General features: G+C 46.9%; 5 protein-coding genes across 11 annotated transcripts; 3 read left to right on the top strand and 2 right to left on the bottom strand.

Annotated features, from left to right (window-relative positions):
* Positions 1 to 7,094: 7,094 nt before the first annotated feature.
* Cby3 (chibby family member 3) lies at positions 7,095 to 7,781 on the bottom strand. The gene has a single exon (XM_042688978.1). It carries the CDS (start codon positions 7,779 to 7,781, stop codon positions 7,353 to 7,355), a length of 429 nt encoding a protein of 142 aa, XP_042544912.1. The 3' UTR covers positions 7,095 to 7,352.
* Positions 7,486 to 56,266, top strand: Canx (calnexin). Of its 7 annotated transcripts, none has more exons than XM_042688973.1 (15): positions 7,486 to 7,544; positions 38,741 to 38,917; positions 40,130 to 40,203; positions 40,721 to 40,779; positions 41,419 to 41,560; positions 42,210 to 42,291; positions 42,800 to 42,992; positions 44,306 to 44,495; positions 46,828 to 46,941; positions 47,287 to 47,443; positions 49,559 to 49,774; positions 50,582 to 50,701; positions 51,678 to 51,804; positions 51,972 to 52,051; positions 54,885 to 56,266. In XM_042688973.1, exons 2-15 carry the CDS (start codon positions 38,744 to 38,746, stop codon positions 54,936 to 54,938), a joined length of 1,782 nt encoding a protein of 593 aa, XP_042544907.1. In that variant the 5' UTR covers positions 7,486 to 7,544; positions 38,741 to 38,743; the 3' UTR covers positions 54,939 to 56,266. The 7 variants fall into 7 exon arrangements, with proteins under 7 accessions (XP_042544907.1, XP_042544910.1, XP_042544904.1 ...); XM_042688976.1 differs by lacking the exon at positions 7,486 to 7,544 and adding an exon at positions 23,124 to 23,140; XM_042688970.1 differs by lacking the exon at positions 7,486 to 7,544 and adding an exon at positions 23,238 to 23,417.
* A 2,122-nt stretch (positions 56,267 to 58,388) lies between these two features.
* Positions 58,389 to 94,148, top strand: Maml1 (mastermind like transcriptional coactivator 1). Its single transcript, XM_042688923.1, has 5 exons — positions 58,389 to 58,959; positions 83,536 to 84,951; positions 87,160 to 87,402; positions 88,865 to 88,961; positions 90,867 to 94,148. Exons 1-5 carry the CDS (start codon positions 58,639 to 58,641, stop codon positions 91,844 to 91,846), a joined length of 3,057 nt encoding a protein of 1,018 aa, XP_042544857.1. The 5' UTR covers positions 58,389 to 58,638; the 3' UTR covers positions 91,847 to 94,148.
* A 12,469-nt stretch (positions 94,149 to 106,617) lies between these two features.
* Positions 106,618 to 108,641, top strand: Ltc4s (leukotriene C4 synthase). The gene is made up of 5 exons (XM_042688956.1): positions 106,618 to 106,747; positions 107,766 to 107,865; positions 107,978 to 108,048; positions 108,143 to 108,224; positions 108,401 to 108,641. The coding sequence occupies exons 1-5, from the start codon at positions 106,690 to 106,692 to the stop codon at positions 108,540 to 108,542; spliced, it is 453 nt and encodes a 150-aa protein (XP_042544890.1). The 5' UTR covers positions 106,618 to 106,689; the 3' UTR covers positions 108,543 to 108,641.
* Positions 108,642 to 110,284: 1,643 nt separating this feature from the next.
* Mgat4b (alpha-1,3-mannosyl-glycoprotein 4-beta-N-acetylglucosaminyltransferase B) lies at positions 110,285 to 120,352 on the bottom strand. Its single transcript, XM_042688924.1, has 15 exons — positions 119,909 to 120,352; positions 114,990 to 115,175; positions 114,763 to 114,903; positions 114,526 to 114,659; positions 114,071 to 114,117; positions 113,644 to 113,757; positions 113,441 to 113,516; positions 113,231 to 113,345; positions 112,876 to 113,006; positions 112,596 to 112,703; positions 112,296 to 112,489; positions 111,238 to 111,316; positions 111,069 to 111,156; positions 110,867 to 110,979; positions 110,285 to 110,778 (listed from the first exon to the last, which is right to left on the bottom strand). Exons 1-15 carry the CDS (start codon positions 120,003 to 120,005, stop codon positions 110,755 to 110,757), a joined length of 1,647 nt encoding a protein of 548 aa, XP_042544858.1. The 5' UTR covers positions 120,006 to 120,352; the 3' UTR covers positions 110,285 to 110,754.
* Between the last annotated feature and the right edge of the window lie 2,963 nt (positions 120,353 to 123,315).

Genomic DNA, 123,315 nt, shown 5'->3' with positions numbered 1-123,315 from the left:
TGTTGTCTTGACTGCCCTGCAGCCTGAACTCAGGGCCTGGGCTCTGTCCCTTAGCCTCTTTGTGCTCAAGGCTAGAGTTGTACCACTTGAGCCACAGTGCAACTTCTTCTAGCTTTTTCTGTGTATGTCGTACTGAGGAATGGAACCCAGAGCTTCATGCATGCTAAGCCACATTCCCAGCCCCTCATTTTTTTTTAACTGTACTTTCTTGTCTTTTCCCTTTGGTATTGAGGATTGAACTTAGGATGTGGCACTTGCTAGGCAAGCACTTTGCTACAGAGCTACATTCCAGCCCTCAATATAGATTTCAGTAATAATGAATGTTAAGGATCACAGATTTATCTGCATGAGCTGGCTTTGAACCAACATCCTTAGGTCTTATCAGCCTGCTAACTAGCTAGGGTCACAGGCTTGAACTACTGGTGCCCAGATAATGATTTTTATCTAATCATTTTATTTGAGACTATTATGTGTTTTTTTTTCTCTCTTTTACTGTGTTATTTTTGCTTTTTCTAACACTATAATCTTTGTATCCTTAGGATAAATTCAACCTGGACATGACCACTGCCATTTCAAGTCACTGCTGAATTTGGTTTGCAAATAATTGGTAGTGATGTTACATTCCTTCTTTGTTACTGAATTTCAATTCAATTGCTGTTTTCTTTTCTGCGATGGACCTGATGAGGTATTCTTACCTGGCTTGGTCATCAAGGTTCACTGGACAGGACTTAGTAATGTTCTTTCTTTATTCTCTGGAAGATTTTGTTCTCCGTGGTTGGAATCATCTGTTCCTTGATAATTTAGTAGAAACCCTTGGGGCTTGGTGTGTGTGTGTGTGTGTGTGTGTGTGTGTGTGTGTGTGTGTGTGTGTGTGTGTGTGTGTGTGTGTGTGTGTGTGTTGCCAGTCTTAGGGCTTGAACTCAGGGCTTAGGCTTTGAGTTTTTTTGTTCAAGGCTAGTGCTCTACAGCTTGAGTCACAATTCTACTTCCAGTTTTTCTGGTAGTTAATTGGAGATAAGAGTCTCAGGGACTTTTCCAATTAATCACCAATAAGACTAGAAGTGGAGCTATGGGTCAAGTGGCAGAGTGCTAGTTTTGAGCAAAAGAACTTAGGGACAGTGCTCAGGCCCCTGGTTCAAGCTGTCAGACTGCCCCCCCACCGAAAAAACAATAAAAGTCTCACAGACTTTCCTCAGATCTCAGCCTCCTGAGTGGCTAGGATATCAGGAGTGAGCCACCAGCGCCTAGCTTTAATGCAAACTTTTTGACCTTCCTCCTCAAGCCTCAATTTCCCCAGCAGGAGAGGGGAAGGAAGAGAGAGGCCACAATGGGCTGATTGGGTGGATATGATCACAGCACACATGAAAATATCGTAAAACCCACTCTCCTGCTGTACTAGTAATATACGCTAATAAATAAAAGACAAGCAATAAAATAAAAAAAAAACAAATATACTTCTCCAGAAAGTTCTGGGTAGAATTGTTTTTTATATATAATTTTTATTGTGATTAAGAGATTTCACAGTATTGTGAGACAGTGATACTTAAAGTCACAAGCACATTCTAACTTTCATGAGGCAAATTGTCATTATCGTGGTCTATAAAGTTTGGGAATTCTGTGAGACTTGACAATACAGTTATTTCTTCCACATCGGGTGGCATGTACATTTCTTTCCTTCTGCTTAGTGTCAGCTGATTCCCTCCCTCCCATCGCTGCCCTTGAGTTGCTTAATTCATTTGCATTTATGTCCAGAGCAGCTGATGAGCCCCTCTGTTGTATGTTTTCCCGTTTCCCTCTGATTCTGTGTTCTCCTAGCTTCCTTCAGATGTGTGCATATATACCATGTATGTGCTCAACACGTGGGGTCATTTAGTAATGATATGACAGGATCAGTGGAGGTCCTTTGTTTCTCGAGGCTTTATATTTTGTATTTAACATCCACACATCGGGGCTGGGAAGGTAGCTCAGCGGTAGAGTGCATGCCTTGCAAGCATGAGGCCCTGGGTTCGATTCCTCAGCACCACATAAGCAGAAAAAGCCGGAAGTGGTGCTGGGGCTCAAGTGGTAGAGCGCTAGCCTTGAGCTGAAGAGCTGAGGGACAGTGCCCAGGCCCAGAGTTCAGGCTCCATGACCGGCAAAAAAAAAAAAAAAAAATTCCACACATCAGGGAGACCATGTGCCGTTCGTTCTCTTTGCTCTTGGCTTACCTCACTCAAAATGATTTTTTCTTTTCAGTCAGTCATGGGGCTTGAGCTCTGGGCTTGAGCGCTGTCCCTGCACTCTTCAGCTCAAGAGGAGCGCTCTACCACTTGAGCCACAGCACCACTCCCGGTTTTCTAGTAATTTTTATTGGAGATAAAGAGTCTCATAGACTTTTCTGCCCGGGATGGCTTTGAACCGAGATCCTCAGATCTCAGCCTCCTGAGTAGTTAGAATTAGAGGGGTGAGCCACTGGCACCCAGCTCAAAATGATTTTTTCTAGGGTGCTGGAAGTTGGCTCAGTGGTAGAGTGCTGGCCTTGCATGCATGAGGCCCTGAGTTCGATTCCTCAGCACCACATAGGCAGAAAAAAGCTGGAAGTGGTGCTGTGGCTCAAGTGGTAGAGCACTAGCCTTGAGCTGAAGAGCTGAGGGACAGCGCCCAGGCTCAGAGTTCAGCCCCCACGACCGACAAAAAAAAAAAAAAAAAGATTTTTTTTTCTAGTTCCATCCATTTCCCTGTGAATGCAATTATTTTGTCCTTTCTAATGGCTGCATAATATCCCATTGTATATAGGTAGCACAGTGTTGGGATCCACTCATCAGTAGTGGGGCATCTGGGTTGTTTCCATATTTTGGCTACTGTGAACAGTGCTGCAATGAACACGGGGCGGGGGGGAGGGGGGGGGGATGTGTCCTTGTATCCTGGCTCCTGTTGCTCAGGATACATGCCTAGGAGTGGTATGTCTGGGTGGTAGAGGAGGTCTATATTTAGCTTTCTGGGGTACCTCCAGACTGCTTTCCAAAGTGGTTGTATTAGTGGACCTTCCCACCAGCAGTAAAATAAGGTTCCCCTCCAGAATTTGGGGATAGAATTCTTTGGCGGAGCCAGCCACAATCCTTTCTTCTATCCCTTGGGCTGCCTCTCGGGGCCGAGCTTGGCTACCAGAGACAGGGAGTAAAGCCAGGGAGAAAAATTCCCCAACAGAAAGAACTAAGTCAAAAATTTCTCAAAATACCATCTTGCCCCATGTCATTTGGGCCCTGTAAGAGCCTTTGAACAGCGCGCATGCGTACGGTGCGCTTCAGCGCTTCTGCCCTCGCTGCCTGGAGCTGCCCTGGCTAGCTGCTGCTTCTTTTTTTTGTTTTTGTTTTGTTTTTGGGTCCGGTCGTGGGGCCTGAACTCTGGGCCTGGGCGCTGTCCCTCAGCTCTTCAGCTCAAGGCTAGCACTCTACCACTTGAGCCACAGCGTCACTTCCGGCTTTTTTCTTATGTGGTGCTGAGGAATCGAACCCAGGGCCTCAGGCATGCAAGGCAAGCGCTCTACCACTGAGCCACCTTCCCAGCCCCTTCTTCTCTTCTCTTAGTGGCTATTTGCAAGTAATCTGGCCCAAACAACATTCTGCACATTTTAAGTATTATTGGGTCACGTTTATGAATTTTATCTTGCTGCATATTAATTTCTACTTCATGTTTTTATGTGGAACACATTCCTGTTCCTTATTTTTTTTTTTATTGTTGTAACCATTTTAAAAAATATTCAGTGGCTTTTAGGGCTGGGAAGGTGGCTCAGTGGTAGAGTGCTTGCCTTGCATGCATGAGGCCCTGCGTTCGATTCCTCAGCACCACATAAGCAAAAAGAAAAAAGCTGGAAGTGGCACTGTGGCTCAAGTGGTAGAGCGCTAGCCTTGAGCTGAAGAGCTGAGGGATAGCACCCAGGCCCAGAGTTCAGGCCCCACGACCGGACCCAAAAACAAAAATTAAAAAAAAAAAAAAAAAAATTCAGTGGCTTTTAGTGCATTTACAACATTGTGCAACTATTACCAGTGTAGTTTCAAGACACTTTTCATCACCCAAAAGTAATAACTCTCTCCTCCCATCCCTGGCAACTTCCCCTCTGGTGTCTATGGATTTACCAGTTCTGGATATAATGGAGTAGCTATTTGCCTTTCCCTCACTGAGTATGTTTCTCTTATTAGTGCCATCTGTACTTGATTTTTCCCCCTAATGTTTTGTTCTAATTCCTCTCTCATTTCCTTTTTTTTTTTTTTTTTTTCAGTCCTGGGGTTTGAACTCAGGGCCTGGGCACTGTTCCTGAGCTTCTTTTGCTCAAGGCTAGCACTCTACCACTTGAGCCACAGCACCACTTCCGGCCTTTTCTGTGTATGTGGTACTGAGGAATCGAACCCAGAGCTTCATGCATGCTAGGCAAGCACTCTACCACTAAGCCACCTTCCCAGATCTTAGATGGCATCTTGCAAATAACTTTTTTTTTTTTTGGGGGGGGGGTCTAGTCGTGGGGCCTGAACTCTGGGCCTGGGTGCTGTCCCTCAGCTCTTCAGCTCAAGGCTAGCGCTCTACCACAGCGCCATTTCCGGCTTTTTTTTCCTTTTTGTTTATGTGGTGCTGGAAAATCGAACCCAGGGCCTCAAGCATGCAAGGCAAGCGCTCTACAGCTGAGCCACCTTCCCAGCCCTTGCAAATAACTTTTTGCCTAGACTGGTGGCTGTGATTCAGCCCACTCTCCACCTCCTGAGTAGCTGGGATTACTATCATGAGCCCTTATGCTCTAATTTCTTTTTTTTTTTTTTTTTTGGGGGGGGGGAGTCCTGTCCTGGGGCCTGAACTCTGGGCTTGGACACTATCCTTCAGCTCTTCAGTTCAAGGCTAGCACTCTACCACTTGAGCCACAGTGCCACTTCTGGCTTTTTTCTTTTTGCTTATGTGGTGCTGAGGAATCGAACCCAGGGCCTCAAGCATGCAAGGCAAGCGCTCTACCACTGAGCCACCTTCCCAGCCCCTCATGCTCTAATTTCTTACTGTTTTTGTTTTAAGAAAAATACTTCAAGCCTGGCGCCAGTGGCTCATGCCTGTAATCCTAGCTAATTAGGAGGCTGAGATCTGAGGATTACAGTTCAAAGCGAGCCCCAGCAGGAAAGACCATGAGACTACTATCTCCAATAAACCACTAGAAAACTGGAAGTGGCTCAAGTGATAAAGCACTAGCCTTGAGCTGAAGAGCTGAGGGACAGCGCCCAGGCCCAGAGTTCAAGCCCCATGACCGACCAAAAAAAAAAAGAAAAAGAAAAATACTTAGTTCTATTAACTAAAAATAACATCAAGCCGGGCGCTGGTGGCTCACACCTGTAATCCTAGCTACTCAGGAGGCTGAGATCTGAGGATTGCAGTTCAAAGCCAGCCTGGGCAGGAAAGGTTGTGAGACTCATCTCCAATTAACTAAGAAAACTGGAAGTGGAACTGTAGCTCAAAGTGGTAGAGTGCTAGCTTTGAGGGGAAAAGTTCAGGGGCAGTGCCCAGGGCCCTGAGTTCAAGCCCCATGACTGACAAACAAAACAAAAACCAACTGGTATATGGAGGTCACACAAACACTTGCCAGCCCCAAACTCTACACCACCTCAGTGAAACTCTTCCATGGCCCTAGTATGCAATGCAGCTATTCACAATGGATTCCTCTTACAATTTAGTCATCAGAAATGATTTTCCACTTTTGTTGTGTTTGTGCTGGTACTGCTCAGGCTGGCTTTGAAGAGCAATCCTCAAATTTCAGCCTCCAGAGTAGCTAGGATTACAGGTGTGAACCCAACCAAGACCAGTAGATTTTCCCATTGCAAGGTGAACTTCTGGGTTAGGCGAATCCATCTGTATGAAATTCTGCATGGTTTCTGCATCTCATTGCAACACTCACGGAGCTTAGAGTCCCGCTGGTTCTGGGTACACTCCCACATCTGTTTTCTGTGAAGATGGAGGCCAGCTGCCGCCGCTGCTGCACTGGCTGGGTTCCTCAGGGCTCCTGATGAGTGATGTCAGCCTCAGAGCTCTCATGATCACTTCCACTGAAGCACACGGTGATGACATGGCCCAATGTGCCTGGAAGCAGAGTCCCCAGCCAAGCTACTTGCAGCCGAACCATCTGGACCATCAGCCCTGGCTGCCAAGGTACAGCTGTGGGCATTGGCTTGGGCCCAGCCCCCATCTGAGGGGCACCTTCCGCTTCCACTTGGCATCATAAATGCCAGATGGCTCAGCTTCTAGAAACGAGAAATTCCCAAGAGCCATTTCTTAGTTCTAAAGGAAATTTTATTTCACAGCATTTATAACAATGAGTTATGTAAACACATTACTAAAATATCAAAGCAGCCGGGTGCCGGTGGCTCACACCTGCAAATCCTAGCTACTCAAGGAGGCTGAGATCTGAGTTCAAAGACAGCCTGGGCAGGAAGCTCCATGAAGTGGCGCTGTGGCTCAAATGGTAGAGCATTCGCCTTGAGCTGAAGAGCTGAGGGCCAGGGCTCAGGCCCAGAGTTCAGGCCCCATGACCGACAAAAGAAAAGAAAATAGTGTCTTGATTTAATGGGCCAATAGTGGCTCAGTAACCCCTGCTTTATTCCTAAAAGCAAGTCAAGATGGACAAAGAACACACATTCTTCTTCCACAGGTAGTCCCAGAAAAGTGGTCCAAGCCCTGCAGGATTTACCACACGCGTGTGCGCGTGTGTGCGTGTTGATACTTGGGCGGTGGGCCCGGGCACGGCCAGTCCCTTGGCTTTTCCCCTCAAGGCTGCAACTCCCACCGGTGGAGCCGGAGCTCCACTTCTGGCTTGTGAGTGGATAAACGGAGATGAGAGTCAGGGACTCTTGGCGCCCAGGCTGGCCGGGAACCCCTCTGTGATCCCCAGAGCTCAGCCTCCAGCGCAGCTACTGCACCCCGCGAGGTCTCGGGAAGGCTTCCGTCCAGGCCCGAAAGATCTCGCAGGAGTCGGAACTCCAAGGCTCTTAATTAACAACCCTCAGGTGTCTCCAGGCACAAAGCAAAGAGGATCCCGACCCAGCCCACTTCACCCTCCCTTCCCTGCGGCAGGAGACCAGTGCGGCCATCGCTAGCCACCCGCCCCACTCGCGTGGCGCGCTACCGTGGAGGAGCGCGAGCGCGCACGCGCACACCACCCCTCTCATCCGAGCCAAGGTCAGCGTCACCAGCCCGCCGCCGCCGCCGCCCCCGAGGGTCCAGCCCAGTCCCTGCAGAGCAGGCCGCCCCGCCCTCACCCGCATGCGCACTGCAGCCTAGACGTTCCAACTACCACCCCCGGGGCGAGGGGCGAGACGCGCGTGCGCCTCACGGGGCTTTTTATTACGTCACCGCGACTCCAGCGCTCGCGGCTGGATCATGAGCACGCCGTTGGCGTTTTCGCGCTTGCGCATCTTCCTCTGCCAGGCGCGCGCCGCGGCGGCGGGGCTGACGTCGGGGTCGAGCTTCTTCTCCAGCAGGTGCATGCGCGCCGTGGTCTCAGTCAGCATGTCCATGAGCAGTTCCTGCTGCAGCTTCAGGTAGTTGTTTTCCTCCAACAGCACCTGGCTCTTGGTGCGCTGCACCTGCGCCGGCTTCCAGTTGGAGAGGGTCGGCGGCGCTGGTGGCGGCCGCGCCTGGGTCAGCTGACCCTCGGCGGCCCAGCGGCCCCCGCGGAACACGAACGCCTCGTCGCTGAGGCGCGTGCGCGGCGCGCCGTAGCTCAGGCCCAGCTCGGCCTGGCGCGTGCGGTGGTCCAGCAGGTAGAAGGTGGACATGGACGAGATGCGGCGCAGCGGAGGCCGTCGCGGCCGGAAACGGCGCGAGAAGTGGTCCGCCCAGAACTGCCGCAGCTGTTCCCACAGGCGGCCGGCGGCTTGGCTCCAAGCCAGGCACTCGAAGGCCTCCAGGGCGAGGAGTGATGGGCGGGGCCTTGTCGGGGGAGCTGCGGGGATGGAAGGAGGAGGGAGGGGGGCGGTCACAAAAGGCTGCACCCGGTGTCCTCAGAGATGCCGGTGAGCCTGAGGCCGACGGCTGGAGCAGTAAATGGTCCTGGGTCAGCAGCCTGCCCCCCCTTTGCTAAGCCAAGGCCCGGGTTAAGTAGATGGTCGGCCAACCCTGACGCTCAAGCTTGCCCAAGGACCACTTTGGGGAGTCAGACCCTGGGTACAGATATAGTCAGAGATCTAGCACCGGCAGGGCGCCAGTGGCTCACATCTGTAATCCTAGCAACTCGGGAAGCTGAGATCTGAGGAGCTCAATTCGAATTCAGCCCAGGCAGGAAGTTCCATGAGACTCCTACCTCCTGTTAAGAAGTAAAAAAGCTAGAAGTGGAGTTGTGGCTCAAGTACAGCGTCAGCCTTGAGCAAAACAGCTACTGGACGGAACCCAGGCCCTGAGTACCAGTACCCAAGTACTAGTCAAACACACACACACACAGAGAAAAACAAAACAGGCACAGATGGCTTAAGCCTGTAATCCTAACTACTCAGGAGGCTGAGAGCTAAGGATAACAGTTTGAAGCCAGCCTGGGCAGGAAAGTCTTTGAGACTAACAATATCCATTCATCACAGAAGAGCCAGGAGTGGAGCTGTGGCTCAAGTGGTAGAGCAATAGACTTGAGCAAAAGGCCCAGTATTCGAGTCCCAGGAACCACCCCACCCCACCCCACCCCTCAAAAAAAAGTAAGGCTAGACTCACAGGTGAGCAAGTAGTACTGTAATTGCACCATGAGCCGTTTGTGTGCTAGGTAGAATATGCCATAATTTAGAGGGAAGAAATAAAGTCCATTTCTGGGTGCTGGTGGCTCAGGCTTAGAATCCTAGCTTGTAATACTCAGGAGGCTAAGATCTGAGGAGGGTTGCTCAAAGCCAGACTGAGCAGTCTGTGAGACTTTTATCTCCAATAAACTAAAAAAAAAAATTTTTAATTTAAAAAGCAAGAAGTGGATCTGTAGCTGAGGTGATAAGAGGTGCTAGCCTTGAACAAAAAGCAGCACAAGAACAGTGCCCAGGTGCTGAATTCAAGCCCCAGGATCAGCAATAAAGTTCAAAATGGAAAAAACAAAACTAGGATTGCTGCTGCCCTTGGACAGGGTCCAGGGTGAAGAAAGACCAGTAGTAAAGATAAGTAGATTTGTAAAGGAGGATTTGTCTAGCTGCGATGGGCATGGGTAATAGGAGATAGGGGTGAGTTTTGTGTTTCATATGTGTGGAAGAATTTGGGTAGAGTTGGTCCTGGGTTTAGCACAAGAGGAAGCTAGAAGTGTGCACCTGGGCACCTTGTGTTCTATCCCTTGAGCCATGCCCCCTAACCGCACCTTGTGCTCAAACAGGCAAGCTCATCAGATTCTTCATTCTATTGGGGAGGATTCCAAAGTCAAGGTTAGATAGGGAGCCTGCAGAGTATTGTGGGATGTCTAGTATAACCAGCACTAAGATCACTCCCATCATTCAGTTATTTGACAACTTTGAACCTGAACCTGATCCCTGGCAGACCCTGATCTGAACAACATAACCTGTTTTTGCCTTTAAGGATATTCCTTGAATATCTTTCTTCCAGCTGGGAAGACAGATGTAGTGACATCCTGGGGCATGTACCTTTGCTGAGACCTTAGGATTGCTTAGGGTTCCAAGAAACAAGTGCTGTGCACACCGTTTAACCGTTGTTCTAAGCAGACCACACCCAAAAGGGATCTGAAGTCCAGATAGCAAATAGACAAGTTTCATTCTCTCTGTTGGTCTATTCACACCACTCTTAGTAAGGGCTGTTTCTATTGTATGAGAATAGGAGCTGCTTCTATTGTCCATGGAGGGGGAAAAGAGAAATAGAAAAGAGAAATAATGGGCAGGGTTACCTCCACTGCGCCTTCCTTAATTCAACACATACTTCTCACAGCTGGACAGAGGCTGGATAGTACCCTCCCAGGCACCCCATCTAGTTGAGGGAACTAGATTCCCATCTCTGGAATCCTCATCCAGCAAGGCCCAGAGAACCCTTCCCCAACATCTGCAGCTTGTGTGCCTCACCTGGAAGATGGGTTGGGGTGCCAAGCTGCTGTCCCAGGTTTGACCACATCTCTGAACCACTCAGCAACTGTGTACTAGCTATGACTCACAATGCCTCCAGCCCAACCCCAGGCCTCCCCAAGATAGAAGAGGCGTTGACAGCTCAGTGGTTAAAAACATGGACCCTTGGCTCACCCTTGCCTTCAAGTCGTGAATTTATTTAGCACTTATTTGTGTCCTGTGTATTAGAGGAGGTTCAGGGCTCATTTTGGTAGTGAGAACTTTTTTTTTTTTTTTGGTGCTGGAATTGAATCCAGGACCGGTACATGTAAAGTACATATTCTTCCATCTAGTGGAAGGCAGTTAGACCCTGGGAATACTGTCCTCAGACTGGATTGATGCTGGTCTGAAGAATGGTGAATTCTTGCAAGTCAAGATTGCTCTGAAGACTGAGCCTGGGAAGCAGGGCACCAGTGGCTCACGCCTGTAATCCTAATGACTCAGCAAGCTGAGATCTGAGGATCGCAGTTTGAAGCCAGCTCAGACAGGAAATTCCATGAGACTCTTGCCTCCGGTTAACCAGCAAAAAGCTAGAAGTGGTGCTGTGGCTCAAGTGATATAGTGTCAGCCTAGAGCAAAGTAGCTACAGGACAGAACCCAGGCCCCCACAACTGAAAAGAAAAGTTATAAGGGAAGTGCTTTCACAAGAGTGAGGCAGCAGGGGAGAGCAGAAATAAAACTAAAGCAAGAGTGTGGTGGTCTTGGTGTAAACTTATTTGGTCTGATGGTGAGCACAAATTGCAGCCCAGAGTGCGGTCTTCTTCAGGAAAGGAAGCCAGCATTTTGTAGCCTCACTCACTCTGTGTGTGTGTGTGTGTGTGTGTGTGTGTGTGTGTGTGTGTGTGTGTGTGTGTGTGTGTGTGTGTGTGTGTGTGTGTGTGTGTGTGTGTGTGTGTGTGTGTGTGTGTGTGTGTGTGTGTGTGTGTGTGTGTGTGTGTGTGTGTTTTCTGGTCATGGGGCTTGAATTCTGGGCCTGAGTGCTGTCCCTCAGCTCTTCAGCTCAAGTCTACTGTTCTAGTGCTTGAGCCACAGTGCCACTTCCAGTTTTCTGAGTGGTTTATTGGAGATAAGAGTCTCAGGGACTTTTCATGCCAGGGCTGGCTTTGATCCTCAGATCTCAGCCTCCTGAGTAGCCAGGATTACTGACATGAGCCACTGGTGCCTGGCAGCCTCACTCTTCTTTAGAGCCCTCATATTTCAGCCAGTTCATGGTAAGGGCACCTGTGAGTTACCGAGTGTATTAACAGTAATAAAGATTTGGGTGGAACACTTAACAGCATAGAGGAAGGAGGAAGAGAAGGGAATATTAAAATACAAGAAAGGGGGCTGGGAAGGTGGCTCAGTGGTAGAGCACGTGCCTTGCATGCCTGAGGCCCTGGGTTCGATTCCTCAGCACCACATAAGCAAAAAGAAAAAAGCTGGAAGTAGCGCTGTGGCTCAAGTGGTAGAGCGCTAGCCTTGAGCTAAAGAGCTGAGGGACAGTGCCCAGGCCCAGAGTTCAGGCCCCAGGACCGGACCAAAAAAAAAAAAAAGAGTCTCCTGAGCCAAGCACCAGTGGCTCATACCTGTAATCCTAGCTACTCAGGAGGCTGAGATCTGAGGATCACGGTTCAAAGCCAGCCCGGGCTTATCTCCATTAAACCATCAGAAAACTGGAAGTAGCGTTGTAGCTCAAGTGGTAGACCGCTAGCCTTGAGCTGTAGAGCTGAGGGACAGCGCTCAGGCCCAGAGTTCAAGCCCCACAACTGACCCAAAAATAAAATACAAGAAAGGGGCTGGGAAGGTGGCTCAGTGGTAGAGTGCTTGTCTTGCATGCATGAGGCCCTGGGTTCAATTCCTCAGCACCACATAAGCAGAAAAAACTGGCAGTGGTGCTGTGGCTCAAGTGGTAGAGTGCTAGCCTTGAGCTGAAAAGCTGAGGGACAGCACCCAGGCCCAGAGTTCAAGCCCTATGACCAGCAAAAAAAACAAAACAAAAACAAGAAAGTTACCAAATGGCTTCTAATTGTGGTACATGCAGTGAAGAAAATAAAGCAGAAAAAAATACACCAAGTGACTTCGGGACAGGGTGAGAGGTAGGAATTAATTTAGCCAAGGTAGTCAGAAAAGGCACTTCATGTTCATTAAATGAGACTCCAGCCTGTGCCAGATCTGGCGTCTAGAAGCAGAAAGCAGCTGTACATGGAAGGACAAGCGTCATGTTTGGGGATGGTGGAAGGAAGTGAAGTCAGTCCTAACTGCCATCACCTCTCCTTGTCATTTCTGACCTCAGGGGCCTCTTCCCAGGGCTTTCTAGTTAATTTACCCTTCTGCAAGGTCTGACCCAATTCCAGGGGAGCCAGCTCCCAAGGCCCAAGAGACCACATAGGAGGTGACAGCGCCACCTTCTGGGAATTTTTTTCATTAATAAATTTTCTTTTGTCTTCAGTGTGTACTCCCTGCGTCTGGCCTTGAATTCCTGGGCTGAAGGGGTTAGCCTGTCAGCCAACTGAGTAGCTGGGACTACAAGTGTTATTGAGATATAATTGATACAGTAAACCACATACATTCATAATGTATGCATTGATAGGCTTTGATTTGTTTGTTTTTTCCCAGGGCTGAGGACTGAAACCAGGGCCTTGTGCACGCCGGGCAGGTGCCCTTCCGCTGGGCTAAACCCCCAGGGGCCCCTAGGCTTTGATTTATGTGACATAACCTCCACTACCAATATCAGAATGAAGATATCCATTATCTCAAGAGTTCCTATATTTGCAATCAGTTGTATTTTCAGCAATTTTATACAAGTTGAATTATTCACTATGTACTGTTTGGCCAAGTGACTTTGGTTTCTTGCAGCATAATTTGAAATGTTGCGCATTTACACACAGTTTGTTTTCAGTTCACCTGCTGGTGAGAATTTGGGTTTCCAGTTCAAGATAAACTACAGATCAATGCTGGGAAGGTGGCTCAGTGGTAGGGCGCTTGCCTTGCATGCCTGAGGCCCTGGGATAAACTACAGATCAACAACTAAGCAGCTAAGGACAAGTCTGTACAAGTCTTTGAGTAGGTGTATGCCTTTTTTGTTTTTGTTTTGTTTTCTTTTGAGTTGGGTCTCTTATTTTCCTATGTAACCCAGACTGGCCTTAAATGTGAAATCCTTTAGCCTTAGCTTCACTGGGATTACAGGTGTACACCACCATGCCTAGCTTGGATGTATGCTTTCATTTCTCTTGAATTAATTCCTGGGAGTGGAATGTCTGGGTCATAGGGCAGGAATATGTTTATCTTTTTATGAAACTGCCCAACCTTTCTCCAAACTGGTTGTACTGCATCCTCTACAACAGTGAAAGTTTCTGTTCCTCTACATCCTAGCCAATACTTGGTATGGTAGAACCTTTTTGAGCCACTGCCTTGCATGCCTAAATCTGGCTTTAATTTGCATTTCTCAAACAGCTATGATGAACATTTTTTTATTGTGTTTGTTATCCACCTAGAGAAAGTGGTTGTTTCAAGTCTTTTGCCCATTAAAAAAAAATTGATCATTAAATTGCATTGAAAGTTTTCAGTGTTTTGACAGATGTATTTTGCAACTACTTCCTCTCAGGCTGTGACTTGCCTTTTAGAGTAAAAGTTTGTAATCTTTTTTTTTGGTCATTTTTAGGGCTTGAACTCTTTTCAGCTCAAGGCTAGTGATCTACCACTTGAGCTACAGTGCCACTTGCGGTTTTCTGGTGGTTTATTGGAGATAAGAGTTTCACAGACTTTCCTGCCCAGGTTGGCTTTGAACTGCGATCCTCAGATCTCAGCCTCCTGAGTAGCTAGGATTACAGGCATGAGCCACCAGCACCCAGCAAAGTTTGTAGACTTAAAAAAAATTGATGCCATCTAACTTGTCATTTTTTTTTCTTTCATACTTGATGCTGTTGTGTCATATTTGAGAACTCTACCAAAACTAAGGTTATTAGGATCTTCTGTGCTTTTCTAGAAAATATACAGTGTTAGCTTTACTTTTAGGTCTGTGCTCCATTTTTTAGTTAATTTTTATTCATGGAGAGGGTTTCTTGTATGAGTTTCCTTTTTCTGCATGACTTAAAACTATTTATAGAAAATGCCAGGCGGGGCAAGGGTGCCTCACACCTGTAATCCTATCTACTCAGGAGGCTGAGATCTGAGGAACACAGTTAAAAGCAGACACTTATCTCCAGTTAACCATCAGAAAACTGGAAGTGGCGCTGAGGCTCAAGAGGTAGAGCGCTCACCTTGAGCTGAATTGCTCAGAGACAGCTTCCAGGCCGAGTTCAAGCCCCATAACCGACAAAAAAAAAAAAGTTTGCCAGGTGCCAATGGCTCACACCTGTAACTGTAGCTATTCAGGAGGCTGAGATCTGAGGATCGTGGTTCAAAGCCAGCCTGGGCAGGAAAGTCCATGAGACTCTTATGTTCAATTAATCACAGAAAAAGCTGGAAATGGTACTGTGGCTTAACTGGTAGAGTGCTAGCCTTGACTGAAAAGGATCTCAAGGACGGTGTACAGGCCCAAAGTTCAAGCCCCAGGACTGACAAAAAGAAAAGAAAAAATTTCTTATTCATCTTGTAGCTGTATATGTGGTTCTTCTGTGTGCTTGCTCTCTCTGTCTCTCTCTCTCTCTCTCTCTTTTGTCTACCTATGATATAGAGAAGCATTTATTATCTCCCACTTTCTGTGATCAGGAATCAAGATGTGCCTTGTGGGTCCTTTGGCGCTGTGTCGTTTTTGTTGTTGTTGGTTGTGGGTGTTGAACTCTCAACCTGTGCGCTGTCCCTCAGCTCTTTAGCTGAAGGCTAACACTCTACCACTTGAGCCACAGCGCCACTTCCGGCTTTTTTCTTATGTGGTGCTGAGGAATCGAACCCAGGGCCTCAGGCATGCAAGGCAAGCGCTCTACCACTGCGCCACCTTCCCAGCCCCTAGTCTATTTCTTAGTTCAGGTTTTGTGAGTTGATCTGAGTGCCTCAGTTCCTCACTATTGGTGCCTTCTCCATAGTACAACTCACAGTCCAGCTGCTTGCTTCACTCTGCTCTCACAGATGCTATGAAGGACACATAAGGGGATAAATGCTGAGCTCCATGTTAAATACCAGTTGCTCAACATGTGGTGTAGGAATTGCATTTCACACACCTGTAATCCCAGGTACTCAGGAGGTAAAGGCAGGAGGATCTTAACCTCAAGACTAGTTTGGCCAACATTAGCAAGGTCAGCTTGACATGCTTCAGTCCAGTCCAGTGTCAGCTGGATCCATTGCTTTGGGTCTGTGTTGAGGCAGACTGTCATGGTCGTGGGAGGAGCCTGAGTTAGAGGAGGCTGCTTTCCTCATGACAGCCAGGAAACACAACTTTGCTCTTTTTCCCTTTTGAGACGGGGTCTCTTTATTTTCCAGATTAGGCCTGAACCTCTAGGCTCATTCGCTGCTCCTCCTGCCTTACACCCTTCCCACCCTCCATAGCTGCACTATAGGTTCACACAAACATGCCAGATGTGATGATCTTTCTCCCTTGGTCTCTTTATTTATTTAATTTTATTTATTTATTTAGTTTTTGGTCCGGTTGTGGAACCTGAACTCTGGGCCTGGGTGCTGTCCCTCAGCTCTTCAGCTCAAGACTAGCACTCTACCACTTGAGCCACAGTGCCACTTATAGCTTTTTTTTTTTTCTGCTTATGTGGTGCTGAGGAATCGAACCCAGGGCCTCATGCATGCAAGGCAAGCGCTCTACCACTGAACCACCTTCCCAGCCCAGTCTCTTTATTCTTTTGTTAAGTTTTGCTTTGTATATTTTGCTGGTATCTTGCCACAGGGTCTCACTGTGTAGCATAGTCAAGGCCTGACCTCCAATCCTCCTTCCTCAGCTTCCAGAGTGCTGGGATTATAGCTGTGCACCATCATACCTGACTTCTTTATTCTTGTACCAGTGCCATGATTTCCTGTTTATTGCAGCATAAAGTAAGTTTTGGTATCTTGTAGTAAATCTTGGAAAAATATAAAGATTTGCTTTGACCTTCTAGACCTTTTTGTATTTTCATATGAATTTTCCACAAATAAACACTCATGTTTGCTGTTCAGCGTTCTCTTAACAATTGGATGCTAGGGACCCTTCAAAGATTGTCTGAAGCCGGGCGCTGGTGGCTCATGCCTATAATCCTAGCTACTCAGGAGGCTGAGATCTGAGGATTGGGGTTCAAAGCTAGCCCAGGCAAGAAAGTCCATGAGACTCTTATCTCCAATAAACCACTCAAAAACCAGAAGTGGCTCTGTGGCTGAAGTGGTAGAGCACTCGCTTTGAGCTGAAGAGTGCAGGGACAGCGCTCAGGCCCAGAGTTCCAGCCCCACAACCAACCGAAAAACAAAAACAAAAAGATTGTCTGATAGGCATGTAATTAGAGCTAGGCTTTTTTTTTTTCCTTCAGTTGTGGGGCCTGAACTCTGGGCACTGTTCCCTCAGTTCTTCAGCTAAGGCTAGTGCTCTACCACTTTGCGCCACAGCCCCATTTTGTGCTTTTTCTGTTTATGTGGTGCTGAGGAATAGAACCCAAGGGCCTCATACATGCAAGGCAATTACTCTTAACACTGAGCCACCTTCCCAGCCCACTAGGATTTTTTTTTATTTATTTTTTGCTGGTCCTGGGGTTTGAACTTTGGGCTTGCGGCCCTGAGTTTCTTTTTGCTCAAGGTGACTGCTCTACCACTTGAGCTACAGTACCACTTCTAGCTTTTGTTGTTGTTGTTATGGGGCTTGAACTCTGGACCTGGGCTCTTCAGCTGGACTTGGGCTCAGCTCTTCAGCTCAAGGCTAGTGCTCTAGCACTTAAGCCACTGTGCCATTTCCAGTTTTCTGAGTGGTTTATTGGAGATAAGAATCTCATAGACTTTCCTGCCCAAGCTGGTTTTGAACCATGACCCTCAGATCTCAGCCTCCTGAATAGCTAGGATTACAGGTGTGAGCCACCAGTGCCCAGCTCACTTCTGGCTTTTTTGAGGGGTTTGTTGGAGATATAATTCTTAATGGAGTTTCCTGCCTGGGCTGGCTTTGAACCATGATCCTCAGATCTCAGCCTACTGAATAGGATTCTGGGTGTGAGCCACCAGCACCTAGCTGGGAGTTTACTTTATATATGCTTATAAATTTATTATGGAGCTATATTACAGGAGAACTGTAAATGAGTGAATTTATGGTAGATTTATGTTTACACACACTTGTGTGGTGTGGTGAATGCTATGTTTCTCACAAAATTTCTTTTTACACAGGGGCCTGTTTTCATTTCATGACAGCCTGAGGCAATCTGTACAAAACAGAATTGTGTTCTGGGCTTTTGATTTCAAAATAAGGTCTGGAGAGTTTTCTTGAATTGTGAAAGTCTGCTTTTCTTTTGAACTTGTTATTCTGTTGAAGCCTTTAAAAAGCTATGCTCTTAAAAATGAAGAAAGAATGCCTATATGTACATGATCCAGATTCCCTGCTGTCAGCATTATATCCTATTTTGCCTTATTTCTGAACCATTTATGTGCACTGCAGGACTTTATACCTAAAAACTTCAGAATGTGCCAGTCCTAGGGCTTGAACTGAAGGCTTGGGCACTGTCCCTGAGCTCTTTTGCTCAAGGCTAGCACTCTCCTGCTTGAACCACAGCTCCACTTCTGGATTTTTGGTAGCTAATTGGAAATGAGTATCACGGACTTTCCTGCCTGGGCTTGCTTTGAACCTTGATCCTCAGATCTCAGACTCCTGTGTAGCTAAGATTACATCTGTGAGCCACCAGCACCAGGCTGCAGCCCTGCTTTTTGCCGGTTATTTTGGAGGTAGAGTCTAAGGAACTTTCCTGCCCAGTCTAGCCTTGAAATGCAAGCTTGAGCCACACCATCAGTTCTGGCTTCTTGGTGCTTAATTGGAAGCACAAATACTGAGGCACGATCGCTCTATGTCTTTCTTGTTTGCACAAGCTTAACAGCCTCGCCATCTGCTTAACACAAACTGTGACGCAGAGTGATAAAGTTGGATAAAAGAGTAACACCTGTGAACTTATCAAATAAAATCAGGAATTTGTGGGCACATGGGCTTATCAAAAGCATCCTAGGTTGGGTGCAGATAACATACATGTAATCCTGAATACTGAGAGCCGAGTATCCAAGTTCAAGGCCAGTTTCAGCAGGGAAGTTTGTGAGACTCTATCTAAAAAACAACTAGTAAAAAACATGCCATGAGGGGCTGGGAAGGTGGCTCTGGGTTTGATCCCTCAGCGCCACATAAGCAGAAAAAGCCGGAAGTGGCACTGTGGCTCAAGTGGTAGAGCACTAGCCTTGAGCTGAAGAGCTGAGGAACAGCACCCAGGCCCAGAGTTCAGGCCCCACAACCAACAATAAAAAAAAAAAAAATGCCATGACTCAAGTGGTAGAGTGTTACCTTACCAAGTGCAAAGCCCTGAATTCAAATTAAAATCATATCAGAAAAACAAAGCCTACGAGTTTATCCAACACACTAGACCAGGGACGCAACACCCCTTTACCTTAATCACATAAAAGGAGGGGCACCTAACACTCTGGGGTAGGGTGACACCATGAACTATCATGTGCAGACCTCATGGATCAACAGGTAACAACAGAATTCTGTCCCTAGAGCTGCAGCTCAGCTGGGTCTCCCTGCTGGAGATGACCCACCTAAATTGCAATTGCCTGGCCCAGGCCCAGAAATTAAGCCTGAAACCAACTCTTATCCCTAGAGAACTCTGTGCAGTTGCCATCACCGGCTCTGGGACTGGGTTAATATCTAACCACCTGCAGTGATGCTCTTTTCATTTGTATCTGCTCTGTACTTGCCTTCAGCAAGGCACCTTTGAGCCCTAGAGCAACTTTAACCTTTCATTAGCCATTCTCCTGTAAGTCATTATGAAGTGAAATGTGTGATATGAGTTAATATTATTAAGATTAGAATAAAAACCAATTTGCTAATAGGCTTAGGACTGAGTGAAATTAGTAGAACTTTGTGAATTAACACCAGCAAAATTGTCACTGCTACTGTGAATTTACTGCTGCTCAATAAATTCTGACATTATAGAAAGACATGCATGACTATGTTTCTTAGTTCAGTTATGGCACTCAACAGCACAACATGGATAGATTGCTTAATACATTTGAATGTATTCCATTCCTGAACTCCAGAACTCAAACTTTCCTCAAACACATTAGTCTCAAGTACATAGAAAAGCCCAGTTGCAGTGATGGGAGAGAGGGAATGAGAGAGAAAGAGGGAACAGCTGATACTAAGCAAAAGGTAAGAAATGTACATATCACCCAACTTGTAAAAGACTTGTTTAATTGTGAAAGGTCATAGAATTCATAAGCAATGTAGATTAAAATGATGACTGTCATTGTGAAAATTAAAAGGTGGGGTTGGGAAGGTGGCTCAGTGGTAGAGCACTTGCCTTGCATGCTCGAGGCCCTGGGTTCGATTCCTCAGCACCACATAAGCAAAAAGCAAAAAGCCGGAAGTGGCGCTGTGGCTCAAGTGGTAGAGCGCTAGCCTTGAGCTAAAGAGCTGAGGGACAGCGCCCAGGCCCAGAGTTCAGGCCCCAAGACCGGACCAAAAAAAAAAAAAAAGATTAAAAGGTGTTTGTGACTTTAAAATGAATAAAATACATTTTAAAAAAGGACTTCCAGAGGGGGAAAATGGGGAGGAGGAGTGAAGGAGTAACATTGTCCAAAAAGAAATGTGTCCAGCTTGGTGCTAGTGGCTCACGCCTATGATCCTAGCTACTCAGGAGGATCACAGTTCAAAGCCAGCCTGGACAGGAAAGTCTGGGAGACTCTTTCTCTCTAGTAAACCACCAGAAAACCCAAGACCAACAAAAGGAAAAAAAAAAAGGCTGGGAAGGTGGTTTAGTGGTAGAGCGCTTGCCTTGCATGCATGAGGCCCTGGGTTCAATTCCTCAGCACCACATAAGAAGAAAAAGCCAGAAGTGGTGCTGTAGCTCAAATGGTAGAGTGCTAGCCTTGAGCTGAAGAGCTAAGGGACAGTGCCCAGGTCCACAGTTCATGCCCCATGACCACCACCACCAACAACAACAACAAAAAGAAAGGAAAGAAAGGTGTACATAACCTGACTTATGTAACTGTAACTCCTCTGTACATCACCTTTTTTCTTTTTCTTTTTTTGGTCGGTCATGGGGCCTGAATTCTGGGCCTGGGCACTGTCTCTCAGCTCTTCAGTTCAAGGCTACCATGCTACCACTTGAGCCATAGAGCCACTTCTGGTTTTCTGGTGGTTTATTGGAGATAAAAGTCTCCTGGAAGCCGGGCGCTGGTGGCTCACGCCTGTAATCCTAGCTACTCAGGAGGCTGAGATCTGAGGATCGCGGTTCAAAGCCAGCCCGGGCAGGAGAGACCGTGAGACTCTTATCTCCAATAAACCACCAGAAAACTGGAAGTGGCGCTGTAGCTCAAGTGGTAGAGTGCTCGCCTTGAGCTGAAGAGCTGAGGGACAGCGCCCAGGCCCAGAGTTCAAGCCCCACGACCGACCAAAAAAAAAAAAAAAAGTCTCCCGGACTTTCCTGCCTGGTGTGACTTTGAACCTCAGTCTGCAGATCTCAGCCTCTTGAGTAGCTAGAATTATAGACATGAGCCTGTACAGTGTGTGGCTGGACATCACTTTTATAATAACAATAATTTAAAAAAAAAGGAGCCGGGCGCTGGTGGCTAACACCTGTAATGCTAGTTACTCAGGAGGCCAAGATCTGCGGACCAAGATTCAAAGCCAGCCTAGGCAGGAAAGTCCGGGAGACTCTTATTTCCAATTAACCACCAGAAAACCGGGAATGGTGCTGTGGCTCAAGTGGTGAGCACTTGCCTTGAGCTGAAGAGCTGAGGGACAGTGCCCAGACCCATAGTTCAAGCCCCACAACTGACCAAGAAAAAAAGAGTTTAGTTAGTCCTGGGCTTGAGGAGCCAGCATACAAAAGGAGAGCTGACAGGCACACTAGACCATATAGGATAATGAAGGCTGGGGCTGAAGGCATGGCTCAGTGGCAGACTGCTTGCCTAGCAGGTACAAGGTCCCATCCACCCCCAGCACTGAAAATCAAAAGTGGATTGAAGTGCCTAAAGAAGGAGGGAAGGGAAGAAGTGGGGGTCAGGTAGCCCTGAAAGGAAAGTACAGCTTCCATTGTAATTCCCAGTTTAGGATGGCACAAGCCTGAGTTCAAGTCCCTCAACAGACAAAAAAATATAGTTCTGGAAGTCACTTGTTCCAATTAAAAAACTTTAAATGTACATAAAGGAAGAGTATATGAGCAAGTTACTCCAGCAAATCTAAATGCTAAAAGATGGCGAAACTGAAGAGAATTTAGTGGGGATGTGAGGGAAGAACTAATTCCATCTAGAATGGAAGGCAAAAGGAGAGTGGAGAGTTGGAGGATGGCTTCTTTAGATGAGAGAAGGGAACAGCACATGTAAAATCGGTGTTGTGTTTGGGAACAACCAGGTGCAAAGTGTGTTGGGCCAGGTTCTGGTGGATCATATTTGTAATCCTAGGCTCAGAAGGCTGAGATTTGAGGATCCCAGTTTGAAGCCAGCACTGGCAGAAAAAGTCTGTGAGACTCTTACCTCCACTAAACCACTAAAAAAGCTCGAAGTGGAACTGTGGCTCACGTTGTAGAGTGCTAGCCTTGAGCAAAAAGTACCCAGGCCCAGAGTTCAAACCCCCATGACTGACAAAACACACACACACAAAAAAAACTTTATTAGCATATTAGCTTTACTATGAAAATTTCCCTGGCTTCTTTGCTTTTCAGTTGGGTGCTGTTTTTGGTTATAAGGAACAAAATCCACTGAAACTAACGTTTAAGTATATTGAGATGTTGAAGAACCCAAAGATACTGAGCGCTGGTAGCTCACACTTGTAATCCTAGCTATTCAGGAGGCTGAGATGTGAGGGTGGTGGTGGGAAGCCCGCCCGCCCGGGGAAGGAAAGTATGTGAGACGCTTGGCTCCAATTAACCACCAGAAAATCAGAAGTGGAGCTGAGACTAACATGGTAAAGCACGAGCCTTGAGCACAAAAGCTGAGGGACAGCACCCAGGCCCTGAGTTCAAGCCCCAGGACTGGCAAAAATAAAATAAAAATTTGTCTACCTCGGCCTCCTGAGTAATTGCAACCAGAACTGGCTTTGTGTTCTCCTTTGCTTTTTCACTTTCCTAGAAAAATGGAGATAAGGAAAGCAAAGACTCTTCTGGTGTAGTTGGAGGTCACTAAACTCAAACATCAAACCTTTCTTTACTCCCTTTTTCTCCTTCCAAGTGGCAGGCAAGAATAGAGGTAGCTGGCTGTAGTCGTAGACACTACACCCACTAATTCTAGTCTTTCTCTAGCATGCAAAGCTCTGAGTCGCAAATGGCGGGGAGACTCGGACGTCCAGACCCTGGGCCACTTCCCTTTTCTGCGGTTTTCAGTAGATTGACAACGGTTATAAAAATGGCGGCTCGACGGTGAGTCGTCCCTCCGCCTCGTTCTTTTCTCTCAGCCCTGCCAGCAGGGCACGTCCAATCTTAGTGAAGTCAAACCTAAGGTTATCCCTTTCTAGCTCGAGTTTTACGTGAGGCAGAGAAGAGGCTGCAGGCTTCGGGGCCAGAGCCGTGACTCTGCAGGAAGGATGGCGCCTGCTTTCAAAGCGCTGGCGCAGTCCCAGCCGAGCACGGCGGGGGATCCTTCAGGGACCGACCCGGGGCCCGCGCTCGCTACTCTAGTACGCGACCCTCGCTGATAATCGGCCTGGCGCACCCATCCAGCGAGGGGCAGCAGAAGCCAGGGCCAGCTTCACACATCTGGATGGGCACGGAAGGTGGGGCTCGCGGCGCTGGGCGAGGCGCCCACTGAGGCCACGGGGCAACTAAGAGCGAGAACGCGGGCGAGCCCACCCCGCCCCGCCCTGCCCCGCCCCCGGACGCGCGCGCCCACCCGATTGCGTCCCTCCCCACCTTGCCTTCAGCCCAACCAACAGCCACTTCCTGCCTCACTCTCGACCAATCCCCACGCTCCACGAAGAATAGCCCTAGGGGGCGTATGGGAAGGTATATAGAGCGATAGCCTCACCGGCCAACCGAATCTCGGGTCCTACGCAGGTGGGCGGGACTTGGCGCTCGTCGTATCTACTCAGGAGAGAGGGGCGGACGCAGGGCTGGGCTTCGTGCGGTGGGGCTCGCTCGCGCGGCGGCGGTAGCCGAGGCCTTTTGGATCTGCGGCACGTGACGGTCGGGCCGCCTCCGCCTCTGTCTCCTCTGCAGCGCGCGGCCAGGTGTGCGGGTGGAAGGAGCGCGGACACCGCCTGTGGTCTCCGGTTAGCCTGAGGTGAGGTGGGAGGTTTCGCACGGGTGCTCGGGCCTGTGAGGACCGCGGCGGCGGTGGGGGGTGGGGGAGGGCGTGCGAACGCCTCACGGCGGCCGAGGGGGTCGGGCGTGGTCGGGGTCTTCGCGGGGTGGCGCTGGCTTTTCCGAGGCTCGGGCCCAGGCCGACGCGCCCGCGGTGATGGGAGAGGCGGAATTCGGGCAGCTTGGCCTGGGGAGCCCGGCCCAGGCCGCGCCGCCGGGGTCGGGAGGCGTGGCAGGTGTCCTGGGGCCTCCCTTGACCTCCGAGGACGCGAACACGTTCTTGTGGCTTCGCTCTTCGGGCTTCTTAGGCCTGGGCCTGGCCGCCCGGGCCACCCTGAGGTGGGCTGAATTAACCCTTTGGGGATGTGGAGCGGGGATCGGGCCTAGTGGGGATCCCCAGTAGTAGGGAATGGTGAATCGAACCAACAGATTACCTATATATAGGATTAGCTTTCCAGATACAGAGCTTGAAAACTAAGCCCCTCGAAACGGAAACTGGACCCTAACACCCTCTACTAGAAGGAGAATGTACTAGAACATTCAGTGCTTGGAAAACTTCAGTCTTACCGATTGTAGCACCCGATGTGTGTGTTGGGGGTCGGTAATAATCCAGTCGGAGATTCTCCGGATCTTCAAAAGCAAGAAAACGACCAAAAGCTTGTCTAATGTACCTCACTTATAACCGTGAAGGAAACTGAGGCCTAGAGGTATGAAATGCCTGGCCCAAGGTCATGCAGGTAGTCTAATGGTCACATTGGGGTTATAATGGGCTGCTAGGCAGTTTGGATGGTGAAGATGAAGGCCCGGGTTCAAGTGTTTCATCTACCCTTTGGTTGCTATGTTAACTTGGGCCATTTTTTCACCTTTTGTGCTTAGATAGTAGATGTAATGATACTTGGTATACTTTGAAGGATTAAAATGTTGAGATGTGTAAAATAAGATAAAAGAGTCTGATACCTAAAGTAAATGCTAGATAAGTAATAATTGCCCCGAATTATTGTGGTCTGAATGCCTTGGTCCACAGCACTGATACCTTAGTCTTTGAGTTAGTTAAGTCCTGTATTCCAGGCCTGAAATTACATTTATGATGGAAGAAGGAACTGGACCTTATTGTGTATAAACTGCTGGGCATGACTCTGTGATTGGTAGTTGTGGGAAGTTAAACTGAGCCGAATATTAAAAGCTTCAGAGGACAAAGGTGAACCACAGTTAAGTCTTTTTACCTCTAGTTTAGGAAATGGAAGGTTCTGGATTTTGTTTGTGTTTTTTTAATACTGTTTTTTACAAAGGAAAATTTGTATAGACTTTTAAAATCCTTCTGTGTCTTAATATCCATCTTCTTCCAGCAACTTTAAGGGTCATTAGTAGAATCAATTTCCTGTTGTAAATTTGCTTTCATTAATCTCACAGCAGAAGTAAAAGATCGTGTGTGGAAGTTCTCCTTTGCACCATCCAGGTTGCACAAACAAGGCAGGTAATGGATCAAGAGAAGGCTCCAGTTCACTGTGTATTGCAGTGAAAGTCACATAACAGAAGTTCTCTGACCGTCTGAAAGTGGGTGTCAGTGTTCTTACTATCTTAACTAAACAGTTCACTTAGTTCATTATCTTCCAAGGACCATAGGTTTGATATTTTGACAGGAGTTGTTTGCCAGTTTTGGCAATGACCCTGATGCATCCTTTTAATACAGAGTTCATTTTGCCCTGCAAGATAGCTTCTGGGAATTGGTAAGCATGGATGCAGGTTTCTGGGACTGTAATTATAAGCCCACTACTGGTTAACTAGTTTATAAGTGGACTAGATGGTTCTCAATGTCTTTAAAAATGGAGCGAAAGGGGCTGGGAAGGTGGCTCAGTGGCAGAATGCTTGCCTTGCATGCATGAGGCCCTTGGTTCGATTCCTCAGCACCACATAAGCAGAAAAAGCTGAAAGTGGTGCTGTGTCTCAAGTGGTAGAGTGCTAGCCTTGAGCTGAGGAGCTGAGGAGCTGAGGGACAGGGCCCAGGCCCAGAGTTCAGGCCCCACAACCAAAAAAAAAAAAAGCAAAGTCTCCATTTGTTTCACCTTTACGGAGAATTGGGAGGGGCAGATAAGGTGGTGAATATGAAACTGCTTTGAAGAGTGTAATGAGCTGGGAAAATACAATTGGTAGTTCAGAGTAACTTGGAAAATAAAAGTGCTTGCTGAAAACTAGTGGCTCATGCCTGTAATCCTAGCTACTCAGGAAACTGAGATCTGAGGATCATGGTTCAAAGCCAGCCAGGGCAAGAAAGTCTTTGAGATTGTTATCTCCCAACTAACCACCAAAAAAAAAAAAGACAGAATTGGAACTGTGGCTTAAGTAGTAGAGTGCTGGCCTTAAAAACAAAACAAAAACCTTAGGGACAGCATACAGGACCTGAATTCAAGCCCCAGGACTAGCACACTACAAGTAAGTCCCCAAGCATAGTGGTAACCTATACAACTTTCTATAAGACTTGTTGGGAGCCCTTCCTTTTCTTTTCAGCTACACCTCTCCACCTTGCAGGGCAGGGGCAGCAGTGCGATAAATAAACTTCTTTTCCTGCCTGGAAAAACACACACACACACACACACACAAACAACTTGTTGGGAAAGTGCTGCTTGAATGCTTTGTTATGGCAACAAGTGTTAAGCTTAACTGAACTATAAAATAAAAAGTAGTAATAATAATAATTATTATTATTTTGCCAGGCCTGGGGCTTGGACTCAGGGCCTGGGCACTGTCCCTGAGCTGCTTTTGCTAGCACTAGCACTTGACTAGCACTCTACCACTTGAGCCACAGTGCCACTTCTGGCTTTTTCTGTGTATGTGGCACTGAGGAATTGAACCCAGGGACTCATGTTTGCTAGGCCAGACTCTACCACTAAGCCGTATTCCCAGCCCTCAAAATTATTTTTAAAAAGGAATTGAGAGAATCTTCAGTATTTTGAGTATTCACATTGTTTTCTATTTGTAGTACTGGGTTTGAACTCTGCCTCATGCTTGCTCTACCATTTGAGCCACGCCCCCAGCTTAGAGTAGTCACATCTTAAACTTAATTGTTAATAGGAAAACAGTGCTATGGAAAATTTGTTATTTTTATTATTATTGTGGTTGTGGGCATTGAACTTGGAATGTTGCACCTGCTAGGAAAGCACTTTGCCACTGAGATATATCCCAGCCTGGAGAAATTAATTATAATGTTTATAGGTTACAGGCATGAGCCATTCACAGCAGACACTATATTTTAAGTTGTTTATATATATACATATATATATATGTATACACAGAGAGAGAAAAAAAAAGAACAATAACTAGCTTCTCTGTAACATCACCTTTATAATAAAAATTAAAGAGGGGGAGTGTAGTTGTGGAGATGGGAGGGAAGGGATGGTAGGGGAAAAACAAGGGAGGCAACAATGCTTGATAAGAAATAGACTCATTACCTTGCTCATGTCATTGTAATCCCTCTGTATTTTTCACAATAAAAAACTTATTACAAAAAACAATTAAAAATTTTTTTCTTAAAAAATGTTAACCAACTTTCAGAATCAAGTCTATGGTTTTCTTTTTCCTTTTTATGCCAGTCTGGGATTTGAACTTGAGGTCTGGGCACTTTTCTGAGCTTTTATATTCAAGGATAGCTCTCTACCACTTTGAGCTACCTCTCCATTTCTGTTTCATTCTGGTAGTTAATTGGAAGCTAAGCCTCATGTACTTTCCTGCCTGGGCTGGTTTTGAACCACAATTCCCAATGTCAGCTTCCTAAGTAGTTAGGACCTGCACATGCCAGTGCCTAGCTGTTTTCATTAATTGTAGTTTTGCTCTTGTTATTGAGCTAATTCTACCTTATAGGTTCAGATAAAAAAAAAAATCACCCTCTTCCTCTATTGATTTTTCCAGTAGTTTGTGAAGGTTTGTTGCTTCTTTCCTAAATGCTTAGTAGAATTATCTGTGGGCAACTAGCTTCTAAGTTTTCTTTCTAAGATTTATCTCTTAAAGCAAGACATGTTTAATTCCTTTAAAGTTTATGATATTAGAAAGAGGAATTGTGGTTCAATAATCATAGCCAAAACACTGAGAAACAATAACTATGATTAAGTGGAATTTATTCCTGGAATCCAAGGATGGTTCTGCGTTTTAAAAAATGTAAGTTACAGAAGTGGCACTGTAGCAGAGCTGAGGGACAACGCTCAGGCCGAGTTCAAGCCCCAGGACCGACCAAAAAAAAACAAAAACAAAACACTAAACAAAAAAATGTAAGTTACATTAATAAAGGATATAACTACATGATGATCTCAGTAGGCACAGAAAATAATCACCCTTTGATGATAAACTCAGCAATCTAAGAAGAGAAAGGATTTTCTAGTCTACTTCAGAGATAAAAAGGCCTTACTTGAAAATACCTTGAGGAGCCCCTATTTATGTGTGAGCAGACCCTTATTGGGGTTATATAAAGTTTTGCCTTTGAGAGGTGGGTTTTTTTTTGTTGGTTTGTTTGTTTTGTTTTTTGCTGGTCTTGGGACTTGAACTCAGGGTCTGGGCTCTGTCCCTGAATTTCTTTTGCTCAAGGCCTAGTGCTCTACCACTTGAGCCACAGCACCCTCCTTTCGGCTTTTTCTGCTTCTGTGGTACTGAGGAATGAACTCAGGACTTTGTGTATGCTAGGCAAGCACTCTACCACAAAGCCACATTCCCAGTATGCCTTTGAGTTTTGTCACGTCATAATTCTTTAGTGTTTACCAATTTCTAAAGTTTATCTAAATAGTTGTCTGGATTTTCTGAACTACTTTTCAGAGTATATTTGCTTCTGTTAAAAACAATATTTGGGGGCTGGGAAGGTGGCTCAGTGGTAGAGCGCTTGCCTTGCATGCCTGAGGCCCTGGGTTCGATTCCTCAGCACCACATAAGCAAAAAGAAAAAAGCCGGAAGTGGCGCTGTGGCTCAAGTGGTAGAGCGCTAGCCTTGAGCTGAAGAGCTGAGGAACAGCACCCAGGCCCAGAGTTCAGGCCCCATGACCGGACCCAAAAAAAAAACAATATTTGGGTGTCAGAGGCCCATACCTCTAATCCTATTTGGGAAGCTAAGACTGGGGGGATTGGGTTTGAGGCCAACCAAGGGAGAGAAGTTCATAAGAACCTTATGCTTTGTTATCCTAGCTATATTGAAGCTTAACATAAGTGGATTCTCTCTTATTTTAAAATCCAACAAAAATCAGGGCTGGAGATACCACTCAGAAGTAAGAGCAGAGCACCTGCTTGGCAAGCAACAGGTCCAAATAATACATAATAAAATAACTAGTTGGGCCTGAACTTTATACTTCTAGCACTCAGGATGATCAGGCATGAGGATTTTGAATTCTAACTCCAACCTGGGTTACATAGTGATTCCCTGTCAAAATAAACAAAACAAGAAAAATAGGTTATTTAGGGTTAGAGTTGTAGCTCAGAAGTACTGAGCTTGCTTGGCTTGTTTAAAAACTTGGGTTTGATGTCTAGCATTACAATAGAAAGAGGGGATATATTCATAATTATTGAAAGTCTTGTGTGTATTATTAGTAAAACAATACAGTCTGTCTTTTAAATTTAGAATTCATAGAAGTAATTGGTGGTAGATAGGAAAAAAATTGACAGCTCTACATTGAGTTTTCCAAAGGAGAAATCATGAAATGTAGTTTGAGGAAAGTAAGTTTTTTTTTGGAGGGGGGGGTCCAGTCATGGGGCCTGAACTCTAGGCCTGGTCGCTGTCCCTCAGCTCTTCAGCTCAAGGCTAGTGCTCTACCACTTGAGCCATAGCACCACTTCTGGCTTTTTTCTTTTTGCTTATGCGGTGGTGAGGAATCGAACCCAGGGTCTCAGGCATGCAAGGCAAGCTCTCTACCACTGAGCCACCTTCCCAGCCCCAAAAGTAAGTTTTTCTTGTTATGTAAAGTAGTTCAACATGTTATATCCATGCAGATTAGATCGTTGGGTTAAATATGAGAATTTAAAAGTTAGTCATCTGGGCTGGATGTGTTGTTCAGTGGTAAAGTGCTTGTTAAGCATGTGCTAGGTCTTGGGATCTATCCCAACATCAGAACAGTTCTCACTTGGTTATATAAATTGTGTTTGAGTAAACTGTTGAACTAATAGTAAGTAGTCCATCTATAAAATAAGGAAACCTTAGAGGAATCAAGCTAACCAAGACCTTACAGGAGTAGGAGAAATTGGAATCCTAGCTATTTAGGAGGCTGAGATCTAGGGATCATGGTTCAAAGCCAGCCTGGACAGGAAAGTATCCAAAAAGTCTTTATCCAAAAGTCTTTATCTCCAGTTAATGGCCAGAAAACCAGAAGTGGCACTCTGGCTTAAGTGGTAGAGTGCTAGCCTAGAGCTGAAGAGTTCAGGGACAGTGCCAGGCCCAGAGTTCAAGCTTCATGACTCACACACAAAAAAAAAAAAATGACTCACAAAAAAAAAAAAAAAAAAGGAAAGAAGACTCAAGACCTGGGGTTACAGTTCAGCAATAGACCACTTGTTATTTAACATGTATAAAGTCTTGTTTTTGATCCTTACTGCTTAAAAAAAATGAACATTTCTAGAATCCAAGATAATTGACATTTCTAGAAGTTAAGAGGTGGATTAGGCTGGGCACTAGTGGCTTGTTTCTGTAATCCTAGCTACTCAAGGAGGCTGATAGCTGCGGATCAAGTTTCCAAGCCATCCCTGGCAGGAAAATCCATGAGAGTCTCATCTCCAGTTAACTACCAGGAAAGCCAGAAAAGAGCTATGGCTCCAGGATTGGCACCAAAAAAGAAAAACAAAGAAAAAAATTAAAAGTGGCAAAATAGTGCAGAAGTCTCTGGTACCACCACTCAGCTTCCCATGGGTGATAGAACTATAATGCCAGAAGTAGTACTTGAATTTATACAATCTGATTTAGATTTTTTTTTGTCAGTCCTGGTGCTTGAACTCAGGTCTGGGCACTGTCCCTGAGCATCTTTTTCTCAAGACTAGCACTCTACCATTTGAGCCACAGTGCTACTTCTGGCTTTTTCTGTTTATGTGTTACTGAGGAATTGATCCCAGGGTTTCATGCATACTAGACGAGCACTCTACCACTAAGCCACATTCCCAGACCTTTTATCAGTTGTTGTTTTTTTTTTTTTGTTTGTTTGTTTGTTTCCAGATTCCCAGCCCTTTTATCAGATTTTTTTTTTGTCAGTTGTGAGGCTTGAACTCTGGGCCTGGGTACTGTCCCTGAGCTCTTCAGCGCAAGGCAAGCACTGTACTACTTGAGCCACAGCGCCACTTTCGATTTTCTGGTGGTTAATTGGAAATAAGAGTTTCAAGGACTGTGCTGCCTGGAGCTGGCTTTGAACCACAATCCTTAGATCTCAGCCTCCTGAGTAGCTAGGATTATAGGCGTGAGCCACCAGCACCTGGCCCTTTATCAGTTTTTATGTTCGATAGTTCTAAGAAATTTTATGACAGTAATTAATTTTTGGATTTCATCTTTTTTGTGGCATTGTTTGGCATATTTTTATTTTATTTATTTATTTTTTGGGGGGAAGGGTCCGGTCATGGGCCTGAACTCTGGGCCTGGGCACTGTCCCTTAGCTCTTCAGCTCAAGAGCTAGTGCTCTACCACTTGAGCCACCGCCATTTCCGGCTTTTTTCCTTTTTGTTTATGTGGTGCTGGGGAATTGAACCCAGGGCCTCATGCATGCAAGGCAAGCGCTCTACCACTGAGCCATCTTCCCAGCCCAATTTGGCATGTTTTTATAGGACAATATTACCATGAGTCTTAAGTAATACCAGCTTGTGTGCATTTTTGCAAGTGAGATAGACAAATGATAGTAATGTGAGTTTCTTGTTATTAACTGAAAATATCTCTTGGTTAGAACTGTCACTACAGGTTATTCATAAACTTTTGCATTGTAGTTGTGTTACACTTGTAATTTTGGTAACCACAAGCATAAAATAATTAAGATTACCTTCACTGTATTTATATTTTTTTCATTTCTAGACTTAGGACCATCTTGTCTAGGTAAAACTCCTTAAGACCAGATTCTGGAGGATAATAAGATCTGGGGATTATGATTCAAAGGCAGCCTGGGCAAGAAAGTCTGTGAGACTCTTATCTCAATTAACCACTAAAAAGATGTACATGGAGCTCTGGCCCAAGTGCTAGCTTTGAGCAAAAAAAAAAAAGACTAAAGCCGGGTGCTGGTGGCTCACATTAAGGAATGAATAAGTCAAAACTATACCACATAAAATATATGTGTATATCAAGGCTATAGAGAAGTTGTTCACTTCAGAATCGTATTAAATTTTTATGTTAGGGGTTTGATTTTTTTTTTTTAAATTGCTGGCTCTTCTGAAGTTCCATGCCTGTAGTAATTTATAATTTCACAAGATAGAAATTTTATTTTATTATTATTATTTTGGGGGGGGGGTCCGGTCGTGGGGCCTGAACTCTGGGCCTGGGTGCTGTCCCTCAGCTCTTCAGCTCAAGGCTAGCGCTCTACCACTTGAGCCGCAGCGCCACTTCCGGCTTTTTTCTTTCTTTTTTTTTCTTTTTGCTTATGTGGTGCTGAGGAATCGAACCCAGGGCCTCAGGCATGCAAGGCAAGCGCTCTATCACTGAGCCACCTTCCCAGCCCAAGATAGAAATTTTAAATGAACACAAATGAGACAGCTGAGTGTGTAGCACTTGTAATTTTGGTAGCCTAGTTATGAGTTTTATAGCCCCCTGATGTGCTTGCATACATTCATCCTAGTTCCAAGGGATACTGCTGCAGAGAGTTAGAAGGAACAAACTTACACGGAAAAAATGTGCATGCTTTCAATGGGGATCCTGATTCATAGGGGGGGCAGTTGTTGCGCTTAAAGGGGAGCAGGTGTAAATGAGGCCAGGGCTACATGTAAGTTCAGTGGGAGAGCACTTGCCTAGCAGGCATGCATAAAGCCTTGGCTTCATCTCCAGCACTGCAAAAGTAGAAAAGCAAAATGAAAAATAGTAATTGAAGTGTTCCAAGAGAAAGTGGCGGTAGAAAAACAAGGGCTGGGAAGGTGGCTCAGTAGTAGAGTGCTTGCCTTGCCTGCATGAGGCCCTGGGTTCAATTCCTCAGCACCACAGGTAAAGCCGGAAGAGGCTCTGTGGCTCAAGTGGTAGAGTGCTAGCCTTAAGTTGAAGAGCTGAGGGACAGCGCCCAGGCCCACAGTTCAAGCCCCACGACTGACAAAAAACAGGGAAGTTATAAAACTGGCATTCAGATAGGTTAGAAGTGTGCACAAACTGTGAAGTACAAACGAATTGTAGGGCATTTAGGAAAAATATGAGGGTTTTAAGGTGATTTCTTGGAAACCTGAACATTGTAAAAAGTTATTCTGTATCTTTAAGACAAAAGTATAGAATTAGCAAGAAAGGTACACTGGGCAGTCGGCAACCTTGACTCATTTAGGCAAGTTTTGTACTATAATTTTTCCTGAAAAAGAAGAGAGAAGGCTGGGAAGGTGGCTTAGTGGTAGAGTACTTGCCTAGCATGCATGAAGCGTTGGGTTCAGTTCCTCAGTGCTGCATAAACAGAAAAAACTAGAAGTGGTGCTGTGGCTCAAGTGGTAGTCTTGAGCAAAAGAAGCTCAGAGACAGGCCCTGAGTTCAAGCCCCAGGGCTGACAGAGAGAGAGAGAATGCAAGAGAGAGAATGCAAGAGAGAGACAGACTACTACATGGTTTTTCAGCTGTAGAATTATTTAGGGCAAAGGAGGCATGATAGTTTAACTTTTTTTTTTTTTTTTTTTTTTGGCAGGGGTGGAGGGGCAGTCCTGGGGCTTGAACTCAGGGCCTGGGCACTGTCCCTGAACTTCATTTGCTCAAGGCTAGCACTCTACACCTGAGCCAAAGCGTCACTTCAGGCCTTTTCTGTTTATGTAGTACTGAGCAATTGAACCCAGGGCTTCATGCATGCTAGACAAGCACTCTACCACTAAACCACCGTTCCAGCACTAGTTTTAACTTTTTTTTTTTTTTGGGTCCGGTCGTGGGGCCTGAACTCTGGGCCTGGGCGCTGTCCCTCAGCTCTTCAGCTCAAGCCTAGCGCTCTACCACTTGAGCCACAGCGCTACTTCCGGCTTTATTCTTTTTCCTAGTTTAACTTTTTATTGTAATCCTTTTTTTTTTTTTTGCCAGTCCTGAGGCTTAGACTCAGGGCCTGCGTACTGTCCCTGTGCTTCTTTTGCTCAAGGCAAACACACTCCACCACTTGAGCCACAGCACCACTTCCAGCTTTTTCTGTTTATGTGGTACTGAGGAATTGAACCCAGGGCTTCATGAATACTAGGCATGCACTCTACCACTAAGCCATGTCCCCAGCTCTATTTTAATTATTTTTGCTGTTTTTTCCCAAGCGAGTTTTCTGTCCTCTGCCTCTGACACACCTCTCAATCCTGGCTGTTGAGCTCAGGGTCTAATAGGCAAGCATTCATCCATTTGAGCTATGGCTATCACTTCTTTTTTCATTGCTTATTTCTGACTCTTGCTTTATTCCCTGGACTGCCTGGGCTTCACTTCCTCTACTTGTGCTTTACTGTGTTACTAGGGATGGCAGGTGTGTACCACTGCTTGCAGCCATTGTGCTTCCCTAGGAAGCTGGGATAACAGGTGCATGCTACCACTGCCAGCCATTTGTTCAGATGGAGTCTTGAAAACTTTTTCCTGGGATGGCCTCAAACTGTGATTTTCCTCCCAGCCCCCATGTCCATTTCCCAAGTAGCTAGGATTATAGGCTGGCCTTTTTATTGTTTGAAACAACTATAGGTTAACAGAAAATTTGCAGAGTACAAAGGGTTCCCAATATGTCCTATGTCTAATTTGTACTGTCATATATAGTAATAGCATTACTATGGTAGATTTATTAAAATTAATGAGCCAGTTTTGATAACACTTTTTCAGACTGTCTTATTGTTAGCAATATGCTTTTTTTTTTTTTTCCTTTCTTCCAATCCCGGGGCTTGAACTCGGGGCCTGGGTACTGTCCCTGAGCTTTTGTGCTCAAGGCTAGCACTCTACCAATTTTGAGTTTTGAGCCACAGCTCTACTTCTGGGCTTTTGTGGCAGTTAGAGATAGGAGTCTCATAGATTTTGCTGCTTGGTCTGGATTCAAACTGAGATTCTCATATCTTAGTCTTCTGAGTAGTTTAGGATTATAGGCATGAGCCACTAGTACCTAGCTAGGAATATACATTTTAACTTCTCTCATTTTGTTTTGTTTGGTGCTTTGAGCAGATATCTCAATTGTTCAATATTCAATAGTATTGGATATGTTACAGACTGTTTATTCCCTTACCTGTTGAAGGACATTTTGGTTGCCTACAGATTATTTAGTAGCAGTGCTAGTTCATGGCTTTTTTTGGGGGTTGGGGGGGTGTCAGTTGTGGGGCCTGAATTCAGGGCTGTCCTTGAGTTTTTTGCTCAGGGCTAGTGCTCAGCTACTTGAGCCCAGCTCCACTTCTGTTTTTGGAGTAGTTAACTGGAGGTAAGAGTCTCACTGACTTTCTTGCCCTGGGCTGGCTTCAAACTGCAGTCCTCAGATCCTTCTGAGTAGCTAGGGTTATGGGCATGAGCAACCTGTGCCCAGCAAGTCATGGCCTTTAGTGCTAAGCACATGGTATTCTAGCAGTGAGCTGTACTTTTTTTGTTGTTTTAAATTGGTTTCTCTTATTGTTCAGTGAGTTTTTTATATACATTAAAACATACATCAGATGTATGTTTTGCAGTTACCTTCTGCCAGTTTGTGATTGTCTTTGGTGGTTTTACAAGGTAGAAACTTAATGTTTCTTTCTTTGAGGTACTAAGTTTTTGATGTACAAAAACAATATCAAACCTAAGACCACCTAAGTATTTTCCTGTCTTATCTTGAAAGTGCTGTAAGATGACATCCATTTTTTTTTTTTTTTTTTTGCCAGTCCTGGAGCTTGAACTCAGGGCCTGGGCATTGTCCCTGAGCTTCTTTTGCTCAAGGCTAGCACTTTACCACTTGAGCCACAGCACCACTTCTGGCTTTTTCTGTTTATGTGGTACTCGGGGCTTCATTCATGCTAGACAAGCACTCTACATTCCCAGCCACATTCATAGCCCAAGATGACATTCTTTTTATGTACCAACCGGGATATCCTATTGGGTCACATTTGATATAGGAAGTATATGAATAGGAGAACTGGGATATGAGTGGCTGGTTCTTGGTAGTGTCATATTTTTATTACTGAAGTAGAGAATTAAGGTTACCTTACATATGTTATTTTGAATAGTTTGAAATATGGGCATATCTAATAATACTTGGAGAATTTAAAGCAGATGAATAGTGGCTTTTAGAACTAGAATAGACTAACTTTTGGGGGACACATTGGCAAATTAAGGTAGATAAAACAGCATACATAAAGCCAAACATTGAGAACTGACTTGTCACAGTTGAGTGATAAGGGTTTCCCAGCATCCTTCACAATATCTAGATAATACAAACAGTAGATGAGCACCCAAGTACCTCTTTTGTCTAAAATACAGGTCCTATAACTGGGTGTAGAGGAACTGGTAGTGGGAGAGAAGTATATTCCCTGGATTTGCTGGAGACTCTACCTTGTTCTCAATAAAACAGATTGCCTGCTGCTTGAGAACTCTTTCTTTTTTAAGCTTTTCCCATGTTGATCCCATTCCCCTTACCATTTCTTGGTCCCTAACCTGGGCCAGGCTTCTCAATAAACCTTCCAAAAGATCTCTGTTCTGGATCATTCCCTTTGCTGCTCTTTCCTGAGAAGGGTTACTATCCTCTGCCTCTGACCTCTTCATAAGTATGTGGTAGCATACTGTCTGGTGTAATAGAAGTTAGGAATACGCAATCTTCAGATCATCAAGAGTACATTAATTACAGGCTCGTGCCTATAATCCTAGCTACTCTAGAGGCTGAGATCTGGGGATCTCAGTTCAAAGCCAGCCCAGGCTGGAAAGTCCTTGAGACTCTTATCTCCAATAAACCACCAGAAAACCGGAAGTGGCCCTGTGTGGCTTATGTGGTAGAGCGCTAGCCTTGAGCTAAAGAGCTCAGAAGACAGTGCCCAGGCCCAGAGTTCAATCCCGATGACTGACCAAAAAAAAAAAAGGGTAGGTAATTTCACTAAGTCTTAATTCAAAGTATAAAAGAAAATGAGTTACTCCTAGAAGGTTCCCAAGAAATAGTGCATATGAAAATGTTTTTATAAACTGGAAAGCAGCACAAATAGATTATTTGTAAACCAGAATTAATGCTTCCTTGGGTCAGTAGCTATAGCATCCCTTTGGAACTTGCTATAGTAAGACCTTGTCTCAACTAGAAAGCTAAAAATAATAAAATAAGGGGGAAATACCTAGATACCTTGTATACTTGAAGTTATGGACTATTTGTACCTAGATACCTTGTATACTTGAAGTTATGGACTATTTGTCTTTCTATAACTGGTTTATTTTACTTAGCTTAACCTTTCAAGATTCACCCATGTGCTAGCATGTGACGGGATTTCCTTTTAAGGCTGAATAGTATTCCATTGTATGTGAAGTGCCTCATTTTCTTTTTCCATTCATCCATTTTTTGATGGACATTTGGGTTGCTTCCACTACTTAGCTATAGTGCTGCTAAGAACAGGGGTGTACAAACATCTCTGTGAGATCCTGTTTGAGTTATTTTGGCTACAAATGCAGAAATGAGGTTGCTGGAACATATGGCAGCTGCTTTTCCGTAGCAGTTGTACCATTTTACAATCCTTTTCACAGTGCATAAGAATTCCAACTTCTCCACATCCCTGTCAACATTTGACTAACCTTTCAAACTTCACTCTTGGAACAGTGTGTTTACTGTTGTGATTTTTAGCTGAAACCATGGGCTTTTGTACTGATTATAGATCAAGGGAAGAAATCATGGTCTGGGAGAAAACAAACCAGTGGGCAAAAGTAATTGTAGCTGTTGGTCAGAAAGATGAGCAGAATCCACCATTTGTCAGAAAGAAAAACTTAAACTGGAAAACAGTGCTTGTGTATTTCAGGGTGATTTTAGTTTGTGTGTGTGTGTGCTCATGCATGCATGTGTGCACACGTACACATGCATGTATATGTTTTACATTCAATGAACAGAAGGAGAAAATGAATTATATGCTTTAAGTGTGCATGAGGGAGGTAGACAGTGTTGACTGGGGCGAGTGGAGGATTCTTGAAGGAAATGGTTGTGAATGCTAGCTAAAGAATGTAGATTTTTTTTACATCAACTTCCATTGAAAGGATTTAGAGTGGGCTGAGAATGTCGCTTAGTGGTAGAGTGCTTGTAGCATGCATGATCCCCTGGGTTCGATTCCTGAGTACCACATAAGCAGAAAACGCTGAAAGTGGTGCTGTGGCTTAAATGGTAGAGTGCAAAAGAGGCTGAGTTCAAGCCCCAGGATCAACAAAAAGAAAAAAGATTTTAAGTAACAAATGTGGAATCCGGATGTAGGATCATTTGCCAGTCCCGGGGCTTGAACTCAGGTCCTGGGCATTGTCCTTGTGCTTCTTTTGATCAAGGCTGGTGCTCCACCACTTGAGCCACATCACTACTTCCAGTTTTTCTGTTTATGTGTTAGTGAGGAATTGAATTCAGGGCTTCATGTGTGGTAGGCAAACACTCTACCACTAAGCCACATTCTCAGCCCCCACACAAGGGATTTAGTTGCTTAGAAGATTAGAGATAAGTGGCTAGTCCTTGGTTTTATATTTGTATTGTGGAATCCTTATACACTAATTTGAAAATATGTCCATGCTTGATTTTTGAACAACAGCAGTGTCCATATAAATCATTAAGTTATCTCTGTTATTTCTTCCTTTTTTTTTTTTTTGGTGGGTTGTAGACTTGAATTTAGGGCCTGGGCAGTGTCTCAGCTCCTTTGCTGAAGACTAGCACTCAACCGCTTTGAGCCACAGCTCTACTTCTGGTTTTTGAGTGAATTAATTGGAGATAAGATTCTCACAAGGACTTTTCTGTCTGGACTGGTTTCTAACCATGATCCTTAGGTCTCAGCCTCCTGAGTATCTAGGATTACAGGTGTGAGCCACAGGCCCCTGGCTCATCTCTGTTATTTCATTGTAATGTTCCTTAATCCCTTTGACTTCATGTTCCTTAACTATAGAATGAATACTTAAGGTTTCTTTTACCTCTTTGATTTGAAAGCTTTAATTTTAAACATGAAGGTAGGAAGGATTAATAGTCTTTCTGAAATTTAAAATAAGAGGCAGCACATTTAGTTTATCTTACTCTTTTTATATGTAGATCATGGAAGGGAGATGGTTGCTGTGTATGTTACTGGTCCTTGGAACTGCCATTATTCAGGCTCATGAAGGACATGATGACGATATGATTGATATTGAGGATGATCTTGATGATGTCATTGAAGAGGTAGAAGATTCAAAATCGAAACCAGATACCAGCACTCCTCCATCTCCAAAGGTTTGAATTGGTTTTTGAATCTATTCCCTCATGGTAAATATGAACATAGGGGTTGAGGATGTAGTTCAGTGGTAGAGTGCTAGTATGTTCAAGGCTCTTGAGTTTGAGCTCCATTACTAAAATTAAAAAAAAAAAATTTAAACAGGGGCTGGGAAGGTGGCTCAGTGGTAGAGTGCTTGCCTTGCACATCTGAGGCCCTGGGTTCAATTCCTCAGCACCACATAAACAGAAAAAGCTGGAAGTGGTGCTGTGGCTCAAGTGGTAGAGTGCTGGTCTTGAGCTGAAGAGCTGAGGGATGCACTCAGGCCCAGAGTTCAGGCCCCACGACTGACAAAAAAAAATAAATAAAATTAAACATAGAATGAATTTGGATCTTTCAAAGGAAAAGCAAAGTTTGTTAAGATAACAAAACTGATGTTTGCTTTGTTCTATATTGCCAGAGGCCCATATGGATTAAATTCAATCCTAGCTACTCAGGTGGCTGAGATCTGAGGATTGCAGTTCAAGTCCAGTCCAGGCAGGAAACTACAATTAACCACTAGAAAATTAGAAGTGGCCCTCTGGCTCAGTGGTAGAGCACTAGCCTTGAGCAAAAAAAAGAGCGCAGGGACAGCACCCAGGCCGAATTCAAGCCCCACAACCGACCAAAAAGAAAAAAGAAAAGAAAAATTTTATTTTTCAAGGGGTAGCTATGAAAGTTTCATGGCAATTTAAAACAAGCCAGGAAAATTAATTCTATTGAGAAAAGACTGTTGCTGGTAGCTGGGTGCCAGTGGTAGTGCTACATGCCTGTAATCCTAGTTGTTCAGGAGGCTGAGAATCAGTCTGCCCAGTCTGGGCAGACAAATCTGGAGAGACTTATCTCTAATCAGCAAAAAGCCAGAAATGAAGTTGTAGCTCAAGTGCCTAAGCCCAGAGTTCAAGCCCCACCACTGACAAAAAAAAAAAGCGGCTCACAGACTTTCTTGCCTTGGCTGGTTTTGAGCTGTAAAACTAATATCTTAGCCTGCTGAGTGGCTAGGATTACAGGGATGAGCCACCAGTGCCTGGCTGGAAAAAAAAAATTTGAGGCATGGTCTTGCTATGTCGTGTAACCTGTATGTAATTTGTGATTCTCTAGTTTAGCCTCTGAAGTGCTGGGATTACAGCACTTGTGAACCTTTAGGCTCAGCTAAAATTTCAATTCCTAATTCACTTCTGTGTTTAACATAGGTCACCTACAAAGCTCCAGTTCCAACAGGAGAAGTTTATTTTGCTGATTCTTTTGATAGAGGCTCTCTGTCAGGGTAAGTGTTTTCCTAGGTAGAAAAATCATAAAAGGTAAGCATCATTTGTTTTGGACCATAGCATTTTATCTATCTAATCTGTATGTCTCTTTGGGAATATAGACTTTTGGAACTGGTCATTCGTATTGCTCCCATTCTTTTCCCTCTTCCTTTACCCTAGATTTTGTTGTTTGGAAAATTTTGTCTTGAGCATTAAAAAATAGTCCAATGAGCTTAACACTGGTGGCTCAATCCTGTAATCTTAGCTATTCAGGACTTTGAGTGACATCTGAGGCTCATGGTTCAAAGCCAGTTTGGGCAGGAAAGTCCATGAGACTCATAACTTTGGTACCCTTTTTTTTCTTGGTTTGTAAACTGAACACAATGCATTATCACTAATGTATTACAGACATATAATGACAAAGGTTAAGTAGGCTATCAGGAGGAGGGATAGATGGTTCATTTATATATATTGTTTCCCTTCACTTGATCAACTGTCATTTGAATCTTTAATTTGAAGGTTTATCTTTAATTACAGGTGGATTTTATCCAAAGCCAAGAAAGATGACACTGATGATGAAATTGCCAAATATGATGGTGAGAATTTCATTTTGTCTAGCAGATGGAGGTGATGGATTTCCATGGCATCTCTTAAGACTAGCTAGTTTCAAAAAGTACTCCTTGGGAATTGCAACATCTTTGTATATTGTTTTATGTGATAGGAGTAGACCTATGTGATAGGATCAGACCTATGTAAGTAATCACCTGTGATGCTGTATATTGGAGGAAGTTATTTTCAAGGCATTGGTATAATGAATATGTTGGATATCCTACTGTTTGATAAATATTTGTATACTTTGTATTAACAGCCCAGCTGTCATGGAATAATGAAGTATGTTAAAAATTTATCAGTACAGGGGCTGGGAAGGTGGCTCAGTGGTAGAGCGCTTGCCTTGAATGCATGAGGCCCTGGGTTCGGTTCCTCAGCACCACATAAGCAAAAAGAAAAAAGCCAGAAGCAGCGCTGTGGCTCAAGTGGTAGAGCGCTAGCCTTGAGCTGCAGAGCTGAGGGAGAGCATCCCAGGCCCAGAGTTCAGGCCCCACGACTGGACCCAAAAAAAAAAAAATTATCAGTACAATAGACATATATAACATGGAGTTTAGTTGGTTGCCATTTAAAAAACCTTCAAAGATATAGTTAAGAAGTGGAGAGCTTTTTTTTTTTCTGTTTTGTAGGAAAGTGGGAGGTAGACGAAATGAAGGAAACAAAGCTTCCAGGCGATAAAGGACTTGTATTGATGTCTCGGGCCAAGCATCATGCCATCTCTGCTAAATTGAACAAGCCCTTCCTATTTGATACCAAGCCTCTCATAGTTCAGTAAGTGAAATGCTTGTTTGTTAAAAACTATAGAAAGGGGACTGGGAAGTTGGCTCAGTGGTAGAGTGCTTGCCTAGCATGCACGAGGCCCTGGGTTCGATTTCTCAGCACCACATAAACAGAAAAAAGCTGGAAGTGGCGCTGTGGCTCAAGTGGTAGAGCGCTAGCCTTGAGCTGAAGAGCTGAGGGATAGCACCCAGGCCCAGAGTTCAGGCCCCACAACTGGACCCCCCCCCCCCCCCAAAAAAAAAAAAAAAAACTATAGAAAAGGTAATTTAAGAGGACATCAGAAAACTGTTGAAAAATTAGAGAATATATACACACAAACACACACACTATTCTAATAAATTTAGAATCCTGAGATTGTTTTTCTGTGCCTAATATTTTGAAACAAACTAGTTATTTCTTTCATAGTAAAGGAACATCTGAATTTTGCAAAAGCTTATTGGGAATCTGCTTTAAGGTTTAGTTTTATTTTTCTTATTTTTGTGGGATTTAGTAGACATACAAAAACGGTAGATAATGGAATATTTTCTAAATACAATCATATGGCTTGTGATAAAACCTTTAACTAGGGTGGGGTAAAGAAATTATAAGATCTGATCTTTCAGAATGCCATGAGGTGTTTTGCTTTTCTCTCTCAAATTAGGTATGAGGTTAATTTCCAAAATGGAATAGAATGTGGTGGTGCCTATGTGAAACTACTTTCCAAAACACCAGAACTCAACCTGGTAGGTACCTGTTTGTTGTGTGACTGGCCTTGCACAAATATTTTTTTAAAAATTTTTAAATCTTAGAGAGAAAGGGAAGAAGATATTATAAAACAAGAAAATAAAGGAAGGAAAAAAAGAAAAAGCCTACTCCTCTGTTAATTTTTATCTCTTAGAGTATTTACAGTATTGATTTTGACATTAATGTGCTTTTTATTTGAAATGTCACGTTAAAAGTTACCAGCAACACTTTGATTCTCACTGGTTTCTGATTTGTGTTTTAGTTTCAGCAAACTTAATTTTACTTTTTTGAAAAACATACGCATTAACTTCTTTTCTTAAGTACTTATATTATTTTCTAATGATTGCTAATTATTTCTTTTCATTGGTGTCTGAAATTTATGCAGCAGCCAACTTTTAAGTATATAACTAATTTATTTGGAATTTTGTAAGAGAAAACATACTTATGAAAGGTTGCTTTAGAACACTGGTAAGATTTACTTAAAATTATTCATCTTTGTTTCTGAAGGATCAATTCCATGACAAGACCCCCTATACGATTATGTTTGGTCCAGATAAATGTGGAGAAGACTATAAATTGCACTTCATCTTTCGCCACAAAAACCCCAAGACAGGTGTATATGAAGAAAAGCACGCTAAAAGGCCAGATGCAGATTTGAAGACCTATTTTACTGATAAGAAAACACATCTTTACACATTAAGTAAGAAAAAACATTAATTTGGGTTTTTAAAGACATGAGGTTTTCAAAATATGCCTGGAGAATACTGGAGCCTGCAAGAAATCTTGTACCTTTGTGGTAGAATGAGCTTCTTTATTGGTCAGCACTAAAAAGTTTCTCTTCTATTGTTGAGCGAGGACTCTGTGTGCATGTGTGCTTGTGTGCGCTCATGAGTAAATGCCAGTTCTGGGGCTTGAACTCAAGGCCTAAGCTGTGACCCTGAGCTTTTTTGCTCAAGTCTAGTGCTCTACCACTTGGACCACAACTCTACTTCAGCTTTTTAGGTGGTTAATTGGAAATAATAAGTCTCCCAGGGTGGCTTTCAACCATGATCCTCAGATCTCAGCTTCCTGAAGTAGTTAGGATTATAGCTGTGAGCCACCAGCACCACCTGGCTGTTTGATACCATTTTAAGAATACACTCTTGGGAGGCTAGGAATGTGGCTTAGTAATAGAGTGCTTGCCTAGCATACATGAAGTCCTGGGTACCCTGGGTTCAGTTCCTCAGAACCACCAAAAAATACCTGAAGTAGTGCAGTGACTGAGGTGGTAGAGTTAGCCTAGCCTTGTGCAAAAAGTCCAGGCCCTGAGTTCAAGACCCAGGACTGGCAAAAACAACAACAACAACAAAAAACAATATACTCTTGAGTCTGAAAGTATAGTTCAATGGTGAAAGTATAGTTCAATGGTAAGAGTGCTTCCCTAGCACAAGAACATGGGTTCGACCCTCCACCAGCACCACACAAAACAGAAACATGCTTTTATGTCCTATTAAGAGTTAAGTCACTGATACTTCTTCGTTCCTGCCCTTGTTTAGATTCTTGTTGATAAAATGAAATAATAGGATATATAGTAGAGTTAGATGTATAGTTTTTCAAAATTATTAGTTGAACTGACTTTTTTTGTTGTTGTTGTCTAGGTGCTGTCCCTGAGCTCTTTTTTGCTCAAGGCTAGCGCTCTACCACTTTGAGCTACCACACTACTTCCGGTTTTCTGATAGGTAATTGGAGAATAGAGTCATCCACTGTCCTCCTTGGGCTGGCTTTGAACCACTGTTCTTAGATCTCAGCCTCCTGTAGTAGCTAGGATTACAGGCATGACCCACCAGGACCCAGCAGTTGAACTGACTTTGAATGCTTCAGTACCTGGACAGTTAATCTCAACTCTGAATAGGGTTTCAGGCTTGGCCACTGATGCCTGGCAAATGTCACATTTCCACATTTTAATGTTGTAGCATGAAAGGAGTATGGAAATGAGTGGTTAACTAACTCAAACTGCATCTAACCTTTTTCCAGTCTTGAATCCAGATAATACTTTTGAAATATTAGTTGACCAGTCCGTTGTAAACAGTGGAAATCTGCTAAATGACATGACTCCTGCTGTAAATCCTTCACGTGAAATTGAGGATCCAGAAGACCGGAAGCCTGAGGACTGGGATGAAAGACCCAAAATACCCGATCCAGATGCTGTCAAGCCAGATGACTGGTGAGTCTTGGGGACCCATCCTTGAGTGTAAAAGAACCTTTACTTACATTCACAGGGCTACTCACACCTGTTGATGTAGCCAAATGTTGGTAGTATAAGATCTGATTAAATAACCTACAGTGAAAATCAAAAGTGTGATAATAAAAAAGAAAACGGAAGAGTTAGAAATCTATTTCAGTTCAGTATTAAAGAGAAAACAGAAATTACTGTCTGTAGTTGAAAAGGGGACCAGTAGTGGTTATCTAAATTTTCTCATGCCATTTTGTAAACCACAGAATTTAAAAATGATGGTAGTTCGTTATCAGCACGCTTTAGTTTTACCTGTGTGTGTGTGTGTGTGTGCGTGTGCGTGTGCGTGTGCGTGTGCGCATGCACGCAAGCATGCGGATCAGTCCTGGGGCTCAAACTCAGGGCTTGATGCTCTCACTTAGCTTTTTTTTTTTTCTCAAGGCTAGTACTCTACCTACTTCTTGAGCCACAGTTCCACTTCAAGCTTTTGTTGTTAATGGGAGATAAGCATCTCAGGCAGAGGCGCTGGGAAGGTGGCTCAGTGGTAGAATGCTTGCCTTGCATGCATGAGGCTCTGGGTTCAATTCCTCAGCACCACACAAGCAGGAAAGGCTGGAAGTGGCACTGTGGCTCAAGTGGTAGAGTGCTACCCTTGAACTGAAGAGCTGAGGGACAGCACCCAGGCCCAGAGTTCAGGCCCCAAGACTGACAAAAAAAAAGCATCTTTGGTGGGGCTGGGAACATGGCTTAGTGGTAGAGTGCTTGCCTGGCATGCATGAGGCCCTGGGGTTGATTCATCAGTACCACATAAAAAATGAAGAGTCCTGGGGCTGGGAAGGTAGCTCAGTGGTAGAGAGCTTGCCTTACATGCCTGAGGCCCTGGGTTCGATTCCTCAGCACCACATAAGCAAAAGAAAAAGAAAAAAGCCGGAAGTGTCGCTGTGGCTCAAGTGGTAGAGCGCTAGCCTTGAGCTGAAGAGCTGAGGGACAGCACCCAGGCCCAGAGTTCAAGCCTCATGATCGACTAAATAAATTTAAAAGATGTTAAACCAGAGCCGGGCGCTGGTGGCTCACGCCTGTAATCCTAGCTACTCAGGAGGCTGAGATCTGAGGATCGCGGTTCAAAGCCAGCCCAGGCAGGAGAGACCGTGAGACTAGACTCCTATCTCCAATAAATCACCAGAAAACCGGAAGTGGCGCTGTAGCTGAAATGGTAGAGCGCTCACCTTGAGCTGAAGAGCTGAGGGACAGTGCCCAGGCCCAGAGTTCAAGCCCCACGACTGACCAAAAAAAAAAAAAAAAAGATGTTAAACCAGGAGCTGGTGGCTCAGGCCTATAATCCTAACTACTCTGTAATCCTAACTACTCAGGAGGCAGAAATCTGTGAATCATGGTTCAAAGTAAGCTGGGCAGGAAATTTGGTGAGGAAGGTTTCTTATCTCCAGCTAAACACGAAAAAGCTGGACCTGGTGCTGTGGCTCAAGTGGTAGAATGCTAGCCTTGAGCAAAAAAGCCCAGATTCAGTTCCCAGGTTCTGCAAGCCCCAAAGCCAACACACACACACACACACACACACACACACACACACACACACACACACACACACACACACACACACACACACACACACACACACACACACACACACACACACACACACACACACACACACACACACACACACACACACACACACACACACACACACACACACACACACACACACACACACACGTGGTAGAATGCTAGCCTTGAGCAAAAAAGCCCAGATTCAGTTCCCAGGTTCTGCAAGCCCCAAAGCCAACACACACACACACACACACACACACACACACACGATCCAATTAGTTTTGTGCCAAATGTGTTTTGTAATATTGCAGTTTAGAAACTTGATTGAATTTAGTATGTATTATGTATGCCTTTGTTTGGATTAGTAATTGTTAAAATTAAATATTGTCAGGTAAATATTAAGCTTTAAATATTAACTTTCATTTGAAGGTTAACCAGTTTTTCAGGCTAGGAAGGTGGCTTAGTAGTAGAGCTCTTGTCTTTTATGCATGAGACCCTGGGTTCGATTCCTCAGCACCACATAAGCAGAAAAAAAAAAGCTGGAAGTGGCACTGTGGCTCAAGTAGTAGAGCCTTGAGCTGAAGAGCTGAGGGACAGCACCCAGGCCCAGAGTCCAGGCCCACAACCAGACCCAAAAAAAAAAAGAATGACCAGTTTCTCACAAGTAAATGAATTACTTAAAAAGAATAAAAAGGCACTATATTCTGCTTCTCTGGCCAGTATTGTCATAATTGGTGCTTTCCTTATGTATAAGGGATGAAGATGCTCCTGCTAAGATTCCAGATGAGGAGGCCACGAAACCTGATGGCTGGTTAGATTATGAGCTCGAATATATACCTGATCCAGATGCAGAGAAGCCAGAGGATTGGTAAGAATTGGAGTTAAGACTCTAAATTACCTATTTTTCTTTTTGGAGTTAAGATTCTAAATTACCTGTTTTTCTTTTTTGTTTTAAATTAAATTTTGGTTAAATACAGCCAAAATGCCCAAACTTAAGGAGAGAGGTCTATAAATGTAATTGTATTTTATCATTTTTTGAAATGTATCTGTTAAGAAAGGCCATTCTGTTGAATGAGAAAGAAGATGGTATTCTGTAGTACAACACTGAACGCATTCCACCAGGATCTCCTGGGGATGCTGGGTTGGCCGGATGTTCATAGTTCTTCATCCCAGAACCCATTGGTAATTTGTTGTTTATATTACATCTCTACAGGGATGAGGATATGGATGGAGAGTGGGAGGCTCCACAGATTGCCAATCCTAAATGTGAGTCAGCTCCTGGGTGTGGTGTCTGGCAGCGGCCTATGATTGACAACCCCAGTTACAAGGGCAAATGGAAACCTCCCATGATTGACAATCCTAATTACCAGGTTTGTCCTTTTTGATTATTGAGTTGATTTTATTATTAATGTTTGTCCATCTAGGAGTTTTATCTGAAGTGCTATTCATGATTAAGTAGGAAATAAACTTTATATGTTGAGAGACAACTTAGTTTTGTAGGTTAACTGTTGGTAAAGAGAGAAAAAAACATTCATAGTTGCTTATTACGTCTGCTTAAAACAAACAGGGATAATTGGTTTCCAGGTCCCAGTGCTCACTCTTCTGAGTGGCCTTTATTTTCTTTTTGTTAAATGTGCTCTTTTATTTATGATTTATTATTATTTTTAAGTAGTTGTACAAAGAAGTTCCCATTCTACAAAACAGTATATGAATACAAGGTGTCAGACAACATTGCCAGCCATGCTCCTAACCCATCCCTTCTCTCACTTCTTTTTTTTTAAAGTGAGATTAGGTGATTACATAAATTTCACATCTTTTACATTATTGTGGAATAGTGATACTTATAGTTAAAGTCACAAACACATTTTAACCTTTAAAAGGAAATGTGCTCTTTTCAAGAGAATGAAGAACCTGTGATTTGCGTACCTGATGTGATGTAGCAGAGGTGCTTTAGCCACAGGATCCTGATATCGTTTGTCCATCTTTGTGACATAGAGGACTGGTAGGAATTAGTGTGGTAACAGGTTAGCATTGCTTGGCTCAGTAACTTCATCTATAAAAAGACAGGCTCTTGGGGCTAGGAATGTGGCTTAGTGGTAGAGTACTTGCCTAGCATGCATGTAGCCCTGGGTTCAATTCCTCAGTACCACATAAACAGAAAAGCTGGAAGGAGTGCTGTGGCTCAAGTGGTAGAGCGCTAGCCTTGAGCAAAAGAAGCTCAGGAACAAGGCCCCAGGACTGGCAAAAAATTAAAATTAAAAAAAATTAGTGGCTGGGAAGGTGGCTCAGTGGTAGAGCGCTTGCCTTGCATCCCTGAGGCCCTGGGTTCGAATACTAAGCACCACATAAGCAAAAAGAAAAAAGCCGGAAGTGGTGCTGTGGCTCAAGTGATAGAGCGCTAGCCTTGAGCTGAAGAGCTAAGGGACAACGGCCCAGGCCCAGAGTTCAGGCCCCACAACCGGACCCAAAAAAAAAAAATTAAAAATTACCATTTAGTCATTCTTTTGGTGGCTACTTAATGAATCATCCTTTTACATGTTTAGGGGTTTGTAGTATTTTTAGATGATTACTTAGAAGTGAACACTAGTGGAAGACTGCATTTTAGTTTAAATTGCCACCAAGTCTCTACTGACTTATACTCCAACTCCCAAAAAGCAGTTGATGTAATCAGAGGTTTTTGTAATGGGCCAGAGTGAGGTATTGGGTTTTTTGGTGTTTTTGTTTGTTTTGTTTTGGTGCTGGTCCTGTGGCTTGAACACAGCCTGGCACTGCCCCTGGGCTTCTTTGAAGCTCAAGGCTCTACCACTGGAGCCAAAGTTTCACTTCTGGCTTTTTTGGTGGCTCACATCTGTAGATACTCCTAGATACTCAGGAGGCTGAGATCTGAGGATCACAGTTCAAAGCTGGCCTTCAGCAGGAAACTGAAACTTTTATCTCCGGATTAACTACCAGAAAACCAGAAGTGGTGCTGTGGCTCAAAGTGGTAAGGGTGCTAACCTTGAGTGAAAAAGCTCAGAGATAGTGACCAAGCCCTGAATTCTAGTCTCTTATGCCTGCAAAACAACAACTACAAACCTTCACTAGCAGTAACAGCCAGTTGTCATTGGCTAGATACTTTGTAATCCTAAACTACTGAAGAAACTGAGATCAGGAGGATTGTAGTTTTTATTTTTTTAATTTTATTGTCAAGGTGATGTATGTAGAGTGGTTACAGTTAAATCTGTAAGGTGGAGAATTACAGTTTGAAACCATCCTGAGCAGAAAAGTTCATAAGACTGTCTCTAACCAGCAAAAAGCTGGTATAGTGCTATCAAAACAAACAGAACTGCTGAATTCACATCCCAGTATCAATAACACATTGCTGTCATTTGCTTTTTTCCTGCTGTTCACTTAAGTTTAACAAAGTTAGTGTTTGTCCTCCTTGATGCAGTCAGTTTTTTTGTGTTCCTTACCTGAAATAATTTTTTGAAACTTTTTTTTTTTAGGGAATATGGAAACCCAGAAAAATACCAAATCCAGATTTCTTTGAAGATCTAGAACCTTTCAGAATGACTCCTTTTAGTGCTATTGGTTTGGAGCTGTGGTCCATGACTTCTGACATTTTTTTTGACAACTTCATCATCAGTGGTGATCGAAGAGTAGTTGATGACTGGGCTAATGATGGATGGGGCCTGAAGAAAGCTGCCGATGGAGCTGCTGAGGTTTGTATTTGTTATTAGAGGTAATGGAAGTAGTTTGGGAATGCTGTCATTGTGGTTTTCTCTTTCTGGGAAATAACATTACCTAAAGTATAACTGTGGATCTCATTTTATTATCACTAAGTGGCTTTAGAGTCTATCCTGTGTTATGTGCAGGGTGTGTATGACTTAATTGCCATTTGGAACACATTTTAGCACACTCTAAAAATGTTTATTCATAGTTTATTCATGTGTAGAATTTTTAGACAACTGTTCTTGTGACTGAAGAATTTTAATTGTGATGCCTGAGATACTATAAGCCACCATTTCTTGCCAGCACTGGTGAGTGGTTATGCCTAGAATCCTGGCTTTCAAGAGGCTGAGATTTGAGATCTCAGTTCTAAGCCAGCCAGGATAGAAACATCTGTGGGATTCTTGCCTCCAGTCAGCCACCAAAAAGTCAGAAGTAGAGCTGTGACTCAAGTGGTAGAACACTAGTTTTGAGCTCAGAAGCTGAGACGGAGTGCCCAGGACCTGAGTTATTTCCCGAGGATAGGCATCCAAAAACAAAGAAACTAAGGAAGTAGCTCAAGCGGTAGAGTGCTTGCCTTGAGCTGAAGAGCTCAAGGACAGTGCCCAGGCCCAGAGTTCAAGCCCAAGACCAATAAAAAAACTTTTTTAAATTAAAAAACAACAGAAAACCCTACTTAGCTTTGAACCCTTTGAGAAAGGAGCAACCTAGGTAGTGGCAATGCTGTAACTGAACAGAGGGATAAATAGTGTAGTTTGCATTTGATGTTAGAAGACAGTGCTTTCTGCCTTGTTTTACAGCCAGGTGTAGTGGGGCAGATGCTGGAGGCAGCTGAGGAGCGCCCGTGGCTCTGGGTGGTCTACATTTTGACTGTGGCTCTGCCAGTGTTCCTTGTCATCCTCTTCTGCTGCTCTGGAAAGGTAGGGATGTGTTTTGAAATTGGAAGGAATTGTTTTGATGTTAAATATAATTCAGATAGATATATCACTTAACTTTTTTCTCAGCAGCTCTGTAGTCATGACTGAGCCACATTTTCTGTTGAATTCTGAAACTTTCACTCCTACCTGATGGCCATTTTTTGTGGCAGACTGGAAGAGAATTTATAGCCCCTCAGTTGCCATTATTATTTATTTCTCTCCATTAATATTTGGTATCAGCGTTTTCTTTTTTAAGAAGAGCAACAAGCCAGGCACTGGTGGCTCATGCCTATAATCGTAGCTACTCAGGAGGCTGAGACCTGAGGATCACAGCTCAAAGCCAGCCCAGGCAGGAAACTCTGTGAGCCTCTTATCTCTAATAAACCACTAGAAAACCAGAAGCGGTGCTGTGGTTTAAGCAGTAGAGCACTGGCCTTGAGCTGAAGAGCTGAGGGAAAGTGCCCAGGCCCAGAGTTCAAGCCCCGCGACCGACGAAAAAAAAAAAGAAGAGCAACAAATTAGTTACACCAGATTTTTTTCATTGGCCTATTTCTGTAGTTCTACTTTGTTTCTCACTCATTGCCCTCTCACCATTCTCCACCTCTTCAAACAATACCTGTATGGGCTCCGTGACCTCACTGTAACATTTTGTTATTCAGTCCTTGTTGCATGCTCTCTACTGATACTGATGGTTATCCCTCACCCTGCATTCATAGACTTTGTTCCTAGACTTAGTTCTGCTTTTAGCCTTACCCCTACCACTGTTCTATATATCTGCCTGAGTCAGCCTTATAAGTGAGACCTGTACTTTCTTGTCCAACCCTTGGTTCTTCCTGTTTCTTCTGTCTTGGACCACACACTAACTCGGGCGGGGGGAATACATCTTTTTCATGTCTTTAAATCTACTCCTTTAGCAGCCGGATACAGAACTTTACCCATTGAGCATTTAGTAATTATGAAAATATGGGGACTATTTCAGAAGCAGTCGAATGCTATGGAGTATAAGAAGACAGATGCTCCTCAACCAGATGTCAAGGAGGAGGAAGAAGAAAAGGAAGAGGAAAAGGACAAAGGGGATGAAGATGAGGAAGGTGAAGAGAAGCTTGGTAAGAAGTAGTTTCCCAAAATCTCCTTTAAATGAAGAAACCGTGATACTGTTTTAAACCCTGATAAGCAGGTTTATAAGTTATAGTAGAGAATGTTTTAGATGATGCTAAGTGTCTTAGTTACCAAATTTAAGGTTTTACTTATATATATATATTTTTGTTTTTAGAAGAGAAACAAAAAAGTGATGCTGAAGAGGATGGTGGCACTGTCAGTCAAGAGGAGGAAGATAGAAAACCTAAAGCAGAGGTAAAAGTTGGGTGGTGTGGTTCAGGTGGTAGAAACCAGCCAATGAGTAAAAGTGAGTGTCAGACAAAGAGTTCTAGTACCCTGTCTTAGACAAAAATAAAATTGTAAAAAGTTAGAATGCTTTTGTATTTCAAGTAACGGGAATAGGAAGATTTACAATGGCTGTGACAGTAAAATATTTGTTAAAATGGGATTTTGAATGTCGACAATTTGATAATTTTCAGCTACATCTGAACCTCAAAAGATTTTTCGCGTGTGTGTGTGTGTGTGTGTGTGTGTGTGTGTGTGTAGAAAAGAATATGCAGAAGCTGCAGAGGAAAAATAGATACTTTCTAAAGATTTTTGTGTTTTTTTTTTTCGGGGGGGTGGTTTTGGTCGGTCGTGGGGCTTGAACTTTGGGCCTGAGTGTTGTCACTGCGCTCTTCAGCTTAAGGCCAGCCCTCTACCGCTTGAGCCACAATGCCACTTCCAGTTTTCTAGAGGTTTTTATTGGAGATAAGAGTCTCACAGACTTTCCTGCCCGGGCTGGCTTTGAACTGAGATCCTCAGATCTCAGCCTCCTGAGTAGCTAGGATTACAGGCGTGATCCACAGGCACCTGGCTTTTTGTTTTGTTTTTGGGGGGTGGGGTGTCTGGTTGTGGAGCCTGAACTCTGGGCCTGGGCGCTGTCCCTCAGCTCTTCAGCTCAAAGTTAGCATTCTACCACTTGAGCCACAGCTCCACTTCCGGCTTTTTTCTTTTTGCTTATGTGGTGCTGAGGAATCAAAACAAACCCAGGGCCTCATGCAAGGCGCAAGAGCTCTACCACTGAGCCACCTTCCCAGGCAGTGCCCCCCCCCCCTTTGTTTTTGTTGTTGTTGTTGTTCGTGGATGAATTCTGGGCCTGGGCTCTGTACCTGAGTTCTAGGTGAGCTTAAGTTGAGCGCTTTACCACTTGAGCCACAGTGCCACTTCAGTTTTCTGTTGGTTTATTGGAGATAAGAGAGTCTCATGGCCTGGCTTTGAACAGCCATGAGCCACTGGTGCCTGGCAGTAGTGTGTGTGTGTGTGTGTGTGTGTGTGTGTGTGTGTGTGTGTGTGTGTGTGTGTGTGTGTGTGTGTGTGTTAAACAATTCTGTCTCATCTATATCTCCACTAAGTATTTCTTGCACAAGTCAGTGCATTCTAAAGTTTTATCTCTGCTATTAATTCATTTTACACTAATTTTTGTCTTGGGTGCCAGTACTGGGGCTTGAACTGAGGACCTAAGTGTACTAATGCCACCAAAGACTGACATTTTATTACTTGAGCTACAGCTCCACTATTGGGCTGCATGGGCTGACTTTGAACTACGATCCTTATATCTCATCCTCCTGAGTAGTTAGGATGACAGGTGTGAGTTACTGACACCCAGCTTCATTTAACACTTATTTGTTCAGTGCCCATTATAATATGCCAAGCATTGTCAGTGAACCAAGACAAAGATAATAGTACCTTTGAGAGAGTTGGAGTTTTAGTAGGGTCAGACAGTAAGCACTGGATTCTTGAAGGAAGTAAATGACATGGTTTGTTACATAAGCTATGAGAAGTTGGATAGGAAACAATGGTAGAAGTGCTGAGGTGGAATAGGTTCCAGTATTAAAGACCTCATCGGAAAGGTGACATTTGAGTGAAGACTTGAGTGAGGTGAAGGGTTTTTTGAGCGGTTGTTAGTGGGAAAACATTCTAGGCAATTAGTGTAAGGCCTACAGCAATAGTCCAAAAGGCTAGATGGCCAGTAGTAAGAGGAATGCTAAACGAGAGTGGAGAAGGTTCCAGATGACACGGGTTTCCCAGGCCATTGTGTGGACATGGCTTTTTCTTCCTAGTATATTTATGTTTAGCTATTATGGACTTTGGAGCACAGGTTTGGCATGATCTGATCAACTCCTGCTGTATTTTCCCTAGCTCCAACAGACCTGATATGAGATTATTACAGGCTCCTGTAATAATTACAATCTGAAGTAGAATGCAGTTCCTGATGGTTGGACTATGTCTTAAGCTGTTTTTATATCTCCCAAACTGCTTCAGCTAATTTTTTTAAAAAAGTTGCTTGTAGGATTAAATAAAGTCAGCCTTTTCAAATAGTAAGTTACAATAGTCAGTTTATGATAGCATAGAAAGAGCACTGGGGGCTCAAGTGGTAGAGCACTGGCTTTGAGCTGAAATGCTGAGGGACAACGTCCAGGCCCAGAGGAAGACCATTGGGATTTTACTTTACTTGGATTGTTCCAGTTTTCTTTTGAAGAAAGCTTTTTCATTTTTAGACTGGAACCAATAGTACTTTCTTAGGTAGGATTAAGCAAGTAACAAATGTAACCAGATTGCTTGATCCATTTTCAGGAAAATGTTTATGGGGTTGCCTGAGAAAAGTACATGGTTAGCCCAGCGCCAGTGACTCACACCTGTAATCCTAACTACTCAGGAGGCTGAGATGTGAGGGTCACGGTTCAAAGCCAGCCCGGGCAGGAAAGTCCATGAGACTTATCTCCAATAAGCCACTAGAAAATCGGAAGAGGCGCTGTGGCTCAAGTGGTAGAGCACTCGCCTTGAGCTGAAGAGTGCAGGGGCAACACCCAAGCCCAGAGTTCAAGCCCCACAACCAACCAAAAAAAAAAAAAAGTAACATGGTTTTGGAAAACAAAGACAATTTGAATGTATACAAAAATGTATACCTCTGTGCCATAAACTGGTTTTGTTCATTTTCTTATGTTTCTTTTGCTTCAAATGAATTATTCAATTTGGTTAGTTGTGGAAATTTGAATTTTTAAAAATTTGTTAATTACAGTGAATTTATTTTCTTTTCAATTGATAGGAAGATGAAGTTTTGAACAGATCACCAAGAAACAGAAAGCCAAGACGAGAGTGAAACAATCTTAAGAACTTATCTGTGAATTCCTCTCCCTCCCCTCCCCTGCAAGTGTGGTCCTAGGAGAGGGCCTGGCAACCTTAGGTTGAAACTCAGAAAACCTCAAGATGACACCATCAGCAGGTTCCAGCTGAGCGCTAGCCTGTGTGATTTTAAACATCTAGCAGTAAATAATTGCAGTTGTGACATAAAGGACCCTGTTTCTGTAGAAAGAAAACATTTAACATAATGGTTGTGAAATGTAACATGAAGCAACTAACTTGTATTTTTTGTTTTGTTTTTAAACATCTTTCTTTAAAATAGAATGATAGAAGTTTTGCCAGTCTAAAATCTTGGCTTAATTTATTAATCTGTCCATGCAGAAATAACACCAACATTTAGAAAAGCTAGGGGGATGAATTACAGTTTTTCTAATCTAACAGGTTTGTTTTTTTTTTTTAGGTTTGATATTACAAAACATTCAAGTATCTGTGGCCCTTGAAATTGGTAATCATGTCTAAGTACAGTCCTTTGTGGTTATAATCTTGTTTTTCTTGCTTCTATTACTCAATTCCTCCAAGAATATTGAGATTAGATAGAAGTCCAAATTTATATATAAAGATTTTGTTTAAGTTGTATTAAAAGTAGACCTATAACACACACACACACAACACACCCAGCTTTCACTTGGATGTTGGTTAGATCATAAGGTTTGTGTGTTCTCTTGCCCTTGGAACTGCTTGGTTCCCAGTCAGCTTTTCAGTTGATGGAGGTGGTGATTTAAAGCAGCACCTGGGCATTCCTACTTCACACATCGGAGTCTCTGGTCCCTGGCCTCCTAGAATGCTGGCTTTTGAAAGAAACACTGGCAGGGCAGGTGGGCTCCAGAGAAGATGCTTCACCACTTGTTCCACTGTGTTGACACTGTTTTCCTTACCTATTTTCCCTGCCCTAGCTCTCTCTCTGCTATGCATTTTCTTCACAGCGCAGCTTGCAGTCCGTTGCTGAAAATTATTATAAAGCTCTGCATAGTGTTAAGCTTTATTGTGATTAAGTGTATGTTTCTTTTTAAGCAGACCCACACCTTTCCAGGGTCAAAGTACAGGATAGAACACAAACTTCCATTCTTATCCATTTCCTTTACTCTGTATAAAGACTTTAGAAGTCTAATCCAGACGTGGGCCAATTCAGAATTGACTGTAATTGAACATAGAATAAAAGTATTTATGGGAGGAGTGACATAGCATGAATTACCTGATTTTTGTAGAATATTTTAAGTTCATTCGCAATTCATGTAACAGCTATGTCTTAAATTTACACAATAAAGGAGTCCTTTTCAATTTTTTTTTTTAATATGGTTTGAAGGATTTTTTTTTTTCAAAAGATTTTAGGAGGGTTTTTTTTTTAATGTGGAATGCAGATGGGTGCTATTAGAGCTTCTCACCATCACTATGGTGTAATTTTATTATTATACCACACTGAAATGTATTCAGAAACATTGTTTCCATTATATTCTTTGTTCAGAAGGTTTCAGAAATACCGAAGATACTGTTCTTGCACTGAATATATAAACACTCTCCAGTGTTTATATTAGGGAGACATTAGAGAGGAAGTAAAGGATGAAGACTATCCATTTATTTTATCTTTAAAAAAATACTGGTTTGATTAAATTCTTTTGAGGATGGGATACATTTTTCTTGCTGCTGTTCAGTGCTTTATCCTTTTCATTGTTGTTTTGTGGTCATAGTGACCTTAGCTATGTAGCTGACTTTCCCAAATGTATGGAGTGCAAATAAAGAGTTACTTAGCAAGAACTGAAAATATGACTGCAGGTTTCTCCTTGAAGCAAATATGTGGGTATCATTGCATTTCCAGTCATTGCCTTCTTCATTGTCTATTGACATATTCCATGTCTATTTCCCAGCTGAACTGTGAAAAGACAGGGTTGAATCATTAGTGTTTATTGCCTTTCTGAGTTTATTTAGCAAAATTTTATGGAAGAACACAAAAACACCTCAGCTCTTTAGTTTTGTGTAAGGTTAGCTTCCTGGTTAAAGTGTCTTGACACTAAATAAATGGCCAGTAGATTTAGCTCTTGAAAAAAGCACAGGGCTGGGAATGTAGCTCAGTGGCAGAGTGCCTGCCTAACATGTTCAATACTCTTGAGTTTGACCTCCCCACCAAACACCTCAAAATAAAAGCGATTTCTTATATTTGGATATTTACATGCTGGTTATCTACCTGTTTTAACATGCCCACACACAATCAGATCTGTTCCTTCAGTGTTCTTACTAGTTTTCTTCACTTTTCTCAAGTTGTCACATTATTGAATGGTGTTACATTAAAGCTGTGTTAAGTGTCTTGCTTTTGATTGAACTTCGTGGTAACCTTCGATGAGATCTTGTTTTATTGTTTCTATAGTGGGGTAATGGCCTTTTTATTAGAGTTGCTAATACTCTAGAATTTTGTATTTTTCTACTGTTTATATAAAAAGCATTTGGCTCTGGGCTTTTTCCCCCGCCCCGATTTTAAAAAGAAAGTCTTTAGAAATGTGATAACACGTTTGGGATGCTGGTGGCCTCTCCCAGTGATAACCTCCTAAGCACCTAAGTGTTAAGCACTTAGGGCTGTGGATCCCACGTAGTCTCGTTCTTATAGTTAACAATATTTAACTCGTTCGGTTTCCCTTCTCTGCCACTCTGCCTACTAAGTAACATCACTGTAGACCTCTGCGTTTGGTTGGATGGTGCTGAGTGAAGCTGGAGGTCATGCTCCCCGTGGAAGCGCTGTAACGCAGCTGGACTCCAGTCCACACTCTCACGTCGAGGTTTTTTTCCTTGCTTTTTTTGGTAATGAGACTGGTTCCGACTTAACATAAAATAGGCGGAAATGGTCGGTCCCAGTGATTCACAAGGGTGCCGGGAGGAAACCTCTGGCTCACTTGTGAACAATCCTGACCAATTATGGGGCTGGATGTAAGGAATGAGGTCAAGGAGAAACGGCTGGGAAAACCGTGTGCCTGCTCTGAGTTTGCTAAAGCCCACTTCAAAACACAGTCGATGGAAAATGTGAAGTCCCGTCCTGCCAGGCGGGCATCTGGTTCTGGCCAGTTACCACCGTGCTTGTCGGTTCACCCCGCATTCCTCGGGGACCCGGAAGGGCCTGCCTTCAGGGGGCGGCGTTTAGAAGCCCTCTGTCGCCTCTTGGACAGGCTCCTGTCAGTCACCGCTCGGTCCGCGAGGCGGAGGCCCGCCCCGGGGCTTCCCTTCGCCCCTCGCTTGAGAGTTCCTTTTAAATACCGCTCAGGAGCCCAAGCCTTCCCCTTACGTGCTCGTGCCCACGCCCGCGGGTGGCGGCCTCTTCCTTGTCTGATTGGTCGCGGCCCTTGTCCGTTTTCCGTAACGCAGGAGCTCGTCGGCGCAGGCCCCGCCCTCTTCCGAGAGCCCTGAAAACAATTTTAAGATGGCGGCGGCGGCGGCACGGAAAACAATGGGGCCGAGACGGAGGCGACAGGCCGAGGCCTGAGGTGGGCAGTGAGCGCCCGCCCGAAGTCGGGCAGAGCGGAGCGGGGGCAAGATAGGCCGCCGCGTGCCAGCCTGCTCCGCAGCCCGCGGGAGCATGGCGCGGCCGTGAGGCGGACCGAGACCGCCGGGGGAAGCGGAGCCCACAGTGCCAGCCGGCCCGGAGAGGCCCGGGCCCGGCCCGTGCAGCCCCGCGGCCCATGGTGCTGCCCACCTGCCCCATGGCGGAGTTCGCGCTGCCGCGGCACAGCGCGGTCATGGAGCGCCTCCGCCGGCGCATCGAGCTGTGCCGGCGCCACCACAGCACCTGTGAGGCCCGCTACGAGGCCGTGTCGCCCGAACGCCTGGAGCTCGAGCGCCAGCACACCTTCGCCCTGCACCAGCGCTGCATCCAGGCCAAGGCGAAGCGCGCCGGCAAGCACCGGCAGCCGCCCGCCGCCGCCCCGGCCCCGGCCCCGGCGCCCGCCCCGGCCCCGCGGCTCGACGCAGCCGACGGCCCCGAGCACGGCCGCCCGGTCGCGGTGAGTAGGGAAGGCACTTTATCGCCGCTGCCTCTGCTCCCAGAATCGCTCCCGGATGCGGTGCGGGCCTCTGGCAAACTTCCCCGCGCGTTCCCAACTCTTGGGTCGGGCTCCGGGTCGGAGGGTGCGGGAGGGAGAGCTAATCTGGCAGGGTGCTGAAGCGGTTGTCATCCTCGGGAAATGGCACTGTGGCCTTCCTGGGGGGGGGGGGGGGGAAGCAGGACTCAGGAGGACTTTGCATGAGGCCCGGGACTGGGAAGGCCAGGAGGCCGGAGGATTTCCTTCTAGACTTCGTCCTGAAATGTTAAGAACGTTTATTTGGGGATTAAGCAGAGTCCCTTTCGCCTGTGGAGTAAAGAGTTCTTGCCCCGTAGGCCTGACCTCATTTATTCTGCAGATGTTGATTGGATCCTCGCTCTTTGCTAAGTCTTGTGCTGTAAGTGGAGTCCGGGCTGTAACATGAAAATAAGTCGGCCTTCAATGGACAATATCAAACTGCTTGAGTAGAAAATCAAAGTCTTTGAAAACCTTGGTAAAACCCACAGGGCTGCTCTCTGGAGTTACACAGTTATTCCTTGTTTGAAATTTGTGAATTTGAGATTGCTGCGGTATTATTGTCGATGATTCCAATGTTAACTTAAGAGGCCTGGTTAAAAAATCTCTGATGATTTTAGATAGTCGTTGGTACGTTTTAGTGGTTTTTAGTAGATATTACTGGTTGCTTAGAAGTTGTTCTTTCTTAAGCCTGATTATAAAGGGAGACAGATTTTGAGTATGAGCGGGGAGGAGGTGATGTTTTCTGAGTCCAGCATTCTTGGTAAAGTTTCAGAGAAAATGTTATTACTTTAATTTGTTCAGTGTATTTGCAATCCATGCCTTTATTGTCTCTTACCTTTGGCTGTTAGGGAAGTCCTTCCCTCTAGACCGTAGGCTTTCCAAATGGTAGAGCCATTTATCACTTAAAGGAATGAAGTTTAATCTCTTTGGCTTGATTTTGGGACCAGTCTGACCTGACCTATCTTTCCATGCCCCCCAAAGATCTGCTACTCTGATTGAATTGTTCTCATCTTTCTCATGCTGGCGTCAGCTGCTGGACTTGAGCACAGAGTACTGGGGCTCAAACCCAGTTTTATTGCTTTTTGTATAAACTTGTCATGTCTTCTCATCTTCATTTTTTTTTTTTGGGGGGGGGGGTCTGGTCGTAGGGCCTGAACTCTGGGCCTGGGCGCTGTCCCTCAGCTCTTCAGCTCAAGGCTAGTTCTCTACCACTTGAGCCACAGTGCCACTTCCGGCTTTTTTCTTTTTGTTTATGTGGTGCTGAGGAATCGAACCCAGGGCCTCAGGCATGCAAGGCAAGCTCTCTACCACTGAGCCACCTTCCCAGACCCCTCATCTTCATATTTTCTTGGGCTAGTCTTGTCACCTCTTTTCCTGCCTGTTAGTGGGGGTAATATTAGGCTTCTTAGAAGGATTCCTGTATTGTCCAAAAGAAATGAGTATAGATAAGAAATTACTTAACAAGCTGAGGACCACCTGCAAGTTCTTTCTCAACATCTTTCTGAATCTTGCCATCCCATCCATACTAGCTCATCTCCTCTGCTTTGCACATAATTTCTGAGAAAAAAAATCAGAATCTCCTATGTCAAAATAGTTATGACACATATTGCCCATGCTGTTTATTGGTTGTACATAAGCATATATCATTTCAGTTACATTGCATCTTACCAAGCTCTTGGAGGCAGAGAGGTCTTGCCTTAGGCCCTCAGTGCTTGGTGTGAGTGATTAATATCAACCTTGCTGGTGCTTAACCCAGTAATCTATCCAAAATTACTTAACTGCAGAAGCTACCATTACTAGTACTTTTTGTTTGTTTTTGTGCCAGTTCTGGGGCTTGAACTCAGGGCCCGAGCACTGTCCCTGAGTTTTCATGCTCAAGGCTAGCACTTGGTCCACAGCTCCACTTTTGGCTTTTTAGTGGTTAATTGGAAATAAGAGTGTCATGAACTTTCCTGCCTGGGCTGGAGGCTGCCTTCAAACAGCAATTATCAGATCTCAGTCTCTGAGAATCTAGGATTACAGACAAGAGCCACCAGCACTCCACTAATTTCTTTTTTAAAAATAGACTAAGAATTTAGAACCTGTAGGATTTTTTTGGTTGATGTTTTGAATCTCTAGAGAGAAATCAGGTGCACATTCAATTTTTGAAGATAAATTAATTCTAAGTATGTTAGAACTTGCTAACTTGATCATAATGTGCCATGCTGAGTTAATATCACGTTGAATTGTAACCAGAGGGGTCGCATGAATTTCAACTTGATAGTGATTAATACTGTCTTTTCTGGGAGGAGGGATCCTTTTCACTCAAGCTCCAAATGATTCTAGCTGAGCTTGGGAATAGGGTTCAGAAAATAGCTATCACTAAGAAAACAGTGCTGTTTTCCATTTTAGTGACTTCTTAGAGTGGGAGAAAGTCCTTGGCTGAGTAGGATTTTGACTTGGAGAATAGAACTTTGCATAGAGGGATCGAAAGAAGGCATCTCCAGTATTTTTACTTTTGACAATTCTGTTTTCAAGTGTGCTACAGTTCTCTTAGGCAGTGGTTGCATAGCTAGAGTTCCCTAATCAGCAAACTTTATTTTTTGGCCAGTCCTGTGGCTTGAACTCAGGGCCTGTTCACTGTCCCTGGGCCTCTGCTCAAAGCTAGTGCACTACCACTTGAGCCATAGCGCCACTTCTGGCTTTTTATTTTTTTTTTTTTGCCAGTCATGGGGCCTGAACTCTGGGCCTGGGTGCTGTCCCTCAGCTCTTCAGCTCAAGGCCAGCACTCTACCACTTGAGCCTCAGTGCCACTTCTGGCTTTTTCTGCTTATGTGGTACTGAGGAATCTAATCCAGGGCTTCATGTATGCTAGGCAAGCACTCTATTGGTAAGCCACATTCCCAGCCTTGGCCTTTTCTGAGTAGTTTATTGGAGATAAGAGTCTCAACTTTCCTGCCCAGGCTGTGTTGTTTTTGTTTTTATTTTTATTTTTGCCAGACCTGGGGCTTGAACTCAGGGCCTGGGCACTGTCCCTTAGTCTCTCTGTGCTCAAGGCTAGTGCTCTACCACTTGAGCCACAGCATCACTTCTGGCTTTTTCTGTTTATGTGGTACTGTGGAATCGAACCCAGGGCTTCCTGCATGCTAGGCAAGTACTCTAAGCCACTAAGCCCTGTGAGTTTCTTTTGCCCAAGGCTAGCATTCTACTGCTTGAGCCACAGCTCAACTTTCTGGCTTTATTTTGGAGTAGCTTTTTGGAGATAGTGTCTTGGTAGGGCTGGGAATGTGGCATGTGGCTTAGTGATAGAGTGCTGAGCAGGGAAGAGTACAGACATGAGCCACCAGCATCCGGCACATATTCAGTTCTTAAAATGAAGATATTCTTTTCAAATAGCTTGGACATTATCTTTATCAACCATTGTTAGACTTTTGCGTTGAGCCAGAGAAACTTATTCCTAAGTGGTATAACAGTTGACAAATTTGACAAGCTTCCATGATTCTGCTCTCCCTGTTTTATTTTAGGTTATATGTAATTTTCTTTAAACTTGGTGTGTGCACACACACACGCACACTCAGATGTGTTCTAGGGCTTGAATTCAGGGCCTTGGAGTTTCACTTAACTTTTTCCACTCAAGGCTGGCATTCTACTACTTGAGCCATGCCTCTACTTCCAGCTTTTTGGTGGCTAATTAGAGATAAGAGTCTCATGGACTTTCCTGCCTGGGCTGGCTTCCAAACTTTGATCCTCAGATAGCAGCCTCCTGAGCAGCTTGGATTACAGGCATGAGCCACTATTGTGCTCCATTTGCCTTAACATTTATATTGTTCTTCCCTCTTCTTTCCCTTCCTCTTCCTTCTCTACTTTGTTTTTCCTCTGTGTTACATGAAGACTTATACTTCTTAGCTCTATCCCAATTACACTAGTGTGTACCGTGTAAGAGTTAAGAAACGTGTGTACATCACATAAGTGAAACGAATAAACTGTGTTTTCTTTTGTTTTCTCCTGCAGAATAGTTTTCCAGGGCTAGGAATGTAGCTTAGAGGTAGAGTGCTTTCCTAACATTTATTAAAGCCCTGGGTTCGATTCCTCAGTGCCACAGAAAAAAGCTGGAAGTGGCTTGTGGCTCAAGTGGTAGAGTGCTAGCCTTGAGCAAAAGAAGCTCAGGGATAGTGCTCAGGCCCTGAGTTCAAGTCCTATGACTGCAAAAAAAAAATAGTATTACAGTTTTCCTTTTGTCCTTTCTACCTGAGCTTCTCATTTACCTATTATCCCATAATCTCTCTTTCACATCTTCTACTCTTCTATAATTGCCCCTTAGAGGACATCAAGGATGGAATTGCCAAATTCAATGGTTTCATCATTCTTAGTCATCATTCTTCTTGACTTCCTCTTTTATAAGACTCTTTTCTTAGCTTCTGCTCTCTTCTGATTTTCTTTCCAGCTTTCTGGGTTTTTTTTTCTCCCTTGTCTCCTTCTGACGTCCTTAATTAATTTATGCAAAAAAATCTTTGAGTACCTATTGTAACCTTGGCACTAGGGATATAGCAGTGAACAAAACAGAATAAAACTCTGTTGTCACGAAGAAAGAGGATCACTAATTAGTTGGATATGGTGGTACAGACCTATAGCCTCAGCTGCTCCGGAGGCAGAGGCAGGAAGATCTTTACGACTTATTTAGATTCTGCCTTCAAAGTTTAAAAAAAAAAAAGTGAGCTGAGTATGCAATTCATCAATAAAATGCTTGTCTAGCATGTACAAGGACTTTGGTTCCATCCCTAGTGCCACCAAAAAAATTATATTATGATAAATGTTAAGCAAGAACTAGAGCTTGATGGATATATGATACCAAGTGATTGGACAGTTTGCCTTAATACGCTGTGTCTTACTCTGGGCCAAAATTATAAGAAAGACTTGCATCAGTCAGCCAGAAGTCTCATTAAAGAACATTCCAGTGAAAACCACTAACATAGCTGGGCACTGGTGGTTCACACCTGTTAATCCTAGCTACGCAGGGGGCTGGGATCTGAGGATCATGGTTCAAAACCAGCCCAGGCAGGAACGTCCGTGAGACTTTTTTCTCCAGTTAACCTCCAGAAAACCAGAAGTGGTGCTGTGGCTCAAGTGGCAGAGGACTAGACTTGAGCTGAAGAGCTCAGGGACAGCACCCATGCCCAGAGTTCAAATCCCATGACCAACAAAAACAAAAAACCTGCCAACATAGAAAGTCTAAGGCAGGAGCCTTCTGAACTTTCAGGAAGAACGAAAAGCAGGTCATCGTGTCTAGAGCAGCATGGCAGGCAGGCAGCTGGAATGAAAAGTTGGTAAACGGGGCTGGGAAGGTAGCTCAGCGGTAGAGTGCATGCCTTGCAAGCATGAGGCCCTAGGTTCGATTCCTCAGCACCACATAAACAGAAAAAGCCGGAAGTGGCGCTGTGGCTCCAGTAGTAGAACGCTAGCCTTGAGCTGAAGAGCTGAGGGACAGCGCCCAGACCCAGAGTTCAGGCCCCATGACCGGCAAAAAAAAAAAAAAAAAAAGGTTGGTAAACAAGGACCAAATCAAGTCCAAGTGCAGTGGGAAGCAGTAGCAGGCAGGACTTGAAGCAGAAACCTGATGTGATATAACTTACATGGTCTGTTTGGTGGTCCTGGCCTGGGATTGAACTCAGACCTCACTCTACTACTTGAGTCATTCCTCAGTCCTTTGGCTTTAGTTGTTTTTCAGAGAGGCCCTAGCAGATAGGATCTCTGGCTTTTGCTCAAGCTAGCCTCAGTATCCTCTGCCTCCTGAACAGCTAGGATCACAGACATGGGCCACCATACCAAGCTTGTTTTTGAGATAGGTTCTTATTAACTTTTGTTTGTCTGACCTTGAACCCAGATCTTCCTGAATAGCTGTGATTACAGGCATGTGTCACCAGAGCCTGACATATGTTTTTAAAGATCATTCTGATGCTATGTGGAGAATGTCTGGGGTTGGTATGAGCTGAGCAAGAGTAGATGCAATCATGGCTTTTGTAATTAGTCATCTGAGCTCACTAGAGATGTGAAGGCTAGGATTTCTGGCAGTCATGGAAGTCGGAGAGGAGAAGATGGATTTTGAGTAACTCCCACAGGCAGTGGTCACAGGAGTTGACGGATGAACTGGATAGCTTGATATTGGGACAACAGGAATGTAGTCAAAGGGGATTCCTTGTGTTTTAATTTAAACAATGTTCTTCGAGCTGAGTGCCAGTGATTCACACAGTTCAGAAGATTGGAAATCAGCCCTCGCAGAAAAGTTTGCAAGACTCCTTCTCAACTTAGAACTGGGTGCAGGGCCTCAAGCCTGGAAGGCAGATGGAGGCTCAGACCCCGGCCTGTGCAGGAAGTGAGATCATAAAAGATCAAAAAAGGGCTGGAGGTGTATCTCAGAAGTAAGAGTGCCTGCCTTCCAAGCCTTGAGTTCAAACCCCAGTATATAAGAGAAATGTTTTGTATAGTTTTTGTTGTTGTTGGTGGTGGTGGTGTATGTGTGTCCTTGCTGGCATTGAATTTGAAATCCTCCTACCTCAGCTTTCTGAGTTTTGAGATTATAAACATGCACTTCCACACCCCACTGGTCTTTACATATTTAAAGATTTGGGGGGGAGAGGGGAATAGAGAGGGGTAAGTGGGAGATAATGAGGGATGGAGTACCTATGATTAAAAACAAATGTACAGGGCTGGGAAGGTGGCTCAGTGGTAGAGCGCTCGCCTTGCATGCCTGAGGCCCTGGGTTCGATTCCTCAGCACCACATAAGCAAAAAGAAAAAAGCTGGAAGTGGCACTGTGGCTCAAGTGGTAGAGCGCTAGCCTTGAGCTGAGGGACAGTGCCCAGGCCCAGAGTTCAGGCCCAGGACTGGACCAAAAACAAACAAACAAACAAAAAAACAAATGTACTTATTGCCTTACTTATGTAACTGTAAATCCCCTCACCCCACTCACCTATTCAATTAAAAAAAAAAAAACTATAGGGCTGGGAAGGTGGCTCAGTGGTAGAGCGCTTGCCTTGCATGCCTGAGGCCCTGGGTTCGATTCCTCAGCACCACATAAGCAAAAAGAAAAAGCCGGAAGTGGCACTGTGGCTCAAGTGGTAGAGCGCTAGCCTTGAACTGAAGAGCTGAGGGACAGTTCTCAAACCCAGAGTTCAGGCCCCACAGCCGGACCCAAAAAAAAAAAACTATAGGGAAGGGGAAACAAAGGAGAAGGCTACAATGCTTGATAAGAAATGTACTCATTATCTTGCCCATCTAATTGTAACCCCTCTGTACAGTATTTTCACAATTAAAAAAAAAAAAACTATAAATGCTCCCTGGAAAATTACTTCTACTTTTTCCACTCTCAATATTTCCCCCCTTGGGTAATGTCATCAATTATTATTACTTTTTTTTTTTTTTTTTGCCAGTCCTGGGGCTTGAACTCAGGGTCTAGACACTATCCCTGAGCTTCTTTTGCTTAAAGCTAGCACTCTATCACTTGAGCCACAGCACCACTTCTGCCCTTTTCTGTTTATGTGGTACTAATTGAACCCAGGGCTTCATGCATGCTAGGCAAACACTCTACCACTAAGCCACGTTCCCAGCCCCATGTTATTGATTCTTCATGACTTAATCTTTTACCTGTAAGATTTGCCAGATCTTTAGTCCAGTAAGATCCAGACCATTATAGTGGACATTTCTGTTTATATTTTTTACATGTTCAAAATGGGCTTCATTTTTCCAACCAATTTTTTTGTGTGTGTGACAGTCCTGGGTCTTGAACTCAGGGCCTGGGCACTGACACTGAGCCTTTTTGCTCAAGCCTAGCACTCTACCTACCACTTGAGCCACTGCTCCGCTTCTGAGTTTTTGGTAGTTAATTGGGGATAAGAGACTCACTGACTTACCTGCTTGGGCTGGCTTTGAATCTCCTCAGACCTCAGCCTCCTGAATAGCTAGAATTATAGGTGTGAGCTACCCATGCCTGACCTCCAATCAAATCTTATATTTCTTCCGAGTATGTTCCCTAGTCTAGCCATCCAAAGCCGACCCAGAAATTGCCTACTCTTCTTTCATTTTCATATATCAGTTGGTTGTTCATATTTCTTTTTTTTTTTTTTTTTTTGGAGTCCGGTCGTGGGGCCTGAACTCTGGGTCTGAGCGCTGTCCCTCAGCTCTTCAGCTCAAGGCTAGCGCTCTACCGCTTGAGCCACAGCACCACTTCCGGCTTTTTTTTTTTGCTTATGTGGTGCTGAGGAATCGAACCCAGGGCCTCAGGCATGCAAGGCAAGCGCTCTACCACTGAGCCACCTTCCCAGCCCCTGGTTGTTCATATTTCAAGTAGTTAACATTGAATTCCTCTTGAAGCAGTCTGTTAGGGTAGGCATTCATTACACGGCCTAATGGGAAGAGATGGTGAATGAGTCATTGCAAAGCCTATGGGAATATTGGCAAAGGGATGTCTTTTAAGTGAAGTTTGGAAAACTTTAAAGACCTATTGAGATAGTGTTAAGACTTATTCAGCTACTCCTCCAAAAAAAGAAAAGGTACCATAAAACACTAATTTCATTGGCTATTTTAAAAATTCTGTCATGGTGATACACATCTTGAATCCTTTTAAAGGCCAGCTTGGGTAAAATTTAATGAGAATTTATATCAGGAAAACAAGTCTGGTATGGTGGTAGTTCATGCCTGTGGGTCCAGCTACTCAGGAAGTAGAGATAGAAAGATCCTGCATGAGCAAAACATGTATGAGATTCCAGCTGAAAATTAAAAGCAAAAGTGACACAATGCTTTGTCTAGCAAGCTTGAGCTCTTGACTTCAATCCCTAGGGCCAGAAAACAAAAATTCTAAAGTGAAACATTTGGGAGATACTGGACTAAACAAATGTAGATAGTTTTCTTTATTTAGGATATTTCAGTTTTTTAATATGCTGATATGTATAAGAGCATGAGCTCTAGCCGGGCGCCGGTGGCTCACGCCTGTAATCCTAGCTGCTCAGGAGGCTGAGATCTAAGGATCGCGGTTCAAAGCCAGCCAGGGCAGGAAAGTCTGTGAGACTCTTATCTCTAATAAACCACTAGGAAACCAGAAGTGGCGCTGTGACTTAAGCGGTAGAGCACTAGCCTTGAGCTGAAGAGCACAGGGACAGCACCCAGGCCCAGAGTTCAAGCTCCATGACTGACAAAAAAAAGAAAAATATCTAAGACTGCTTCTTTTGAAGAACTGAGCAAAAACATAAGATTATGATAGTGACTAGGTCTTTGAATTTGTCATCTCAAGTGCCCAGAGCTGAAGATAGAACTAGAAAGACCATGAAAAGCCTTTCATGTAATTGATATTAAGTGGACTAAATAACTTTTGTTTTTTGTTTTTTGCCAGTCCTGGGGCTTAAACTCAGGGATTGGGCACTGTGCCTGAGCTTCTTTTGCTCAAGGCTAGCACTCTACCACTTGAGCCACAGTGCCACTTTTGGCTTTTTCTGTTGATTTGGTACTGAGGAATAGAACCCAGGGCTTCATGCATGCTAGGCTACCACTAAGCCACATTCCCAGCCCTGGACTAAATAATTTTAAACACTCTGAACCTCTAAGACTAGGACCCCCCCCCCAAAAAAAAAAAAAATTCTGGGCTGGGAAGGTGTCTCAGTGGTAGAGCGCTTGCCTTGCATGCATGAGGCCCTGGGTTCCATTCCTCAGCACCACATAAGAAAAAAGCCGGAAGTGGCGCTGTGGCTCAACTGGTAGAGCACTAGCCTTGAGCTGAAGAGCTGAGGGACAGCGCTCAGGCCCAGAGTTCAGGCCCATGACCGGACCCAAAAATAAAAATAAATACATAAGTAAGTAAATAAATAAAAATTCTAAGGAAAATTATTAACCTACAATTTTATATTTAGATGAACTATTCAAGAATGAATATTAGTCTTTTTAGATATTAAATGTTTAAAATTTAACTTGCATATCCCTTCTCGAAGAAAACACTTGAAAATGTATTCTATCAATTTGAAAAACGAAATCAAGGATGAGGACACAATGCAGAAGGAATCCCACAGTGGGAAGAAAAAGTAATCCTAACTTGACAGTTCTACTCAAAAGTACGACCCAAGAGGTAGACTGTCATTATCAAGACACCTACTTCCATGGCCTGGGATTGATCCTTTGACCTAAGACCAAGTGGTACCTGCTTTTCTTTTTCTTTCTCTTTTTCTTTTCTTTCTTTCTTTCTTTTTTTTTTTTTTTTGCCCGTTGTGGGACCTGAGCTCTGGGCCTGGGTGCTGTCCCTCAGCTCTTCAGCTCAAGGCTAGTGCTCTACCACTTGAGCCACAGTGCCACTTGCAGCTTTTTCTGCATATGTGGTGCTGAGGAATCGAACCCAGGGCCTCATGCATGCAAGGCAAGCACTCTACCACTGAGCCACCTTCCCAGCCCCTGGCTTTTCTTAACCAAGTGCTGAAGATGGTCTTTTCTGGCTTTCTGAGGACACACAACTTCACATTTCTTTAGCTTTCTTATAGTTAGAGTAGGCCATGGTGATGTAGAAACAGAAGGTACAGAGCAGTGCTCTCTCTCTGACCAGGTTTCGTCTGTATGCTCAGTACTTGGTCCATATCTCAGTCCTGCTAGGTGTCTAGCTTCATGAATTACATTTCTGAAGAAAGACTCTAAAAGACCTTGTGCACGATTTCTCTAGAACAGGCCTTCTAAACTCCAAGAGAGGTGAAAATCAGCCCCAACCTAGAGATAGTCTGCTCACTTCCTCCAAATTCTCCATCCAGCTGGGACAGACTGCCTTCTCCTTCCATGCCTAGTGTGTTCTTATACTCCATGTTCAAAACTAGATACTGTGTAGTTTGGGGATAGATAATGTGAAGGTAGTCTAGCAATAAAGGAAAGCAGTTAGTTAATCCACAGGATACAGTATCTCCAGGAGAAGGTGAAGAAGGGATGCAGGGCTTCTAAGAAGTGCTTCTTTAGACAGCATGCATGTGAGTCACCTGGAGACCTTGTTAAAAATAAAAATGCAGGTTCAAGGCAGGCGCCAGGGGCTCATGCCTGTAATCCTAGCTACTCAGGAGACTGAGATCTGAGGATCTTGGTTCTAAGCCAACTTGGGCAGGAAAATCCTTGAGACTCTTATTTCCAGTAAACTATTCAGAAGAAGCCAGAAGTGGTGCTGTGGCTCAAGTGGTAGAGCACTGGCCTTGAGCAAAAGAAGCTCAGGAGCAGTGGCCAGGCCCCAAGTTCAAGCCCCAGAACTGGCCAAAAAAAAAAAAAAGTTTCCTTATAGCAAACAACAACAATTACTAGAGTCAAGAGAAAACCCACAGACTAGGGGGGGGAGGTTGGGAAGGGATGGGAAGGGGAAACAAAGGAGGAGGCTACAATGCTTGATAAGAAATGTACTCATTATCTTGCCCATCTAATTGTAACCCCTCTGTACAGTATTTTCACAATAAAAAATAAATAAAAATTTTAAAAAATGAGGAAGATAAATAGGGACAGTGATAGAGAGGGTGAGCTTGACAGAGGGTATACTATGCATGGATGAACATAATACAAGACCCCTCCCCCCATTGTACAACTAATAGATGTAATCTTTTTTTTTTTAAGTTTCTGATTTGAGGATTTCTTTTACCCAGCTCTGGTCAGAAGAGCCCTCAGGGTAAGAAGGGTTGCTGAGAAGTTGAATTTAACCATGTGGGTGTCACCAGTGACCTTTGCCAGGGCTGCTACAGAGGATCTGTGAAGTTGAAGTGGGGTCTGGAGCTAATCCATGGCTCTACATCTGCAAAGATGCTGAGGACAGCCACTTTGGAGACTTGTCTCAGTTCACCATTAGTGCACTGATCCATTTATACTTTTCAGCATATTTCACCTCAAGAGATTGACCTTTCTACACTTTTTATTTTTGCAGCACTGAGGTTTTAACTCGGGGCCTTGCACTGGTTAGACAAGTGTGCTGCACTGCTAAGCCATGATTTCTTTTTCTAGTTGTTTTTGAGGTAGGCTCTTCCTTTCTGCCCAGGTACACACCTGGACTATGATCTACCTCTTTTAGGCTTCCCAGTGTAGCTGGGATGACAGGTGTACACCATCATGCCCAGTTGATACCACTGGGATGGAGTCTCTCAGACTTTTCTGCCTCTGGTTTATTTGGAAATGCTGTCCTCCGGATTTTAGCCTCCACTAGCTGGGATGATAGGGGCAGTACCTGAGTTGATATGGAGTCCCTGGACTGACCTCAAACCAAGATGGTTCCATCTCACCCTCCAGTGTAGCTGGAATTACAGTCATGAGCTACTCTAGCTCCTTTCTGTATTTTTGTTTTGAGACGAGGGTCTTGCTATACAGCCCAGGCCAATCTTGAATTCTTCTTTTTGCCAGTCCTGGCAAACTTTCAGCCTGGAAGCTATCCCTGAGCTTTTGGGCTCAAGGCTAGCTCTCTACCACTTAAGTCACAGCTGATTTTCTGGTGGTTAATTGGAGATGAGTGTCTCAATGGACTTTTCTGCTCCGGCTGGCATTGAACCACAATCCTCAGATGTTTGCCTCCTGAGTAGCTACAATTACTGGCATGAGTCACTGGCACCTAGCTCAATCTTGGACTCTTTCTTGTTCCTACTTCAACCTTTTAAGTTCTGGGCTTACTGGCATGCACCACTAGGCCCAGCCTTGTCCTAACTTTTTTATTAGAATAAGTTTAGAATCCATTTTTGGTTTTGTTTGTTTTTGTGCTGGTCCTGGTGCTTGAACACAGGGCCTGGGCGCTGTCCCTGAGCTATTTTGCTCAAGGTTAGTTCTCTACCACTTTGAGCCATAACTCCACTTCTGGTTTCCTGGTAGTTAGTTGAAGATACCCAAGTCTTACAGACTTTCCTGCCTGGTCTACCTTTGAACCACAATCCTCAGATCTCAGCCTCCTGAGTAGCTGGGATTGCAGGCATGAGCCACCAACACCTGGCTTAGAATCCTTTCTCTTTTTTTTTTTTTTTTTTGCCAGTCCTGGGGCTTGAACTCAGGGTCTAGGCACTATCCCTGAGCTTCTTTTGCTTAAGGCTAGCAATGTATCACTTGAGCCACAGCGCACTTCTAGTTTTTTCTGTGTATGTGGTACTGAGGAATCAAATGCAGGGCTTCATGCATGCTAGGTAAGCACTCTACCACTGAGCCACCTTCCTAGCCTAGAATCCATTTTTTAAGTTGGGTTTTTAAGCCCATTCATGAAGCCTTCATGAGTCATTATGTGGCTGGGTGCAGATGGCTTGTGCCTGAGATCTTACCTACTCATAGACAAAGATCAGGATTATCTGTTTGAAGCAAGCCTGAGGCTAAATGCAAGACCCATCTCAAGGATGTAAGACACAATAGCACATGCCTATCATCCAAGTTATTTGGTAAGCATAAATAGGGTCATGGTCCAGGCCAGCCTGGGCATACATGTGAGACCCTATTCAAAAAATAGGGAAGACGAAAGGACTGAGGACGTGGCTTAAGTGGTAGATATACTGCCTAGCAAGTTCAGGTATGAGTTCAAACCACCCCCCCCCAAAAAAAAAAACCACGTGAAAGTAAAAGAGTACTTATTGTGTATATTACCAGTCTTCAGCATCGCACGCAGTGAGCTATCCCCTGGGAGCTTTGAGGCTGCAAGTAAGTGTTGCAGCTCACACCCCTCAAGTGTTCTCTTCTTGTGCCTTCAACAGTTAAGCTGTTATTTCCATGTTCACACCGCACATGCACACAAAGACTACACAGACTTTGACATTGCTTCTGAGCTACAGTTAGCTCTGATTCTCTTCCTCTCAGCTCTTGTTCATTCTATATGCTAGAAGGTAGTTTTTTGTTTTTGTTTTTGTTTTCCTTTTCAGTCATGGGTCTTGAACTCAGGGCTTAGGCTAAAAGGGAGGGTTTTTGTTTGTTTGTTTTTGTTTTTTTGCTGTTGGTGGTGGTCATGGGGTTTGAACTCTGGGCCTGGGCACTGTCACTGAGCTCTTCAGCTCAAGGCGAGCACTCTTACCACTTTGAGCCACAGTGCCATTTCCAGTTTTCTGGTGGCTAATTGGAGATAAGAGTCTCACAGACTTTCCTGCCTGGGCTGGCTTTGAACCGTGATCCTCAGATTTCAGCCTCCTGAGGATTACAGGTGTGAGCCACTGGTGCTTATTAGCACAAGGTAGTTCACCCCCCCCCCACCCCCCACATCGGTCATGGGGCTTGAACTCTGGGCTTGGGCGCTGTCCTTGTGCTCTTCAGCTCAAGGCTAGCCCTCTACTGCTTAAGTCATAGCACCACTTCCGGTTTTTATTGGAGATGAGTCTCACGGACTTTCCTGCCCAGGCTGGCTTTGAATCTCGATCCTCAGATCTCAGCCTCCTGAGTAGCAAGGATTACAGGCATGAGCTACTGGCTCCCAGCTACAAGGTAGTTTTTATTCCTGTAAAATAGTAAGATAAGATTATGCAGGGTTGTCTGGCTTACCACAGAAAGGGTTCTTAATAAGTGGTAATTCTTACTGTCTTAGGAACATGCTTTTAAATGTTTGTCTATTATTTTAATCTTCTAATTACCTCCGTTAATTAGGTGTGAGCTTTTGCCAGAAGACCTGACCAACCAAGAAGTTTTTTCACCTTTGGCTAATTGACTAGTTTCAACCCAAAGTTGGTACTGAACAATGATTTTTTTTCCCCCAGTCCTGGGGCTTGAACTCGGAGCCTAGGCAATATCCCTGAGCTGCTTTTGGTCAAAGCTAGCACTCTACCAACCACTTGAACCACAGCGCTACTTCTGGCTTTTTCTGTGTATGTGGTACTGAGGAATCAAACCCAGGACTTCGTGCATGCTAGGCAAGCACTCTACCACTGAGCCACATTCCCAGCTCTGAATAATTATTATTTAAGTCTAACTTGGGGAGTTGGATAGAGAAGAGAAAGAGGAAGCACCCCTATGTTCAGAGCTAGTGAAGACAGATACAGAGACAGGATATTAATGTGGCACAAAAATCTGTGGACACTAGGGAGAGCCAGTGGCACACTACTGTCATGTTTGGAAACTGAGGATGGCTTCACAATGGAGACTGCATGTTCTCTGCTGTCAAATGCTGTGTGAGGCCCACAAAGCCCATTTGCTCTTGGCAAAACCATTTCTCTACTCAGTTCCATCCTTCACCCCCTCCCCCCCCACACACACACACACCACCTTCTACAATGATACAGATGAGCCTTATCTCTCTGTTGCCATCTGCCAACTCTGCACTGCCAACTCTGTGGTCACAACTAAGATATCCTGAGGCCAATCCCATAGCTTTCCCACCTTCAGACCTCAAACACTCTACCTTCACCACACCGGAAACAGCTGCTACCACCCCAGCCTGAGCCATCATTTCTTTAATCTAGATTGCTGCCTTCTGGTTTATCTCCCTATTAGCCCTACCCCTCCTAATGATTATCTTCCTCTGCGAGGACCCCTGCGCAAGTTTTCCCCTCTCATCATCCAAGGCCCACACAGCCAGGCCCACCTATCCCTACTACCGATTTACCATGTGGGACCATTTCTTCATGCTCCTACTCTTATACTCTGCTCCAAACACACTGGGTCCTTGATGATGGCAGATATCAGAACCTCTCACACACAGGCCTTTGCCAAAGCTGCTTATCTACCTGAGATGATTCGCACATAAACTCCTGCCTGCTCAGGAGTCTTGTGAATCAAGGTTCAAAGCCAGCTTGGGCAGACAAATATGGGAGACATTTCCAATTAACCAGCAAAATACTAGAAATAGAAGCATGCGTCAAATGGTAGAATGTCAACTAAGAGTGAAAAAGCTGAGCAAAAGAGAGAGGCTTCGCGTTTAAGCTCCAGCTCTGTCACCAAAAAAAGGAAGGGGGGGGGAAAAACCCCAAATGCTTGCTAGGCAAACAGTACATCCCCAGTCCTTTTGTTTAGCCTTGTTTTTAAGATCGGACATGGCCTGGGCTGGCCTCAAATCTGAGATCCTCTTGCCTTTGCCTTGTGAGCAACTAAGATTACTGGCATGTGCCACCACACCTGGTTAATTGCTAGAAACTTACAGCTGAATACCTGGCTCACAGTTGTGGCTGTCATTTCTGCTAGCTGGCTATTCAGTAATAAGCAAGTTTGTACAATATTGAGATTTAACATTTTATTAGGTACTTATTGATGTGGCATCTCATCTGTGGAATTCATATCTCCCTGTCACTTTACAGTTACAAGAATGTAAGAGGGCTCATAGATTGTTATGGCAGTTCAATTAAATGAGCTAGGATTCTAGCTCCTACTGGGTGGATGATGGAATAGGGGAGAGAGAACTTGTGAAATAGCAAGACAAGTATTAGTGAAAGTAATTTTGAAAGAAATTCAGTTTGATGACTAGAAACAGGCCATGAAGAGAGAATGATGGCTGAGCGCTGGTGGCTCACGCCTGCAATCCTAGCTACTCAGGAGGCCTAGATCTGAGGATCACGGTTCAAAGCCAGCCCGGGCAAGGAAAGTCTGTGACACTCCTGTTTCCAATAAACCACCAGAAAACCGGAAATGGCGCTGTGGCTCAAGTGGTAGAGCCCTAGCCTTGAGCTGAAGAGCTCAGAGACAGTGCCCAGGCCCAGTTCAAGCCACACAACGGACAAAAGAGAGAGAATGATAGAGAACTCAGGGAGAATTCATTCTTTGAACATTCAATCCTAGGTACTTGTAACTTGTTGAATATTTTTGTTTTGTTTTTTTGTCGGTCCTGGGGCCTGAACTCTGGGCCTGGGAGCTGTCCCTCAGCTCTTCAGCTCAAGGCTAGCGCTCTACCACTTGAGCCACAGCGCCACTTCGGCTTTTCCTGCTTATGTGGTGCTGAGGAATCGCACCCAGGGCTTCATGCATGCAAGGCAAGCACTGTACCACTGAGCCACCTTCCCAGCCCCTAACTTGTTGAATATTATAATTGGTGCTGGGGATTAAAAAGGACAAGGCTCTTGTCCTCTGTAGATGGGAGAGATGCAGAGAAGTCATTGAATATTTACAGTGTGACACAGTCTTGCTGTGAAAGTGAAATGTAAGTATTATGGTCAGAGTATTGTTAGAGCACTGGAGATAGAGAAGAAAGTTGGCCGGTTGGAGAAAAATATGACAAACATGAAATTTAAGCTAAATCCAAACAGATTAGTAGAAGACATGTGGTTTAGGTATATTCTGTCTTAAAAGTTCAATCTAGGTTAGGGCCTCAAGGGAATGTCAGGGGCTTAAATTGAGAATTTCTTCAGGATCAGACCAGTCTTTTCTGTACCCAAAGAATTTGAACTTTAGCTGCAATGATGGGGAAATGAGCTTAAAATGACTCCGATGTGTGTTTTCTAGTAAGCATGCTGATGGCATCATAAAAAGTGAGTTTATATAGAAATATAAATCAACATGAAGTTTTTTCAGTAATTTAGGTAAAAAATATAATGAGGGCTGGGTGCTGTTGGCTCACACCTGTAATCCTAACTAGTCAGGGGGCTGAGATCTGAGGATTATGGTTTCAAGCTAGCAGGGGCAGGAAAGTCTATGAGACTATTTTCTCCATTTACCCCAGAAAACCGGAAATGGATCTGTGGCTCAAAGTGGTAGAACACAAGCCTTGAGCAACAAAAGCCTAGGCCCTCAGTTCAGACTCCATGACCAACCCTCTACATATGTATGTTTATGAATATTTATGTATTTATTTAAATGTATAGAATGAGGAATTGATCCATAATGGAGGTGATATGGAGTTCCTCACTGGAGAGATACTTGGAAGGTAGTATCATCCAAGAGGACAAAGAGAGCAAAGGATGGATTTAGAGGGGGAAGCCAAGAACTCAGTGTGGTGTGTGTATTCTATCTCATGTCCACATGGAGATTTCCAGTTTACAATGGAAATTATAAGTCTAGAGCAGAAGAGAGAGGGCAGAGCACAACAAGGGAGAAATATTCACTCAGTAAAAATACGTGAGTACCCAGGCTAGCGATGAAATTCAGTGGTACAGTGTGTGCTCAGTATGTATAAGGCCCTAGGATGACATAAGTACTGGGGTTCCATCCCAGTGCCACAAAGAAAAGACTTAACTATTTGGATGTCTGCTCTATGCCTGGTTTTCAGGTTGTAGCTGAGACCTTGCATGCATATATATATATATATATATATATATATATTTTTTTTTTTTTTTTTCCCCTAGTCCTGAAGCTTGAACTCAGGGCCTGGCACTGTCCCTGAGCTTCTTTTGCTCAAGGCTAACACTCTACCACTTGAGCCACAATGCCACTTCCAGCTTTTTCTGTTTATGTGGTACTGAGGAATTGAACCCAGGGCTTCAAGCATGCTAGGCAAGCACTCTACCACTAAGCCACATTCCCAGCCCAGACATTGCATAGTGATAGTGTTATCTGGGGAGATGACATGATTGAAAAAGATGAAGATTCTATTTGCATGCATTATCATTCAAAGGGAAGGCTTCAAAATGGGCCTGCACAGAGTAGTCTTTGAGGCAGAACAAGTTCAGAGTGGCTGTATGGGCACAAAGGGAACAAAACATATGGAGGAGAAGGGTGGTCATCAGAGTCTAGAGTCTCTGGGAAGTCAAGGAGATGCAGTTTGAAAAATGTTGTTTATACTAACAGGACTTAAGAAACAAAGAACTCCCACTCATCTGATCGAACCACTACTAAATATCCCCATGCTGCTGATCACATGTATGGTGTATAACATGTGAACGCCGTTATATGTTATAGACTGTGATAGACAATTTGCTCCAGGAAAGTTAGAATGAACTTGTGACTTTAAATGAGCATCATTATTCCACAATACTGTGAAATTCTGGAAATTATGTAATCACTTAATCACATTCAAAAAAAAAAAAAAGAACCTCGGGGAAGGTAGGGAGGGAAGGGATGGTAGGGGGAAAACAATGGGGGGGTAACTGTTCAAGAGGAAGTGTACTCATTACCTCACTCATGTAACTGTAACCCTCTGTATAGTATCTTTACAATAAAAAAAATACAATGAAAAATAAAAAAAATAAGAAAAATGTTGTTTATATTTAAGAATCGGGAGGTTACCTTGATAAATATGACAAAGTAGAAACCCGTCTTTGATGAAGCTCTAAAAGAAGGAAAGAAGAACATTGCTAGGTGTGGAGTTTAGTACATTCAGAGTTGTAGCACAATTGCAGAACATTTTCATCATCTCAGAAAGAAATCCCATGTCCTTTAGCTGTCACCCATCAGCCCTTTCACTTCCCTCCAGACCTAGGCAAACACTAATGTGTTTGTCTTCTTCGTCTCCTGTTTAAACTAAACTTAGGAGAGAATGATCCAGGGGCTGGGAATGTGGCTTAATGGTAGAATGCTTGCCTAGCATGAAGCCCTGGATTCTATGCCTCACTACTTCATAAGAAAAGGCTGGAAGTGGCACTGTGGCTCAAGTGGTAGAGTGCTAACCTTGAGCAAAAAGAAGCTCAGGGGCCGGGCGATGGTGGCTCACGCCTGTAATCCTAGCTACTCAGGAGGCTGAGATCTGAGGATCGAGGTTCAAAGCCAGCCCGGGCAGGAGAGACCGTGAGACTCCTATCTCCAATAAACCACCAGAAAACCGGAAGTGGCGCTGTAGCTCAAGTGGTAGAGCGCTCGCCTTGAGCTGAAGAGCTGAGGGACAGCGCCCAGGCCCAGAGTTCAAGCCCCACGGCCGACCAAAAAAAAAAAAGAAGAAGAAGCTCAGGGGCAGTGCCCAGGCCCTGAGTTCAAGCCCCAAGATTGGCAAAAAAAAAAAAAAAAAGAATGATGCACTCATATTGTCTCTATGGACTCACCTTCCAGGCACTTCTTGAGTCAAGAGAATTTACGCTGAAATGTAACTCTGCTGAGTAACATTGCTTAGGGTAGTGTCATCAGTGATCCTTTAATTGCCAGACCCACGGAAAATGTTCAGTAGTTACTTTTCTGGACCTTTTTGATCCGTTAAGTCACCAGTCTGCCTTGTGCTCTGTTTTTATCATGGGTTCTTCACTTGCCCCCTGGCTGGATTCTACCTTTCTGAGTGATCAGATCTGCTATTCATGGTTCCAGCTCATTCCTTCCTGGTGGTGTCTTTCCACAGAGCTCCGACTCAGGATTACTCACTGCCTTTTAGACATGACTTGGATGTCTCACAGTCATTTCTTCATGGCTGAAGTAGAACTCAGACCCCTACCACCTATAAGAAAACCCTTCCTTTTATTTCCTGTCTTACCCATGCATTCAAACTAGAGAGAATAGCCTTTCTTCATCCCTAAGATAAATGTATCAGCTGAATTTTCTTCTACCAAACTCTAAAACCTCTCTCTTTTGCATTCCCACACTGGGGTCTTCATCTCTCTTAAAAACTGAGGGCTGGGTAGGTGGTAGAGTGCTTCCCTTGCATGCATGAGGGTCCTGGGTTCGATTGCTCAGCACCACATAAGCAGGAAGAGCCAGAAGTGGCACTGTGGCTCAAGTGGTAGAGCGCTAGCCTTGAGCTGAAGAGCTGAGGGACAGCTCAGAGTTCTGGCCCCACGACTGACCAAAAAAAAAAAAAAACTATTTGATCAGTTTTCTATTTTGTCACCCTGCCTATAAACACCCATCCTGAAATCCATTCACCTCACAGTCATTGGGAACTTTGTGAAAAATGTTCAAGTGGTAGAGTGTTTGCTTAGCAAGTGCTAGGCCTTGAGTTGAAACTCCCATACTAGAACACAAACAAAACCCCCCATACCTAGTGTTTGTGTCTGCCTTCAAACCTTAGGGATCAAGCCTTACTACCAGTGTACAAGAAGTGTTTGGGGTTACAAAAAAAAACTGGTAAAGGATATGGAGATGTTAATCAGTTAGCTTGTGAGAGCAAGAAATTCTGCAGGACACATGACTAATCTTAGTCAAATAAGTGGCAAAAGGGGGAAAGGAAAGCATAAGAGAACTGTGCAGAATCTTAAGAATGTGTCAATTAGATATAGTGTATTGAATCCAAATGTGAATAAACTAAGAATGGAGTGTGTGCGTGTGTGTGTGTGTGTGTGTGTGTACGTGTGTGTGTGTGAGAGAGAGAGAGAGAGACGCATGTGCGCTGGGGCTTGAGTTTGAGGCCTGTGTGCCCTCCCTGATCTTTTTTTGTTCAAGGCTAGCACTCTACCATTTGAGCCATAACTCCACTTTCAGCTTTTTGGTGGTTATTTGGAGATAAAAGTCTCATGGACTTTCCTGCCCAGACTGGCTTCAGACTGCAATCTCAGATCTCAGCCTCCTAGTAGTTAAGATTGTAAATAAGCATGAGCCATCAGTGCCTGGCTGTTTTGCCATTTCCATTATGAATGCCTGGAGATTAGGCTCCAAGATTAACTCAACTTTGCTTCCCTTACATGCCCTGCACATACCAGTGACTCCTGTAATGTCCAAGGCTTACAGATCTGCCAGGACTACCACATTCCACCCTCTACACTCCACACTCCCCATCCCGCCTACACCATTCCAGCGAAATTTTGTGAGGAGTTGAGAGTGAGGTCCAGTGTTTCCTTTGGCTAAAAGCAACCGGTATTGCAAAACTGAGTTGTTCCTTTGGAACTCTTTGCAGCTGTTTTCATGTGGCTATTGAAAGAGGGAGTGGTAGGTTTTATAATTGTTAGGGCAAAGAGGGATTCTGTTTCTAATCTGGGACAGCCAGCTGACTCATCAAATGCCTTGACCCCTGAAGTTTCCATCTTCCCCCTTAGGAAAATGGAAAACAGCTCTTGTGTTTACAGACCAGCTCAGACCTGGCTTTGTGGACTAAGGGAAATATTATAGCCCAGTGTGGCAGTTCACATCTGTAACCCTAACACAGGACTAAGATAGGAGGATCAAGAATTTGAGGACAGGGGCTGGGAAGGTGGCTCAGTGGTAGAGCGCTTGCCTTGCATGCCTGAGGCCCTGGGTTCGATTCCTCAGCACCACATAAGCAAAAAGAAAAAAAGCCAGGGGCTGGGAAGGTGGCTCAGTGGTAGAGCGCTTGCCTTGCATGCCTGAGGCCCTGGGTTCGATTCCTCAGCACCACATAAGCAAAAAGAAAAAAGCCGGAAGTGGCGCTGTGGCTCAAGTGGTAGAGCGCTAGCCTTGAGCTGAAGAGCTGAGGGACAGCGCCCAGGCCCAGAGTTCAGGGCCCACGACTGGACCCAAAAAAAAAAGAAAAAAAGCCAGAAGTGGCGCTGTGGCTCAAGTGGTAGAGTGCTAGTCTTGAGCTGAAGAGCTGAGGGACAGCGCCCAGGCCCAGAGTTCAGGCCCCATGACTAGACCCCCAAAAAAAAAAAAAAAAGAATTTGAGGACAGCCGGGGCTACATGTAATGAGATCCTGTGTCAAGGAGAAAGAATTAAGAAATATTAGCAACTTTACCACTAGCGCTCTACCACTTGAGCCACAGCGCCACTTCTGGCTTTTTTCTTTTTGTTTATATGGTGCTGAGGAATTGAACCCAGGGCCTCATGCATGCAAGGCAAGCACTCTACCACTGAGCCATCTTCCCAGCCCCACAACTTATTTTTATTTTCTCTGATCTATTAAATGGGGATGAATTTACATTCTCTAAAAAAAAACGGCATGGGTTTTATGAAAACATGCGTTAGGGCATGATTCCTTCTCTCTCCTGACCCTAGGTGGCAGTAGGGAGCCGAAAAACCTGCTTGACAGCAAAGCAGACATCCTGGTTCTTAAATTGAATGCAAGGACTGTGTTGCTTACCTCTGCCCTACAGTTCCTTTGGTCAGGCATTCCTAAGACTAACTTAGGCACCCATATATGGATTTAAAGAAAGGCTTGGCTGGGATTTTTAGAGCTCTGTACAGTCAGCTTTTATAGTTAAGAAATAAGAAAATGTGCTATGGTTGGCAAAAGTAAAGAGAGTATTACAATTTGGACGAAGATGTCTGCCACGGACCTGGGGCAGGAGAGCACCTGTACTCAGCCTCCAGGGCTACTGTGGGTTATTAAAGCTCTTTTCCCTCTTATGCAGCCAGAGGATACAATGCACAGATTGCCACATGTCACCTCCAACTCCTCTGAAATTTGTTTAGAGATAATAATTAGAATATTTAGAACTTTTTTCCCCCTGTATGCTAATACTAGAGCTTGAACTCAGGGCCTCAAGCTTTTCTTGTTTTTTTCTCCTCAAGGATGACATCCTACCACTTGAGCCATACATGTATTGTCTGCTTTTTGCTGATTAATTGAAAATTAGATTCTTAGTGGACTTTGTTGCTTAAGCTTGCTTCAAACTAATCCTCATATCTCATCCTCCTGAGGATTACCGGAGTAAGCCTCCAGTGCCTAGCTCCTTATTTATTTATTTATTTATTTATTTATTTATTTATTTATTTTGTCGGTTGTGGGGCCTGAACTCTGGGTCTGGGCGCTGTCCCTCAGCTCTTCAGCTCAAGGCTAGTGTTCTACCACTTGAGCCACAGCGCCACTTCCGGCTTTTTCTGCTAATGTGGTATTGAGGAATCGAACCCAGGGCCTCGAGCATGCAAGGCAAGCGCTCTACCACTGAGCCACCTTCCCAGCCCTGGCTGGAACATTTTTAATATCACACCACAGATGTTTAGAGTTGGTGGGAAGGAGAGAGGGTAAAGGAGAATAGAAAACAAAATGTAATAAAAGTAAACGTTAGAAGGGGACTGAGTGGAGGCACCTTCTGTGGACAGTGGTGGAGTCGTATCCTGTCAGCTGGGGAAGTAGTGTATAGATATTACCTTTCTCCTTTCTATCCTACTGTCATTTTCCCTTGTATAATTCCTGCCCTGAGCTCACAGCTTTCTATTACTATACCGCTTGCATAGGGCATTTGCCTTATTATTTTTGGTTTGTCCCAAGCTCTAGGAGACCAGAAGCCAATGAAGAGTCTCTATATTCCCCACAGCCCTTAAAGACTTTTTTGGGAGGAGGAAGGGGGATTGCGGGGCTTGAACTCTGAGCCTGAGCGCTGTCCTTGTCTTCAGCTCAAGGCTAGCTCTCTACCACTTGAGCCACAGCACTACTTCCAGTTTTCTTGTGGCTATTGGAGGTAGGTGTCTCCAGGATGTTCCTGCCAGGCTGGCTTTGAACTACGGTCCTCAGATCTCAGCCTCCTGAGTAGTTAGGAATTACAGGTGTGAGTCACTGGCACTTGGCTGAGATGGTTACAAAGACATATCTGCAAAATTATAGATGTATCCTCTGGTTTTTCTTTAGATCTGTTACTGGGAAGACCCTCAAAACTAAGTGGCCTCGGCAGCATCAAGCTGTATCCTGCGAAAAGAGACGGCTGCAAAAGCTCACCACTGAGCTCTGGGATGTCAAGTTTTTGACTGACCAGGCATAGGCCTGGAGAATCAGTGCCATAAGTGGAAATGAGGTGGTGTGGGGTCCCAGAAGTGAGGGTAGTACACCCACAGGAGAGCATTGCAAGGCGGTAGACCCCTAGTCTAAGTCTTGTTGGGAGCAGAGGAGCCCAAGACATGATCTTGTATAACTAAGTCTGTTTTTTCCATATTTTTCAGCATCTTCATGATACAGTGAAGAGGAATCTTGACAGTGCTGCCTCCCCTCAGAATGGTGATCAACAAAATGGCTATGGAGACCTCTTTCCTGGACATAAGAAGACCCGCAGGGAAGCACCTCTGGGTGTCCCTGTGTCTGCTAATGGACTACCTCCAGCCTCACCCCTTGGTCAGCCTGACAAGCCTTCCGGGGGAGATGTCCTGCAATCCAGTGGGAAGCACTCCCTGGGGCTGGACTCCATCAACAAAAAGTGTCTGGCAGACTCAAGCCTCCATTTGAATGGAGGTAGCAACCCCAGCGAGTCATTTCCTCTGAACCTGAATAAAGAACTAAAGCAAGAACCTGTCGATGACCTGCCATGCATGATTACCGGGGCAGGAGGGTCCATATCGCAGAGCAACCTCATGCCTGACCTGAATCTTAATGAGCAGGAGTGGAAGGAACTCATTGAGGAATTGAACAGGTCAGTGCCTGACGAGGACATGAAGGACCTGTTTACTGAGGACTTCGAGGAGAAGAAGGATCCTGAACCTTCTGGCTCTGCCATACAACCCCCATTGGTCCAGGACATTAATATTAAGACAGAATTCTCTCCAGCAGCTTTTGAGCAAGAACAATTAAGCTCGCCACAAGTAAGGGCCGGGTCTGCAGGACAGACCTTTCTGGCACCTTCATCTGCCCCTGTGAGCACAGACTCTTCCACCATTGGGGGCTCTCAGTCCCTGTTTCACAACTCTGGTCAGCCTGGGGCAGACAGTCCTGGTTCCAACCTGATGCTGGCATCAGCCCAAGCCCAGAATTCACAAAGAGCCCTCCCAAGTGTGGTGTTGCCCAGCCAGGGCCCTGGAGGGGCCTCAGAGCTTTCCTCTGCCCACCAGCTCCAGCAGATTGCTGCCAAGCAGAAGCGTGAACAAATGCTCCAGAACCCACAGCAAGCTGCCCCGGCCCCTGCCCCAGGCCAGATGTCCACATGGCAGCAGGCAGGACCCTCCCACAATCCTTTAGATGTCCCTTATCCCATGGAGAAGTCTTCTAGTCCTCCTGGCTATAAGCAAGACTTCTCCAACTCCAAACTGATCATGATGTCTAGTGTGACCAAGAGTTCCCCTCGGCCTGGAGCCCCCTACCTCCAGCCCAGCCATGTGAACCTACTGAGTCACCAGTCCCCGAACAGCTTGAATCAGAATGCCGTGAATAATCAAGGGTCAGTGCTGGACTACGGCAATACAAAACCCCTTTCTCATTACAAAGCAGACTGTGGGCAAAGTGGCCCAGGGTCTGGCCAGAACAAGCCAGCCTTGATGGCCTATCTTCCCCAGCAGCTGCCTCATCTGAATAACGAGCAGAACCCCTTGTTTCTGATGAAACCAAAGCCAGGAAACATGCCCTTCCGCTCACTGGTTCCACCTGGCCAGGTAAGTGCCTGGCATCTTTGCTATTCTCTGTTGCAGGTACCAATGAGGTAATGTGCTACATTGGGCTCAAGTAAGGAAGAAGCAGCTGCTGCCAGCCTTTGAATTCTATGGGAATAAAAATGCAAAGTACACTAGTTACTGTTTTCAGTACATGAGGGCTGGGAAGTTGATTCAGTGGTAGAATGCTTGCCTCACATGCATGAGGCCCTGGGTTCAATTCCTCAGCACCACATAAGCAGGAAAAAGCCAGAAGTGGTACTGTGGCTCAAGTGGTAGAGCGCTAGCCTTGAGCTGAAGAGCTGAGGGACAGAGTCCAGGCCCAGAGTTCAGGCCCCACGAATGACCAAAAACAAAATAAATAAAATTCTCTAATATAACTTGATTTTTCTTTTCTTTTTCTTTCTTTCTTCTTTTTTCTTTTTCTTTTTTTTTTTGCCAGTGCTGGGCCTTGAACTAAGGGCCTGGGCACTGTCCTTGTGCTTTTGCTCAAGGCTAGCCCTCTACCACTTGAGCCACATTCCCAGCCTTATAACTTGATTTTTAACTACACAAACATTTGCAAAATCATCTCATTTAGTCCAATGCCCCTGTCGTGTCACGTAGTTAAGCTCATTTGTAGTTGTGCTTTGGAGGTAATACACACATTTTAGGTGGTTTTTAGAGGCTTTGGGGGGGGGGGGGGGGAAATCACCTTTCAGATCTGTGTTCAATCTTTGAGCCATGTGGGTAGTATCCACCGAAGTCCAAGCTACTCAGGAGACTAAGGCAGGAGGATTTTAAGGTGGAGACCAACCTGGGGTATATAATAAGATATTGTCTCAAAAAAGAAAAATCCTCCTGGCTCATGCTTGTAATCCAAACTTCTTAAGAGGCTGAGATCTAAGAATCTTGGTTCAAAGCCAGCCCAGGCAGGAAAAGTCCATGAGACCCTTATCTCCAACTAGCCACTAGAAAACCAGAAGTGGAGATGTGGCTCAAAGTGGTAGAGTGCTAGCCTTGAGCAAAAGTGCCCAGGGACAGTGCCCAGGCTCTGAGTTCAAGCCCTAAGACTGACCACCCCCCCCACAAAAAAAAAAAAAAACAGAAACAGGCAAAAAACAAACAAACCAACCCATTAGATACCATTAAGCATGACCTGTAGACCAGAGAGCGGCATGGTGCTAACTTCAGTGGTGTCCTTTGCACTTTACAGAGGCTCCCCCGAGCTCTGCATCTTCCACAGTGGTGGACATTACAATGTTGCAGTTGATCTAAAATTACATACTCAAACAAATAAGAACCACAAAGGAGCTCAAAAAGTTGAACTTGTTTACATAAAATTGCTTTTTGTCCTTTTTCTTGCTTTCTCAGTTTTTCTAATTGTAAATAATGATGTTGGCATCATATTGTGGTAGCCCATGTATCTGATACAGTTCTCATTGATACATAGTTGGTTTGGTTTTTGTTGTTGCTTTGATGCTGATTCTGGGGCTCGAACTCTGGGCCTCTCACTCTTACTTGGCTTTTTTGTTCATGACTGGTAGTCTTAACACTTGAGCCACACCTCCACTTCTAGCTTTTTGTTATTAATTGGAAATAAGAGCCTTAACAGTTTTATCATCCTGGGCTACCTTTAAATATCCATCCTGAGATCTCAGCTCCTTAGTAGCTCAGATTATAGGCATGAACCACAGCCCCTTAGATATATCTATAGATAGATGGATAGATAGATAGATAGATAGATAGATAGATAGATAGATAGATAGATAGATAGATAGATAGATAGATAGATAGATTTTTTTTTTAACACAAACATGACAAAAGGGAGTCTGTTTCCAGAACAATGCTGGTACTCTGTACATATAATTTCAGGCTGTTTGGAGATAGTCCAAAGGCCAGATGCACACTGTCAGCATGTGGCATTTCCATCCACCAGATCCCCTTCTGCAGTCAAACATTTCAACAACAGGTTTTTATTTATCTTGCTTAAGTTGGCTTAGTGTAAAATCACATCTGTAATGCTGGTGAACCATACAGAGCAAGCTATCACTATCAAGTTGTTTGTTGAGTAGCATAGGTTTTAGTTTCTACTCAGCCCACTAGATAGCTATGGGAGGTCAGGGAAGTAGAAATTCACCATTACAAAAGATCCTTGAAGAAGGCACTCACTGGGTGAAGGTCACCTGGCAGCTCTCCCACTTCACTGCATGGTTTTATCTGTGTTGACAGGAGCAGAATCCTCCCAGCGTCTCAGGGCCAGCCCAAGCCACCAGTGTGGGGACCCAGCCACCTGCTGTGTCTGTGGCCAGCACTCATAGCAATTCCCCATATCTCAGCAACCAGCAGCAGGTGGCTGTAATGAAGCAACATCAATTGCTCTTGGACCAGCAGAAACAGAGGGAGCAACAGCAGAAGCATCTGCAGCAGCAGCAACAATTCCTGCAGAGGCAACAGCACCTTCTGGCAGAGCAGGTGATGAGAAACCTGGAAAGACCACACAGGCTCCACTTGTGGCTGTGTATTTGCACTAACATGTTTGCATGCCTGCTGCCATAGTCCTTTGTCCTTTCAAGTCTCCTTTTCAGTAGTATGGCATTTCTCAGAAGTGGCTTATGTTGGAAGCCACCCATGTCACTGAGCATTAGTGAAGGCAGAATCTCTGACTAAAACTGTCTGTATAAGGGACCTTTTCCCATCTTTCTGGTTAGCAGCTTGCAAACCACTGAACTTTGTTAGTCACTGTGCAGCTCAGCTTCATTGTGAATGGAAAGTCTGATAGAAGCAAGAGGTGAAGGGTGAAGAACATGTCCATCCCTGTGGTGCTGGGGTTATAGGATTGGGATTCACAGTCTATTTACCTGGGTACCAAGTACAGTACTGAGAGTTGGCAGGATTTTAAATTACGCCTTTTTGAGACTTGGGACCCAGCTCCCAAGAGTGAATTTGTTTGGTAGGGATTACTGCTTTAATTCTACCTTAAAAAAAAAAAAAAAAAACTAGCTGGGCGCTGGTGGCTCATGCCTGTAATCCTAGCTACTCAAGAGGCTGAGATCTGAGTATTGGGGTTCACAGCCAGCCAGGACAGGAAAGGCCATGAGACCCTTTTCTCTAATAAACCACCAGAAAACCAGAAGTGGCTTTGTGGCCCAAGTGGTAGAGCACTTGCCTTGAGTTGAAGAGCTGAGGGATATTGCCCAGGCCCAGAGTTCAAGCCCTATGACCGACCAAAGAAAACCAAACGTGCTTTTTTAGGGTGTCACTTATACAGCATATCCTTCATTTACTTCAACTGTACAATTCAGTGGGTTTTAACACATTCAGAGTTATGTAGCCATTAGCATAATCTATTTTAGGACATTTTCATTACTTAAAGGCTGTTGTTTACACACACGCACGCACACACCCACGCACGTGCGCACACACACAGGCACAGGCACACAAGAAGGAGCCTGTCTGTGAATAACATACTTGGACCTACTTTTCTCTCACCTAACTCTGCTCATTTGGGGGTTGGGTGCTGTCCCTGAGCTTTTGTAAAGGTTCAAAGTTAGCACTCTTACCACTTGAACTACAGCTGTATTTCCTGCTGTTTTGGTGGTTAATTAGAGATAATACTTTTCATGGTCTTTCTTGCCTAGGCTGACTTTGAACCAAAATCTTCAGAGCTCAGCTTTCTGGATAGCTAGAATTACAGACGTGAGCCGCCAGTTCCTGGCTGCTCTTTTTTTGTTGCTGTTGTTGTTTTAAATTTTATTGTCAAGATGATGTACAGAGGGGTTGCAATTACATAAGTAAGGTAATGAGTACATTTCTTGTCTAACTTGTTATCCCCTCCCTCTTTTTTCTTTCTCTCTCCCTCCCCCGCTGCTCATTTGTTTTTGCTTTTCTTCTTATATGAGTTTTATTATTCTGTGTTGTTCTCGGCATTTTCTAGGAGAAGCAGCAGTTTCAGCGTCATCTGACCCGACCACCCCCCCAGTACCAAGACCCAACACAAAGCACCTTCCCACAACAGGTTGGACAGTTCACAGGTAAGGCTGGAGTGGAGTGGGCTAGGGGGAATGGTGGACAGGGACTAGACCTATACCAGTCAGTCCATTTCAGCTCCCTGTTGATCTGTACAGTGCTAATTGAGTTTCTAGCTCTGCAGTAGGTGCAAAATGAATGTTCCGTTCAAGGAGCCTAGATTTTTAGTTTCCCTGTGACATCAGAAGAGGATTCTTCTGAGGTGTGAGCACTGGTGGCTCACACCTGCAATCCTAGCTACTTAGGAAGATCTGAGGATCATGATTCAAAACCACCCCAGGCAGGAAAGTCTGTGAGACTCTTATTTCCAATAAACTCAGTGGCTTCTGGCACTGTGGCTCAGGTGGTAGAGTGCTTGTCTCAAGCATAGAGAGGCTCAGGGACAGTGCCCAAGACCGGCAAAGAAAAAAAAAAAGGTTCCCAAAGGCAGACTGCTAGGCATGCTTTTGCTGGGTCCCTGGCCTTACTGTCTTTTGAAACAGAATAATTTCTGGTTGAAGGACAGTCTTTTGTGTGTGTGTATCTGTGTATGTGTGCATGTGCTGGTAACTGGGGCTTGAATGCAGGACCTCATGCTCTTGCTTAGCTTTTTCAGTTAAGGCTGCTACTCTACTACTCAGGCCTCAACTCCACTTTTGGCTTTTTGCTGGTTGATTAGAGAGAAGAGTCTCTCAGATTTGTCTGCTGTAGCTGGCTTTGAACCTTGATCCTCAGATCTCAGCCTCCTGAGTAACTTGGCTTACAAGCATGAGTCACCAGCGCTTCCTCAACTTCCTCAGCATTTTATCTTTCCCACACTCAGCCTAGCCAGCCTCTTGAATTCGGAGCCTGGAGCTCACTCCACTTTCTTGCTCACTGTTGACACGGTACCATGAGACATACCTTTATCTTTTTGCTGTTTATTTCGGAAATGGACTCTCACAGACTTTTCTGCCTAGGCTGGCTTCAGATCTTGATCCTTCAGTCTATCTCCTGAGTACTGGGGCTTGAACTCAGGTCCTCACACTATTACTTTGCTCCTTTTTTCTGATTAACTGGAGATGAAAATATCAGGGACTTTTTGCCAGGGCTGGCTTGTACCTGAGCTCCTCAGATCTCAGCCTCCTGAGTAGCTAGGGTTATAGGCACGACCCATTGGTACCTGGCCCTCAATACACTTTTTTTTTTTTTTTTTGGGCCAGTCCTAGAACTTGAACTCAGGGCCTGGGCACTGTCCCTGAGCTTCTTTCATTCAAGGTTAGCACTCTACCACCTGAGCCACAGCATCACTTCCTACTTTTTCTGTCTACCACTTGAGCCACAGCATCACTTCCTGCTTTTTCTGTTTATAAAGTGGTACTAAGGAATCAAACCCAGGGCTTCCTGCGTGCTAGACAAGCACTACCACTAAGCCACATTCCCAGCCTAGACTAAATATACTTTTAAGCCGCAGAGTGTTTGTTCCCTTCTCTCTGAAATCTTCCCCAAATTTTCCTCGTCACCTAGTTTTCAGGCTCCTGCATTTCTGCAGCCTGCTCCTCATACCCTGTGGTGCCTTTGCTTCCCAAAGGCAGATTCAGGCATGGCTCCACACTGAAACCCCCAGTACCCAGGATAGGTCGCCACTAAACAAAACTTTAGCTGGGTATCTGAAAGGTAATTGGACAAGCTGACTGGCTTTCCCTCCCTGGAGAGTCAGTCCGCTTTCTAAATCCTGTCCCTGTTTTGAGTCTGGCTTCCATTACCATCTATGAGAGACTTTCCCTCCTGCTCCGGGGCTTTCATCTAGGCAGTTTACCATTATCCTCAGAGGCCTGATATTAAAATGTTGTCCTTGCCTCAGGGAGATGGGCAGCAGCTCATATCAGAAGTGTTTCCACAGTGGCAGTCAAGGAATATCAGCTTGATTGACAGAGTCTTTTGTCCTCTAGGATCCTCTGCTGCTGTGCCTGGCATGAACAACTTGGGTCCATCCAACTCCAGCTGCCCTCGAGTGTTCCCTCAGCCTGGGAGTCTGATGCCAATGGGCCCTGGACATGCTTCCGTTTCCTCCCTCCCCTCCAACTCAGGCCAGCAGGACCGGGGTGTAGCCCAGTTCACTGGCACCCAGAACATGCCTCAGAGCAGCCTCTATGGCATGGCTTCTGGCATAACACAGTTAGTTGCCCAGCCCCCTCCACAGGCCACCAATGGACATGCCCACATTCCACGGCAGACCAGCGTGGGTCAGAACACCTCAGTACCAGCTGCTTATGGACAGAATTCTCTGGGGAGCTCTAGCCTCACCCAGCAGCACACTAAGGGGACCCTGACCTCTGGTTTAACTAAGCCACAGGTCCCAAGGGTGTCAGCAGCCATGGGAGGCCAGAATGCCTCATGGCAACACCAGGGAATACCAAACCTGAGCGGCCAGACCCCAGGGAACAGCAATGTAAGCCCTTTCACGGCAGCCTCCAGTTTCCACATGCAGCAGGCCCACCTGAAAATGTCCAGTTCGCAGTTCTCCCAGGCAATGCCCAGCAGGCCCATGGCCCCCATGAGCTCAGCAGCGGCAGCAGGGTCCATGCTGCCCACAGTGAGCACACATCAGAGGACCAGTGCCCCTGCACCTGCACCTCCCCAGGCAGCCCCCCAGCAGGGCTTGCCTGGCTTGAGCCCAGCAGGGGCTGAGCTAGGGGCTTTCAGCCAGAGCCCCACCTCCCAGATGAGCGGCCGGACCGGACTGCACTGCGCCCAGGCCTACCCTGTGCGGACCGCTGGCCAGGAGCTGCCCTTTGCCTACAGCGGACAGCCGGGCAGCAGTGGGCTCTCAAGTGTGGCTGGACACACCGACCTGATCGACTCCCTGCTGAAGAACAGGACTTCAGAGGAGTGGATGAATGACTTGGACGACTTTCTAGGGTCTCAGTAATGGAGGATTTGTGGTATTTTTAGTGTTCACATATCCTATATTTTTGTTCTCAGATTCAAGAAGGAGCAACTACTTTGGACCAAAAGCCCATAGCCCAGGGAGCTAGCAAGCATGAGTCTCAGCTGAGGCTCAGCTCCAGTCAGGATCTGCAGGGCTCCCAGGCTAGCAGTTATGGTCCATCAGGCTGGCCCCAGCCATCTGCTGGCATTACTGCCTGGTGCTGGGAGAGGAGAGCAGGATAGGATTTCAAGTGGCTTCCTACTCCGATGACCAAAAATGAACAGTAGCAGCAGTGCAACTCCATAGTGTCAGGCTTAGGAAAGTCTGTGCCATTGTGTTGACATTAAGGTTTCTCCACTGGCCTTGTGTTGGAGATAAGGTTTTTACTGAAACTTTAAATAGAATTACTTGCAATTTGTAGCATAAAAGAGATTTTAATTTTTTTTTTTTAAGAAAGGTTTTAAAACAGATTAGGCTAGGTGGTGGTTTATACTGTTTATGTGGCATTGGACCTAGGCTTTCCTTTTGATTTAGAGCCCTTTTTTTCCCTCTCTGTCAGCTTTCAGGGGAGGGGGGGTGCTGGGAAATCATTCCCTAACTAAGCACAGGCTGTGACTGCAGATGCCAAAAAGGAGCAGGATGCCGTGAGAACGTATCTGATGATCACCTAGGAGTGTTGTCCTTCTCGCTCACTCTTGAGAACCACAGGCCCTGTACCAGGCCAGATGCCGAAGAGAGAGTTTCTGGGGTCCAGTCCTCAACATGTTGTGCGTTGTCTCTGACGCCTTGTATTTAACATGGTAGGAGCATGTTCATTGTTCTGTTCTGCACAGATGGCTTTCCTCTACCCCATCCCATGACCTCTCTTTCATCCCCCCAGCCAAAATGGGAGCCGTGATTTACTACATTGGAGGAGGCAGAGAGTCGTTAAAATTCCTTAGGGAACCCTAGTATTGAAAAGGTTTAGGAGAAGAAGGCTGCAGGCCAGCCCAAGAGAAGGAATTCCACTTTGCCAGCTTCTGCCACTCCCTCCTCAGATGACTTGCACTTTTAAAAGATTGTTTTATAACACTAACGCATCCTTTCTAAAAACTCAAGTGGATTCTCTTTGAAGGTCTATTAGTTAATGGACTTGACTGAGCTGAGAACCCATAAAATAGAATATGGAGTGTGGCTTCTTTGTGGAGAACAAGAAAGAGAGCACTTGCCTGAATGAGAAGCAAGACGGTGAGTGCAGGGAGAGACCCTGAATGCAGGATGGTGGAGGGAAAGGAGTTTGCTGAAGAGTGGCTTGCATGCAGAAACCACAACCCCATCTGTATCTCCCTGGAGTATCAAGATAGAACATTCAAGGCATAGTAGAATTGAGCCATGGAAAATACTCATGTGACCAGCCTGAGTCACTTGGAGAGGATGGGAGGGTGGGACGCCCACTGTCAGTTAGTTTGCGCCAGTAGTGCCTTTTTCACTGAGGGCACTCAGGTCCTCAGAGTCTCTCTAATAGCCATTTCCCTTGCACGCCCTCCCAACCTTCCCAAGATACTCCACTTAGCTCTCAGAGAAGGGGGCAGATTATAAAGCCAGTGAAGGCTCCACTCTTAGAAAATTCCCCGATCTGAAGGGAAAGAGAGTGACTTCAGCAGGTTTTCAACCAAAAATAGGGCTGAAGGCTGGTTGTGGATCTCCATTCCTCTCCTAGACTCCCCCAGCTGCTGCCCGCCTCCTGCCTCTATCCCCGCGGCACTTGCCCCCCCCCCCCCCCCAGCACTCTGCCTTAAGCCCCAGGCTAACAAACAGTGGGCTTCTCACTTGCTGCAGTGTCATAGCAATAAAATGTGATTCTTGGGGTCTCCCCACAGAGCTGCCCACTGCTTTATTTATGAATCTAGCTTTGGGGAGTCGGGAGGAGACATTTCCGTGCACATCCCCGTCTTCCTGGAGCCAGGACTCAGAAGAAAAGGGTGCTCGGACTTTTGTTATACACATGTGCTTTGTGTAAATAAATGTTTACAATTTTATATTGAAGATGGAATAAGCGTTAGAGCTTCCGACTGTATATTTTTTACTTTTATAGATTTTAAAACTATGATCCTTTATATATGTGTTTTGGGGGGAGCTATAATGTTTTATGGCAAACAGTGGTATTGTTAACTTTTTATGGTCATCAAAAGTACATTTTAAAAATCCTATTAATCCCCTTATTCTTCTATTTCCCTTAACTATGGTATATACCAAAAAGAAATCTTTACTTTCCTTGTTTTATCAGTATAAAAATAATAAAAATATTTTGCTAGTATGGAAACTGCCTTTGTATTTGACTTTCCATGATGGATGGGACAGCAAGGAAGATTTGATACCATTAGTTTTCTGTTGTGATTTAACTTAGCTTTCTCCCCCCCTCCCCATCCCATCCCCCTCACACTATAACACTGAGGTTTGAACTCAGGACCTATAACTTGCTAGGCAAGTGCTTCACCACAGACCCAGTCCTGACTTTGCTTTCTTACTTAAGATACTTAGTTTGGTTGAAAGCTCAGCAGTATTTGTTCTGTAATACAGCTATTAAACCAACACTTTGGTTGCTCAAAGAAACCTGGATATGCGATTACCAGAAAAGTAACTGAAGCAAAAGGGATTAGGGGAATGTCTCGAGTGGCAGATGATATCTAACAAGTGTAAGTTTCTAAGTTCTAACCCCAGTATCTCAAAAAGAAAGGAAGGGATATATATGGAGGTTTCAAATACCCTGACTTGTAATAATGGTTTTGTTAGGACTCTTAAGTTATAATCCAGTTGAAAAGAAACCTGACTAATAATAATAGCCATAACAATTGCCTCCCCACAGCCATTTCTAAGGTTTTAAGCAACAGGGCCTTAGGAGAAGCAAGGGATAGGTTGTTCCAGGCGTGTGTGTGTGTGTGTGTGTGTGTGTGTGCGCGTGTGTGTGTGTGTGTGCGCGCGCGCGCGCATGGGTGAAAGACAGGCCACCAGCTCACAAGGCAATGGAAAGAGCTTCTTAAGGGATACCTGATTGAGTAGCTGCTCCTGGAACACCTGTAGCCAGGCATAGTCCCTGGTAGAGGAAGTCCAAGGGAGTAGCATCTCCAGAGGCCATCCTGGTCCACAGAACTTGCAGTCTCCATCAAAGAAGACTTCACATACAGTCCACCAAGATAGTCTGGGAGAGGTAAGTATCAGGAAGAAAGTAAAGCAGGGTAATAGAGAGGATGCTGGGGCCACTGACTACTTTGGACATTGGTGGTTAGGGCAAGTCTCTAAGAAGGTGACATTTAACTGAGGCTGGGATACTGGAAAGGCATCCTCCAGCCAAGCTCTGAAGGAAGAGGGAACAGCAAAGTATGAGGCCACATGGAATAGGAAAGGGAGTGCACCCAAAAGGAGAGGATGAATGCTCTCAAAGGGACAGGATAGGATTCTGAGAAGGCAGAGTGAGCAGATGCTCACCCCACATTTAATTGTGGTTGGTTGGTTTGATACTAGGTCTTACTCCTCAGCCCTGGCCAGCCCCCAACTCACGGCACTCCAGTTGCCTCCATTTCATGAGTGTCGGGATTATAGTACAAAGCGCTACACCAGTCTCCACATGTTAAATTTTATTTTTTAATCTGTAGTGGAGCTTGAACTCTAGGCCTGGCCGCTGTCCCTCAGCTCTTCAGCTTAAGGTGAGTGCTCTACCACTTGAGCCACTGTGCCACTTCTGGTTTTCTGGTGGTCAATTGGAGATTAAGAGTCTCACAAGCCTGTAAGAGTCTCATGCCTGTAATCCTAGCTACTCAGGAGGCTGAGATCTGAGGATCCTGGTTCAAAGCCAGCCTGGCAGGAAACTCCGTGAGACTAGTCTCCTATAAACCGGAAGTGGCACTGTGGCTAGAGCACTAGCCTTGAGCTGAAAAGCTCGGGGACAGCGCCCAGGTCCAGAGTTCAAGCCCTCCAACTTAAAGAAAGAAATGAAATAAGAAATGTACTCATTACCTTACCCATGTAATTGTAACCCCTCTGTACGGTATTTTCACAATTTAAAAAAAAAAAATGGAGGTTCCAAACCAGTTAGGGCAGGAAAGCCCCTAAGACTCTTATCTCCAACAGAAAGCCAGAGGTGGAGCTGTGGCTCAAGTGGTAGAGTGCCAGCCTTAAGCAAAAATAAAGCACAGTGCCCAGGTTTTGAGTTTTAAGTCCCTGTACAGGTGTGAGCATGCACATGTGCGCGGACACACACAAGCAAATGGTATTACATTGTCCTTTGCCCCTTTCAGGCACCTGTGTGATCAGCAACCTGTAGTGACAGCCTGTACTGTTGGAGACGGTTTGCCAGCTTAGGTAAGGCTTACTAGCCTGCCCCTCAGGAGATGCCCATGGTAAGTAGAGACAAGCTCAGGGGTGGGAGTGGAGTCTCATCTTCCATTGTCAGCAGCATTATCCATAAGAGTTTGGCCTGGAGCTAGCAATGTGGCTATAAACCTATTGGAAGATGCTAACAGGTAGCTGCTGGCAAGCTTGGTCCAAGACTCATGGCTGAAGTTCACTGAAGCGTATTCTGATACACCTCTGCCCAGCACAAGCACAGTGAGACACGGTAAATGTTCCCTATTGGACCTTTCTCCTCCTGTCTTCAAGCTGCTTTTCTTACTAGCTATAATCACACTTTAAAGAGGATTTGTTCACTGAATGGTAACAGTAAGCTGAGCTACAGCATCTTGTTACCACCTGGAGACTTGTGGATGTTGAAAAGAGGAACTTCAGCTCCCACCCAAGGTGAAAACTAATGGGGCCAAGATAGAGCTTTTGGAGTCAAGGCTGCATCAGCTTCCTGGAATGCAGTCTAGGAAGGGCGACCTAGGTTAGGAAAAATGAGGTCCTGTATGCCTCAGAAACAAATACAGCAGCTGCTGTTTGCGGAGGGGGAAGGGCTCCAGAACGTGAGCCAATCAGAATTCAGCACCATAGACCACAATGAGCAAGAACTGACCACACAGATTGCAGCCCAAAGCAGGGAAACCAGTTCCCCTGACTCAGACAGCTGTTAGCTTGCTGCTGCATGAAGTCAATGAAGAAAACTTTTTCTTTGGAAAAGCAGAACTTTGCCGGGTTTAGGGAAGGATAGCTGGATTTTTATTCTTTTTAAGTTAGGAGATCTAACTACGTTGTGTATGTCACAAGTAGCTCTTAAATTTGAAAATGACTGCATGCTGCTAGGCTCTGTCTTGTGTTACAGAAAAGAATCTGATTACTTACGAGACTACAGACTCAGCCTGAAACTTAAAACTCATCAATGGCTCCCGTCTGTAATCCTAGCTACTAAGGAGGCTGAGATCTGAGGATCAAGGTTCAAAGCCAGCCTGGGCAGGAAAGTCCGTGATACTCATTTCTAAAAATGGCACTGTGTCTCAAGACTTGGAGAGCACTGGCTTTGAGCACAAAAGCTTGAGGATAGTGCCAGGCCCTGAGTTCAAGCCCCAGGAACAACAAAAACAAAAAAACCATGATGAGATCAGGTGAAAACATCTAAATGTAGCCAGTGAGCATTTGTTTCTGAAACTTACAACATAGTTAAATCTTCTTCCTTTTTTTTTTTTTTTCCTTGCTTAGGGGTCCTGAACTCTCTGGGCCTGGGCACTGTCCCTCAGCTCTTCAGCTCAAGGCTAGCACACTACCAGTTGAGCCATAACACCACTTTTGGCTTTTTCTGCTTATGTGGTGCTGAGGAATCGCACCCAGGGCCTCATGCATATAAGGCAAGCACTCTACCACTAAGCCACCTTCCCAGCCCCTCCATTATTGTTTTTATATCTGTTGTACTATGAATTCACGCCTCTCATGAGGAAATGAGTGCTCTAAGAAGCAGTGTGTAAATCACTTTTGTCCTGATATGTGCAAAGAATATGAGTTGTAAAATGTAATAAGGCCAAGGCACCTGGCTCAGGTACTTAATTGGGTAGAGAAGTGACTAGAAAGACAAGGTTTACACTGTGAATGTAGCTGAGTGATGAGTGCTTGCCTAGCACACATGAAGCCCTGGGTTAGATTCCTCGGTACCACAAACAGAAAAAGCCAGAAGTGGCACTGTGGCTCAAGTAGTAGAGTGTGTGCCTTGAGCAAAAAAGCTCAGGGGCAGTGCCCAGGCCCTGAGTTCAAGCCCCAGGACTGGCAAAGGGGCGGGGGGGGGGGGGGAATGGAAGGAAGGAAGGAAAGGAAGGAAGGAAGGAAGGGAAGGAGGGAGGGTTTATTTCTACGGAATCCCCTCCACTTCAACTTCTCATCTTTGCTACTAAGGACAGGCATATGCCCTCTGCATGTCATAGGAGATATCTTCCATGAGGGAATTTCACCTTCTGCCTTAAAGCAGAATGAAGGTCACAAAAAGTTTCTCGCACCTACTGTTTTTAAGTGTTTTTAATGGAAAATTGTATGTCACAGTAGCCCATTTGGGGTGATACACTCTTGTTTGCACTCAGGTGGTACAATGTGATGCTTTGATTGATGTATATATTGTGTAATAATCATATGGGGTAATTAGCTTATCCATTCCCTTAAACTTTTAGCTCCACTGTCACTGGAGGCAGGAGTTAGGGTTGACATGTCTAGAATTTATGGTAAATTATTTTCTTAGTCTTGAGCTTTTTCTAGACAGTAACTAACACAAAGGCCTTAAAGCTCCAAATATAATGCTGGCCCTGACCTGTGGCTTAGGCATCTCCTCAGCTAAATTTTTTTTCTTTTTTTTGGTCGGTCGTGGGGCTTGAACTCTGGGCCTGGGCACTGTCCCTCAGTTCTTCAGCTCAAGGCGAGTGCTCTACCACTTGAGCTACAGCACCACTTCCGGTTTTCTGGTGGTTTATTGCAGATAGGAGTCTCACAGTCTCTCCTGCCCGGGCTGGCTTTGAACCGCGATCCTCAGATCTCAGCCTCCTGAGTAGCTAGGATTACAGGCGTGAGCCACCAGCGCCCGGCTTCCTCAGCTAAATTTTTGCAGTATCCACTTTACAGTGACACAAACATCCAGTGCCACCTTAACTCATAGTTCCCACCATCAGTATGGGCTAGATTAGCATTGGGTGTTTGCTGAGATAGTTCACCTCAAAGAACCCAGCATCACTCATGCTGCAGTATGTAAATCAGTTATGATCCAGCAGAAATCTCAGACAGCCATGACTGGTAACATCTGCAAAATGACAGCCTAACAGGCAAGAGAGATCTGTTAACTCAAAGATGCTTGATAATTGGTCAGTAGTAGAGCATGTGCACAGCACAAGCAGGTCCCTGGGTTTGTTTCCCAGGATGACAAAGTAAGCAAAGGAACAACAAACAAAAATTGAGCTGGGCACCAGTGGCTCATGCCTGTAATCCTAGCTACTCAGAAGGCTAATATCTGAGGATCGCAGTTCAAAGCTAGTCCAGGCATGAAAGTCTGTGAGACTCTTAAGTAAACCACAGAAAACTGGAAGTTGAGCTGTGGTTCAAATGGTAGAGCACTAGCCTTGAGCTGAAGAGCTCAGGGACAGCACCCAGGCCCAGAGTTCAAACCCAGGACTAACAAAACTAAAAAAAAAAAAAAAACCTTGACAATGGAATTCATGACACAGTCGTAGAATTCCTTGTGCCAGTTAGCAGTATTTTATTAAGGTCTGTTGGTTATAGTATTGCCTTAATGTTATTTGGTTATTTTTTATCATTGTACTGTAGCTATAGAAGAAAACGTTATTTTTAGGAAATACATACCACCAAAATAGTGCTGAGTAAAAGGGCATTTTTCTCATAAACTATTCTCAAATGATTCAGAAAAGCAGTGTGTATGTGCACGTGTGCATATGCATGTGCCCACATGCGCATGCATGTCTGTATCTTTGAAGGAACAGCTGAGGGTCAGAGGAAAGGGATAAAAAAAGCAAAAGGAGAAAGAAGAGGAGGAGGAGGAGGTGAATCACCACCACCACCACACTACTACCACAGCTGGCCTATGCCTCACTCATAAAACATGCCAAACAACTTGCAAAATGCCAAATGTACACATCATCAAACTTGGCAGACCCAGCCCCAACTCAGGGAAGACCCTGGACCATGGGTTCCATTCTCTGTCACCTTAGGCACAAACTTCCCATCTCTGATCCTCAGCTGCAAAACAGAGCCCCAGAATTTACACCTTTAAGGCTGGGAAGGTGGCTCATTGCCTTGCATGCATGAGGCCCTGGATTCGATTCCTCAGCACCATATAAGCAAAAAGAAAAAAGCGGAAGTGGCGCTGTGGCTCAAGTGGTAGAGCACTAGCCTTGAGCTGAAGAGCTGAATGACAGCGCCCAGGCCCAGAGTTCAGGCCCCACGACCAGACCTCAAAAAAAAAAAAAAAAAAAGAATTTACACCTTTAGCATAGAAACAGCCCAACTTTGTTACAGACTCAATCTGAATTTGTGTATGCCTTTTGTCATGCCCTCTATCCCAAGCTACTTCTGGTAAACAAAAATGACCAGAACTGGCCCATGACTCATTCACAAAGTACGTAGTGAGTACCAGGCAACTAACTCGTAAATGCCAAACCTACAACACTAACTGCTGCAGCCCCAACCCTGAAAGAAGTCCTTGGGCCCTGGGTTCCAGTCCCTGTGATGGTAGAAACTTCTTATCTCTGGTCCTCAGCTGTTTCTGCAAAATGGGGTCCTCAATATAGCATGTTTGGCCGGGCACTCGTGGCTCATGTCTGTAATTCTAGCTACTCAGGAGGTTGAGATCTGAGGATGGAGGTTCTAAGCCAGCCTAGGCAAGAAAGTCCTTGAGACTCTTACCTCCAATTAATCACCAGAAAACTGGAAGTGGTGCTGTGGCTCAAATGGTAGAGCACTTGCCATGAGCTGAAGAGCTAAGGGACAGCGCCTCACAACCGACACAAATAAACAGCATGTTTGTTGTTCTTGCTGCCTCCAAATGTCCTCTATAATAGACTCAGTTCTGGATTTGCCTGTTTGTTTGTTTTTTTCCTGGTCTTGGGGCTTGAACTCTGGACCTGGACACTGTTCCTCAGCTCTCACAGACTTTCACAGAGTCTCACAGACTTTCCTGCCTGGGCTGGCTTTGAACTGCAATCCTCAGATCTCAGCCTCATGAGTAGCTAGGATTACAGGTATGAGCCACTGGCTCTGTGCTTTTTTTAAATATAAGTTTAGGGCTTGGAATGTGTCTTAGTGTTAGCATGCTTGCCTAGCATACATGAAGCCCTGGGTTTGATTCCCCAATACCACATAAACAGAAAAAGCTGGAATTGGCACTGTGGCCCAAGTGTTAGAGCTCTATCCTAAGAAGAAGATAAAAAGTCCTCTCATCTTTTATTTAGTTACCTTGATACACAATTCAAGTAAAGCAGGATAAATGTTTATTCCCTGCCCCAGCAGGATAAATGTTTATTCCCTGCCCCACCCCTTCTTTAAAAGAATGAACCCTTTAGCAACCCCTCAGACCTGGCAGTGAAGTACTGGTTACTCTGAATGCATGAATATTTATATAGTTGATGTCTCAATAAATCTTTCAGCCAGCCAGCCTCCCTCCCTCCTTCCTTTTTTCCTCCAGGTACTAGGGTTCAAACCCAAAGTCTCAAGCATGCTAAGCAAGTGGTCTATCACTGAGCTATACCTTCTATTCTATCCCATTACACACACACACACACTCTCTCTCTCTCTCTCTCTCTCTCTCTCTCTCTCTCTCTCTCCTAGAGCTTCAACTCAGGGCCTGGGCTCTGTCCTTGAGCCTTTTTTGTTCAAGACTAGCCTGCTACTTGAGCCACACATCCACTTCTGTTTTTTTGGTGGTTAGTTAGATGACAAGAGTCTTAAGTACTTTCCTATGTGAGCTGGTGATCTTCAGATCACCTCAGAGAGTAGCTGGTATTATAAACACGAGTACAGTCCTACTGGTGCCCGACAGTCCCATTACTTATTGAAGCATGAATTGGCCCTTCTGTACTTTAACAAGAACTGTAACAATGAAATGAAATTAAGACTTTAATTCCACAATGAATAAAAATAGCCAGGATTTAATTCTACTGTTTTTTATCTATGGCAAATAATACTGGCTTTATCTTAGTGGTAGTGAGGTGAAATTTGCCTTAAAGAACAATGTTAACAAAAAAAAAAAAAAAGAAAAATGTTAACTAATGTAATAATGAATGGAGTGTGGTAGTAAATGCACACAATCCTATCACAGGGGAGGCTGAGGCAGAAGATCTCAAGTTTGAGGCCAGCTGGACTATAAGAAAGAAAAAAAAATCCTAGTAAAGACTAGCAAACCCAATCTGCTGACATGCAAAGGATTGTATACCTTGACCAAGCAGCAGTTGTGCCAGGAATAGAAAGTTGTTTTAATATTTTACAAAAACACAACGATTGCAACATACAATACTAATAGAAATAAAAAATAGTAAACAAGCCAGCCACTCCTGTAATCATAACTACTCAGAAATCTGAGATCTAAGGATGGAGGTTTGAAACCGTGGGCAGAAAAGTCTATGAGACTCTTTATCTCCAGTTAACCACCAGAAAACTGCAAGTGGCATTGTGGTTCAAAGTGGTAGAGCATTAACCTTGAGTAGAAAAAAACTCAAGGACAGCGCCAAGGCCCATGACTGACAAAAACAAAAACCATGTAAAAAATTTTGAAAGATAAAGACAAACTAAGCTGTCTTCAGAATAGATGAAGGGTACATGACAGCTAAATACAAAGGCAGCTCCTGGACCAAAAAAGAGACACCATGGAAGAATTATGGAAATTTGAATAAGAGCTATGCTATGGTTTGAATATACTTTGTCCCGCACACCCAACCTTATGCATGGCTGATCCCTAAAGTCTATATTAATGGTGTTAACTTAAGAGGGTAGAAACTTAATTACCAGATTAAGCTTTGTCTGATTAAGGCATTATGGTGTCTAGATGTGGGGGCTTTGGAAAATGACTGATGAGATTTTCCCATCAGTATGGAGGCTAATGATTGGTGGCTTTACAAGGAAAACTAGAGGCCACACATGCAGACATATACATGCTCCTGCTCTGCAGCTGGGGTAGTGCCAGCCTCCCAGACTGTGAGCTAGCTAGGAGCTGGTGACTCACTCCTATAATCTTTGCAACTCAGGAGGCTGAGATCTAAGGGTTGTATTTAAAGCCAGCCAGGGCAGAAAAGTCTGAAAGATTTTTTTTTTCTTCCATTCATCAACAGTGCCAAACTAGAGGCTTTGTTCAAGTGGTAGAATGTCAGACCTGAGCGAAAAAAAGATCAGTGAGAGTACAAGATCCTGAGTACCAGCGTGCACGCACACTTACACACACACACACACACACACACACACACAAAAAAAAAAACTGTGCTAAATAAATATCTTTTCTCAATGAATTATCCTGCCTCAAGTACTTTGTTACTGTGCGGAGAAACTAGATTGGTTAACCATCTTGTATCAGTGTGAATTTACTGGCTTTGATCATTGTATTATTGTTATATAAGATGTGGGGACTGGAAATGTAGCTGAGTGGTAGAGAGCCCTTACCTAGCAAGAGCAGGAGACCCTAGATTTGGCCCTCAACACAACCCGAATGAAAGAAAAGAAACGGTGGCATTTGGAGATGGATGAAAGGTGTACAAACCTTCTTTGTACTCTTTTTCCCCTCCCTTTTTGTCCTTTTCTTTAAAAAAAAAAAAAGTTTTAGTGAAGTATAATTTGTAGACCATGAAATTTGCCCAGTTTAAGTATATAATTTAGTAATTTTCAGTAAATTTACCAAACTGTGAAAACACCCACACAAGCCACTTTTTTTTTTTTTTTTTTTTTGTCGGCCATGGGGCTTGAACTCTGGGCCTGGGCGCTGTCCCTCAGCTCTTCAGCTCAAGGCGAGCGCTCTACCACTTGAGCTACAGCGCCACTTCCGGTTTTCTGGTGGTTTATTGGAGATAGGAGTCTCACGGTCTCTCCTGCCCGGGCTGGCTTTGAACCGCGATCCTCAGATCTCAGCCTCCTGAGTAGCTAGGATTACAGGCGTGAGCCACCAGCGCCCGGCACAAGCCACTTTTAAAACCTCCTCATCGCCCCAATAAGCTGCTTTACGTCCCCAGCCCTAGGCGATCACTGATAAGTTCTCTATTGTAGCTTTGTGTTCTCTTGCCATTTCTTATAAGTGGAATTATACAATATGTGGTCTTTTGTGCATGGCACTCTTAAAGCTGCCTCTTAGAGTCTTTGTACTGCTTCAGTGGGACACATACATGTTGAAACTTAAATAAGATATATACAATGGCTTAAGGACATTGGGCAAGTACTAATCTCCTGGTTTGCACAATTATACGAGAGTCATATTTTTATTTAGTTTTTATTTTTTACTGGGCCTGGGCCTTGAACTCGACCTGGGTGCTTTCTCTGAGCTTTTGTGTTCAAGGCTAGCACTCTACCACTTGAGCCTCAGCTCGTCGACTTCTGTTTTTTGTTTTTTGTTGTTGTTGTTGTTTTTTGTGGTTAATTGTAGATAAGAGTCTTACAGCCAGGAACTGGTGGCACTTGCTTATAATTCTAGCTACTCAGGAGGCTGAGATCTGAGGATTGCAGTTCAAAGCCAGCCCAGGCAGGAAAGTCTGTGAGACTCTTATCTCCAATTAACCATCAGAAAGCTGGAAGTGGTGTTGGGGCTCAAGTGGTAGAGTGCTAGCCCTGAACTGAAGAGCTCAGGGACAGTATCCAGGTCCAGATTTCAAGCCCCATGACCGACCAAAAAGAAAAAAGAAAGGTCTCACAGACTTTCCTGCCTGGGCTGGCTTCAAACCTTGATCCTGAGATCTCAGCCTCCTGAGTATCTAGGACTACAGGCTGGAGACACCAGCGCCCAGCTCACCTTCCTCTTACTATGAAAATGTAAGCTAGGCACTAATGGCTCACGTCTGTAATGTGTGAGGATCAGTGCTTTTATGTGTGAATACATATGTGTATAATATATATGTTTTAAGGCTGGAGGTTTATGTTCTGCTACTTACATTGTGATTTTTGTTCATTTCCCAGAGGTCCTTGAGCTCAGTATCCAGAAAGTTTCCTCAGGCTATGTAAGTGCTGAAAAAATCTGAAGATTTGTACTGCAGGATCTGTCACTTCCACCTGTGATGTTCTAGGGCTGGACAGGAGGATGGAAGGTGAGAGGAGAGTGGTCTGGAGGACTTGGGGCTGGCCCTTCTGCCAGCCTGAGCATGACTTAGCCCTGATAGGACCTAGGGAGGGATCCAAGGGCAAGAGACCAGAATCTAGTCTTGGTCATCTGCCCAGGGACTTCCTCACAAGCTGCTGATGTCAGGCCTCAACTTCCTGTCACCAGAGCAGAGGGAGTAAACTTAGATGGGAGGATAAGAGGCCTGGGAGGACATGAGAGATTGTTGGGAGGAGGCCCAGACTTGTCCAGATGCCCAGATGTGCCTGCAGGCCCACAGAAGAGCAACCAGATTCATTCATTGTATCCTACTGGTCATTCTACAACCAACCACATGGTTCGACACCTCCTGCTGGTGCCTCATGGGGCCAACATGGCTCTCTGGCATCCTATGTGTGTCCTGGATTCTCTGTCTTTCCTCTACCACTGAGTGCAATTGCTAATGGCAGTTCAGATGGGCATGAGGACTAGCCTCTGTACTTGAGGAGCTTACATGGATCCCCAGCTGTGGATCATCTGCTTTCCTGGGGACAACAAAGAACAAAAGGCAAAGCTCTGGAGCTGGAAGGTGGGCTTGGGGCAACAAGAAAGGAGGCTTGCTGCATGGTCAGAGTAGAACTCCCGAGGGGCTTACAACTCTGCCTAATGTGACCTAGCAGAGTGGGGGAACAGGGCATCCTGGTGGCCCAGGACCTAGTGAAGTAGCAGTTGTTTTGTCCTGTCCCACAGCATGTGTACGCTTGCTGATGGCCTCCACTGCCTCCTGCCTGGACTTTGCCATCACTGGCTAACCAAACCCACCTCAAACCAGCTGGGGCCCAAAGGAGAAGAACTAGTTCACAAAACCAGAAAGGCTTAATGGCTCAGGGGAGTGTGCAAGGCAAGGTGGGATCCATAATCGGGTGCTCGGGTACCCTAGTAAGTCACCTTCCTACTCTAAAGCTTCCTTTCCCCAAACTGCTAATGAACTTTCCAGAACTGCAGCTTTCCATCTCAAGTCAGGCTTGGCTCACAGTTTGGTCTCATGTGGCCAAATTCCAGGCTTGGGAGGGACCTGTCCAGACCGTCGTGAGGATTGTGAAAGGGAAGCAGAAATAAGAGAGATGGCTTCAGTCATCCCATATGGGATGACCCACACTGCCAGCCAAGCCTTGGGACAGGTCTCCCCTCTATGGTCTTTGTGCATGGAGCCCAGGAGCCTCAGCCTAGTGAGGCCTATGTTGCCTGGAGGAAGCAAGAAGAGAGCTGGGTTACTGAATGCCCTGGTTGGGAGCAGAGGAACAGCTAAGTGGGGTGAGGGAGTCAGGGCTGAGAAGATCTTGGATGAGAGGGAAGTCTTGAAGGCTGCCTAAGGGGTGCAGGGCCTGGGGGACACTAGGAGGACATGGTAGCTGGAATCACACCAAAGCTGATAAGGGTCTGGCTGCTAGCTTTGGCTCTGTGGCACAAAACTAGAACAACCTGGGGAAGTGGCCAGGCTGTCCTCAGCCCTGGTTTCCGCCCTCCCAGTTTGGCTGGGCTCCCTGCCTCTTGAGCATAGACACACACACCCACACCCCTTTCACTGAGAAGGGTGGGGAGCACTGAGGCTCTTCCTCTCCTTAACTGGCCTCTGAGCAACAGACAGGCTGATAAGAAGTTTGCAGCTAGCCCTGCCACTGCCTGCAACATGAAGGACGAGGTGGCTCTCCTGGCTGCTGTCACCCTCCTGGGAGTCCTGCTACAAGGTAGGCTGGCTCCTGTCTGGGAGGTGCCCTGGGGAAGTGCTAGCAAAGCCTGGAGCCTTCAGCCCAGGCTCCCAGCACCAAGGTTCAAGCTCTTCCAGGGCCCCTGGAGACTTAGCTAACAAAGGGCCTGAATCCCAACTCAGATACAAACTTTCCTGCGGTGGTGAAGAGGAAACCCATAAGGGGTGGAAACTCTAGGCAATTTTGCCAGTTACCTGCCTTGGGGCTGGGGACTGGTGGCTACGTGGCCAGCCTAAGAAGCTTGGAGGAGGGGCCCCGGCTCTCTAGGACCTAAGTGTGGTCGCAGATATGTGGAGCTGTCTGACCTGGCACCCGGAGCTTTCGGGATGAACAATGGTCCGACAGCTGATCCTGGTGGGGAACTCTATTCCCTGGCTCCGCTTTCAAAGTCCCATTGGGAACCTGTGGATCTGGGCAGAGTGGGGACCTTTGTCCCCTAGACCTCAAAGAGGTGCCTTTTTGGTGGGCTGTAAAGAACCAATCCCATGGCCAAAAATCCCATTGCTCCAGTGTGTGGGGCAAGGAGAAGGCACAGCCTGGGGAGGGAGCTTGCAAAGGGTTTTGCAGGCTGGCAGGGGCTAGCAGGGCTGGCCTTCGACCTCCAAGCTGCCCCAGCAAGCGCCAGGGATTTCGGTAGCTATAGGGTGAATGCTGCCTTCAACCAATTCTGCCTCTGTGGCACTCACTACCTACCCAGGGACTAAAAGACGGAATGATGTCCATGCTTAGAGTGGGAGCTAGCCATTTGCCTGTGTTTTGCAAGTCAAATGGTTTAGGAACAAAGTCCCTTGTGGTGGCTCCCTCCAACCTGTGTTATGCATCACCCTCCCCCATACTTAACTGGGGCGCAGCAAAGCAAGTAACTCCCTCCCGCTCTCTGGAGGCAGAGGAGAGGCTTTCCACGTGGGCCAGATGGGAGGATGATCCCCGCAGAGGATCTACACCTGACTCTCTCCACATCTCTGCCTTCCTCCGCCCCCCCCCCCCGCCCCCCCAGCCTACTTCTCTCTGCAGGTGATCTCTGCGCGCCGGGCCTTCCACGTGTCGCCGCCCCTCACCACCGGCCCCCCGGAGTTTGAACGTGTCTTTCGAGCCCAGTGAGGCGCGGCGGGAGGGTGCGGAGCGGGGGTGGGGGGGTGCGAGGGGACAGGGACCGGTCAGGATCCAAGGATCAGCCCTCATCGCGGACCCCGCCTGCCTCCATCGCAGGGTGAACTGCAGCGAGTACTTCCCGCTGTTCCTCGCCATGCTCTGGGTCGCCGGCATCTTCTTCCATGAAGGTCTGGGGAACAGGACCGGGGCGCGAGCACTGGGCCTCGTCGCGTCCCCAGACCGTGGTGCTCACCCTGCCCTGCCCGGCCTGCTCTTCTGCAGGCGCTGCGGCCCTGTGCGGTCTGGTCTACCTGTTCATGCGTCTCCGCTACTTCCAGGGCTACGCGCGCTCACCGCAGCTCAGGTGAGAACCTGCGCGAGATTCCCCGCCAAACCAGGCTGGGGAAGGCTCGCTCGTGGGCGGGGCTCCCGTGGCCGGGGTCCCCAGTGGTTGGCTAGGGAGGGCGGGTCTAGCTCAAAGGGGGCGTGTCCTGGAGGCGGAGCCACAAAGTGACTCCGCCCACCTCGGAGCACCGGCAGGTTGGCCCCGCTGTACGCAAGCGCGCGCGCGCTCTGGCTGCTCGTGGCGATGGCTGCGCTGGGCCTGCTGGTCCATTTCCTCCCCGTGGCGCTGCGTGCTGCGCTCCTCACACGACTCTGGGAGCTGTGGCCGATAGCCTGAGATACACGGAGGCCGCCCGGCTGGCGAGGCCGAGAAGAACGGGAGCACAAAGGAAGGGTGCCCACCTCCGCATCACCGTCTCAAATTAAAGTTCCCGCGACTGGCCCTGGCCTCGTTCTGTGGGTCGGAGGGGATTGCGCAGCGCGGCCTAGGTGGGTTGGAGGGGCCCGTCTCCCCACGGAGGCCGGCGTGGGCGTGGCCTTGAGGGGGCGTGGCCTGACCTCTGGCGTGGGCGGGGCCTTGAGGGGGCGTGGTCTGACATCTGGCGTGGGCGGGGCCTTGAGGGGCGGGGTCTGACCTCTGGCGTGGGCGGGGCCTTGAGGGGGCGTGGTCTGACCTCTGGCCCCCGCAGGACCGCCCCCCCCCCCCGCAGGACCGCCCGCCCCCCAGTCATTCCCAGGATTGACTAACGCCCTTCCCTCCCTCTTGAGCTCAGCTGTCCCCCTCCTCTCAGGACTCCCATCTCCTGATCTCGGGCTACTCTAGTCCACTGTCAGATCAGTTTTGTTTTTTTTTTGCCAGTCGTGGGGCCTGAACTCTGGGCCTGGGCGCTGTCCCTCAGCTCTTCAGCTCAAGGCTAGCGCTCTACCACTTGAGCCACAGCACCACTCCCGGCTTTTTTTTTGCTTATGTGGTGCTGAGGAATCGAACCCAGGGCCTCCTGCATGCAAGGCAAGCGCTCTACCACTGAGCCACCTTCCCAGCCCCTCAGATCAGTTCTGTCCCCTTGCTCTCACATCACTACCCTCCTTCACAACTGGAGCTGGTCAGTCTCTCCCCAAGGGAACGCAGCACCCTTATTTGGGTCAGCACTCGGTTGCCACTATCAACAACGGTACAGGTAGGTTAGCAAAGTAGTGCACATCTTCAACTCTAGGACTCTAGAGGATTGTTGAGCTCAAAATTAGTTTAGGCCACATACTGAGAACACCTCACAAAAAAAAAAAAATAGGGCTGGGAAGGTGGTTCAGAGGTAGAGCGCTTGTCTTACATGCAAGAGGCCCTGGGTTCAATTCCTCAGCACCACATAAGCAAAAAGAAAAAAGCCGCAAGTGGTGCTGTGGCTCAAGTGGTAGAGCGCTAGCCTCGAGCTGAAGAGCTGAGGGACAGCGCCCAGGCCCAGAGTTCAGGCCCCACAACTGGACCACCCCCCCCCCCCAAAAAAAAAGGAAAAAGCTTTCCAAGCAGGAACAAGGATGTGTGCAACGGCCCTGGGATGCAGAGAAATGAGCAGGGCCTTGAGAACAGACAACCATGAGGGGGAATGGGGGAGAGACAAGGTTTGAGAATACCTTTGATTTGTGGATGAAGGGAAGGCTGTCCCCAAAGGCAGTTGGAGTAGGTTGATGCCAGCCCATGACAGAGAAGGGGCATACTCAGGGAGAGGACTTCTATAGGTTGAGAACAACTTTGGGCACCTAGATCTGGATTCAGAGATACTGACCCTTGAATGACTGAGTGGGTAACTGGCTCCCTCCTACAATGAAGGGGTGAGGGTGTACTGCGCTGTTCTGGGACTGCTGGTGCACACACAGAGAAACCACTGTGTCCTTGGCATGGCCTATAGAGGTCAAGGTCATGATCACTGCCCAACTGGGACAGAGTGGGATTTCTCCAGCACTGGGGCCTCTCCACCCTACCACCTTCGGTTTAGAGACCTCTTGGGGATAGAGCATGCGCAGAAGTAGCAGCCCGGGAGGTACCTGTTTAGATGTCCAAACACTGACATTTGAACCACAATACTTCATTAACCCTTTATTACAAGTCACGCTCTTATAGAAGTATATGTGGACTTACGTGAAAAAAAATCAAATGTATCCAAGAATAAAAAACACAGCACATAAAGTAGTATATGCATTCCAGTGTTCGCGCCAGAGACTGCGGGCGCCCAAGAAAAAGCTCTTCTAAAACGGCCTGGCTCAAGCCAGCCGGCTGGGGTGCGAACGGGTTGGTTGGGGTTCGGGCGGCAGTGGACCCGCCCTCAGGCACAGTGTGGGAACCGCCTGCCTCCTGCCGCGGCCCGGCGGGCAGGGGCAGCACCAGCTCCTGGGGCCTCCGGGCCAGCGGCGGACCCCAGGCCTGCCCGAGCTCGGCAGTGAGCACAGCCCTCCAGACCGGGTGACGCGCCTGGCCCTCGGCCAGCAGCGACGGCATCGTCGGCCACATGGGCTTCGGAAGAGCTGGCCACACAGCACCCTCGGAAGCCCTCTTCTTAGTCGGCCTTTTTCAGGAAGATCTGGAAGAATCAGGCGCAGGGTCAGTACGGGAGGGCCCTGCCCACCCGGGGACCCACTGACTGCTTCCTGCACCCTGCCCGGCCTCACCTCGCTCAGAATGACCCACACCGGGGAGTCAGTCTGGATGGAGAGGCGCAGTGCTTCTAGGGGACCAAAGGCCGGGTCCACCTCGCCTTCTGCTACCCCCTTGTAGAAGGAGCCTGCGAGATGGGAAAGGTTTTCAGCTGGCAAAACAGACACCTAGCCCAAATGGCCTGGGTGGCTCAGCCTAGCCTGGCTCCCCGCTCACCTATCTGGAGGTAACCGTCAGGGCTCCGAGGGTACCGCAGCGTGGCCGAGCGGCCCTCCTGGAGGGCCTCCTTTTCTGACTGAGGGTTCTGGGGGCAAAAATCAAGAGGGTGGAGCAGGTGGCCAGGAGAAAGGAGGCCTCAGAGCACCCCACACCCCGCCACACTCACGTCAAAGGGCAGCACCTCCACAGACGTGTTGAAGAGCTTGTCCTCTGGGTGTTCTATGTTCCCGCTGCGGAAGAAGAACCTGCAGAGCACCGGGAAGGCTGGTGAGCGGCTGCACCAAGAGTGGGGAGCAGTGCCCAGGGCCCAGCAGAGAAAAGACCAGGCCCGGGCCCCGGGCACAGAGTGAGCCCCAGGGTGCTGGGCTGGGGGCCCCTTGTCTGAAACCATCGTGGCCAGCAGATGCACTGTGCAAGGCAGACCAAGGCCTTGAGCTGGACCAATGGGGACCAGCATCACCGAGTCCCTCAGACGTGCCTGGCAGTCTTTACAGGGTAGTAAGGTACAACTGGGAGCTGTTTTGTATGAGTGCGTATGTGTGCGTGTGGGCGTGTGCCAGCATGTGCACACACACGTTCCAATACTGGGGACCTGGGCACTATCCCTTAGCTTGTTTTGCTCAATGCTGGCACTCTACCACTTGAGCCACAGCTCCACTTCCCAGTTTTGTGTTGGTTAATTGGAGATATCCAACAAAAGTCTCATGGACTTTCCTGCCTGATCTGGCTGCAAACCATAATCCTCAGATCTCAGCCTCCTAGCTAGCTAGGATTACAGGCACAAGCCACTAGTGCCAGGTTTTGGTTTTGGTTTGGTTTTGGGGGTTTCTTTCTTTCTTTTTTGACAGTTCTAGGGCTTGAACTCAGGGCCTGGGCACTGTTCCTGAGCTTCTTTTTCTCAAGGCTAGCACTCTACCACTTGAGCCACTGCGCCACTTCTGGCTTTTTTGTGTATGTGGTACTGAGGAATGGAACCCAGGGTTTCATGCATGCTAGGCAAGCACTCTACCTCTACGTCACATTCCCAGTCCCCCACATTCCCAGTCCCTCGCGCCAGGTTTGAGTCCACCTTTTCAAGTCAGGAAACTAAGGCATGGTGGGTTTAGAAAATGGTAAAGCTACAGAATTTCCTGGTGGTCAGGGAGGGGGAACCTGTGGGCATCTATCAGTGCCAAGGTGTATACCCTGTTCTTCACCCTGCCTCCTCCCCAACAGAGCACTGACCGCTCAAGGCGCAGTGGCTGGAAGAAGCGGAAGCGGATGAAGTCGCCCGCGGCAGGGGTGAAGGCCCAGAAGAAGTCCTCCCGCAGATAGGCCTTCTCCAGGGTGAAATGCTGGTACGTCTTGAGGCTCGTGCTCACCTCGGCTGGTGGGTTCACGTGCTCCTTCCGCAAGGCTTGCTTCCCAAAGTCCTTGTCCTGGGCAGTGGAGGAACAGCGGAGCAGAGCATGAACCCCATTCTTTGGTTCCACCCCAGCTGGGCTCAGCCAAAATGATGCCCTGGGAGCATGTGATGCACCCCACCTTCAGTTTCTGGATCTTGCCTGCCAGTGAGGAGTGCGTGCCCACATGCTGGAAGAGGGACGGCTTGAAGCGGATCCGAAGGTTGGCTTTCTGCCGGTCACAATGCTTCTGTGAAGCAGGGATGACACCTTAGGGTTCAGCTCAGCCCAGCCCCCAAGAACAGAGCCTCAGCTGGGGACATGCAGGGGCCTCTGCTGTGCCTTCTGATCCGACACGTGGAGAAGGAGCATGAGCCGGGCTGGCATCGAGTGAACCTGCCTCCCCTGTGGCCCCCGCTTACCGCATCCTTCTCAGGGTTGCAGACCTTCACCCACAGAATGTGGTCCAGGAGCCAGTCAATGGGCTTGTCCCGATAGAACATGAGGATGAACTCCACAATCAGGCTCAGGTCCAGCGATTTGAACATCTTCCCTTGGGGTGGGAATGGAAAGGGGGGGGGGGTTGCTGAGTGAGCAGCACTTGCTTCCTCATTATCCCTCAGGGGCCAGGGGAAAGGTCCCCTTAGCAAACTCCCAGGAGGCAGACAGAGCACACACATCCCACTGAGAGGGTTGGGGCGGGGTAGCATGGCAGCATGGCAGCCAAGGGGGCAGGTGTGGGTGGGACTAAGCTGAGCACAGGTAGGGGCTGCCTACCAATGAAGCCCAGCTGGGAGAACTCCAGGATCATCCAGTCCTCCGAGGGCTGCTGCAGTGCAAAGTTCTTCATGGTGCTCAGGTAGTTGGGCTTGGCTATGATGTCGTCCTCCAGCTGAGGAGTCGGGGAGAGGGAGAGGAACTCAGTGTGGGTCTCTTACTCAGGTCCAGCCAGGGCAGGCACAGGCAGAGCAGAGCCTTGGGACTGACCTGCACGTAGTAGATGCCTTTGGACTGCGCATACATCATGAGGAAGCAGTAATCGAGGTTCTGTTTGGTCCTCCACCTGTAGGCCAGGGGCGGGGGCTTCAGGAGCTGTGACCCTCCAAGTGGTTGGGATGTGCCACCACCCTGGGGGGGGGGGGGGAATGGCTTCTCAGCACAGGTGGGCAGACTGTTGGAGATGCACATACCTGACTCTCTCCTTGGGGTCCCCAAAGGACTCTCGGAGGCGGGAGAAGTCAGGGTAGAAATGGGGGGAAGGGGAGATGACCTCTAGGAGTCCAGAATGGATCTCCGTGGGGAACCTTGGAGGGGGAGAAGAGGCAGGGAGGCTTACTTGCAGCTGCAGCCTCCAGGATCTAAAGAAAGGCCCCATGCCAACCAGACCCTCTCTACCCCTTTCTAGAGGCTCACCAAGCAGACACCCTGCCACACACACGGACACACAAAGCAGGTCCACCGACAACCTAGGCCTCCAGAAGAGCCTGGCCGGCTCTACCCACCAAACCTCTTCCTCCCACTGAGGAAAAGGGCCATCCTGGGAGGTGGCAAGTCCCTGTCTGCCCAACACCCCAAAAGCCCTCCTTCCACCAGCTCTTTCTGGATGCCAGTACTCACAAGGCCTTGATATTCTCTGTTACTGCCGACGTGTACTGTGGGTCAGTCTGCGGGAAGACCAAGCACTTTCTCTTAGCCCAACTGCCACCCCCAAGTGGCCTGGAACGGGGTGGGGTGCAGGCTTCAGATGTCCCCACATGAGGAGGGAGTAAGCCTCCCGCGGGATCCAGAGGCTGGGTGGGTACCGGCTCTTTGGGGCCCCGGTAGAGGGCGGGTAAGTGGGACCCGGTAAGCGGCATCTCCACGAGGGGGCGCTAATGGCTCTGTCTTCTTTTTAATTCGCTCTTGATAAATTTGTGAATGAAACAGGAAACTGAGGATTGCACTTCTGATTGGTTCCCTTCTCCCCCTCCCCAGGAGGCTGTGCTGCCCGTTTTCTTTTTCTTTCTGCGTCGGGTTACTCCGTGCTAGGGGCCTGCCCTGTCCCCGCGCGCGCGCGCCCTTGGACCGCTTGCCTCGGCGATCAGCACCACGATGACCGAGTCCTCCTTCTCCTGCGGGTTGAGCTCGGAGATGAGCGAGTGCAGCGTGTCCGTCAGGTAGGAGTGCACCTCCCGCCGCACGCTCGGGATGCCCATCACCACGGACACTGCGGGGCGGGCGCGGGGGGGGGGGGGGAGCGGGTGAGGCCCGGGGTGAGCCCCCCCCCGCCCTCCTCGCGCCCTCCCCACCCCGCGCCGCCGCGCCCCTACCTCCGGTGCGGCCCTGGCCCACGCGCACCGCCGGCTGCAGGCTGCTCTCCTTGGCCAGCAGGTGCGGCAGGTGGTGGAAGACGGTGGGCAGGTGCAGCACGTGCCGGTGGGAGACGTTCCACGGCTTCAGCCGGGGGTCGTCTGCGGGGAGAGGGGAGGGATCGGTGGGTCAGCGGCGCGGCCCCCCCCCCCCATCAGCTCCCACCCCCATCCATCAATCAGCTCACCGGTGAGGCGGCCCCACGTGCGGTTGCCCTCCCCGTCCCGCAGCGCCTGTCTCTCCGACACGGCCCTCTTGATCTCGTCCAGCACCAGGTTGAGCTCCTTGGAGCGCTTGAGGCTCTCCTGCTCAGCCGCGTGCAGCCGGTCCCGCAGCGCCAGAAACTCGCGCTGGTAAATGTCCACCACGTCGCCTGCGGGGGGGGGGGGGGGGGATGGTGCGAGGGAGAGCGGGCCGTCACCAGGGGGCGGCCGCGAGCACACCTCCGGTCCCTGGGGCTGTGCCAGCGAGCGCAGATGAGCGCCCATCTGGGCGGCGGCCCCTCTCCATCTGTTCCCGCGCCCGCCACGCACGAGCTACGTGGGGACCCATCAGGGTTCCAGATGCTCAAGCTTGGGGAGGAAAAGCCCTCATCAGGGTTACAGATCCCAACCCCCCCCCCCCCCCCCCCGGTTCTGTCTCCCTCTCCTCTGAGGTGGGAAGATGGCAAGGTCATTTTCAAGTTCCAGTCGCCGGGCATCCTGTGCGCTGGGTCTGCCCGCCGCAGCCCCCTCCTCCTCCGGAGCCCTCCACCCACGGCGCCCTTCCCTCCCTTAGGAGGTCTTTCTGAGCCCCGGCCGGCCCTCTCCCTCCTGTCACCCCCTGTCTTCGAAGATCGGGTCTTCACAGCCCACACCCGCGTCTCGAGTGGCTGCTCTGGGCTCACTACCACCCCTCCGAGTAGGGCTGAGCTTGGGCCCTCTGCGTCTGTGACTCCTCCTGGATGCCTGTGCTTTGCCACCCTCACAGACAGGGCTGCTTGCTCACTCTGCGCTGGATTATCTCGCTCTCCCACCGGCCCTGGAGTGTGTGGAGGTGTGGGGAGGGCGAGGGGGGAGCTGTGGGGGTTTGGGCTCCCACCCCACCCTCCCTCACCCCGTCCCTGCCCTCAGATAAGCAGATGAAGTTGAGAAACTAGCCCAGGAGTTGCTCAACCTATCAGCAGACCAGGGAAGAGCTCTGAATGAATGGCCTGTGTTGTGTGAGGCTTAAGCTGGGCCTGGCCCACCTTGGAGGAGCTGTGTGCCATCCCTGAGAACCTCCAGCTGCACCCTGGGCTGGCAGCTGGCCAGGTGGAGCCGCCCCTGGGGTTGTCAAGCACCTGGCCCCACTGGTCTGGGTAGGGACTAGTGAACCAGAATGATAAACAACATCTTTGTGGCCAAGTGCCAGCAGCGCCTGCCAGCCCGCGTGCTCCAGGCCTTTGTTAGTGTGGCTTTTGGCCTCTTTATTTGCCATTACCTACACCTCCCCTTCCTTGTCTCAAGTCTGAGCTTCGGTACACACTGTTTCTTCTGCCTCTCTCCGCTTTTGTCTTGGGGCTTCATAAAAGTGCAGGCAGCACCGGGAGCCTTGTGTTCAAGCCTAGGAAGCCTTCTGGAACTCTCCCACCTCACTCAGCCTTTCCATTGCCTGACCTCTGAGGGGTTCGGAGCCCCCCACAGCCCTGTACACCAAAGGTTGGTACTTGAACAGCAGGGATGAAGAATGAAGGGCAGGCAGGAGGGGTTGGAGGAAAAGGTTGGGAGCAAGGGCAGTCAGCAGCCGATGCTCCCGAGGCACCCCTTACCCTAGTGGCCTACCCCCAATCTTAGCCTCACTCAGGCTAAAGGTCCCCCGGCCACAAGGAACTCCAGGACAGCCCACAAGGGGAAGGAGCGGGGAGTCCAGTTACCCATCTATGAGGCTCTGCGCTGGGCTCTGGGGCCAGGTTACCCGGGAAACCTGACCCCTTGAACACCGAGCGGATACCCCAGCACTGCTGTGCAGCCCAGAGCTGGCAGCACTGGGTATGTGCTCTTCGTGGTAGTAGCAGATAGAGAAGAGGTCAGATCCTCAGAGACCCCAGGAGGAAGTTCCAAGCTTCTGGGCAAGACAGGGAGCTCCCTCCGTCTGGATGTTAAGTCCCTGCCCGACTCCAGGCCTCCTGTGTCTAGCAACACCAAACCTCTGGGCAGCCCCATGCCCCTGGCCCCATCCAAAGAAGCCCCTGGAAGTGGGGGGGGGGGGCACACAATTCTGACTCCTGCCTTGATCTTCTGTGTTTTCAGACTACCAAGCTCTGTTGCACCATCAGACTGCTCCAAGTGGACAGACCAGGCAAGCTCTATGGGTAGCACTGCCTCCCCCCTGACCACGCTGACCACCTAGACCTGGACCCAGTCTGCTCCCCGTCCCGTCCTGTTCTCCCTCCCCCAGGGGCCTTCCTTCTCCCCCAGGTCCTGAGCTACCTGTGTACCAGCAGGTGCTAGGCCCCCTGGAGTTTCTGGGCCTGGTCCCTGCCCACACCAACCCTGCTGCCATTGTTCTGTCCTTCAGGAGCTGGCTCCAGCTTTCCAGCTATGCCCTGCCTTGCCGCTGCTGCCCACCTATCTCAAGCCTGACCCTCATCTACTCTGGGAGTCCATTCTGTCCTGAACCATCTCAGCCAGAAACTCAAGCTCTCTGCTGGCCTCTATACGACACCCCTACAACCTTTGCCAGCTGTGTGGTGAGTGAGCTGGAAGGCAACTCCAGTGGGTGAGCTGGGCAAGACCTGGGCAGACTTCAGTGTCCAGGGTGGGGAGCTGGCAGGGCAGAGCCTCCTGGGGGCTCTCATCCACACCTTCCTAGTGCAGAGAGGCAGGTGGAGCTGGCCCCAGGGAAGGGCTGCAGCTGCGGCTGTGGCCCTGGGACCTCTCTGTTGGTACCCTACGGGCAGCGGTGAAGCCTGGAGGCTTTCACACTGCTCCCCTGAAAAGCATCAGGATGCCCTGAGGCCCACACACCCCAACTGTCCACCCATGTCCCTCTTGGCTGACAGATCCCAGAACCAATCCTGTCCTTGGAGAAGGGGAAACATGTCCGAAAGCCACAGGCAGGTGTCAGGCCCAGCCACAGCTCTGCTGTGCACCTCGGAGGGGAGGAAGTGTCCAGGATAGTAACAGGTTTCCATGGCTCCAGGTCATCCACCAGCCCTACGTGCTGAGGGTTGGTCTCCTCTAAGGACGGGTCCAGAGCAGCCTGGCTGAGGGCTGCAGCTGAGCCCCACAGAGCTAGCTCCCTCACAAATCTGGCCAAGTCTGGGAATGAAACTGGGCCTCTAACTCTCTTCCTGGATCTGAATCCTTTCTGGGCTGGAGTCTGGCTTCCAGGATGCCCCTGTTCCTGCTCTCCTCTTCCTGTCTGGCTTCCTCATCACTTCCTCCCTTCTGCGCCTTTGCTTTTTCTCTAAGTCATGGTCTCAGACTAGCAGAGAGCAGCTCTACAACAGGTCACTACACAGTTACTCTTTGAGAAGGGGTCATGGAACAGCCTAGAGATTTCTGCCTGCTCTTAAGGCCTGCAAAGACTTAGGCTTGCTGGACTCCCACAGAAACAGTGACAGCCCCCCAACAGAGCAGGTCTTACGTCACTACCCTCTCCACACCCACAGATGCCTGGATGTATGTCTGTGCTCTACACCTCAGTCCTGCTATGGCCTGAGGATGGGGTGCAAGGGCTGATCACCCTAAGCACAATTAGGGGAACAAGTCACAGGTCTTCAAACATGGCCTCCAAGCTGTCTGCTTTCATGGCCCCGCTCCTACCTGTACAGCCTCTGCCCTCTTGACCAGGTCATAGGGGAATCTCTCCTCAGAGTCTCTACCTTATGTTCCTGACCCTGAACGCTAAGGCCAACCCAAGCCTTCACCCAAACAGGGCAAGTGCTGGAGTCTGGGCTAGGGTGGGCTGGCAGGCGCCTGGAAGGGGGCAGTTGCTCCATCTCCCCTGCCATTTCTCCTCCCCCAGCTTCATCTAGTTCACCACAGGAGAACAGGGAAGTAGGAGGCAGGAGGGGAGGCAGTGGCCCAGTCAGCCTCAACCCCATCCTGCAGGAAGACCAGGAGGCTGGAAGGAAGCAGCTTTCCCCCGGTGCCTCCTGAGGTCAGGCTGGGTGCACACGAGCCCCAGAGGGGCCTCAGACCTCCTCGCTGGGCCCAAACAACCCCAATCTCTACCAAGCAACAACCTCTGACAGTGCTAGGGTCTGGCCCCTGTCGGCTCCCAAGTGTGCCTGTCAAGTTCAAAGGCATGATAATGCCTAAGCTTGCGCTGGTGTGGCACTGAGAGCCACAAAGTAGGTGATTGGTTGAGGGTCCAGCTGGGCTAGCTGCTCCTGGGGGGGCCCCCCCATCTGCAAACTGCCTCAGAGCAGGCCAGAAGCCAAGCCAGAAGGCTTCCCGGTAAGGGAGGAGTCCTGAGACTGGGTGCCATGGAGCAGGGCTGCTGGGCCCCAGGGAACCGTAGGCAGCTGCAGCCTGGGCCCTGGGCTTGGGGCGGGATGGAGGGTGCCAGATGGCATGGCTGGATGTGGGCTAGTGGGTGGAGGGATAGTGCCTGGATGTTTGGGGAGAGGGCGGGGGACACCTACTACCTCAAGAACACTGTGGCCACCCCTGTCCCGGAGTGTGTGTGTGGGTGGGGGGGGGAGGCTGGCTCCCCGGGACCCCTCCTCCCAGCCAGCTCGGTGACCTTGTGTCTCTGGCCCCTGGGTGGGAACTCCATACATCATCAACTTGCCAGGGGGGGGGCAAGCAACCGCCCTGGCTCGGGGCTAGGTGTCCGGGGAGGGGGGGAGAGGACACCATGCTGGGGGGGGGCATGGGCGTCTAATGGGGGGGGAGCCCCTCCTTGGCCAGGCTGGGCCCCGTGGCGACAATGTCGTGATTGCAGCAGCAAGCCAGTGGGGGCGAGGCTGGGAGGGCCGGGGAGGGCGGCCGGGGCCGGGGAGGGCGGCCGGGGCCGGGCCGCCGCTTCCGGCCGCCGCCCGCACCGGGGCTGGGCCTCCCCCCCCCCCCCGACGGCCAGGTGCGCGCAGGTGCGGGGCGGGCGCGGGGCGCGGGGCGCGGGGTCGGGGGGGCTCACCTTTCTGGCCGCTGAGCGCCGCGTACCAGGAGAGCGAGAGGAAGGCGCAGAGGCAGAAGAGCAGCAGCGTCAGGAAGGTGCCGTGGCGGAGCCTCATCTCCCCCGGTGCGCGGCGGGCGCCGGCGGGGCCGAGGCCGCATGGCCCGGGGCGCCGGGGCCGGGGCGCGGGGGGCCGGGACGGCGGCGGGAGAGGAGCGGGGGGGAGCCCCGGCCCCGGAGCGCGCACGGGAGCTGGGGTGGGGGGCGCCCCCGAGGCCCGGGCGGGGTGGGGGCCGGGCTCGGGGCGGGGGGGGCGGGAGGGGGTCGCGCGCTGCCTGGGCCTCGCGAGCGCGGGGCGCCGGCGGCCTGGCTGGGCTCGGCGGCGGGGCCGGCGCGGGACGGGGCTGGGCTGGGCGGCGGGAGCCGCGGCCCGGCCTGGATCCGGGGCCGCCGCGGAGTCGACGGCGAAGGGCGGGGCGGCCCGCATTTAAAGGGGCCGCGTCACCCGCCGCCGCCGCCGCCGCCGCCGCCAGGGGAGCGGGGGGTCGGGGGGGGGGGGTCGGGAGGGGAGCAGCGTCCGGGAGCCCCGGCGGGCGGACTCGGGACGGCGACACCCCCCCCTCCACTGCCCCCCCCATCCCCGCACCCCAATCCCTTTCCCGCAGCATCCCGGGATGAACTTCCTACACACCTAATACCTCGTCTATTTTCGGAGGGGGGGCTAGGCCCTTTCCCCCGGGTGTGAGGGGTGGTTAGGGAGGGGTCGGGAATGGCTGGAGCTGGTGGTGTTTCCCGGGGTCCCGGGAGCCCCCCCCCCCCGACGGCCCCGGGAACCACTGCCCTGCTGACCCGGGACCCCGGGGTGTAGGTGGGTGGGGTGCAGTGCGGGAGACCAGGCGTGGGCCGGAGCCCGCAGTTCACCGAGGCAGCCGGGGTGGCAGAGGGAGCCCAGGCCCGCCGCCACCCCTCGGAATTATTTGCTTTAACACCCCCGCCCCCCCGCACCTCCCCAGCCTCTGCCCAGACCACGAAGGAAGACATAAATACACCACATCTGAGTGAACACTGCCCGGACCCCTTCCTGGCTTCCGCTTCCCTCCACTGTCATTTCTTAATCTGGTAGCATTGGCTAAGGGAAAAAAAAAAAAAAAAGTAGTAGTTCTGGGACCCTCAGGGGGGAGATCTAAGAGGGAGGTTCAATCTGGGAGTGAAAGTGCTGTTCTTCCCCTCCCAGGCCCAGCCCTGGAGCCAGGACGCAGGGAGCAAGCAATCTGAAGACTCTGTGGAGAGACACATACCAGAAGAAGGGGGAGAGGGAGGATCCCGGTGCCCAGGTTGCAGGCCTGAGCTCCAGTCCACACTTCTCAAGTAACTGCTCTCTACTTGCTAATTAATTTTATGATCTAGAGGCTTTGTTGGAGCCTCCTCCAGGAAACTGTGTTCCTGTGTTTTCACAGGCGTCTTCTATTTGTGGTAAAAAGATAACGGTTTTTCATTGCGGTTGTTATATAAAGTCTTTTCTTTTTTAAATGTGTATCGACACTTGGGATGTAGCTCAGCAGGAAGAGCCTCTCCTCACATGCAGGAGGCCTTGGGTTTGATTCCTGGCACACACACACACACACACACACACACAAAAGTGTTTATAAAAAGAAAAAAAAAGTGCTGGGTGCTGGTGGTGTGAAGCCTGTAATCCTAGCTACTAGGAGGCTGAGATCTGAGGATCACAACTCAAAGCCAGCCCAGGCAGGACAGTCTGTAAGACTCTTACCTCCAATAACCCATCAGAAAACCAGAAGTGGCGCTGTGGCTCAAGTGGTAGAGTACTGGCCTTGAGCTGAAGAGCTGGCTGAGGGACAGCACCCAGGCCCAGAGTTCAAGACCCATTAATGACCAAAAAAAAAAAAAAGTCTATTTGTATTTCAGTATAATAGTGAGTTGAGCCAGGGGCTGGTGGCTCACACCTGTAATCCTAGCTACTCAGGAAGCTGAGATCTGAGAATCATGGTTCAAACCCAGCCCAGGCAACTAATCACCAGAAAACTGGAAGTGTGGCTGTGGCTCAAAGTGGCAGAGTTCTAGCCTTGAGCAGAAAAGCTTAGGGACAGAGCCTGAGCCCCGAGTTCAAGCCACACACTGACAAAAAAGGAAAAAAAGAAGTGAGTTGATTTAAGGAAAACTTACATTATTAATGAAAATAAAGGATATAGGTTATCAGTGATTAAGTTTGGTCCCCATCCCATAGTACCTTTGGGCAGAGGGAGCAGGTATGAGGACAGCCGGAGAGTGGGCCAGGCTTCTGCCCTGATGTCCAGGGAGTACCCTGCCCCCGTGAGAGAGAGGATCATGGGATGTCCCAGCAGCGGGCTGCCTTTAGCTGAACCCCACACCAGCCTTCTCCCTTTGAAACAGGGCGGGCAGCAGCCACCTGGATTCCTGCCCATTTTCCGCTGCTCTCTGTGCCCTTGCAGTAATTAATTAAGCTGGGTCTGACTGCCACCCAAACTCCCTGGGGGCATTTCCTGGATCTGCTTGTCACTCTGGTCCCCTGGCACACCTTCACCTGAGGGTTCAGCTCTGGGAATACAGAGCCCAATGGGCACAGAAAAGCCCTGCTTTCTCTCCAAAACCCAGGCTGTGGGCTTTTCTTTGTTCCTGCATTCCACACAGTGAAAATGCCCTTTCGTGCTGAGATCACCAGGTAGCCTTCAACCAACTTTGTCTTCCTGAAGATTTCCTGAGACAGCCTTTAGAGGTGTCCCCCTACCCCCCCCCCCCCCCGCCTCTCGTGAATGCCAGTATGGAGCTTCAACCTAGAGTCTCACACTCTTACTTGACTCCCCCCGCCCCCCTCCCCACAAGGCTATACCACCACCACTTGGGAGAAAAAGAAAAAAAAGCAGTCTTGCATTATTGACTCATAATGTAATCCTAGTTACTCAGGAGGCCGAGGTCTGAAGGATCACAGTTCAAAACTAGCTGGAGCAGAAAAGTCTTCTAGAGCCGGGCGCTGGTGGCTCACGCCTGTAATCCTAGCTATTCAGGAGGCTGAGATCTGAGGATCACGGTTCAAAGCCAGCCCGGGCAGGAGAGACTGTGAGACTCCTATCTCCAATAAACCACCAGAAAACCGGCAGTGGTGCTGTAGCTCAAGTGGTAGAGCGCTCGCCTTGAGCTGAAGAGCTGAGGGACAGCGCCCAGGCCCAGAGTTCAAGCCCCACAACCGACAAAAAAAAAAAAAGAAAAGTCTTCTAGACTCGATCTCCAAAATTACCAGCAAAAAGGTTGGCTGAAGGGGTGATTCAAATGATAGGATACCAACTCAGTAAGCTCAAGATACTACGTTCAAATGCTGAAACCAACAAAACACTTTTTTTTTTGCCAGTCATGGGGGTTGAACTCAGGTCCTGGGCACTGTCTCTCAGTTT

The sequence above is a fragment of the Dipodomys spectabilis genome, unplaced genomic scaffold (assembly GCF_019054845.1).
Source record: "Dipodomys spectabilis isolate Male_0828 unplaced genomic scaffold, ASM1905484v1 ptg000119l, whole genome shotgun sequence".
NCBI lineage: Eukaryota > Metazoa > Chordata > Mammalia > Rodentia > Heteromyidae > Dipodomys > Dipodomys spectabilis.
Note: the sequence above shows the minus strand (reverse complement) of the source record. Positions and strands in the feature narration are given on the sequence as shown.

What these genes read in the sequence shown, in the direction of transcription:
- Canx (XM_042688973.1), top strand. Translation starts at nt 38,744, where the DNA reads ATGGAAGGGAGATGGTTGCTGTGTATGTTACTGGTCCTTGGAACTGCC. An exon ending in TGAAATTGCCAAATATGATG is followed by an intron (nt 40,780 to 41,418) that starts GTGAGAATTTCA and finishes TCTGTTTTGTAG; the next exon opens with GAAAGTGGGAGGTAGACGAA. An exon ending in ACCAAGCCTCTCATAGTTCA is followed by an intron (nt 41,561 to 42,209) that starts GTAAGTGAAATG and finishes CTCTCAAATTAG; the next exon opens with GTATGAGGTTAATTTCCAAA.
- Maml1 (XM_042688923.1), top strand. Translation starts at nt 58,639, where the DNA reads ATGGTGCTGCCCACCTGCCCCATGGCGGAGTTCGCGCTGCCGCGGCAC. An exon ending in AGCACGGCCGCCCGGTCGCG is followed by an intron (nt 58,960 to 83,535) that starts GTGAGTAGGGAA and finishes CATATTTTTCAG; the next exon opens with CATCTTCATGATACAGTGAA. An exon ending in CACTGGTTCCACCTGGCCAG is followed by an intron (nt 84,952 to 87,159) that starts GTAAGTGCCTGG and finishes CTGTGTTGACAG; the next exon opens with GAGCAGAATCCTCCCAGCGT.
- Cby3 (XM_042688978.1), bottom strand. Translation starts at nt 7,781, where the DNA reads ATGTCCACCTTCTACCTGCTGGACCACCGCACGCGCCAGGCCGAGCTG.
- Mgat4b (XM_042688924.1), bottom strand. Translation starts at nt 120,005, where the DNA reads ATGAGGCTCCGCCACGGCACCTTCCTGACGCTGCTGCTCTTCTGCCTC. An exon ending in GGGCCAGGGCCGCACCGGAG is followed by an intron (nt 114,660 to 114,762) that starts GTAGGGGCGCGG and finishes CCCGCCCCGCAG; the next exon opens with TGTCCGTGGTGATGGGCATC. An exon ending in TGACGGTTACCTCCAGATAG is followed by an intron (nt 110,980 to 111,068) that starts GTGAGCGGGGAG and finishes CCCATCTCGCAG; the next exon opens with GCTCCTTCTACAAGGGGGTA.
- Ltc4s (XM_042688956.1), top strand. Translation starts at nt 106,690, where the DNA reads ATGAAGGACGAGGTGGCTCTCCTGGCTGCTGTCACCCTCCTGGGAGTC. An exon ending in CCTGGGAGTCCTGCTACAAG is followed by an intron (nt 106,748 to 107,765) that starts GTAGGCTGGCTC and finishes CCGCCCCCCCAG; the next exon opens with CCTACTTCTCTCTGCAGGTG. An exon ending in CGGCATCTTCTTCCATGAAG is followed by an intron (nt 108,049 to 108,142) that starts GTCTGGGGAACA and finishes GCTCTTCTGCAG; the next exon opens with GCGCTGCGGCCCTGTGCGGT.